This window comes from Podarcis muralis, chromosome 14, assembly GCF_964188315.1.
Source record: "Podarcis muralis chromosome 14, rPodMur119.hap1.1, whole genome shotgun sequence".
Lineage (NCBI taxonomy): Eukaryota > Metazoa > Chordata > Lepidosauria > Squamata > Lacertidae > Podarcis > Podarcis muralis.
The window spans coordinates 43,100,620-43,244,798 of NC_135668.1; the positions used below are offsets into that span (position 1 = coordinate 43,100,620).

At 44.8% G+C, this 144,179-nt stretch overlaps 1 protein-coding gene and 1 long non-coding RNA gene across 3 annotated transcripts; both read left to right on the forward strand.

Moving 5' to 3' along the window:
• Positions 1-26,942: 26,942 nt before the first annotated feature.
• LOC144325433 (uncharacterized) lies at positions 26,943-28,855 on the forward strand. Its single transcript, XR_013390586.1, has 2 exons — positions 26,943-27,081; positions 28,515-28,855. It is a non-coding gene; the product is annotated as an uncharacterized LOC144325433 (long non-coding RNA).
• Positions 28,856-33,437: 4,582 nt separating this feature from the next.
• PDGFA (platelet derived growth factor subunit A) lies at positions 33,438-96,879 on the forward strand. Of its 2 annotated transcripts, XM_077918571.1 has the most exons (7): positions 33,438-34,125; positions 36,456-36,552; positions 73,585-73,689; positions 75,187-75,374; positions 91,893-92,019; positions 94,127-94,203; positions 96,006-96,879. In XM_077918571.1, exons 1-6 carry the CDS (start codon positions 34,063-34,065, stop codon positions 94,180-94,182), a joined length of 636 nt encoding a protein of 211 aa, XP_077774697.1. In that variant the 5' UTR covers positions 33,438-34,062; the 3' UTR covers positions 94,183-94,203; positions 96,006-96,879. The 2 variants fall into 2 exon arrangements, with proteins under 2 accessions (XP_077774697.1, XP_077774698.1); XM_077918572.1 differs by lacking the exon at positions 94,127-94,203 and having other exon boundaries at positions 33,441-34,125.
• Positions 96,880-144,179: the final 47,300 nt, after the last annotated feature.

Genomic DNA, 144,179 nt, shown 5'->3' on the forward strand with positions numbered 1-144,179 from the left:
CCACAGATGGGCTTGAGAAGACAAGCTTTATTATTTGTTTTTTTAAAAAAACAACAAAACAAAACAAAACCTCTGATGTTTTCACCTGTTCGCAAGGAGCATAAGAACTGTCTGGCCAATTCGTTGAGGTGGCTGGAGTGTGTGTGGAGCAAATTGTGGCAGAATCTGGCAAGGGATGAAAGTTGGCCTGTCCAAAGAGCCATGAATATGCTCCCTTTGGTTTTGTTGCAGGGGGAGGGGAGAGGTTGGTGTGCCAAGAGGACATTCAACTGGGTTCTCTTTCTTGGTCAAGGCTCAAAGGACGGCACTGGGAGGGCGGCAGCTGTAGCTCATGGCGCTGAGCCAATGTGTTTGGCGAGAAAAAGTCAGTTTGGGAAAAGGGTGAAGGGAGAAACATTCTGCGTTATGAACTAAGCACAAGGGATGCACCTGCCGAGCCTCTAAGGTGTGAAATAACTATATATGTCATAGGTGAGGGTTCCCTTCTGAGCAACCTTTGGAGGGCCACATGCCAAGAGTGGGCGGGGACCCAAGGAAAAGTGGGTGGGGCATCAGATGTAAATTTTACCTCTGTGCTGTAGGCTAATTTCTAACCCCACACTTGCGTACCTCTCTATCCAGGCAACCAGAAGTCATGGACCTATTGCAGGGGTCAGCAAACTTTTTCAGCAGGGGGCTGGTCCACTGTCCCTCAGACCTTGTGGGAGGCCGGACTATACTTTTTTTTTGGGGGGGGGGGAATGAACGCATTCCTATGCCCCACAAATAACCCAGAGATGCATTTTAAATAAAAGGACACATTCAGAGTCTGCAGGGCAGCAGCTGAAGAAGGTGCAAAAAAGGGTTTTCTTGTGTGTGTTACTTGTGGCTGATTAGCTGCTCTCCCTGTGCAAAGGTCAGAGGGGGCAGGGCTTCTGTTGAGGTAGGTGATTAGCTGTGGGAGGAGCTTATCAGAGTCTGCAGGGCAGCAGCTGAAGAAGGTGCAAAAAAGGGTTTTCTTGTGTGTGTTACTTGTGGCTGATTAGCTGCTCTCCCTGTGCAAAGGTCAGAGGGGGCAGGGCTTCTGTTGAGGTAGGTGATTAGCTGTGGGAGGAGCTTATCAGAGTCTGCAGGGCAGCAGCTGAAGAAGGTGCAAAAAAGGGTTTTCTTGTGTGTGTTACTTGTGGCTGATTAGCTGCTCTCCCTGTGCAAAGGTCAGAGGGGGCAGGGCTTCTGTTGAGGTAGGTGATTAGCTGTGGGAGGAGCTTATCAGAGTTTGCAGGGCAGCAGCTGAAGAAGGTGCAAAAAAGGGTTTTCTTGTGTGTGTTACTTGTGGCTGATTAGCTGCTCTCCCTGTGCAAAGGTCAGAGGGGGCAGGGCTTCTGTTGAGGTAGGTGATTAGCTGTGGGAGGAGCTTATCAGAGTCTGCAGGGCAGCAGCTGAAGAAGGTGCAAAAAAGGGTTTTCTTGTGTGTGTTACTTGTGGCTGATTAGCTGCTCTCCCTGTGCAAAGGTCAGAGGGGGCAGGGCTTCTGTTGAGGTAGGTGATTAGCTGTGGGAGGAGCTTATCAGAGTCTGCAGGGCAGCAGCTGAAGAAGGTGCAAAAAAGGGTTTTCTTGTGTGTGTTACTTGTGGCTGATTAGCTGCTCTCCCTGTGCAAAGGTCAGAGGGGGCAGGGCTTCTGTTGAGGTAGGTGATTAGCTGTGGGAGGAGCTTATCAGAGTTTGCAGGGCAGCGGCGCGCGCCTAGCGGCGTGCACAGTTTGATCCATCTTTTAGATTTAGGGGAGCTAGTCTCACACGTTTGTTGGCAGAGAACTAGGGGTTTTTTGGGGGGGAGTTATTTGTCCTGTCTTCACGCTTTTTTATGATAGAGGACCGCTGTAGTCACCCCCAACGACACGTTCTCAAGATGGAGGGTGAGGGAACAGCTGCAGTCGCCTGTGATTCCTGCGCAATGTTTGCCATCTTGCCAAAGGTTGCAGGCAGCTTTACTTGCAGCAATTGCATGTTGATTGCACTCTTACAAGACAAAGTCCAGCAACTGGAGGAACGTGTAGCTACGCTCCAAAGAATTAGAGAGCTAGAGCTCTTCTTGGAAGCAACAGAGCACACCGTCTCCACCAAGGAGGAGACAGGGGACTCCCCTGAGGAGGAGGCTAGTTCACCAACACAGGAGCCAGATATATGGAGAAACGTGACTCAAAGAAGTAGGAGGCCCAGGGTTCGCTCTGATTGTTTAGAAATACACAATCGCTTTGAGGTCCTCTCCCCTAGCATGGAAGACGAAGAGCAGACCCCATTTGAGGATCTCTCCCTCATTACAGTCGATCAGGTATATGAGGACGAGCAGCAAAGTCAGTCCTCAGGGAATGTGCAGGCGACCTTGGAACGGACAGCTCACGGAAGAACCCCGACCAGACCTAAGAGGAGGCGTGTAGTGGTGATAGGGGATTCCCTACTGAGGGGAACAGAAGCAGTGATCTGTGGGCCTGACAAGATGTCTCGGGAAGTGTGCTGTCTCCCCGGGGCTAAGATCCAAGATGTAACTGAACGACTGCAAGGAATCATAAAACCCACTGACAAATACCCCTTCCTCTTGGTTCATGTGGGAACCAATGACACTGCAAGCAATAGCCTCCAGAGGATCAGAAGAGACTACGAGGCTCTGGGCAGGAAATTGAAGCAATTAAATGCACAAATTGTCATCTCATCTGTCCTCCCAGTTGAACGACGTGGCCCAGGGAGAGAGGGAAAAATAGTGGAAGTGAACAACTGGCTTCGCAAATGGTGTAAACAGGAACGGTTTGGATTCTTAGATCACGGGCTGCAGTTTCTTAAAGATGGACTTCTGGCAAGCGATGGGCTGCACCTCACAACGGTTGGGAGGAATGTTTTTGCCAAAAATCTCAGAAACCTCATCAGGAGGGCTTTAAACTGACTAATGTGGGGGAGGGAGACAGTGCTCCTGAAGGTAGGAGTCTATCAATTGATGAAGATGATCATCCAAATGTCATAGACCAAATGGAGCAAACAGCACACAGACCTAGTGGTGGGAGGAAAAAATCCTTAAATAAGAGACACGGGGGAATGATTAATGGACTTCAATGTCTGTACACTAATGCGCAAAGCATGGGAAATAAACAAGATGAGCTTGAGCTCTTGGTACAGCAAACTAAATATGACATAATAGGCATCACTGAAACCTGGTGGGATAAGTCCCACGATTGGAATGTAATAATGGAGGGATACAATCTATTTCAGAGAAACAGACCAGACAAGAAAGGAGGAGGAGTGGCATTATATGTCAGGGATGTGTATACCTGTGAAGAGATCCAAGATTTAGAACCTCAAAGCCAAAGTGAGAGCATTTGGGTCAAAATTAAGGGAGAGAAGAATAACAGAGACCTCATTGTGGGAGTTTACTATAGATCCCCAAGCCAAACGGAGGACATAGATGATGCCTTCCTGGAACAGATGGCCAAGCATGCAAAAGGAAGGGAGATAGTAGTAATGGGGGACTTCAATTACCCGGATATTTGTTGGATGTCAAACTCAGCCAAGAGCATAAGGTCAAACAGATTCCTCACTGGACTTGCAGACAACTTCATTGTCCAGAAAGTGGGAGAAGCAACAAGAGGAACAGCCATTTTAGATCTGGTCCTAACCAATGTTGATGACCTGGTTAGTGGGGTAGAAGTGGAAGGATCATTAGGCGCGAGTGATCATGCTCTTCTGAAGTTTACTATACAGCGGAAAGGAGCAGCCAAGCATACTAGGACTCAATTTCTTGACTTTAAGAAAGCCGACTTCATAAAACTTAGGGAAGTGCTGGGTGAGATCCCATGGACAGTAATACTAAAAGGAAAGGGAGTTCATGATGGCTGGGAGTTTGTTAAGAGGGAGATAGTAAAAGCACAACTTCAGGCAATACCAATGAGACGGAAACATGGAAGGTGCCTAAAGAAGCCAGGGTGGCTATCTAAAGAACTTTTAACTGAGTTAAGATTAAAAAAGGATGTGTACAAAAAATGGAAAAGGGGGGAAACCACCAAAGAGGAATTCAAACAAATAGCCAGCACGTGTAGACACAAAGTCAGAAAAGCTAAAGCACAGAATGAACTCAGGCTTGCTAGAGAGGTTAAAAGCAACAAAAAAGGCTTTTATGGGTATGTTCGTAGCAAAAGGAAGAACAAAGAAACAGTGGGGTCACTCAGAGGAGAAGATGGTGAAATGCAAACAGGGGACACAGAAAGGGCTGAACTCCTCAATGCCTTCTTTGCCTCAGTCTTTTCCGATAAAGAAAACAATGCCCGACCTGAAGAATTTGGAGCAAATGATTCAGCAGAGGAAACACAGCCCAGAATAACTAAGGAGATAGTACAAGAATACTTGGCTAGTCTAGATGTATTCAAGTCTCCGGGGCCAGATGAACTGCATCCAAGAGTATTAAAAGAACTGGCAGATGTGATCTCAGAACCACTGGCAGTCATCTTTGAGAATTCCTGGAGAACAGGCGAAGTCCCGGCAGACTGGAGGAGGGCAAATGTTGTACCTATTTTCAAAAAGGGGAAAAGAGAGGACCCAAATAATTACCGCCCAGTCAGTCTGACATCAATACCAGGGAAGATTCTGGAGCAGATCATTAAGCAAACAGTCTGTGAGCACCTAGAAAGGAATGCTGTGATCACCAATAGTCAGCATGGATTTCTGAAAAATAAGTCATGTCAGACTAACCTGATCTCGTTTTTTGACAGAATTACAAGCCTGGTAGATGAAGGGAACGCAGTGGATGTAGCCTACCTTGATTTCAGCAAGGCATTTGACAAGGTGCCCCATGATATTCTTGTAAAGAAGCTGGTAAAATGTGGACTTGACTATGCTACCACTCAGTGGATTTGTAACTGGCTGACTGACCGAACCCAAAGGGTGTTCATCAATGGTTCCTATTCATCCTGGAGAAGAGTGACTAGTGGGGTGCCACAGGGTTCTGTCTTGGGCCCGGTCTTATTCAACATCTTTATCAACGACTTGGATGATGGACTCAAGGGCATCCTGATCAAATTTGCAGATGACACCAAACTGGGAGGGGTGGCTAACACCCCAGAGGACAGGATCACACTTCAAAACGACCTTGACAGATTAGAGAACTGGGCCAAAACAAACAAGATGAATTTTAACAGGGAGAAATGTAAAGTATTGCACTTGGGCAAAAAAAATGAGAGGCACAAATACAAGATGGGTGACACCTGGCTTGAGAGCAGTACATGTGAAAAGGATCTAGGAGTCTTGGTTGACCACAAACTTGACATGAGCCAACAGTGTGACGCGGCAGCTAAAAAAGCCAATGCAATTCTGGGCTGCATCAATAGGAGTATAGCATCTAGATCAAGGGAAGTAATAGTGCCACTGTATTCTGCTCTGGTCAGACCTCACCTGGAGTACTGTGTCCAGTTCTGGGCACCACAGTTCAAGAAGGACACTGACAAACTGGAACGTGTCCAGAGGAGGGCAACCAAAATGGTCAAAGGCCTGGAAACGATGCCTTATGAGGAACGGCTAAGGGAGCTGGGCATGTTTAGCCTGGAGAAGAGGAGGTTAAGGGGTGATATGATAGCCATGTTCAAATATATAAAAGGATGTCACATAGAGGAGGGAGAAAAGTTGTTTTCTGCTGCTCCAGAGAAGCGGACACGGAGCAATGGATCCAAACTACAAGAAAGAAGATTCCACCTAAACATTAGGAAGAACTTCCTGACAGTAAGAGCTGTTCGACAGTGGAATTTGCTGCCAAGGAGTGTGGTGGAGTCTCCTTCTTTGGAGGTCTTTAAGCAGAGGCTTGACAGCCATATGTCAGGAGTGCTCTGATGGTGTTTCCTGCTTGGCAGGGGGTTGGACTCGATGGCCCTTGTGGTCTCTTCCAACTCTATGATTCTATGATTCTATGATTCTATGATACTCATGCAAAAACACGCTGATTCCTGGACTGTCCGCGGGCCGAATTTAGAACGTGATTGGGCCAGATCTGGCCCCCGGGCCTTAGTTTGCCTACCTATGACCTATAGGATGAAGAGGAGTGGTGGGGGCACCAGCTGGGGAACCCCATGGGAACCCCCAAGGGAAGAAGGCTCAGAGATGGGGCATGGTGATGGGATGACGATGAGTGGTCATAGGGAGAAGAGGGAACAGACTGGGAGGAGGAGGCGTTGGAAGCTGAGGAGGCAACAGCGTTTAGTGAGCAGGAAGAGGCTGTGGCAGAGAACAGCCCAGAATCAGAGGCTGGAGAGGAGGGAGGCCAAGAGGCAGAGCTGAAGAATCCAGGGAGTCTCCCCCTCCTGCTGTAACCAGCTCCCCTCCTTCCTGGTCTCCCAGAACATGCAGAGAAATAAAAAGAGCAGAGATTGGTGGTGTGCAGACACAGTCTACAACTGCTCGGGAAAAGCCCTGCTGAGGAGGGGACTTAGGCAGCTGTGGGAAGGTGGGGACCTTCAGACCTTGCAACTGGCTCATTGGGGCATGACCTACTGGGAAGAGTTGCTGGGATTACTGGCCTACACTGTTTTGGTTCAAAGTGTTGGTGCTGACCTTTAAAGGCCTAAACGGCCTCAGCCCAGTATATTGGAAGGGACATCTCCACCCCCATCATTCAGCCCAGACACTGAGGTCCTTCTGGTGGTTCCCTCCCTGTGAGAAGTGAAACTACAGGGAACCAGGCAGAGGGCCTTCTCAGTAGTGGCGCTCGCCCTGTGGAACACCCTCCCATCAGATGTCAAGGAAATAAGCGATCCTCTAACTTTTAGATGACATCTGAAGGCAACCCTGTTTAAGGAAGTTTTTAAAGTTTGATGTTTTATTTTGTTTTTAATCTGTTGGGAGCTGCCCAGAGTGGCTGGGGAAACCCAGCCGGATGGGTGGGGTATAAATAATAATAAAATATTTCCAGTTACAGATAGGTAGCCGTGTTGGTCTGCCATAGTCAAAACAAAAAAATTCCTAAGTTAGTTCTTGGTATGAGCTTTCGTGTGCATGCACACTTCTTCAGATACACTGAAACAGAAGTTGCCAGATCCTTCTATATCCTTCCTATATCTATCCTTCTCACTATATAGAAGGATCTGGCAACTTCTGTTTCAGTGTATCTGAAGAAGTGTGCATGCACACGAAAGCTCATACCAAGAACTAACTTAGTTGGTCTTTAAGGTGCTACTGGAAGGAATTTTTTTGTTTTTAATAAAATATTTGTATTCTTATTCTTATTATTTGTTTGCTTTGAATAAAGAGTTAACTTCACTGACATTGGTGTTTGTTATTGCTGATGCATGCTTGGCTCCTGACACAAGAGACATGACCAGAGTTCAAGGACCACGGTCCAGCCAGGCAAAACCCTCCAACCTGGTAATTCAAATATTTGTTGGAACATAAATGTCTTTGGCCACATGGCTGAAGAGGGGACCAAAGGAACATATGAGGCAGGGAGTCCCACAACCACCGAAGAACCTCTCTTGTATACCAACCAGCAGTTTCTTGATCACCCTTAGGCCACGAAGAAGAGACTCCCAGCAGATCTTCAGGTGTGGCCAGACAGGTTTGGGAGGAGGTTGTCCCTTGGTGGCCAGCTCATAGTGTGGGTGCCAAGCAGAGCCTGTGGTGTGCATGGCCCGGGGAGAATTCCAGTGTCCAGAAAGTTGGGTGGCCAGGTCAGGAGCACCCCAGACCCTGACATTTCAGGGCCCAAGTCTCAGACTTAAGGGCAGCCCCAGGTGATGTCATTGGGGTGGGCCCTGGAGACAGAGGTTAATTGGGAGAGGGGAGCAGAGGGCAGCAGACCCTGCAAAGTGTCTATGCTATAATGTACAGTTGTAGTTCAGCAATATCAAGAGGGCCAAAGGTTCTCCACCCCTTCCGGAGACAGTTCTGAGCGAGATGGGCTGTAAGGCACCTTCCTATGTTCCCATAACAATCTCATTTGGGGCTTGGTTGGGAGTTGAAGCATCGCTTGGGTGTAAAAGTGAACCCCCGTGAGTGGATAGAATACCTGAAAGAGTGCTTTCCCCATTATCACCCATCTCGGAGCCCACAATTTGCAGGTGGTGCCTTGTTGGTGGCGCTGCAATTGGGGGCCACCCAGCTCATTCTGACCCTTGACAGGGCTTTTTCAGTGGTAGCTCCCTGTTTGTGGAATGCCCTCCCTAGTGACGTGCATCTGTCTCCATCATTATTAACTCTCAGGAGGAATTTGAAAACATTCCTTTGGGCTGCGGAAGTAAGTTTATCATTGGAATTTTCTGGATCTAGTTTTAGTTGTTCTTTTGTTCCACCAGGTCAAATACACACACACACTTTCCCTTTTTGAACTCGCCCATTCACCTTGCACAGGTAAATGACGCCATGATTCAGTAAAGAGTCATTCACATCCCCTCTGCTTGCCAAACAGATTACATTTAGATTAGCCGGATAATCTGCATCGGAAACCTCTTTGGCACTTATTTCCAAATGTAAACAAACCCTGCCGCTCTTTCTCTGTATATTAATATTTGTCATAGATTATACGGAGATTAATTGAAGTTGATATCTAAACCAACGGTTTTTATCTCCAGGATTTAGGAACAGAAGGATTCCTGAAGGCATTTTATATTGCGGAAGGCATTATCCATACAAAGAACAAATTGTTCCTTAGAGCTTCAAATCCTTTGCTCACTTATCTAGGAGTAAGTCCAATTGAACTTAAATGGAAATCACATCTGAGTAGATGTATATGGGGTTACATATTAAGTGTGCAAAAAAGCTTATGGATGCCTGCACAATCCGCAAATTTACTGTTTTTTACCATATGAAAAGTTTGTTTGTTTACCTATCTATTGTTAGAAATAGTTTTAAGATTCCCTTTCAGTCTCATGATACCAGGTAGTTTACAACAAATGCAAATAAAACTCATAATGCCTAATGCAATGCAATAAAACAATCATCATCAGAACATGAATTAGAAGCAGATAAGAAATGTAAGCAGAGCAGTTCAACCAAGTTTCTAATAATCATAATATTAATTTATTATTTATACCCTTCCCATTTGTCTGGGATTCCCCAGCCACTCTGGGCAGCTCCCAACAGAATATTAGTATTATTAATAATAAAGGGATAAAACATCAAACATTAAAAACTTACCTAAACAGTTTTAAATGCCCAGCAAATAAATCTGGCATGGAAATGACTTTAAAAGCAATGTCAGTCTTACACCTGCCAGGAAGGCATTACCAAGGCAGGGAGCCACCACAAAGAAGACTCTCCTTGTTTTCTCTGTTTCTCAGACAATGAGAAACCAACATATGCTACTTCTTATCACTGCAAATGAAAAGTTCTTTATAAAAGCACTTCACAAGCTACAGTCCTGTTTGGTATGTCCCCGCCCCACCCCACCCGTGATTCCCATTTCACAGACAAGAAATAACTGAGGCTAGCCGTCAAATTGCCAGAAGCAAGACACCGATTTAAAAGCAAAAGAGCATCAGAAGATGGGTAGTTCAAAATAAGATGGCTGCCTCATACGATCAGGGACACTGCACCACAGTTGTTTACAGGCAGCCTTCTGAAACTCTTTGCCTTTAGACCTCTCAGTCCATAGGTGCCAACTCCCTTGGGTCCTGGGTGCCTGAGCACACACAAAATTCCCCATGAAGGGTCTGGGCACCCACAAATTTCGATGCCAGGGCCGCGCATGCTGCATGGCACCCACGGCCCCGGGGGCACCCACAGTTGTGGGCCCAAGTTGGCATTCCTGTCTCAGCCTCCGCTTGCTTCTGGTCTGTGAAATGGGAATGAGGGGGACAGACCTCGCAGGGTTGCAGTGAGGCCATTTGCAACTTGTCATTTCCAAAGATAAGAGGTAGCAGCAAGCATCTCTTCAAACAGTTTCCTGCTGGGATTTGTGTCCAGTCACCTATTCTTTTCAAAAGCAAAACAGGGCCTGAGCTTGGAAGACCAGCAGTGGAAGCAGCATTTCTAGCCCAGTCCTGAGTATCTTCTCCTTGGTTGACAAAAATGTTAGGTTTTCCTAATATTAATGTGGTCAATGGTGCTACTCAGAGAGGTGTGTGTGTTTGTAATCTTAGCCTGCATGGCGGCACGCCTGTGAAGTATCGACAATTCAGCACACCTGTGGTATGTTAGCAGTTTGCCTAACTAGCAGGGGGAGTTTACCTGCTGCAATGAATACAGCGATGTGATAGGATAATTGATTATTTTGAATACTGTATTTAAGTTGACCAAATGCTCTGTATCATATCTTGCTATTTTGCTCTCTTGTTTTGTACTCTCTGTTTGACTTGCTAATTGACTAGTGTAGTGTTAAAGAATTTGGTTAATGACTGGGGGAGTGTGTAGTGGTGAGAAGATATTATGGGCAAGTTTTTAAGCAAAGATATTATGGGCAAGTTTTTATTCCATCGTCCCAGTCTTGCGCAAACTTGGTTGGCAAAGAAAAGTCCAACAAAAGAGGACAGGAGCAACCTTACTTAGAGAAGCTCCACAGCAGAATGACAGGAATTTAGCCAGCGATGGTGTGAATCTCTACCATAGAAACAGGAGCTTCTACGGCTCTACCAATAGACAAGGAGTAAGATGGCCGCCACATGCAAGGCTCACTGGATGGGGAGGCAGCATTGGCAGTCCCCTCAGACATTCCCCTTGGTTAATTTGCCTTGCGCCTCATAAACTAGTCTTCTGCCCTCAGGTGTAGTGGACGATACTATCCCGTGTTCAAGTAAGATTCAACTACGAGTCTGGTTGGCTTCTGTGTGTGGAGTGGAGAGGGCGCCATCTTCTCCTTTGCCTCAGGCAGCACAACGTCTTGAGTCAGCCATGATGGGATGTACCCAAATATTCTCCTCAGTGGCAGAATCTGTAGCTTCCTTGCTTGGTTGCAGAGGGCCCCGATTGAACCAGGGTGTGAGCTGGAGGGGTACGACTCATTTGTATGTTTTATTTCCACATTATTTACATAATGTGTGTGGAAACGGTAGATGCCAGGCCATGGCTGACAGATGGATTGCATTTCTTATGGAACGCCATCTGCATCATTTCTAGGGCGGCACGAAAAGAAGCAATTGTTAGGAGGCGTTTGGGGACAATGTTGGCTAATTGATGCCTCAGCTGATACAACTCTCAAGGCTGGGCGAGGAACTAAAAGTGTGAAGAAGGGCAGAAAATGCTTATCCTTTTTATTTTGTTTATTTTATTCATTCAAAATATTTCAACACCATTTTCAATTCAGGATTTCCAGAGTCACAATGGAATGTTGCAGAACCTTTTGTGTCAAAAGCAATTCCTAGGAACTGCATTTTCCATCACCAACATCTCCACAGTTGGATGAAATGTGATTTCAGCATTGCTTTTAACCTTGCATGATCCTTTTAACCTTTACAGCCCTCAACAAGTTGCAGGACATTCTTCTGAAGCAGGGACCCCCCTGATTCAGAGCCCAAAGGCCCCCCGCTTCAGAAGTGCGCTCCTCAGTTCATGGTGTGCTGTAAAATGTGATGTGCCAGAGAGGGTGGGCCTTGCCAGCGTACCTCCATTCTCCTTTGTGTCGTCACATGAGGGAAATCAACGGCCACGTATGGCTCAATGGAGGTTTCAATCCTGTACTCACTTAACTGGGAGCAAGTCCCATCGAACACAAAGGAGTTTACTTTCGAGTAGGGTTGTGAAAGATTACACAGTAAACATGCTGTCTGTTGACTACAGAATTCAGGCAGTTGGTAATTTAACAGATAATATTAACTGGGTTATTTACAACACCCGCTCTTAATGCCTGCAGCAGGTTTTCATAGCTCAAGGGAACTATACTCTGAATACAGGCCTGCAGAAGGTTTCATAGTTCAAGGGAAGGGTGAAGTTCAGAAGCTAGGCATGCTTAAGAAACAGTGAACAGTTAATTCACTGTCCCTGAATACATCATGTTAGGCAGCGTAATGAAGGTCAACATGGATGAAACGGGGGAGATTGGAGATACTAAACCAACTAAGACGGAATTTTCCTGACAGAGGGGCAATGAAGAAGAGTTTGGATTTGATATCCCGCCTTTCACTCCCTTTAAGGAGTCTCAAAGCGGCTAACATTCTCCTTTCCCTTCCTCCCCCACAGCAAACACTCTGTGAGGTGAGTGAGACTGAGAGACTTCAGAGAAGTGTGACTGGCCCAAGGTCACCCAGCAGCTGCAGGTGGAGGAGTGGGGAAGCGAACCCGGTTCCCCAGATTACGAGACTACCGCTCTTAACCACTACACCATACTGGCTTTCAATGAGAAAAAAAATCAGCAAATAATGAAAGTGTTAAAGAAAGTTGTTCAGTGGTGGCTGGTGTGCCTCACACAGCTACAGTTCTCAGAGTGGCTTAATCACAGAATCATAGAATGTAGCATTGGAAGGGACCCAGAGGATCATCTAGTCCAACCCCTTGCAATGCAGGAATATGCAACTGTCCCATACAGGAATTGAACCCGCAACCTTGCTGTTATAATCACCATGCTTTAACTAACTGAGCTGATCACTGCCTCCTCTTTGGGAATTGTGGCTCTGTGAGGGGAACAGAGCTAAATAATCTTCAGCGCCCAGGATTCTTAGGGAGAAGACATGACTGTTTATAAAGTGGTAAGATACTGCTTTAAATGTATAGTGCAGACGGGGCTTGAGGAATGGAGGAGGAGTGATCCCCCTGGACTGTATGTAAGGAAGAAGGCAAATCAAGGTTGATGGGGCAAGCGTCCCATTTGCCCTAATGGCCCAGAATCCCCTGGTTTTGGTGTTGCTGCAACATGTCGGCACACGCTTGCTGCTACAGAGACTGCTGCTGGCTCTCCCAACAGACACCGAGTTGCTGGGATCAAACGAATACTTTTGGTATGACTTAGGCACATCGCCACGAGCCTTGTTTGATCCAAGCACTCCGTTCACGACGAGTAACAGCAACAAGTCCATTCTAGCGAAAGCTCTGGAGTTGTCAACTGCCAAGAGGACTCAGGCTACAAGGACACCTGAGAGAACATCGTCCTCTATTGCTGGTGAAGGAGCATTCCTCCATCCCACTCCAACAAGAAGGGAGGGAGGATATTTATGTATTTATTTCAAGAAATTGTACCCAGATCTTCATCCAGAAAGGCTCACAAGAGCGGCTTACTTACAGTCAATTAAAACAAGGCAGTCTCTGCCAGCAGGCTTGCCATCTTAAAAATAAAATAAAAGGAATTCCCAGCATCCTTACAGTTCCCAGGATTCCTGGGAAGGTGTGAAATGTGCTTTTAAAGGTATGATATACACTGAGCCAAATAATAATAATAATAATAATAGTAATAAAGCCATTGCCTCGTTTTTCGGGGGGTGGGCAAAGGTGGCGAAATGTGAAGGAAGCTGATAAGCAACCTTTGCAGCCATCCAGAGGCGGCCCGCCTCCAGCCGCACCATGTGTGTTGCAACCTTCCCCCAGCTGCTTGTCTTCCATCTGGCCTGTCGCAGCTGAGCAATGAGGCTCTTTCTGCTTTCCGCTGACCCAGAAGTGCCGGCAACCTTCCTCCCCATTAGGGGCAACGGGCAGACATAAAGAGATAATTGGAGGATTCAGGTTGGCTGTAAAAAGGGACTGAGGGTGATAAATCTTTAGGGCCTGTGGTGTTAAATTCCTCACGCTGTCCCTGATGACTCTTTACTGCGATCTTTTCTCTGGCAAGGCCAGGCATCCGTTGTTCAAGGCGCAAAGACTCAGAGGGAGAGAGAGAGAATTATTCATCTGTTCACCTAAGACAGGAGAGTTGGCAGCTGGGAGCCTGGAGCTGTTACCCGCTGTAGCCTCTTACCCAAACGTACCCCCTCTCTGCTTAACAACCCCGTCAGCTCAGCCAGGGTGGTGTACTGGTTAAAAAAGGTAAAGGGACCCCTGACCATTAGGTCCAGTTGTGGCCGACTCTGGGGTTGCGGCGCTCATCTCGCTTTATTGGCCGAGGGAGCCGGCGTACAGCTTCCGGGTCATGTGGCCAGCATGACTAAGCCGCTTCTGGCAAACCAGAGCAGCACACGGAAACACCGTTTACCTTCCCGCCGGAGTGGTACCTATTTATCTACTTGCACTTGACATGCTTTCAAACTGCTAGGTTGGCAGGAGCAGGGACCGAACAACGGGAGCTCACTCCGTCACGGGGATTTGAACCGCTGACCTTCTGATCGGCAAGCCCTAGGCTCTGTGGTTTAACCCACAGTGCCACCCTTGGTGTAGTGGTTAGTGTTCTGCAAATATTCAAGCAACTCCCCAGCATGCAACTTCCGGAACCCACTGCCACAAGATGGGATTTATAGTTTTAAAGAGGGGATTAGAACAAATTCATGGGGAATAGGTCTATACATACTCATCATGGTCCTTTTGCACCACACATTTAAAACCGTAACATACCACTTTAAATAGCGGCAGATTTGCCCTAAAGGATTTTGGGAACTGTAGTTTGGCAAGGGCGCTGAGAGTTGTTAGGAGACACACACCCCCTCCATTGTTCCCCTCAGAAAGCTACAATTCCCAGCGTGATTTAACAATCCATCCATCTTCCTAGGGAACATTCCCACATCAATACATTTTATTTTAAAAATGTGTGGCAGGTGACGCTTAAAAACTATAAAACAAGGTGCACAATGTTTGGGGGAGAGAAGGGAAAAGGCAGATCAGTTCTTGAAGCCCAGGTCAAAGTGGTGAGTTGTAAGGTGGCAATTCTACCCAGGGCAAGCTGGGTTGCTTTTCCCTTGCTTGAATTGTGGTGGGTTGCTCCTATTTTGGTGGGTTGGTGGATGGGTCCAGACAGAGTGTCCTTTCCCCATGCCTGCTTCTGCAATTTGCAGCTGAGTGCTCTTTCTGACACACAGGGGCGGAAGGGGGAGGAACTTCCTGAAGCTGCTCTTCTATTGGCCAATGGATGGGCCCAGGCTGGTCATAATAATAATAATAATAATAATAATAATAATAATAATAATAACAATAATAATATATTATTTATACCCCGCTCATCTGGCTGGGTTTCTCCAGCCACTTTGGGTGTCTTCCAACAGAATATGAAAATACAGTAACCTATTAAACATTAAAAGCTTCCCTAAACAGGGCTGCCTTCAGATGTCTTCTAAAAGTCTGGTAGTTGTTTTTCTCTTTGACACCTGGTGGGAGGGCGTTCCACAGGGCGGGTGCCACTACCGAGAAGGCCCTCTGCCTGGTTCCCTGTAACTTGGCTTCTCACAGCGAGGGAACGGCCAGAAGGCCCTCAGCACTGGACCTCAGTGTCCAGGCAGAATGATGGGGGTGGAGATGCTCCTTCAGGTATACTGGACCGAGGCCATTTAGGGCTTTTGCACAGGTGGCAGATTGCTGTTGAACCAACCAATAGTAAGGGAGAAAAGGAAGAGGCCAGGAGGCAGGCTGCCAGTGCTTGCTAGGAAACTTTGCACAATTGCATCAATGCAAACCTCTCTCTTGTGTAGCCAGAGAAAACGTACTGGGTGGTTACTACAGCACGAAGCTGTAGCAGCACTAGTCACTTTCTAGGCACAGTAGGTGGGACATGAAGGGGGGCGGGAGTCAGCAATTATGGCCTGTGCTGGGTGCATAGAACTGGAACAAGGATTTCCTATTGACTCCTGCAATTTTGTTTGCTCTCTTATCACGGCGTTCCTCAAATTTCTGATAGCTTGAAAGCAAGTTGAGCTAGGAGTCAGGACTCACACTCACTTTTACAATGCGTCATTCTTTTCCACGCTCTCCCAGCAGCTCCTGACAAGAGGCTGGTCTTGGAGCATCAGCAGAGAATCAACAGGCATCCTCCTCTGAGAGAGAGTCAATCTGCTATTCATCAGGAGAATGGTGAATGATCTGATACAGAGGAATTGCCTACCCCACAGCCGAGGCTGATGAGAAGGGAGGCAAAATCTAGAACAGTAGCTCATGCAGAGGGGCAACGGGTACCCTCCTCCACCATGGATGGTGTTTCTGGCTCACTGGAGCCCTTAAATGAATTTATTTCTCATGGCATAGCTTGGGATCGCCTGCTCTACCAGCTTGCTATTCCTCATAATAGATCCCTTCATGGTCTTTACTCCAACGCTGCCTGGAGCTGGCATTAAACTACTTTTTCTCCCTTCTTTCTGGCCTTTTCAATTACTTTGTGTTTGCTTGATCTGCTACCAGAATATACCCTGCGGTTCCCCTGTTTTAGCCTCTGCTAAACCCTTCAGTCCGCGTCCTCTCTGATGACAAAAAGTATGTGGAATTGGCTAAAACGGGGAAATTCCTGTTCTCACAATACTTGGAAAGAATGAAAAATCTTTTCTGCTTCTTCTCCTCCTCCTCTTTTTTCTTCAGAAAGTGAAAAGAAATAACAGAAGAGCACATCCAGTACTTTACGAATGTTTGCGGTGGCTTTGCCCAGAGGGTTCCCTAAAGGGACAGGATGAGGAATGGTCGCAGTCTCTCTTTGATCTGGCTGCGGCTTTTTGAAACATGTCCACAACCCGACCCCACGGTCCAGTGAGAGAAAACACATGCTTTGGAAGGAAAATTGAGAACCCAGTACACATCATCCATTTAAAGCGCAGTTAATTCATATGTCCCCCCCCACCCCCCAAAAAAGAATCATGGGAACTGTAGTTTGTTAAGGGTGTTGGGAATTGTAGTTCTGTGGGCGGTAAACTACAGTTGCTAGGAATCTTGCACGGAAGCCATGTGCTTAGAAATGGCTGGTTCCAGTCAAAACAGACAATACAGGGCTAGAAGTGAGTGAAAGGCAGCTTCTTCTCTTCCCAGCTGAAAGGCTGAATTATGCACAGACAAAATATTCCCCGTGGAAGCTGGCCAGGGCGGCTGCACAGCAAAGCAAATTTTCTCACCTTGGGGGTGTGCTCAACCGCAGGTCCTGCTGAACTTCCTCATCCACAGCATCAATCTGGGAAGACCACCTGCTGCTCCATGTAGACATTTTGGTCTTTCGCTGCCAAAGCAAGTGTGATGGCAGCAGGGTTTTCTCTCCATCTCTCTCTCTCTCTCTGTCATCCACAAGTGTGCACTCCAAAAAGGAACCAAAAGAGTCTGAAGCAGAGACCAGAGGAACATCCTGCGCTGCCGAATCCAGGGCGCCCCAAACGCCGGAATTTATGCCATTATAAAGTGGCCTCTTAGGGAAAGTATTACTGTATTGTATTATAGTCAATGTTATCCCTACTCAAAGTAAACATTGAAATGAATGGCCATGGGCATGTTAGGTCCAGTAATTTCAATGGGTCTACTCTGAGTATAATGGGAGTTTGTTGTTGTTTAGTTGTGTCCGACTCTTCGTGACCCCATGGACCAGAGCACGCCAGGCACTCCTGTCTTCCACTCCCGCCTGCAGTTTGGTCAAACTCATGCTGGTAGCTTCGAGAACACTGTCCAACCACCTCGTCCTCTGTCGTCCCCTTCTCCTTCTGCCCTCCATCTTTCCCAACATCAGGGTCTTTTCCAGGGAGTCTTCTCTTCTCATGAGGTGGCCAAAGTATTGGAGCCTCAGCTTCAGGATCTGTCCTTCCAGTGAGCACTCAGGGCTGATTTCCTTAAGAATGGAGAGGTTCGATCTTCTTGCAGTCCATGGGACTCTCAAGAGTCTCCTCCAGCACCACAATTCAAAAGCATCAATTCTTTGGCGATCTAACTAATGGGAGTTAGAGACAACCATAATCAATAACACTATGAACCTCACTTGGTTGAGCTTGGGCCAGTCACTGCCTCTCACAAGGTTGTTGAGAGGATAAAAAAAAAGGGGGGGAGAGAAGAACCACCTAGAGCTCCTTGGAGGAAAGTGTATATTGTTATGAGTTTATGGGTACCAGACCCCTATAATCCTTTTAAGTGTTAAAAGTTAAATAAGCCAGGCTAGCTTCCTGGGTGATGGGCCATTAAGATAACAAAGGAAAGGGGATTCTGTGCCAGATAAAAATGGGTGGGGCCCCTCTTAGATACTTGGAAGGACAAAGCCAGAGTTTGAGAGCAGGAGTTTGCTGTGATGTGACCTGGAGAAAAAACCTCCACGATGGAAAGACAGAGGAGAGAGAGAGAGAGACTGAGCGCCATGGGTGATTTATGCCTGAATCCAGGGCTATGGCTATTGGAGAAACCAGCCACTTCTGGGATGTTAATGCTGGGAGCCCCTCCACTGTAGGCTCAGGTGGTATATACAGTGGTACCTCGGTTTAAGAACAGTCTGGTTTAAGAAAGATTTGGTTTACAAACTCTGCAGAACCGGAAATAGTGTCTTGGTTTGAGAACTTTACCTTGGTCTAAGAACGGAATCCAAACGGTGGAAGGGCACCGGCGGTGGGAGGCCTCATTAGGGAAAGCGCACCTTGGTTTAAGAACGGTTTTGGTTTAAGAATGGACTTCCGGAACAGATTAAGTTCATAAACCAAGGTACCACTGTATGTGAAAATAAACCATATATCCTAAAGACACCACATTCTCCACTGTGCCTCATTCCCAAAAGGAAAATCGAACCCTAGCTGAACACCTGGAACTCCTGGAATCTTGCACCTCTCAGAGTTTAGGGGTGGCATGCAACAATATAAATGCAACAAATAAATAAGCCTATTACTGTTATTATTTTGCATTAGCATCTCAAGGTACAAAACTCTCTGCAGACCGTAATTTTGAAGTACATGTGATTTACAGCCAATTCTTTCCCCCTTTTTCTTTTGCGTTGCAAAAGAGAAAAGCATTATAAAACATGACACCACAAAGCGAAATGTTATCTGGGTGACACTTCAACAGAACTGCGTGTGCTTTGTGACTGCCGCCCCCATCCATTCTGTACCATGGAAACCCAAAATCTACACTCTGAATTAAGGTATACAAATACGAACCCTTGCCAACTTTGCATAATTTATTCTGCTAGCTACAGGGAGGGACAAGGTGCATGTAAAACCTTGCATCCTGGAAATTAGGAATTCTTTCCTGAGCATCTCTCTGGCTCCTCGGATTTCATCAGATGTTTGAGGTTCTCTCTGTAGTCATGAGGGCTAGAAACCTCCCCGCCCCCCAATACTTCTTTAAATTGAAAACTGGGATTACAAAAGCAAAGTTGGTTTTAGCTGCGTCCGCTCTTTCTTTTACATGTTATTTTAATAGAAACCACCACTTTCCCCCTGCAACTACCACCTTCTTGTTTTGTTTCCAGCAAAATTCATTAATAGATAAGCCCCTGCCAATGAACTAGTGTGGGGGAAGAATCATTGTTCCATGAGATTCCTATTATGAAAATGGTCAAGGTCTTGTTTGAAGGAGTGCCTGTTGTTGTTATTGCTATGACAACCCTAATCATAATTTTTTTGGGAGGGGGGACGGGACCATTTAACCCTGGAGAACTATTGCAGTTGGTCAGACATCTTAAACATTAATCTTTTTTTTTTTTTGCTGGCTGGGTGATGTCATCTGTTTCCTTTTGGTGGGAGAGAAAGGTGATAACTGCCCGTCTGTCTGGCAATGTTCCACCAAAGCGTTCCTCTTCCGCCAGCAAGAGTTATCGAACTTAATTGATACGGACGGCAAAACTTCATATGGGAACGGAGGAAGCAGCCTTGGTACTGGGTCAAATAAGTTATACTCAGAGTAGACCTGCTGATATCAATTGGCTGAACTTAGTCATGTTCATCAGTTTCAGTGCTCAGACTCAATGGAGCCTCTTGTTGCTCTACCTGGAGAAGCCAGCCAGGGATTGAAACTGGGACCCTCTGCACACAAACCAGATACTCTGCCACTGACCCAGGACACCCCCACCCCCACAATACCATATTTCCTAAAAAATGCTTCTCATTATGTGCCAGAGGCCAAAGCTTCAGTGCCCTGATGCTCTTCTTTGCACCTCTCTCTCTCTCCCGTAACTAGTTTAAAAGCCCATTTCCTCAATTTATGCAGGGTGCAGATTTTTGCTCTTAGGACCACAGAATTGTAGAGTTGGAAGAGACCCTGAGGATCATCTAGTCCAACCCCCTGCAATGCAGGAATGTGCAGCTGTCCCATATGGGGATCGAACCTGTGACCTTGGGGTCGTCAACGCCATGCTCTAACCAACTGAGCTAAGCTGCATTCTTATTTTATTTTTTTAGCAAGGTACAGCCCTCCCCATATGCTTTCTGCTCACTTACTACTTTTTATATTGTGATTTTATGCTCTGTGATCTACAGGTATAGGGCGGCATACAAATTTAATTAATAAAGTGATAAATAAATAAATTGATGATGATATCACAGTTTTGCCAGGTAGCTCAAGGCCAGCAGCTGTGGTATATTCAGAGGGCCACACACTGAGGCACTGACTAGCCCAGACCTTGGCCACATTCACACCATATATTTAGAATTCTACTACAGTGGTACCTCGGGTTAAGTACTTAATTCGTTCTGGAGGTCCGTTCTTAACCTGAAACTGTTCTTAACCTGAAGCACCACTTTAGCTAATGGGGCCTCCCGCTGCCACCGCGCCGCCAGAGCACAATTTCTGTTCTCATCCTGAAGCAAAGTTCTTAACCCAAGGTAATATTTCTGGGTTAGCGGAGTCTGTAACCTGAAGCGTCTGTAATCTGAAGTGTACGTAACCCAAGGTACCACTATATAGGGAAGGAATTTTTTTCCTTTAAGTTTAATGTTTTATTATGTTTTTATATATGTTGGAAGCTGCCCAGAGTGGCTGGGGCAACCCAGTAAGATGTGTGGGGGTGTAAATAATAAACTTATCGTTATGGGACGGGACGCCCCTATTTCCATCGGAGAAATGTCGGAGGGTGTGGAATGCATTGTGTGAATGCGGCCCTGCTGAGCTTCATCCCAGCTTCAGGTCGTGGCCCGGAAACTCAAGGATTTCGCTGTCAAAATTGCAAGAGGCAACAGCTCTCTGCAAGGCCTTCTCCCACCCCAAACGTAAAATGCCGCTTGGAAACACTTGGAGGCTGGCGACTTGTCCTTTTAAGACCCGAGGCTTCAGCATCCTCCTTGCTTCTTCCCCAAGACCACCCTGTAAGGCTGGATGACATCATGGGGCACTTGAAAAGACCACTTGTGTTTTGGTGGGAATTTGCAAAGTGGCCCATTAAAAGCACACTTTTTTTTTTAGAAGGGGGGAGGGAGGGAGTGCAAGGGAGAACATGTCTAAGCAGTGCAAGCTTTCAAACTGGCGAGCCCCATTTGAGAACTCCCCCACCCCCCCTTCTCCTAACATACTGGTGTAAAGCTGCTGTAGATGAAAGCTCTGGGTTGTGCATTTTACAGTCAATTGTCTCGCCCAAAGGCTAGTTATCACTCCCTGGTTGTGTTATTGCAGTTAATCCAGTTAAATGCCTTTGGGATTGTCAGACCCGCAGCTGAATTCCTTGCTCCTTCTATTAACATGCTTTGTTTAGAAAGAGAAAAGGCCTGTTGTTTAAAAAACCCACTGGGAGCTCAGCGAGACGGCGGCGTGGGTGGGGAGGGTACATAGCTGCGGTGCTTAATTTCTACAGTAAAAGAGAGGTGCCGGGGCTTATGTCCGCTTGGCCCGAGATGCTCTTTGGCCTCCCCAGGATTACCGTTCTGTATGTGTTCATGCAGTGCTTAAAGGCTTGAAGTCACTTCCACGTAGGTTAAACCACAGAGCCTAGGACTTGCCGATCAGAAGGTCGGCGGTTCGAATCCCCGCGACGGGGTGAGCTCCCGTTGCTCGGTCCCTGCTCCTGCCAACCTAGCAGTTCGAAAGCACATCAAAAGTGCAAGTAGATAAATAGGTACCCCTCCGGTGGGAAGGTAAACGGCGTTTCTGTGCGATGCTCTGGTTCGCCAGAAGCGGCTTAGTCATGCTGGCCACATGACCCGGAAGCTGTATGCTGGCTCCCTCGGCCAATAAAGCAAAATGAGTGCCGCAATCCCAGAGTCGGACACGACTGGACCTAATGGTCAGGGGTCCCTTTACCTTTATAGTACAGTGGTACCTCGGGTTACATATGCTTCAGGTTACAGATGCTTCAGGTTACAGACTCCACTAACCCAGAAATAGTATCTCAGGTTAAGAACTTCAGGATGAGAACAGAAATTGTGCGGCGGTGGCAGGAGGCCCCATTAGCTAAAGTGGTGCTTCAGGTTAAGAACAGTTTCAGGTTAAGAACGGACCTCCGGAACGAATTAAGTACGTAACCAGAGGTACCACTGCAAACTGCAGTTGGGCAGTGAGGACTGAGAAAGGAGCTTGCTAAGGACACACACTAAGTTCGGTTCTGAGGTGAGATGTACAATGTCATCCCATGCGCACTTTCCATTGAACTTAGTGGGAATTACTTCCAAATGAACATGCGTAATGCACTGTACTTTTAACCAGAGATGCTCCCAGTGCAGTTCTTTTAACCATTTTGGTGTAGCTGCTCCTTAGAAACCACCCTCCCCTCGCAAACCGGTTTTCATTAAACACTCCCCAACAAGTCTCTAGTCCTCAAGCCTGTGGAGAAACTGGCTGAAACGTGTGTGATAAATGTGGGATGTAATCCACTGGGAGCAGTCAAATACAACATTCCTTGTTTTCCTAGAGTGGACATGCAACAGGATGTTTGGTCCAGCCAATCAAACACTTCCTGTTTCCTCATTGGCTGGAGCATCCTTCCTTTTGCATGTGACTACTGTCCAGGGGACGCGGGTGGCGCTGTGGGTAAAAGCCTCAGCGCCTAGGGCTTGCCGATCGAAAGGTTGGCGGTTCGAATCCCCGCGGCGGGGTGCGCTCCTGTTGTTCGGTCCCAGCGCCTGCCAACCTAGCAGTTCGAAAGCACCCTTAAGTGCAAGTAGATAAATAGGGACTGCTTTCTAGCGGGAAGGTAAACGGCGTTTCCGTGTGCGGCTCTGGCTCGCCAGAGCAGCGATGTCACGCTGGCCACGTGACCCGGAAGTGTCTGCGGACAGCGCCGGCTCCCGGCCTATAGAGTGAGATGAGCGCACAACCCTAGAGTCTGTCAAGACTGGTCCGTACGGGCAGGGGTACCTTTACCTTTACTGTCCAGGTAACAAAAGGACAAGGCACACAGCATTCCCCACTTCTCTTTGACTTCCTCTGTTGTTGGAGCAGCTTTTAGACACTGGGATTATCTGCATATGGGATAGCTCCACATGTATATACTTTGTAACTAAGTCTGCCTTCAGGGATCCAACTGTGAACTGAATGTGAGTAAACTACTTTTATATACTTTACACAAGATTGTGGCATGTTTATTATTTTAAGAGGGATAAAAGGGAACTTACCAGGAACCTAGTAGTGAGAGTCTTACACAAGCCTGCAACCAGCTACCCACTGTGCATTTAAAAGGGGAATGTGAAACTCTGCTAAGTAAAGGAACTTGCTAGCACAAGTTAGGAAGGATATTAATAAACAATATATCCTCTCCTGCCTCCCTGAACATTCCCACAATAAATAGCAAAATCTCAGGAGATCAGGAAGGGAGTGGGAAGCAAAGAGCTGGATTATCACTGATTCAGACTTTCTTGCTGTCCATGGACTTAGCAGATGCAGCAGGAGAAAGGATGCTCAATCAAGCAAATGTATGAGACGCTGCCTGGTTTGTGTTGCATAATTGATGCTGACTGCAGAATCCAGCTTTTCTCAGCTGCTCTGCAGGGTCATGTTGTGCAGAGATCTTACCCCACCCCGACACCCGAGATTGACACATGCCAAACGTATACGTTACCGTCAAGCTATTTATATCGCCCTATGCAATCTTTGCTCTGGACCTAAAGACTTTGCCTGTGGATTCACATTTGACATTTCGTGATCTGAAATCCAGGCGAATACCACATATTGAAAAATGCACGGACTTTTGGGGAATCCAGAGGCAGGGTGGGGGATGTGTGTGTTGCCTCGATGGAAAAGCAGAGTAAAATACCAGATGACAACAGCATACCATTAAAGATCAGGGTTGCAAATCTGCACTGATTAATCTGTTAGGTCAGGCTTGTATTTTAAGGTTTTCAGTGCTGGGCTGGTTGCCATAGGAGACCAAGAATGCTATGCTGGCAACTAAGTGTAATAATAATAATAATAATAATAATAATAATAATAATAATAATAATTAATAATAATATGATGCCCAGCCACTCTGGGCGTCTTCCAGCAAAATATAAAAACACAATAAAACCTCAAACATTAAAAACTGACCTTCAAATGTCTTCTAAAAGTCAAATACTTGTTTATCTCCTTGACATCTGATGGGAGGGCGTTCCACAGGGCGGGCGCCACTACTGAGAAGGCCCTCTGCCTGGTTCCATGTAGCTTCACGTCCCGCAGTGAGGGAACCACCAGAAGGCCCTCGGAGCTGAATCTTAGTGTCCACACTGAATGATGGGGGTGGAGACACATGATGAAATGCAGGAGAAGCTTCCCATCCTTCTCACACTGTGGTGCAAAAGTGTGCAATTTATTTATTTTTTTGCCCTTTCTCCTTGCCTTGCCCTCACTCTGGACACTTTGAGTACGTGAGTAAATGTAGTAATTTCTAATGTGGCTATTGCGGTAAAATGGTTTCTCTGGTGGTGTGGGCTTTCCGATATAGTTCCTTACTGGGGGCACAAGGTACCCTCGGGACAACACTGCCCTTCATTTGTTGGAGGGCTGTGGCTGAGTGGAAGAGCAACCGCTTTGCATGCAGAAGGTCCCAGGTTTAATCCCCAGCATCTCCACACAGTGTGGGTGCTGGAGAGCCCTTTCTTAGACTGTGAGAACTACTGCCAGTCCGTTTAGCTCATGGGTAGGCAAACTAAGGCCGGGGGCCAGATCCGGCCCAATCGCCTTCTAAATCTGGCCCGTGGACGGTCTGGGAATCAGCGCGTTTTTACATGAGTAGAATGTGCCTTTTTATTTAAAATGCATCTCTGGGTTATTTGTGGGGCATAGGAATTTGTTCATTCCCCCCCCCCCCAAAAAAATAGTCCGACCCCCCACAAAATCTGAGGGACAGTGGACCTGCCCCCTGCTGAAAAAGTTTGCTGACCCCTGGTGAAGCTAGATGGACCAGTGTTTTGACTCAGGCAGGGTAAGGCAGCTTTCCGTGTCCCCCACGCAGGAGGTAATCTTCTAAGATGGTGCCTTCTGCTCCAACATGTACAGTGGTACCTCGGGTTACATACGCTTCAGGTTACAGACTCCGCTAGCCCAGAAATAGTACCTCGGGTTAAGAACTTTGCTTCAGGATGAGAACAGAAATCAGGCAGCGGGAGCGGGAGGCCCCATTAGCTAAAGTGGTGCTTCAGGTTAAGAACAGTTTCAGGTTAAGAACGGACCTCTGGAAGAAATTAAGTACTTAACCCGAGGTACCACTGTATTTGGAACATTTTTTTCTCCAAGCAGGCACCCCCTTCCAAAACACTTCATCATATATTATGCAGATTTATAGCTCAATCCTATACATGTTTAATTGGAACACAGGGCGATGCCCAAGCAACTCATTCCATCATTGCAAGGATTTCGGCTTGCGCAGTGGAACTCCCCTCTCTTCTTCCCCTGTGTGCCCCCTAAATATTTTCCCCAGCCCTCCAGAGAATAGGGGAGGGTGCAAGGTGTGTACAAGCGAGAATTCCCCCATGAAAGTGGAAATCTTTGTAGCAATGGACTATGCTAGTTGGATACCAACCCAAGACCCACTATATTCAGCAAAGAAATCATTTAGTCAGATTTAAACTGATTAAAACTCATTGGATTTTATTAATCAGCCAATTATTTTTTTTAAAAAAACCAGGTAATATAGCGTTACTAACAATAAAATACATGTACCAATTTTCTTTTTTTTTTATAATCTTTATTGGTTTTTCAGTTACATACTCCATATACACACATTGTATTGCATTTTACATTTATTCTTGTTCCTAAGAGCTGGCTTCCCTCCTTCCTTCTTCTGGCTTTTTTATATTGCATCTCAGTTTTTCGCATTGTCTCCATCCATTTTGTATGTTGTTCTTCTTCTTCCATATTTGTCCATAGAATATCTATAAACAAATAAATCCTTCTATATATACAATTATTGTTGTCTGTCTATATTCATTTACAGCTACTTTCAGTTACATTAGTCACATTATACTTTTTACTTCTCATTGTTTTTATTATCCAATAAATTTCGTTATATTTCACATTATGAGGCTTGTTTCAGTTCTGCTGGTTTCACTATTTCACCTTATCTTTCCTATGTATCACATAATTTTTTCCCATTCTTTTTGAAATGTTTCATCGCCCTGTTGTCAAATTTCCCCCATTAATTTAGCTATTTCAGCGTATTCCATTACCTTCTGTCGCCATTCTTCTACTGTTGGCAATTGCTGTTGTCTCCAAACCTGGGCTAATAATAACCTCGCCAATGTTGTTGCATATAAGAACAATTTCTGATCTGTACCAATTTTCATTTCGCAACATGATATATTTATTCATTAGTAACGCCGAAGTGTGAGTTAGCGCTTGTGCATGAGACGGAGGAATCGGAAACGTATATCTCATCCCTGGAAGGAAGCAGAGCATGGAAAGCACCTCTTGCTTCTAGAGAAAGTGAGTAAACGTTAATCTTTAACAGGGTTGCATGGAAGTCAATTGGACAGCTGCACCAGTTCGGTTGCGTAAACTCCGACTGGGTTCTTGGCTTCCAGAAGGCCAAGGAGGGGCTGAATCAATAGGAGATGGGTTTAATGTGTAACTCAAAGGCTGTGATGTTGACTTTGAACTTCTCCTGGCCCTGCCTCAAATATAGCCAGGAAGACAGAAACCCAGGCAGCTCTAGCAGCGCCAAGCAAAGTCTCCCTGTCCGCGAAACTCCACCCGACTTCCATGGTCGCAACTTAAGTCAAGAAATGTCAAACAATTTAATCACCTGACTTTATCTCAGCTGTGTAAATGTAATGCTTCTGAATCGTTTCCTTTGTTTCTAGAAGGTGCACACATGTCTTGAGGCAGGCACTAACTTGAAAGAAGCGTTTGCCCTGTGCATGAGAGGCAGGGTGGAAACTGAGGCGACCCTGGAAAAAGAGAAAACACATCACCCCCAAAAGAGAGGGCAAGAGGGCAGAGATTTGTACAAAATTTGCCAGGTGTGTATGCATAGAGTAGGGCACAGGGTAAGGGCAAACACTTCTTTTAGACCAGTGGTGTCCAAACTTTTTTCAAGGAGGGCTAGATTTGATAAAGTGAAGGGCTGTGGGGGGCTGTAGGGGCTGACCAAAGTTGTTGACTTTTTTTTTAAAGGATTGAAGCATAGCTGTCAACTTTTCCCTTTTTTAAAGTGAAATTCCCTTATTCCAAATAGGATTCCTTGCAAGAAAAGGGAAAAGTTGGCAGCTATGGATTGAAAAAGTTGTTTTTTAATTATTTTACCTCAGAGTTGTTGAGCTTGTTTTAGGGAAATAAACTGCCACAGGAGTTGGATTAAACTGACTGGCGGGCCGGATTGCATCCCCAAAAGATATTTTGGATATGCCGGTTTTCCATTCTCCCGACATTTCCTGACCTGATAATTTCTGCCTTTGAATGGGATCTTTCACACAACTTTAAGAGCTGTCATTTCCATCTGATTCTTTTTTTAAAATAAAAAAACCCCATATTTGCAATCCTGTTAACTTAGAAAATCGCAGGAATGTTGCACTGTGTTTTCATGGGAGAAATTTGGGGTGGTATCCTGGCACACAGTACTTTCCCACTGTTTAAAAAGCCACTGTTCCATAATGCAACAGGTGTTGCTGCTGCTGCTGCAGTGCAAAAGGGAATGTTTGAAATTGGGACAGAAGCGCGAGGATTATAACCAGGAAAACCAACGCAATAAACCCCAGGTCTGAATGCAGGCATAAAATGGCACTTGCTGTCTCCTGTGTGCATAAACACCTGTGTTAAAAATGCAAAGCAGGAATCTATTTTGGTGCTGAGCGGTATATAAATTATTATTATTATTATTATTATTTATTATTATTATTATTATTATTTTATATTATTATTATTATTATTATTATTATTATTATTATTATGAGAGGAGAATCATCTGCTTGCTTAATCCAAGCATTGACTGTAAACTTTCTATCCAATTACTCTGAGGAGTAATTCAATAGTAGTCATTAAGTCTCATCCATAGGATGGAAATGGCTGCTTTCTTTTGGCTTTTCACCTGTTGTTGGACTGTTTGTTGGTTGGGGACCATTTGACTGTTTTATGGAAGGGAGGTTGGACTAGATGGAGTGATCAGGAAGCTACAAGGAGAGTGAGATGGTTATAAGAGCACCACGGTGCCTGAATTCCCGATTTGCATTATTACATGTGAGGCTCTTCTTTTTAAAGATACATATTTTCATGGTGTTGTATTCTGATGTTGTATCTTCATGCATTTTTAAAATATGATTCGCTTTAGTTTTTTCCTTTATTTTATGTACATTGTTTTGAGAGGTGGATTGTTTAATTACATTACATAAAATGAGGTTTTTTTATATTATGATTGCTTTATTCATTTGTTGCATTTATATACCACTTTTTCCTCCAGGGAGGCTAGGCCAAGATGATGACTTGCTGAAGGTCACCAAGCGGGGATTTGAATCCTGGTTTTCCAAGTCCTACCTAATCTGACACTCTGGCTCTCAGCAGTAGCTGCATTTGATGTGGAATCTGTATTTTTACATCTTTTTTATTGAGATATGTAAACTGTTAGGATATTTCCGTTCCACCTTAAAAGGGAGCAGGCTTTGTGAGTCTGCGTATTTCCTGTTCACAGGATGTTTAAGTTTTCTGTTGCTTTCGTTTCTCTCTCTCAGTGCCTGAAACACTGAAGCAGGCAGTCATGTTTTTCTCTGTTCTGACTAACGCAGAATAAACTCATAAATAATGCTCTCCTGCGTGCATCTTTCGCTGTGCATTATCTGCTGATAAGAGCGTGCATAAGCTCTGGAATGTGGCAAGCTATTTCTGGAGCTCGTGTCGCTAATTGCTGATACTGCGTGTCTACGGGAGATCAATGGACGTCCGGAGGCGACGTGGAGTCATGATGGACTTTGTCTCCCTGGCAGTATCCCAACAACAGGTTATGGGCCCAGCACGCTGCCGCTGCGCCCATCGATCTCCGACGCACACACATACATATGTATGCACACACACACACACCTCCAAGTTAATAATAATAATAAATTAATTATACCCCGCCCTTCCCAGTTTAAAAACCGGGCTCAGGGCGGCTAACAGCAAATATAAAACATTGATTCGAATGCGACTTAAAAACAGCATAAAACAGCATAAAATACACTATAAAATGCAGCATCAATATCAATAAAATTCAAAAATTCAGAGGTCATGGGGGGGGAGGGTTTCTTCATAGAAGAGGAAAGGGGAAAAAGGAATAGAGGATCAGGCTAGTTCAGATTGAAGGCCAGGCGGAATAGCTCTCTTACAGGCCCCACAGAAGGAGATCAATAGATACAACTAAGCCAAGTCTATGCATGGCTTGACCCATACTTTTCTCCCCCATTTATTAACTGATATTTTATTGGGGGGGGGGGAATCAAATATAAAGCAGTAAAGTGACACAAAAGTAAGGAAAAGGGGGAAAGGACAAAACACAGAACTGTGTAAAGCCGGGGAGGGGGGAAGGAAACATTATATGAATATATACAAAAAATTCCCTAACCCATACATTCTTTTGTAAATTTGATATCATTATCCTAATACTAATAGGAATATTAATAGTCTACTACGTTTTGTATAAAGTCGTTCCCAATTTTTCGTATTTATCCGAGCAGAGTCTACGTTTGTAAGCAGTCCGCTCGCAGGTTGCAAGTGTTATCGTATTATCAAAACAATGGGCTTGGCCCATACTTTGCCACTGGGGAGCAGGACAGAACAGGCCTTAACCCCAAACCGTGTCCTTAATACCAAGAAGGGTTTATAAAAAAGTGGTTATGTACACAACCATACAATTAAAGCACCCACTCCCAGTAACTTGAGAACTGTAGTTTATCCCTCACAGCGCCAAAGTTCCCAGCACCCTTTGCAAACTACAGTTCCCGGGATTCTGACAACGGGGTGGGAAGAATGAGCTTTCAACGGATGGGGTGTACATTGCAACCAGGGCAATTCTGTGAATCAGATGACTTTTTGGTCCCTGAGGCAAAAACTCCAGCTGCCAGCCCAAGGGGGAGAGCCGCCATCTTTTTTTTTTTTTTTAATAATATTTATTAGGGTTTAACAAATACAGAAAAAAGAAAAACAAACAATAAAAGGTTACAGAACTTCAAAAGTAGATAAAAAAAAGAAAAAATACAGTAAAAAACAACAGCCACAATACATCAAAACACCAAGAAAGAAAAAACAAAAACATTTAAAAAGCAAAAACATTTAAAAAAGAAAAAAAGGAAAAAAACACCACACCAATATTTTCATGTCCTTATCTTTCATTTGCTTATTTCCTTGACTTCCTCACACCTCCCTTTTTGTATTCTAGTTCAATTAGTTGTTTCAGCAAGTCCTTTCCCTCTTTCTCAAATTTAGTTCCATAATTTATCTTAACGCAATTTAGCCTTGCATTTTACACCTTTACCCATAATCAATCCATTCCTACTTAATTCTTAATAACATTTCTACTAGAGCCATATAACTTCTTTCCAGCATCCTTCTAACATTCATTAATTTTACAATATTTCTGTAAATATACTTTAATTTTTTTCCAAGAGCCGCCATCTTTTCCTTCCCCTCAGGCAGCAAAATGGGCCCAAAGGGAGCCATTTGTAAGACTGTCAGTGAAACAAGAGGAGCTATCCACACTTCCTGGATTTCGCTAAGAAGACAGGATTGTTTCTGTAATAATAATAATAATAATTTATTATTTGTACCCCGCCCATCTGGCTGGGTTTCCCCAGCCACTCTGGGCGGCTTCCATAGAAACCAAAGATACAGTAAAATATCACAGATTAAAAACTTCCCTGAACAGGGCTGCCTTAAGATGTCTTCTGAATGTCAGAGTTATTTATCGCTTTGACATTTGATGGGAGGGCGTTCCACAGGGCGGGTGCCACTACCGAGAAGGCCCTCTGCCTGGTTCCCTGTAGCTTTGCTTCTCGCAATGAGGGAACCGCCAGAAGGCCCTCGGCGCTGGACCTCAGCGTCCGGGCAGAACGATGGGGGTGGGGGTGGAGACGCTCCTTCAGGTATACTGGGCCAAGGCCATTTAGGGCTTTAAAGGTCAACACCAGCACTTTGATTTGTGCTCGGAAACGTACTGGGAGCCAATGTAGGTCTTTCAAGACAGGTGTTATGTGGTCTCGGCGGCCACCCCCAGTCACCACTCTAGCTGCTGCATTCTGGATTAGTTGTAGTTTCCGAGTCACCTTCAAAGGTAGCCCCACGTAGAGCGCATTGCAGTAGTCCAAGCAGGAAATAACTAGAGCATGCACCACTCTGGCGAGACAGTCCGCGGGCAGGTAGGGTCTCAGCCTGCGTACCAGGTGGAGTTGGTAGACAGCTGCCCTGGATACAGAACTGACCTGCGCCTCCATGGACAGCTGTGAGTCCACTTGTAGGTCACTTCGAGTTGTAGTCCAGCAACACCTGGACGGCACCAAGCTGGCGAACGCTGCAGGTAAGCAAAACATGCCACCCCATCTGAGGCATAGCTGGATAGCTCTGTTGGTAAAGCATGAGACTCTTAATCTCAGGGTCGTGGGTTCGAGCTGCATGTCGGGCAAAAGATCCCTGCATTGCAGGGGGGGTTGGGCTGGATGACCCTCAGGGTACCTTTATACAGTTCTCTGATTCTTAGCTAGGCCTGGGGACACCAGGGCTCAAATCCTCACCCAAGCTCGCTGGGTGAACTTGGGCCAGTCGCAGACTCTCAGCCCGACCTACCTCACAGGGTTGTTGTGAGGATAAAAACAGAGTGGGGGGGGGCATGTTTGCCACATTGAGCGCCTTGGGAGAAAGGCAGACTATGAATGTGTCATAATAATGATAAAGATGCAAACTTCTGACTTGGTGAGACCAACGTGGAAATAGGATCTTTAAAGGCTGAACTCCTCCTCTCTGTTTATCTGGCAGTAAGTCCCATTGAGCTCAGTGGGATAGACACCTGTAAGGTCTGTGCTGTTTTGCAGTCAAAGACTAAAATGAGGAGAGCAACCCTTTCCTCTCCTTTGCAGCTAAAAGCAATTCAAGCACGTTTGAGCACATAATTATATGTAATGTAAGTGTGTGTGTATGTATATATGTGTATCTGTATCTCTGTATCTATTTCTATGCATTTCTATGCATGCTCCCAATATAATCCTCGCCCCTGAACCCGGCTGCTGGGAGGGAGAGGGCGTGCTTTTGCTTAATCATGGCGATTCCCTTTCGCCTTATAAATAAAGTACAAGGTGGATTCCTTAAGGTTACAACGGGGGATCTGCGCAGAAGCCTCGTCGGCTGTTGATCCCTCCTTCCCCCTCTCTCCTTCCCTCCCTCCTCCCTCCCCAGTGCCGCAGAGAAACCCGGGGCGAGGTGACAAGGCGGCGCTGGAGGCGGCGGCGGCAAGGAGGCGAAAAAGGGACCCCCCCCCCCCCAGACCATTGATATAAAGCAATGCCGGAGAGTTGCGGGGCGCTTGCCAGAAGATCGCCCTCTTCCCGCCCAGCCCCCGGGCTCCGATCTCCTATCCCTTTGCTCCTTCCACCTCCGCCTCTTTTATTTTTATATATATTTGGGGGTGGGGGGCGCGAGGTGGCGCGGACGCCGGTGCGGCGTGGTGCAGCTCGGCGCTGGCAGTGCGGTACGCCGGGCGCCCTAGACTCTCCCCCTCGCGGCTCGGAAGCGGCAGACCTACACGAGTCTAGGGCCGCCTGCCGGGAGCCGACCACGGTGTAGGGCGGAGGGTTGGGGGGGGGGGGGAGGAGGAGCTGGTGCCTGGGAGGGGACCCCGCACCGCGCCGCCTGGGGAACATTTTGGAGACTCCAAAAAGGGACGCCGGAGTCCGTGCGCCCTCATGTCTCCCTCCGCCTGATCAACCTTGCTGGATTTTTTTGCATTTTAAATTAAAAACCACAGTGACTTTTTTTGTTGTTGCAAATAATCCGTGCCCAAAGTGGCTCCGTTTCCTCTAGCAAATCTTCCGGTCCTTTTAATATTTTGGTCTTTCCCCCCCTCCTCTCCCCCCGAAAAAGCAAACGAGCAAGAAGATTCCTGTTTCCCTCGCGGAAGAAGGGTGCACACTTGCAGAAAGGACGTTGATCCTTTATTATTTCTTTCCCCCCACCCCTCCTCCCGCTCCAACAGAAGTACAGTAGTATATACATGCGAATCTAATATTATCAAAGGGGCGTGGATGCGCCTTGCAGAGAAGGGTGCCTTTGCAAAAGATCAGCTAGCGATCTTTCCCCTCTCTCCTTTTCCCATCTCGCTGCGGGGTGGGTGGGTATTTAGAAAGCAGGTTGGGGTGAGCGGTGGGGGGGGGGGTGGAGAGAGAGGAAGAGCGATTGAGAAGGAGGGACTGGTAACTCTCCGCATGTCTGGAAGGGGGCGAGCTGTCTCCAGACACAGGTGATGGGCGTTTCGGCGGCCTGCTAGGGTTTCACTTCGCTGCGATCTAAGCAAATATGCAGAAGTACCGGCTGGTTTAGTCCTGCGAAAGCCAAGGGAGGCAACGCGCAGGAGAAGCGAGCGAGCCAGAGGAGCGAGAGAGATCAGCTGCAAAGCCCCCTTTTCCCCCACCACCACCCGCGTTTTTTTATTTTTTATCTTTTGGAGAGCGAAGCGGGGTGGGGTGGTGGTGGGGAAACCAAGAACCGCCACCCCCTTGTAAGCCTCTTCTTCCTTCTACCCGAGGAGAGAAACCCCGCGCGCAAAAGGAGACCCCGATCGATCCTCTGTGAAATCAATAAATCCAAAGAGAGCCGCCCCCCCCATCCTCCCCGCCGCCACCCCGGATCAGCGCCCAAGCCGGAGAGAACTCCACACCGGTGTGGCGATCCCTCTGAGGGATGGTTGTTATTTTCCCAGCCCAGGGAGGCGGGCTGGTGCTCCTCCTTCGCAGCCCCGTTGAATTGTATTCCTGGCTACAGTGCATGAGACCGCGATGAGGACCTGGGCAGGATTTTGGCTCATAGGCTTGTGCTACCTGGCCCTCGTGCTGGCGGAGGTAGGTGCTTCGCCGTTGGAAATCGGGGGTTTGGAGGTGGGGCGGGGGGAGAGATCCGGGCGGCGGCGGCAGTAGCAGGCTCAACATCCCTGTCTTTATTCTATTTTTCTTACGCCTGAACTATTTCTGTAGTTTTGCATGACAAGTGTAATTCTTCCTTCTTCCCCTTTGCTTCTTAATGTTTTGGATGAGAGAGGCTGATCTCTCCAAACCGCCCCCCCCCCCAGCCCAAGTCGGAAGACCTACTATGTTTGCAATACCATGGATGGCTTTAGCTTCGCCCTGGATGAAGGAGGGAGGGGAAAAGGAGAGAGAGAGAGAGAGAGAGAGAGACTCGCTTCTAAAATCTTGCAAAAGATCAAGTAGTGAGGTAGTGGTGGTGGAGAGCCGCTTGTCACGTTAAGATGCATGGCTGCGATCCGAATTAAGATCGTGCAGCACGCTGGTTTCCCCGGGGCTGGCATGGAGGCGAGGGGTTGCACTGCTTGCTGTGTGTGCCCTTACACGCGTGTAAAACGTGAGAGCGTTCGAACGCGCGTTGCAAGTCCCCTGGAACGGTTTGCAAACGGCGCCCTGGGTCGGCACGAGTGCCGCCTGGCGAGCGGGGTGGGGAGGCGAGTTGGGAAGAGGGATTTTAATAGCGCGGTTTCCTGTTAATGAGAAGCTAGCATGAATCTGCTAAAATAGAATAATAATGAAGCAATTAGGCTAGTGGGTTTCTAATTGATGTAGTAGAGCCTTGCTTTGGCATTCCAGAGGGAGCGGCGCGTTACCTCCATCCACCTTAGGAATTCACTTTATAAGGTCAGAAGAGATAAAATCATAGCGTGTTTACTTGGAAGCGTATCCCACTGAGTTCAGTGGGTCCACCTGCCCTGACCATAGATGCACTGTTTAGGATTCCGGCTTTATTTGGGGGGAAAGGACGAGTTCCCTTTAAGCCTGCTGATTGCTCTTTATGGGCATATTTTGGATTTTCACGGGCATAGTTTTGGATTTGATAAAATCTCTCCCTCTCCTTCTCTTCCAATTTTGAGGAGTATTACAGGTGGCCATTTCTGGGGGAAAGAGATGTGGGAATTAAATGACTTATAAGGAAGGACATCTCTTTTAAAAGCTACACTGGATTGACCTTGCTTGTAAACACTGTGATGTGTAAAATTATAGCTCCCAAAGCAGCTTTTTTGCAGTCTTCCGACGTGGGAAACCTGTAGGATTGTATTAGTTCTGGATCTATAATCTCCCCCTCCCTCTGTCTCTCTCTGTCTCCCCCTTCCTTCGCATTCCCAACCAGACAGGTTTTTTTTTTTTAAGTGAGGGGGAGTTAAGTACTAAGTTGACACCAATGCCAACCTAAAACTTTATTACTGTGCTAACTTTCCTGCTGCTGAAAAGAAATGCATGGATAAATATCTCTTACGCTGCAAACCAAATGTGTGTAATTAAGAAAGAGAGGCAATTTTCAAGTACATACGTAGGAGGAGGAAAGTCCTTCCTGGTCTGATCCAATGCATGTTTGCAAAGCCCTGTCTGAGTTCAAGAGGACTTACTCCCCAGGGAGAGCTCATAGGATTGCCTTCTTGGAAAGGCTCCCAGGAGTTGGCTGGGTTACTGAGCTGTGCTGCCTTTAAACTTGATCTATCTCATGCCGTGGGGTTTTTTTTAACGATGGTGCCCAGGGACACCCTTCTCCCCGCCCCAGCAGCCCAATCCTAAACAGGGTTACTCAGGAATCAGTTCTGTTCATTTTGCACGGGACTTACTCCCAAGTAAGTGTGCGTGAAATGGCAGCTGAGCAGCCTGTACCTGTATACGGTTACTAATTCCTGCAGAATTCAATAGGATTTACTTCCAATGAAGTGTGCTTGGGATGTGAGTCAAAAACCAACCAACCAGTGTTCCCCCCCCTTTTTTTTTTTGCCTTTCAAACTTGCTGGACTTCCTCTGAAATCAAGGAAGCGAAATTCCCTGGGTGAGAAACACAGTCTTTCTGACCCCCTCCTCACAATCAGGTGTGGCCCCAAACAGTTTCCAACCTCCTGGCGAACGCAGGCAAAATGTAGGCACCTGCCAGATAGCAACAGAGTTTCATGGCAAGGATTTGTGTTGCTTGGTGCAATGCTGGATGCGGCTTCAAAATGATGACGATGATGATGATTTAAATTGCCCTTTAGCAGTTGGAGGAGGGGGGGAAGTAGATTAGAGAGCAGACGAAGAGGCTTCCGTGGCCACAAGATGCAACCCTACAGGCTGTACTCAGAAAGTGTTTTTGGAGTGAGAGAAGAGAGAGCGATCAGCCTGTGTCTGTCTGTCTGTTTTATTTTTTTAAGGAAGCTGAGATCCCTCAAGAGGTGATTGAAAGGCTGGCTCACAGCGAGATCCACAGCATCCGTGACCTGCAGCGCCTCCTGGAGATTGACTCCGTAGGTAAATTATTTCCATGCTTTTCCCCCTTACTTTCTGCTTTTTTGAGACGATAAACGAATTGCCAGTTAAATCCATGTCATCTTACGAAACGGTCAAAGAGAAAAAGAGAGAGATACTGCTTTGGGGAGTGATGCGTTTTCCTTAAAAACCTCTGTGGGGAGTCACCGGCGGCTCTGCACATGGGACCGATGCTTTCCAAATGTCTTCTGTCCACTCTTAAATTCGCTCCTGCTTTGGGCAGGCAGATGGAACCCAAAGGTCAGCTTTCAGGGACGCAGGCTGAGTCAGGCATTTTTCCCAAGCCGCGGGAACATTTCGGCCTCAGGACAGAGAGTCACTGCTTCCAGCCCGGCCCAGCGTTGTATTTTGAGTTCTTGCACGTCTGTGTGTATAAGGGATGCATCTTAAAAAACATGGCAACCTTGCTGGATTGAAGGAAGGAGTGGTCTGGCTTGGTTTATTGTCTTTCCTGGGTGCTTCTACAAGCAGGGTTTGAAGCAATCGCCTTCCCCAGAAGGTTGCTCCCCAGGCAACCTGAATTCTTCAGTACAGAGCCTTTGGAGCTTGGCCCCTCTGTTTTGCCATCATGGCTAGCAGCGCTTGCGTGTCTGACCAGATCAGTTGTGCTCATGCTTTTGAATTGTTGGTTGTGTGGCTGTGATTGTGTTTGACATCCAGTGACGGAACTCACATGTGCAGTAATCTTAGTTTGTGTTGTGCGGGGTTTTGTTTTGTTTTGTTTTGTTAATATTCCATTTTTGCAGCAGGGAACTAAGGATGACAGCTAAGGCCTAACTAAGTTGGACTTTGAACTCACAGGGTTGCACCCAATGTTTGTCCCACTCAGAGTAGACCGGTTAAAATCAACACAGTTCTCGTTGGCCCACTGATTTCAGTGGTGCAACTCAGAGTAGGACTTAGTTGGATGCAAGCATTCTGCCCATTTATAAAATCAAAATGTTCCCCTACATTTGATTGGACAGATTTAGTGTTGGATCACCCATGCTTTTACCGTCACGTGATTTTCCTCCATTCAGCTGGCAATCCCTTCCTGGGAGTAAGCCCCATTGTACTTGGGGAGGCTTACCTGTGAGTAGGCATGCTGGAGATTACCTGAGGGCTGCTGGCTTAATGTGTGAAGTTCCACCCAAAAGTATTATGTTTGGATTGAGTCAATACGGAAATTCTGTCTGCAGTGTTAGCTGATGTTGCAGTCATCAAGTGATGAATGTGTCTGGGTGAACCATGGAATTTCAGGTGCCACAGGCAAACTTCGATAGGGGATCCTGTGCACGTGGTGGCTCTTTCCTAATATAAAAATGGGATATTTATTTGTGTGTAGAGTTCCTAACTGGCCTTCTCTTGTAAGATATTATACTTGTGTGTCAGAACTCTACGCTTTGCATGCTCAGCAATGCAGCTTCAATATAGCCTCATAATTTAAACCTCCCCACAACCCAGCAGTGTTGTAGGTGGCTGTGACTTTTATATGCTCAGGATAATTTCTCCAGCCAGGAAGGACTCCCATCACATTGCCTCTAATTCATGCCACTGTGTTGTTATCTTCAAGATCTATTGCCTTGGATTCATTTGTGAAAAAATATTCCAAGTCGTGTTTATGAATGAAGTCATGTCTCTACAAGATGGTGGTGGCTGCTTTCTTCTTCTTCTCCAGTGAAAGGAAAAATAAACTCCTTCCTTTTGACTTTAAACAGAAAGCCTGCTCCATTGAGCTTCCAAACAATCAGCATTCACATTTTTTATTTTTTATTAAATAGCCCAAGGTTATTTTCTGCATCATTAGATCTACAAATGCTTCGAAGGGCAAACGTGCAATTTGCTAATATTTCTGTACTGCAACAGACCCATCCTGCTATTAAATCTGATCTCTCACAGTTGTCATTGTTGAGTCCAAGCAGATTTCACGATTATGTACTATGCCGGGAGTGATTGCTTTGTTTATTTTGCAAAAAAATATGAAAGGGGAGGGGAAAAAACGCATATTTATTTATTTATTCTTTTAAAGGCAAGGGAAGTCTCTACCAATCTTGTATCCTGAGTCAGGAATCTGGCATGTCGCTGCTTGTGTTGTTAATAGTGGAGCTGCTCCATTTAAACAAAGACTGCATAGTTGCTACGCTTTTTTTTCTTCCAAAAAAATAAAATTGCAGGGGCCATTTGAAAGTTGCTCCTGAGTTACTTCACAGATACATTCCTCCCCCCCCCCCTCAGGAGGAGCGCTCTAATTTCAGTGGGCCTACTCTAGGGGACATAGCATCAAGTTTGTATCCAAAAGGCACGATCCACTGGGAACAGTTTTCCTTGGCAAGTCCTACTTCCATAGAGCTGCAGAAGTTGCAACCAAAATGACCATGTCTTTCTCTGCAAGGGCAGTTGAGGGCATTTGGGGGATTGGGGCAGGAGGAAGACCACTAACAGCGCAGTCCTGTTGCAATATCTGCTCTGAGGTCAGCCCTGCTGGGTTCAATGGGAGTTGGTCCCAGGTAAGTGTGAAGCCCAGCGAAGAGTATGATAGAGCAGGAGTGGCCCACCTGTGGCCCTCAGGATGTTGTTGGATTGCAGCGCTCGTCAGCCAAAGTCAGCATGGCTAATTGTCAAGGATGATGGGAGATGTAGTCCTGGCAACATAAAGGCGACTTCCTTCCTTGCTGTGTAACACCTGCTCCATTCCGGTTGTGAAATGCAAAACTTAATGAATCTGATTGTTAGAAAGTTTGGGTAAAACAAAGCAAGCCTTCACCCAACATCTAATGAATTTATTGAAACCACCGTCTTCAGGTCTTTAACAGGAGATCAGGCAATTTTTTGGGGAAAGAGGTCTGTGACTGGCCGCTAGCCATGATAACTGCATAGCAGATGTAGGGAACTTTGGGGTCTCTCGATGTTTCTGAAGTACAATTCCCATCAACCTTGGCAAGCGTGGTTGTTGGCCGAGGATGATGGGAGTTGTAGTTCCACGCCACTTGGAAGGGCTAAAAGTCCCCCAGACCTGCTATATATAGGGTTGTATTCCAGTGTTAGTCATACTCAAGAGTAGACCCATTGAAATGAATGGGCCCAAGCAAGTTAAGGTCATCAATTTTAATGGGTCTGCTTGGAGCATGATTAACGTTGAATCTAATCCAAGGAAGGCTAATAGCTACATAGAACCTCCATGTTCAAGGGCAGTATACCACCGGGAGGTGAGAGATGGGCAACAGTCTTCATTGCCTTCATAGCCTCCTCTGGATTGCCTAGACTTGTCTGGTTAGGAAGCAGGATTAGGTGGGCCTTTAGAATCCTATGTCAAGACCCTCAGAGATCTGTCTAGCCCACCAGCTTGCTTCTTAGAATTGTCATAAGAATTTAAGAATGCAAGAAGAGTCTTGCTGGCTCAGTCCAGAGGTCATCTTGTCCAGTGATCCTGTTCTTAAAGTGACCAGTCAGATGCTGATGGGCAGTCTACAAGCAAGGCATGAACACTGTTCCCACTCAGGTTCCTGATGATTCTATGGTTTTGAGAATATTCTACCCAGTAGTGAAGGTAGTGCAATCTGCTTTTAATACCAGGAGCTGAGACCCGGAGCAGGTGAAGCTGCCGCTAAGCTAATATGGCAAAATTCCCTCCCCACCTCACCAGTTAGGATTAAGGAGCAGGTGTAACATAGTGGCTGAAGGAACTAAGCCGAGAGCATCTCTGCTTTAACACTACAGTGTTATGCATGGGTAGGCAAACTAAGGCCCAGGGGCCGGATCCAGCCCAATGCCTTCTAAATTCAGCCTGCGGACAGTCTGGGAATCAGTGTGTTTTTACATGAGTAGAATGTGTGCTTTTATTTAAAATGCATCTCTGGGTTATTTGTGGAGCATAGGAATTCTTTCAAAAATAATTCAAGATATAGTCCGGTCCCCCAGAAGGTGTGATGGACAGTGGACCGGCCCCCGGCTGAAAAAGCTTGCTGGCCCCTGGTGTTATGGATGTTCACATGGAAGTAAGTTTCATAATGGAAAGTGCCCTTAGATTGCACATCTCACCTTGCCCTTGAACTCACTGAGTGCCCTTAGCAGGGTCTCCTCAAGTGCATAAGAAGAACCCAGCTGGAACAGGACCAAAGGGCCGTTCAGTCCAGTACCCAGTTCTCCCAGCGATCAGTCAGAGGCATGTGGGAAGCCCAAAAGCAGGACATGAGCACAATGTCCTTGCCCTTTCCTGCTCATGTTCCCCAGCATCCGATATTAGGGACTTACTGTCCCTGATACTGAAGGTATTGTCTGAAGGAACATGAAGCCACCACCTTGCTGAAGCTAAGCAGGTCTGGGTCTGGTCAGTGTCTGGATGGGTGACCGCCTAGGAACTACATGTATGCTGCTTTGGGTTCCTTGTATGTAAGATGTAAGAACAAAATACTGAGCCTCTTGGGCTTGTTGATAAGAAGGTCAGCAGTTCGAATCCCCGCAATGGGGTGAGCTCCCATTGCTCCGTCCCAACTCCTGCCAACCTAGAAGTTCGAAAGCACACCAGTGCGAGTAGATAAATAGGTACAGCTCTGGAGGGAAGGTGTTTCCGTGCGCTCTGATTTCTGTCACAGTGTTCCATTGCACCAGAAGTGGTTTAGTCATGCTGGCCACATGACCCGGAAAGCTGTCTGTGGACAAACGCCGGTTCCCTCTGCCTGAAAGCGCCGCAACCCTGTTGTCACCTTTGACTGGACTTCACCGTCCAGGGGTCCTTTAACTTTTACCTTTGTGGTTAGAGGCCAGGCTTCAAATCTCCACTCAGTCATGAGGCAAACTGTGATCTCCACTCGCTTCATGCATATTTTTACCTGCCCCCATCATGTCCCCAATAGCTCCGTTGGTTAGAGCATGGTGCTGATAAGACCAAGGTTGCAGGTTCAAGACAGCTGCATGTTCCTGCATTTCAGGGGGTTGGACTTGATGACCCTCAGGGTCCCTTCCAGCTCTGTGATTCCATGATTCTCTGTCCTCTCCTATTTGCCTCTTTTATTTTGTTGTTAACCAAGAAGCCCCAAATGTTGCAAACTTTCCTCATGGGGGGCTGGCCTCAGCCGCTTGACCGCTGCGTCTGACAAAATATTTTCGGAAGTCTACAAGCAGGGTGTGAAGGTAACAGCCCCCAACTTTTGCATGCATAAGAACATAAAGAGAACTTGCTGGATCCGTCCAGTGACCCATCGAGTCCAGCATCCTGTTCTCACAGTGGCGGAAAACCCACAAGCAGATCCTGAGGACAAGAGCAGTCTCCCTCCTGTAGTTTTCAGCAACGGCATTTGGGAGCATTGCCACCTGCAGCTGGAAGCAGAACATAGCCTTTGTGACTAGTAGACATTGATATTCTTCTTCATGAATTTGCCCAATCCTGTTTTAAGCCATCCAAGTTGGTGGCCATCACTGTTTCCCATGGTAGCAAGTTCCATAGTTAACCTTGCTCTGTGTGAAGGAAGTACAGTGGTACCTTGGGTTACAGACGCTTCAGGTTACAGACTCCGCTAACCCAGAAATAGTACCTCAGGTTAAGAACTTTGCTTCAGGATGAGAACAGAAATCGTGTGGCTGCAGTGGGAGGCCCCATTAGCTAAAGTGGTACCTCAGGTTAAGAACAGTTTCAGGTTAAGAACGGACCTCCGGAACGAATTAAGTTCTTAACCCAAGGTACCACTGTATTTTCTTTTACCTGTTTCCATGCGTACTCAAGTCGAGTCGTTCACGTCTTTGTTGAGCCTTCCTGATCTGACAGGGCTGTGATATCATCATGCTTGTGGGCCTCAGCCTGACAGTGCTATCCTGTGGCACCATCCTACTGTCAGGATTGGTAGGAATTGGCGCTGAAAATATTGTGTGGGCTGCTTTGAAGGAATTCTTGTGTAGGTTCCGCATGTTTATGGAAGGCATAAGGCATTCCTTGGACTGGGATGGTATTTTGGAACAAAGGATGCTTTGCAACCGGACAGCTTTGATTCATAATTTGTGAGAAGCCAGGAGTATTTTATTGTGCAGCTGTAGATCAGCACAAGAAGGCCCCGGTGTCGTCTTGAGTTGCCAAGATCTGTTGTGACATTTCTGTAGTTTTTGCTTGCCATCTGAGGAGCAAGCTCAGAAGCTTGGGAATGTCCAGGGAGTTTAGGTTTTTTACATCTCCCTTTTAAAACTGCATATCACAAATTATCCACGCAGACTCAAGTGTGTGTACAATTTTTAAAAAAATTAAAAAAAACCCCACCTAAACGGCAAAGAACCTAGTCTGTCAATTAGGTTGTGTTCTGTTGGGTTTGGGCTTCTGAACCTAGTGGTAGTCTCAGATTCTATAGACCTTGATGTGCCAGCCAGGTTGGGATGAATGCCCATCCCCACCACAAATTTCTTCATTAAATTTCCAGCACGACTAGACTCTTGTCAACTGAATGGTCCCTTTCATTTATTTGAGGTTCCCATGCGAGTAAACACTGGTTTCTTAAGGAAGGATTTAATATTGTGTTTTAATTGTTGTTACCTGCCCCTGGGACCATTGCATGAAGGATGGGTAATAAATGGTGGTGGTGGTGGTCCTGAATGGGATAATTGTGCCCCTGGAAGACCAGGTGCGCAGCCTGGGAGTCATTTTGGACTCACAGCTGTCCAAAATGCAGGTCAATTCTGTGTCCAGGGCAGCTGTCTACCAGCTCCACCTGGTACGCAGGCTGAGACCCTACCTGCCGCAGACTGTCTCGTCAGAGTGGTGCATGCTCTGGTTATCTCCCGCTTGGACTACTGCAATGTGCTCTACATAGGGCTACCTTTGAAGGTGACCTGGATACTGCAACTAATCCAGAATGCGACAGCTAGATTGGTGACTGGGAGTGGCTGCCGAGACCACATAACACCGGTCCTGAAAGACCTACATTGGTTCCCAGTACGTTTCCAAACACAATTCAAAGTGTTAGTGCTGACCTTTAAAGCCCTAAACAGCCTCGGCCCAGTATAGCCAAAGGAGCGTTTCCACCCTCATTGTTCAGCCCAGACACCGAGGTCCGGCGCTGAGGGCCTTCTGGCGGTTCCCTCACTGCGAGAAGTGAAGCTACAGGGAGCCAGGCAGAGGGCCTTCTTGGTAGTGGTGCCCACCCTGTGGAACACCCTCCCATCAGATGTCAAGGAAATAAACAACTATCTGACTTTTAGAAGACATCTGAAGGCAGCCCTGTACAGGGAAGTTTTTAATGTTGGGAGCCACCCAGAGTGGGCGGGGTATAAATAAAATATTATTATTATTATTATTATTATTATTATTATTATTATTATTATTGATTTGTTGGTGCCCTCTCTTTCCGTGACTGTCCCAAGGAGTCTCCTTTTCTTCAAAGTGTCTTGCTTTATGGAATTCAGGAAGGAGAATTGTGATTAAAAACAGCCCCTTTCTCTTTTGCGTGTTGTTGGGTGAAAGAGTTTTCTTTTGCTTTGCAACAGATTCTGATGCTGCATTTTAGAGGATGAACGGCTGATAATGCCTTCTCATAAAATTAGAAACCACACCCCCATATCATCTGCCATCATGTTAAGAATAATCAGCATTCAGCAACACAGCGCTTTAATCAATCTTTCTGACTTTTTTTTTTATTGCAAAAAGGCCAGATTGTTCTTTTACGGTCTGGTCTTGTAAAACAATGGAAACTCTCGTTGGAGTTTTAACAGGAAGATTTGGGTTTTGGGCAGACCCGGGTGGTGAGTTAGCTACTGTCTGATCCAGCAGAGCATTGTGTGGGTAGTGTTCTGTTTGCTTAGAATGATTATTGTATACCATTTTTTCAGGGTTCTATTCCTCACTGTAGCTTCTGGTTGACCACTGTGTGAAACATGATGCTGGATTTCCTGGGCATTTAGTCTGATTCAGCAGAGCTTTTTTTCTTACCATCTGAAATCCCATCATGTCTAGGGAATTAAGAGTTCAAATTCAACAAGTGTTCCTCCCAACTTACGAGCACGTCGCTGCCTAGTGCTGGATTGCTCTTCACCACCTCCTTTCTGTGACATCAGAGCAGCTCAGCCAATGGCAGCTGCCCAGGCTCACTGTGACATAAGAGCTGATTAGCCAATCACATCATCAAGAGAGGCAGGGCGATAAGAGAACTAAGAGGTCAAGGAGGAGTTTGGCAGAGTGAAGAGGTGAGAAGTGGAGGTGCGGAGGGGGCAGCTGGAGAAAGTAAATATATCTCTTTACAGTAAGCTGTCTCAATATGGTGACTGCAACCTGGGCATTCATAATAGCAATGGACAGAGGAAGAGAAGGGAAGAGGCAAGAAAGCTGCGTAGAAAGTAGCATTACAGAATCACTGCTTGATGAGTTATAGCTTTCCAGAGTGCTGATTGATAAGAACAACTTGTTGCACAGGATTCTTCCGCATTTCAGGAGCGGGCAGACTCTTCAGCTCTGATGGCCACTATGAATCCTTGCCAACTCTCATTACTCATTCAAACTGTACTGCCTTTTGTGTGTGACCATTGCAAGGCTACATACAGAAATTACAGCTTCCTTGCAGGATAGCAAGTAGAATCAAATAAGTAGCAAGAAATTAATGTAATGGCTCTACCAGTGTGGTGTAGTGGTTAAGGGCGATGGACTCGTAATCTGGTGAACCAGGTTCGATTCCCCGCTCCTCCACATGCAGCTGCTGGGTGACCTTGGGCTAGTCACACTTCTCTGAAGTCTCTCAGCCTCACTCACCTCACAGAGTGTTTGTTTTGGGGGAGGAAGGGAAAGGAGATTGTTAGCTGCCTTGAGACTCCTTAGGGTAGTGATAAAGCAGGATATCAAATCCAACCTCTTCTTGTACACATCTGGGACTCTTGTTGCCAGACAGCAACCAGTGGACCTACTTCATTGATCAATGTGGTGCACAAAGTGATGGACAGATTATGGACATGTTTACGTCCATTGTGTGGGCCAATTCTTCAAAGAAATCATTGAGAATGACTTCCAAAGAAGAATATGAAAATGCCATGAATTGGACTGTCTTTCTTGCCACCTCCTTGTTTTTCACTAGCTCCTTTTGCATTTCCTGCATTGCAGAGAGTTGGACTAGATGGCTTGTCAGGGTCCCTTCCCTCAGATATTTCTCTGTTGTCACCTGAGGGGATATTTGCAAGATAAAGGCAGAGCTATTGCACAGCAAATGTTCCAAGGGTACTTGCAGGCATGTGTGGTGGTGCTGTATGGTCTACTTTTCATGTAGGCTGTTAGTAACAAACACACCTCTCGTCCACCAAAACGAAGATCGCATGCTGTTACTATGACCTCTTTTAATCTTCAAAAACAGTGTGCCTACTGTTCAGAATATAGCAGACAGTATTCCCAAGCTCCCCTCAGCCGGGCACAATCCTGATCTGACCCTGAAGCTACAGCAGCACCCTCCCCTTCGGTAGAGCAGTTGCTGCTGTTTCTGCTAACGTTGTTTATTTATTTAAATAAAAGAAAGGGAAGAAAAAAGATTCTTCAAGGTGACTTATGGAGGCAGTCCAGAATTCCATCCTCCTGGCTGTTTGCCGCCACCAGAGATGTAAAAACACAATTAATCGGTTTGCTTGGCATTCTCAGTGGTTCACTATTTTCTGGAAAAAGAAGCAGTTGTTTAAAAATAATGACAACTTGATTGTGCTCCAGTGGTGGAGGCTTAACCCTCTCCATCGAAAACAGAAACCCAACAATATTGGCTGCTTTCCTAGGGGTCACTCTGTACATGGCTTGTGGAAATAAAAATTTTTGGGTTTTTGGAAATAAAGTTTGCAATTCTACTTTGGAACCTGGCTTTCTTGAACCCCAGTTGCATGATTATTGCTCTCACAAGAGATTTTCATGTGCAGCATGTGTGTGCATGTTGATAGAGGGAGCCCCCCCCCCCCGAGAAGTTTGAAACTTTTTCTGTTCTGCCCTCTGACTTGAGCTTGTTCATTCTTCATTGCCATTCTTGGGCATCTTGCTCACCCACAAAAATCAAAGAGTGTGCCTAATATTTTGGAAATCTAATCCACTGCAATCCTTTGCTGATTTAAACCTGAGTAGAGGGGTAGTAGAGCAGGTAATTCCTCAAAGAGGTAATGCGTAAGAATGGTTGATAGCATCTTCTCATGAGCCACCTGGAAACTGTCAGTTTTTAGAGCAAACCTCTGTATTTTTACTCCCTGCCTCCAGGCATAGTCAGGAATGCTTACATTCTATCATGGTATTCTTTCTGGTTAAGTCATTGACTGAATATCACTAGATAGATGCAGCGTACTTTTGCTATTGTGATATTATTATTATTAGATTATAGATTCAATGTAATGGATCACTGAGTTAGGGTCGAGTTGGGTGCATTTCTTTAAAAATCTACAATGCCAACTCAGAGTGACGTTCGGATAAAACAGACTGCTCTTACCCAAGGCTTTGTTGAGGGTATTTGTGGGAAATCCACTGGGCTCTGTTTGGCTGAATTCTTTGAAGGCAAAAGTCAAGAATTTCATAACATGAGCATGGCATCAAAGGACCCTCGAGGCTTTGTTTTTGCACACAAGCCCTTCACCTTGCAAGCCTTCCAATTGTTTGTTTTGTGTAGGTACAGCAGCTATTGTCTCTTGTCTGCTGAATTTCTGCCTAAATAATGAAGCTTCCTTGGCAGCTGGGTTGCTTCCAGATGTTAGCAGTATCCCTTAGCAGCGGTTCTCAACCTGTGGGTCCCCAGATGTTGTTGGACTACAACTCCCATCATCCCTGAGCTCTGGCCTTGCTAGCTAGGGATGATGGGAGTTGTAGTCCAACAACATCTGGGGACCCACAGGTTGAGAAAGGCTGCCTTACAGTATTGCTGTTTGGCTTCAAGCAGCAATGCAACTGTTTGCAGAGCTCTGGAATCCAAATGACACTGTATGAGAGCCCCCTTTTCCCAGGCACAATTTTCTTTTTTTGGACTGAGGTTCCTATTATGAACCATGCTCAGCTTCAAGGGGGATTCTGGTATCTGTGAATATTCGTTCAGTCCAAAGCAAGCAGTGATATGTCTGCGTAATGGATTTATTAATGGGATACACGGCCTGCATTCGTCCCATATCTTTAAAACATCATGATGCTGCTTTAAATACACATGACATGGCTTCCCCCAAAGGATTCTGGGAGCTGTAGTTTGTTAAGTGTTAAGTTTGTTAGGAGACCCCCCGATTCCACAGAACTACAATTCCCAGAGTTCCTGTGAAGAGGGATTGTTTGGAAACTGTAGTTTGGGCAGGGAATAGGTGTCTGCTAACAACCCTCAGCTCCCTAAAACAACAGCATGCATTTGTTGACCAAGAAAATGATGAGGGACTGAACTATTTGGATTGTTTCTGACCATTGGCCTTTGTGTTTGGGGCTATGCCCACTGCCCCTGTTGTATGCCTAGAGGCCTAGTTATAAAGGCTAGGCCTAAATACAGGCCTCAAGTATTGTTATTACTCTTAGTAATAAATTTATTGCCTGCCTTTCACCAGCAGGTCCCGGGGTGGTTTACAACAGTTTAAAGTCCAGTACAGTGGTACCTCAGGTTAAGTACTTAATTCGTTCCTGAGGTCCGTTCTTAACCTGAAACTGTTCTTAACCTGAGATACCACTTTAGCTAATGGGGCCTCCTGCTGCTGCCGCACAATTTATGTTCTCATCCTGAGGCAAAGTTCTTAACCCGAGGTAATATTTCTGGGTTAGCAGAGTCTGTAACCTGAAGCGTATGTAACCCGAGGTACCACTGTATTCAAAAAGTTAAAACAGATTACGGGCACAGGAATAGGCTGGGTTCTCAAAACACACATGTCATATGTCAAAGAACCAGGATAAAGAGGTGTGTTTACAGTATTCGCCAAAATTTGTATGGTGAAGATGCCAGATGCAGAATCAAGAGAATTAGGTGCATGTGAGGTGCCCAGATCAAGGCTGTGGGTATCATATCACTTGGCAATATTTTGCCACATGTTAAGACTCTAGCTGCCTGGCAAGGCCCACCACTAATGCCTGCCGTACAGCTCCTCCTAAACTTTTTTTTTTAATCAATGACAGGAGACTAGGTCTAGCTGCCATTATAATTCCCCACAGCAGCACTTCATTATTGCATCTTCCTAATGGGGGTTTCTCTGAACCACTTTTGTATCTGAGGAGTGAAGATACAGTTTCGTTGCCCATGAAAATATACACACTCGTGACATATCGAGTGTAAACGTTTATTTAGTGTCTGTTTTGAACGCTGCACTTAAAACGTTTTTTGGATTAGTCATCAGCCTTCGCGGAAGTGGATGACCTGGTTAGCTTTGGAGAATATGAAGGAGCTGTCTTGTAGTGAGATGTAGGAATCTGGGGTATATCGAAAGCCGTTGATCTGCCCAGCTCAGTAAAATTGGCAGTAGCATACCCTCCAACATTTCTCCAATGAAAATAGGGATGGCCTATTCAATAATAATAATAACAACAACAATAATAATAATACCCCACCCATCTGGCTTGATTGCCCAAGTCACTCTGAGCAATTTCATAATAAATCATTAATTTTTTAAAAAACTACTTTAGATGTCTTCTAAAGGTTGTATAGTTACTTATCTCCTTGGCTCAGGGGTCGCACAAGCTTGCCAGGATTTTGGGCAGCTGCCTTTCCCAGCCCTACCTAGAGATGCTGGGGCTCAAGCCTGAGATTTTCCACCCTCTCTTGCCCTCCCTGAGCCAAACCATTGGTCTGTGTGTTCCAATACAGTTCACTCTGAAGCTGCAAAAGTGCAAGATGATGCGTTTGACTTCTTCTGTAAAAAAAAAAAAAAAAAAATGCAGGCAGAGATTTCCCCCCTTAGCTTTCCTATTCAGGAGGTTATAATACAAAACTCACTGAATAGAATCTGTCCTTGCAGCTGCTAGTGAAAGATTTTGGGGATCAATGGAAGAATAACCTGTTCTGCAGTTGCTCCCCGTTTGTGCTACTGTGGTTTAGCTGTGTTGTGTCTGGACCTGGCAGATGGTGAAAGCCATAAGTGGGGGAACTGTGGCCCTCCATAGATTATGCTCTCAAACTCCTATTAGCCCTAGCTAGCAAGGCCAGCAGTCAAGGGCGATGGGAATTGTAGTCCGACAGTGTTTGTAGAGCCACAGGTTCCCCATCCTTGCATTAGTTAGATGGCTGCTGTCCTCCTTGCTGTCTGGCCACCCTAGAGAGAGAAGGAGAAGGTTGGTACAAAACAACGAGCTCTGTTTTTCCTGTTTGGAGTTAACAGTGGGTCTTTTGTCTGCCTTTTGTGGCCCTTAGCCCTGTGCATTGTCATAATTCGAATGCCTCTTGTTGACTTGTCATACAGCCAGTCTGTCTCATTTTCCTGTGTCAAATTGCCGCAGAGAGAAATAGAGAGGTAATGATGGCGCACTTCGCAAATTGACCTGTTTATTCAACGGGAGGCCTGCTCCCTGGGCCCTTTCCATTAGACTGAGGAGCAATTTCTCATTGGCACTGTATCCGAGAAAGCCTCTTCATCTATTTATGTATTAGCGAGTCAATGACATGATGGAGGAGCAACAAAAACAACAACAAGCCCAGCCTGGCAGAAGAAGAAAGCAAAACGAAAAACAAATTTAGCTACATTAATGGACAAAGTAGGACAAATTGCTTGAGATGTGAGATCTTTCATAACAAAAATGTCAGTAAAGCAAAGCCTAAGAGATGAAAAAGAAAACTTGTTTTGTTAGCTAGCTGCTGGGGAAAATCCATTAAAAAAAGAAAAGAAAGGCAATTGATTATTTATATATTATATCTGAGAGCCACCTCGTAAAATAAATTCTCTAGGCGTTTTACAATATATATATTGTAAAACAATATATATATATAGTGTGTGTGTGTGTGTGTGTATATATATGTGTGTGTGTGTGTATATATATATATATATTTTGTGTGTGTGTGTGTGTGTGTGTGTGTGTGTATATACACACACACACACACACACACACACACATATATATATACCGGTATATATATATAGTATAAAACCACATTATAATGAAGCCACAATAAGATTAACAGGCTACCAACATAAAACTCCAAATACAAAACCTTCACATTGAAAATATTATTTGCAGCCCAGAACTAAAACAGTCATAAAATACAAGCTTTAAAACCACAGTAACTTAAAACCAGATCTTAAAAGGCCATGGAGAACTTAAAAGTCTCAACCTGGTGCCCAAATGGCAGCAGTTTGGGTACCAGGCGGGCTTCTCTAAGAAAAGCATCCCATAGCCAGGGGGTCCCACTTCTCTGCTTCCTCCCAAGATGTTCCAAGAGGTCCACTGTAGGAAGATTCTGGCACAGCATTGTCTACACTGACTTGGCAGCAGCTCTCCTATATGTGTTCTACTCTCAAGTAAGTTCAATAGGATTTACCTCCCTGATAAGTGTGTTTAGTATTGCAGCTGTTAAAAAATGGTTGATTTACTTTAGAAAAAATAGTAAAGAAAGGAAAGTCACGTGCTTCATCAGGTAGCAGCAGATTAGAAAAGACTCATAATTTTTAAAAATGCAAATATTTATTAAAAAGTGACAGATAGGAAGCATCATATTGGAAGATGCATTTACTTTTAAGACAGAATTTCTCCTTTAAGGCGTTTGCTACTCATCTGCAGAGGGCTAGCCTTCAAGTACATTCTGAGGCACTGCACATTTAAGTGAAATTGTGTATATTGGGAACACCATTGAAAAAAGCCTTCAAACACCTCAATAACTCCCTCAAAACTTCCTCGCTCAAACTCCAACTCTCTACAAGTCTCAAAGGTTGGTGCAAGGGCTCCTGGGATTGCACTTGCAAAGGCTCATGAAATTGCTGGATGCTGTTTCTGTGCCATTTTTGCCGTTTTCAAGTTCTTTTAGGGCTGTTCTTGCCCCTTCTCATGCCACTTCTGGGTTTGCGGCGACATGTCCGTGCGCAGTTGCACATGCCCAGAATATGTGTAAATGAGGAGTTGCCTGTATTTGATACACGCTTCTAAGAACCTGAATTCCCACTTACAAGAATTTGAAGTATTTCTCTCATCCTAAACCCAGTTCCTACTATATTAACATTCCCTGCTTGGAATCGCCCACCCTGCCCCTTTCAGAGCTTTGATAAGAACAGTGTATGCATGGGCAATTTGTTGGTTGTTTGGGTGCAATGATGCGGCAATGACTTTGCTTAGATGCTTCAAGGGGTATCCTGCATCAGAAAGGAATGCTGTGTGAGTAACAGAAAAAAATGGGTTCAGAAGCTGACATGACTCTACTGGAGGCAGGGATCTGAAGTTATGAGGACTGTGAGCCTGAATCCTCCCCACAAGTCTGACCTGTGGGGTGGGGGAAGGTATATGTATCTGAGAGAGATTTTGTTTTAAAGCGGGAATGAAGAGGTTCAGCAGCCCAGCAAATAGGTTGACACGTCACTAATCCACAAACATGTTTATTTAATGCAGGTGGAGATTCAAGTGATCATAGGAACATAGGAAGTTGCTTTATAATGATACAGACCCTTGGTCCTTCTAGCTCTCAGCCAGTGTTCAAAACTCCCATTTCATTAGAGCAAGCAGTTTCTGAGCTCTGGGCACAATACTGCACTGAAGATTTCAGATTAAAACTGTAGAGTGGAAGGAAGGAGGACCTTTTTTCCAGCTACTCTTTGAAGACTGGAGATGAGACCCTCTTCAGAATATTGGGGGCAGGGGAAGGACTAGAGTAGACCTTGTGAAAAACGAACATAATATTTAATCTGCAGTTCGTTCATTTTCAGCTTTGTATTGTTGTTGTTAAAAAAAAGCACGCCTAGACATTCCGTTGTTGCGCCCGTAACCTAGGTTTAAGGTGCCGTTTAGCTCCTAGCTTTCATATCTCAGTTTCTAACATTGCTCTCAGCATTATCTTGATGGGCAGTGGCTCTCCAGGAATTTAGGCAGGTCTCTCGGTCATACCTAGAGGAGCCTGGGAATGAATGCAGGCCTTCTGGGTACAAGATACGCTACCCTTCTCCAAATGTAGGGAACACTTATACCTCACATTAAAGATTTCTTGTCCTGGGAAAGTTAGTGCATATGGGGAAGAAAGGCAGTAGCCTTGACTTCTCCCTGCTTTGTTGCCAGCTTCCTATGTGTGGTTTTTTTCAAGTTTGTGTGGGGTGGTGGTGGTGGTGGTAATATGGTTTCCCCCCTTCTGAAGTGTCACAGCAATCCCAGAAAGGAGGAAGCAGACCATGATGTTTTGAAAGGGAGGAAGAAAGATATACAGTGGTACTTTGGTTCTCAAACGCCTTGGTACTCAAACAACTTGGAACCCAAACACTGCAAACCCGGTAGTAAGTGTTCCAGTTCGCGAACTTTTTTTGGAAGCCAAACGTGCTCCGTTTTGAGTGTTACGCTTCTGATTTCAGTGCCACACTTCCGATTTGAGTGTTACGCTGAGATCTGTTTTTGCTATTTTGCTTTTTTTGTTTTTGTGACTCTGGAACCCAATTCAGCTACTGATTGGTTGATTGCTTTCATTTTATGGATCAATGGTAAAATTCATGTTTGCTTGCTGTTTTAGGGGTTGTTTTTAAAAGTCCGGAACAACCATTTTGCATTACTCTCTATGGGAAAGTGCGCCTTGGTTTTGGAACGCTTTGGTTTTGGAACAGACTTCCGGAACGGATTAAGTTTGAGAACCAAGGTGCCACTGTACTTGCTCAGATCCCCCTGTGACAACGGAGATGGGGTGGAGAACCTCTGACCCAGGGGACAAATGTGCCACTCCCAAGTCTTTCTATCTGGGACTCTCACTAAGCCATCCACCCTCAATGGCCTTGCTCCAGGGTCACCCCTGGTGGTGGTTGTTTTGCTTTTCCCTGACTGCAGTGATAGAATTGTAGAGTTGGGAATGACCCCGAGGATCATTTCATCCAAACCCCTGCAATGCAGGAATGTGCAACTGTCCCATGCAAGTATCGAACCTGCAGCCTTGGCATTACCAGCACTGCATTCTAACCGAGTTATCCAATTTTTGCATGGCTGGAATGTTACCTACTATAAAGCAACACAAAAAAACAAGGGTTTTGTCACCCACCATCTTGGATTTTGATGAAACTTTGTGTACACCCTTCCCTTATGCTTGAAATAATAATAATAATAATAATAATAATAATAATAATAATAATAATAATAATAATAATAAATTTATTTATAACCTGCCCATCTGGCTGGGCCTCCCCAGCCACTCTTGGCAGCTTCCAAAAAAAAAAAAAATTAAAATACTGTAATACATACAGTATTCTTTCAGTATTTCAGTAAAATACTGAAAGAAACCCCCTTAATTTTCCCCCCTCTACCTCAAACAGTTTTAATTTTATAGCATTTCAAAGTTTCGTGAACTCTGCGTCTCTGTCCCTCTTGAGATCCTCGGCCTTTTATTATTATTTATTTATTATTTTATTTATTATTATTTATTTATTTATTATTAAATACATTTTATTCCCCCCCCCCCCATAACCAGTGATCAGATCTCTTTGAAATTTTACACAGAGCTCAATAACATGATGAGGATTTCAGGGGGGAAACACACCAGCACTCAAAAAAATGAAAAACTTACAGGTGATACTGAGGCTGTGATAAGAGGCTGGGTCAGTTTTGCCTCTTGTGTGTTTGCTCCCCTTGAGGCAGTTGCTAGTCGCCCCAGGGCATCATATGTTGAGGAGGCTAGTTGGTTGTCCAGAGACCACATTCGACTGGTGCCATGTTTAGAAGCCATGTCTGTGTGCTGAGGACTGACAAAAGTCAGCACTTTTTCAATTGCGCCTGAATTAAGTTGTGGAAACGGCTTGCAAGGGATGGAATGATGGCGTTAAAAAGGGATTATTCGGCTTTTTAATTCATGGAGGATGTTCATGGATCGGTCTGTCAAGGGTTGTTAATCATGACATTTGAATGGAACTTCCCATACAGAGGCAGCATCTTTCAGTTCCAGGTGCTGGGCATAAACAGCAGAGGTGCCGTATTTTTGTGAGTGTCTGGGGACAATTGGGCAGCTGCTTTGGAGTCTAGAATGCAGGTGGGAATGAACCCTTGTCTGATTTAGCAAGGCAGTTCTTACGTTCTTAATACTAGGGATCGTGACCTGTGTTTAGATGTAACAGTAAGCCGTGGTTCAAGCAGGTAAACAAACTACAGTGGTACCTCGGGTTAAGTACTTAATTCGTTCCAGAGGTACGTTCTTAACCTGAAGCTGTTCTTAATCTGAAAACCACTTTAGATAATGGGGCTTCCTGCTGCCGCTGCGCCGCCGGAGCCTGATTTCTGTTCTCATCCTGAAGCAAAGTTCTTAACCTGAAGCACTATTTCTGGGTTAGCGGAGTCTGTAACCTGAAGCGTATGTAACCCTGAGGTACCACTGTAGTTCAATGTGTCATCCAAACGGGAATGACATGAGATTGATAGTTTGTTCCCCTGACATGCCAGGATTGCTACCCAGACTTAAATTAAGATTTGTTACTGGAGTTTGGATTCTGGATTTGGATGCCATGCTTAGTGATGTGAAGGCCTAGGAAAAAAACTCCACCCCACCTCACTTCAATTTTTCTTGGGTTTTTTCCCCTATGAGGGAATGACTGTCAAACCACTCTGGGAATTGTAGCTCTGAGAGGGTCTCTTAACAACTCTCAGCACCCTTGACAAACCACAGTTGCCAGGATTCCTTGGGCGAAGCCTTGGCTGTTGAAAGTTGCATGATACTGCTTTAAATGTGTGGTGCTGATGGGGCCAGAGTTTAACTCTTAAAAGCTCATCTTGTCAACCTTCTGACGGTGTAGGAAATCCTGTACTATAGCATCCTGGAGAGGTAGCAACTCAGCCTTAGGTTAAATCCTCTTAATGTGGGAGATTCCACCAGCTTCCAGCGTAGTCTTTCCTACTGTTGAACAGCTGTTGCTGTTGAGAAGGTCTTCCTAATATTAGATCAAAGTCCTCCCTATTGTAGTTTGAACTCATTTGTTTGGGTCCCACAGAAAGCAAATCTGCTGAATCTGTGAGAGCCCTTCAAATGCCATATTTGTTTGAACTGTAAAAGGGCAAAAATGAAAATCTTTTAGTGTTTATTCCGGAATGTAAAGTTGGTTGCAAACTGGGTGGCACAACACAGCTCTCATGTTTGCAGACCTGACTCCGGAACAGTTATTCATGATTTTATGGTTGTAATCTCAGGAGCACAGTATAAACCTTTATTGATTTTAGCCAGGCTCACTCCAGGCTTCAGCTGCTGAAAGGAATAAAACGACTGTCAAAGGCGCTTGCTGCCTGCATCCATGCGTTTCTGCTCATATAGATGACACCTCTGTTTTCATTTTTCTTACGAACAGCATCAACAAAAGATCGAGAGCATATTGGAGTTTCGGTGGAATTTCATTTGCTACGGCAAAGTTGGAGACACCCTGGTCTACTGCCGAGTCAAATGTTTCTTTTATCAAAGCGGCAGTAGTTGGGATCTTTCTCTAGTGCAATGGGCAGGTGTCTCTGTGACCCCCCCCCCCCGGTGTTGTACTTCATTAACTGCAGCCAACATGGCCGGTGGTCAGGGTGATGATGGGAGTTGTTGTGCAACAACATCTGCAGGGCATAGCTTCTTGCTGTGGAGTAGCAACAGTGCCTTGCCCATGGGCTTAATTGGAGGCATCTGACTGGCCATTGTGGGGGAACAGGATGCTGAACTAGGTGGACCTCTGGTCTTCGGTATTAAGTCTGCGATGGCCCATTTTGTTCATGTCATCAGTTGATGTTGGAGTGATAAAGTACTATATACACTTCTTAGAGTATAAGCCCATTGAAGACAGTGTGACTTACATTGGAGTAACCCAAATTCTGTGGTCTAAACCACTGAGCCTCTTGGGCTTGCCGATCAGAAGGTCGGCAGTTCGAATCCCCACGAATGTGTGAGCTCCTGTTGCTCTGTCCCAGCTCCTGCCGACCTAGCAGTTCAAAAGCATGCCAGTGCAAGTAGATAAATAGGTACTACTGCGGTGGAAAGGTAAACAGTGTTTCCATGCGCTCTTGTTTTCGTTACGGTGTTCCATTGCGCCAGAAGCGGTTTAGTCCTGCTGGCCGCATGACCCGGAAAGCTGTCTGTGGACAAACGCCAGCTCCCTCAGCCTGAAAGCCAGATGAGCGCCACAACCCTATAGACGCCTTTGACTGGACTTAACCGTCCAGGGGTCCTTTACCTTTTACCTTTATTACACCACAAGTCTATGTTAATATCTCCCGAGTGTTATCTTAAAGAGTACACCCATTGACATAAATGGGACTTTAAGTAAGACCAGATTTGAATCCAATTCTGCCCCGTTCTTTGTTTACTATCCAACCTGAATAAGAGTTTCCCCTCACTCCAAAAACCTTAATTCAGATGTTCAAAAACTGCAAATAAGAAATAAAGCAAAATACAGATAACAAATAAAGCAGGTTTTAGCAGTGGTACCTTCCTATTTTAGATACGTACATCATGGTTTTTAACCCAGCAAAGTCTTGTCATAATGAACTGTGGGTTGATGGTGCTGCTGTTTATTAGCATAAGATGTAAAGCAAAACCAATCTAGTCCAAAGCCTCCATCTCATAAAATATCTGGGCGATGTACCACAATATGTATGCATTTAAACATAAAGCACCATTACAAACAGCACAAGATCGTCATTAAGATTGCTGGCTAGTTAGCAAAAATGTTCTTCGAAGGGATTCTTGGAAAGTGAGGGTGCCTGCTGCATCTCTGCAGGAAAAGCATTTGACACCATGGAGTTAGTGACGCTAGATGCCTGACTTCCGGTGGAGGTTGGCTGGACCTCTTGTATCATGGGGGACAACTAGTAGGACTCAATCTGCAAAATCTTGGGGATTGAGCTAGGATTTTAGGATTGGGATATTGTATGTAGGAAACATTTAGAACCTATGGATGATACACATTTTGACCTTTATTTGTTCCAGTTTAAAATACGGAGGTTGTTAAAATACAATGAGATTCAAGAATCAGGTTGTTCATGTGGGGTTTTTGTTTTTTTTTAACAGATTGTTTTAAAGTTTATTTTTAAAACCCTAAGTAAGAAAGGTTCATCTGCTGAGCTAGGATCTTATGTGAGAAAAATCAATGCATCTTTCTTTGGAGAATGATTGAGTATGCTGAGGCAAAGAAAGTAGCCACAAGTCCGGAGGAGAGAAAAAACCCCATGTTGCAGTGGATCATTAAAGGCTATTTAAGATCAAAACCACTTTCTAGTCCCATTTACTTCAAAGGAGACTCCAGAACTGTAATTTAAAAACCACTGGGCTAGATTCCCAACTGAACATTAGTCGCTGGATCAGGCCCAAAGGTCCATCTTGCTCTGAGTTCTGGGGTTTGGGGAGAAAGTAAGAGTGAAGGCCAAGTGAGGATTTCATCATATATTACTTTTGAAACTCAAAAATTTAATTCTGCATATGAAACACATGCAGATGATATGATTAACAGTGTGTGGATAACTATTAATTAGGGCTGTGAGCGTTAATCACTAGACAAGTTCATGGACGCTCTAGTTAGTTAACTGATAGGACCCAACTGTAATTGGTGGGGCTGAAGATAAGGGCATTTGATTCTTTTTGAGGCTGGCTTGATAGGGATTGTAAGCTCATTGGGGCAGCGCCTGGGTTTTTGGTTTTGTTTTGGCTGTTCTTCTCCATTGTGCCATGCCTATTGAAGTTACTATGTAGTAATACCACAGCTGGAATACTGCGTCCTGTTCTGGGCACCACAATTTAAGAAGGAGATTGGCAAGCAGGAACGTGTGCAGAAGAGGGTGACCAAGATGATCAAGAGTCTGGAAACCAAACGGTTGAGGGAATTGGGGATGTTTAGCCTGAAGAAGAGAGGATGGAGAGGATATGAGATAGCTATCTTCAAATATCTCAAGGGCTGTCACATGGAAGAGGGAACAAGCTTGTTTTCACCTGCTCTAGAGAATAGGACCTGAACCAATGGATTCAAGTTAAAAGACAGGAGATTGTGGCTAAACATCAGGAAGAACTTTCTCCCAGTAAGAGCTGATTGACCGTGGAACGGTCTCCCTCAGAAGGTGGTAGACTCTCCTTCTTTGGAGGTTTTTAAAGCAGAGGTTGGATGAACATCTGTCATGTACAATCTAGTTGAGATTCTTGCATTGCATGGAGTTGGACTAGATGATCTACAATTTTATGATTCTGTGAAATGTTAAAAATGACCCTCTGAGGTGTTTATTATTAAGCTGTATGTTTAAGTCATGTTTCCTTTAGCCTCTCAAAAAAGGCAATTATTTATGTTGACTTAGTTTAAAACCAGTAACCCTTTTTATAAATCTAACTGTTGTTTTAAGTTGCTCCTGTAAGATGTTGTAACTTCAAATCCACATGGTGCTAGCTTTTGAAGTGTTTTAACTTTTATTGTTTTGATATTGCTTGCAACCACCACCACCAATTCAAAGGGGTTTTTTTGCTCCTCTCCTGGTCAAGTACACAGCAAACCACAGGTATGATGGCACATATTTTTCCCCCTTCCATCTTTCAATGGACTACGTTGGAGTCCAGTTGAGAGTCCAGCTCCCTCAGCCCCAGTTAGCAATGATAAGAGATGCTGTCCAAAAGATCTGCATTTTTTTAAATATAAAAAAATGTGTTCATCAAGTTTTGTACAGTCTAAATCTTACAATAACAACAAAACAAACACAGGTCTCTTGCTACAGAAATGAGGAAAAGAAAGAAAGATGGCATCACATTAGTTTATCGAATTGCTCCAGAAATCTACCTGTATGGCTACAGGTGAGGAATTTATAAATGTGAGAAATGGAGACCATGGTAAACACATCAGGTTTATGGGAGCTACATGAGGTCAGTGCTACCACGCTGCTTTTTTTTTTTTAATGTTTAAATGCAGATGAGCAGTCAACTAAAAAGCAAACATTCAATTAGGTAAAGTCTTAAAATAATAAGACTTTGCTCAGAAAAGGCGTATAAGTCATGGCTTACTGAGGACTTGGAGGGGCAGTTAATTTTGCCTGCATGTTGACAGCAGAACCACAACTTGTTTTGAAACGAGAACGACAACACAATGATGCATTCCACCCCAGGAGAGTCACGTGGTTCGTTTTAAAGGGACTGCAGGCACCTGGCTTGCTTCTATTCATCTTACTGTACACCTGAGGCATGAAATGATTTCATGACCGCAGGCTCTGGTTGGGTGTGATTCCTCGAGAAAGTAAAAGGAAAGGGGTTGGTTTGTTTACCGAGCTGTTGGGTGTGAGCTCTGCTGTTAACATAAGTCAGACGCCAAACAGGGCATGACCTAATACAAAGGCCTTGTGAAATCTGCATGCGGATGGGTTAAAAGTGAGAAGGGCTGGAGGTGCAAAGTTTTAGGACAGCGAAAAGGCGCAGAAACAGGGAGATCATTACATGCTCTCTTAACCAGCAGAGTGTAATTGATTTTGTTTTCCTTTTTTTCTCTTCATTTTCTTGATGGCCACCCACTTGGCAATTTTTAATGCATGTTACCCATTCTCCTTTAATCTGTTTGCAGAAGCTCTGAAAGAAAAATAGGCCGTGGGAATGTAGTGTAGCTGCAGCCAATTCTCCTATCTGTTCATCACGAATAAAAATTAGGCAAGCAAATGTCCATCCACCTACTCAGAGGGGCAGGACAAGAAGACGTGGGTTTTTGTCTACCGGGAGATGGATGGAGGCTAAACACTGGAAGGAACTTGGTGGTTGTAAGAGCAGTTCAACAATGAAAGATGCTGCATTAGGAGGTGTGGTGTAAGTCTTACCCCTCTTTTAAAAGAGCTGCATTGGTTGTTCCAGGTCCATTTCAAGGCCCAGTTCAAGATGCTCACATTAGTGTTTAAAGCCCCAAGTGACCTAGGCCCCAGATATTGGAAACAACACCTCCTTCCCTACAGGCCCTCTTGGGTGTTAAGATCAGCAGGGGGGACTCTTGGTATTTCCACTGCCCTCAGAAATTTGTGTGTTGGCGGCCCAGAAGAGGCCATTCTCTGGCATCCTCTCAGTTATGAAATTCCCTCAGTACAGAGGTGGGTCTGGCACCTTCAAAGTACAGTTTTCGGCGAATGCTGTTTATCTTGGCCTCTGATAACTGAATTGTATATTTTTAGGACCCACCCTACTTTTCTGACCTGTTCCTTTTAATCTGTTTTCAGTGCTGAGTTTTACATTGTTCTTACCTGGCCTGGGGCCTGAGGGTGGGCAATAGATTGAATGACTAATAACGGTAATACCCCTTGGGCATCAATGTTGCCCTGCTTAAACTGAAACCTGAACTTCAAATGTCATGAAATGAGGTGGTAGAATCCTGAGGTATTCAAACTGAATACATTTTAAAAAAAATACTACTTCACATTACAGTGGTACCTCAGGTTAAGTACTTAATTTGTTCTGGAGGTCCGTTCTTAACCTGAATCTGTTTTTAACCTGAAGCACCACTTTAGCTAATGAGGCCTCCTGCTGCCACTGTGCCGCCGGAGCCCGATTTCTGTTCATATCCTGAAGCAAAGTTCTTAACCTGAAGCACTATTTCTGGGTTAGCAGAGTCTGTAACCTGAAGCGTATGTAATCCAAGATACCACTGTATACAAAAAACAAAACCACCCTTCAAGAAGCCAGCTAGGGAGAGATTTTCAATTTTAGTCTCAAATATTAACTGGTGTTCCAAATAATATGATTATTAGCACATTCTGCTACCTGGTTCCCATCAAATTCTGCTGCACATAGAGATCCAGCTTGAACATAATACCCTAGAGCATTTTGCATGCTGGCCTACAGCTGTGGTTCGCAGGCAAAGATCAGTAGTCATGGGTCTTTCAGGGAAGCTTATCTCCCCTGTTGAGTCAGAGGTCATAGCTCTGTGGTAGATAAACTGTTTTTCATTCCATAAATCTCAATCCCCAGCTTCTCCAAACTGGGGAAAACCTGCTGGCTGAAATTTTGGAGAGCTCCTGCCTGTTAGTGTAGAGTAGACAGTAGTGAGATGGGCCTAAGGGTCTTACTTGGTGTAAGGCACTGTCCTAGCCTATATGTGTTACTAAAGGTAAAGGTAAAGGGACCCCGATACAGTAGGGACGCGGGTGGCGCTGTGGGTTAAAGCCTCAACGCCTAGGACTTGCCGACCGAAAGGTCGGCGGTTCGAATCCCCGCGGCGGGGTGCGCTCCCGTCGTTCGGTCCCAGTGCCTGCCAACCTAGCAGTTCGAAAGCACCCTCGGGTGCAAGTAGATAAATAGGGACCGCTTACTGGCGGGAAGGTAAACGGCGTTTCCGTGTGCTGCGCTGGCTCGCCAGATGCAGCTTTGTCACGCTGGCCACGTGACCCGGAAGTGTCTTCGGACAGCGCTGGCCCCCGGCCTCTTGAGTGAAATGGGCGAACAACCCTAGAGTCTGTCAAGACTGGCCCGTACGGGCAGGGGTACCTTTACCTTTTACCATTAGGTCCAGTCGTGGCCGACTCTGGGGTTCCGGCCACTCATCTCGCTTTACTGGCCGAGGGAGCCGGCGTACAGCTTCTGGGTCATGTGGCCAGCATGACTAAGCCGCTTCTGGCGAACCAGAGCAGCGCACGGAAACGCTATTTACCTTCCCGCCGGAGCGGTACCTATTTATCTACTTGCACTTTGACGTGCTTTCAAACTGCTAGGTTGGCAGGAGCAGGAACCGAGCAGCGGGAGCTCACCCCGTCGCGGGGATTCGAACCGCCGACCTTCTGATTGGCAAGTCCTAGGCTCTGTGGTTTAACCCACAGCGCTACCCGCATCCCTTATATGTGTTACTAACCGGTGGATTTATATTTCAGAAGTGGGGGGTCTGCCCCCTTTATCTGCATTAGTCCCAGCAGTCCTGGGACAGGCTTAGGTGCAGTCTGAAACCTGCTTTGTTGTTGTTGTTTAGTTGTGTCCGACTCTTCGTGACCCCATGGACCAGAGCACGCCAGGCACTCCTGTCTTCCACTGCCTCCCGCAGTTTGGTCAGACTCATATTTGTAGCTTCGAGAACACTGTCCAACCATCTTGTCCTCTGTTGTCCCTTTCTCCTTGTGCCCTCAATCTTTCCCAACATCAGAGTCTTTTCCAGGGAGTCTTCTCTTCTCATGAGGTGGCCGAAGTATTGGAGGCTCAGCTTCAGGATCTGTCCTTCCAGTGAGCACTCAGGGTTGATTTCCTTAAGAATGGATACGTTTGATCTTCTTGCAGTCCATGGGACTCTCAAGAGTCTCCTCCGAAACCTGCTTAGCAGCACCTAATAAAAAGAAATCTCTCTCCCCACCCTGTTCCCATCTTAATGTAAGACTGTGACTCTGTGGCTGCAGCACCCAGACTGTCTTTTCCTCCCCTTCCGTTCAGCTTTGTTCAACATCCGGCCTGATGAAGAGTTCTGGAGAAATTTCAAGCCCGCTACCTGTTGTGGCATTTGGGTTGCTCCTAAAAGGTGTTGGCTGCCCATAGATTTTTGGGTGCCCCTCCACACACGTGGCCCCGCCCCATCCTTGACCCAGCATGGCTTCTTTTGTCTTTTTTCTCAAGTTATTGTGTCTCTTTTCGTAGTCTTGTAGAGCTGGAAGGGACCCTTTTAATATTGCTTTTCATGCAGAAAACTCCCAATTCTGCTATCTCCAGATGGGGAAAAGTTCAGGTACCTGGTTTGGGGAAAGACCATGGAGAACTGCTGTCAGCCAGAGAATAAACTAAACCTAAACCGACTGTATCAGGAAGCAATTCTGCCTTCTGCAATTCTACTTACATGCAAGTAATTTGTTGAGAGTTGGCGGGGTATAGCGGTTAGCTTGTTAGATTAGGACCTGGGAGACTAGGGCTCAAGTCCTCACTGAGTGACCTTGGGCCCGGTCACTGCCTCTCAGCCTAACCTACCTCACAGGGTTGTTGTTGAGATTAAATTAGGAGGGAGGGAAAACGATGCATGCCACGTTGAGTTCCTTGGAGAAAAAGGTGGGGGAATGAATGAACAGAAAGATAATAAGAACAGGCCTCCTGGATCAGACCAACGGCCCCATCTAGTCTTAGCATCCTGTTCTCACAGTCACCTTAGGCAACTGCCTTACTCTGAGTCACAACACTGGTCCATCTTTCTCAGTATCGAATATACTGGCTGGCAGAGGCTCTTAAGACCATTAGCAGATCCCACAGGATCAGGTCAATGTTTTTTTGTTTGAATGCTGGTTTTAATGTCCGTCTGTGTTTATTTGTTTAAAATAATGGCAGGCTGCATTGAGGTGCCATGGCAAAAAAAAAAAAAAAAAGCAACCATATAAGTAAATTATGCAGCTAGTAGCTTCAGGGGTTGAGCAGGGATTTGAACACAAGCTTATTCCAGCCCTAATCTTTCTCAATTGTTCAATAGTCCATCCAGATTCACACCCTTTGATCCTTTTAAATTATGCTTCAGTGCAACTGTGCTTTAATCCATACTATTTTTAGCTGCATTTTAATGATTTTCAGAAGGCTTTTTTTGCTGTTGATGCTGTTTTATGTGGATATTTGTATCAGCCTTATTTGTATTGCATTATTCTGTTTCATAATAGATTGCTCTTCCTTTTTTTTTTTCTTTTTTTTTGGTGAACTGCCCAGAGGATACGTGTGGTTAATGGCCAGCGTATAAAATGACAATAGTAATTTTTTTGTTCTCTCCATTGGCTCCTGCTTCACTTCTCAATATTTTTTTATATTTTTTTTGCTGCATCATGCATGCTTTTTATTCCGGCTGCTTTATTGCTCCAGATATAAATGATCCCGTTATCATGTTATAAACGTATCACAAGATGAGTCAGCCTTCCACCCACTTGAGGGTGATCAGGTGTTGAAAGTGTTCAACATGATGAATCAGCTCCCCAAAATCACAAGATACGTTTGAGAAATCGCAAGGGTTTGGTTTCCCCCACAAGATACATACATTCAGGCTTCTTGTTAGCTTCTCATTTTGCTTATAAACTGCTACCAAGTTGTCTCAACTTTCCCTATGAAACTTCTGTGCATCAAGATAATCAGATTTGAGCCCACAGCCAGTCTCAGCCGGTTGCATTCCCTGAGCATCGTCATGTTGAAATTCCCCATTTTGCTGCAAATGGCATTTTTGCAAACCACAACATTGATAATAAGAGCTCTTAATGCGCTGGCATCTCGCTAATTTCACTCCCATCTCTTTCCCCGCATTTTAGCTTTCGGTTGCCTGGCCAGTCTCTTCAACTGCTTCATTGTCTTCCGATAAGCAAAATGCCAAGTTTTCTATCTTTGCTTTTTCTCATGGCCCTTGAACCATGTGGTTGGATTATTTAAGGAACAGGACATGTCTGGATGCAGTCCCAGAGTCTGCAGTTGTTTCAGATGCCACTCTGAAAGGTTAAGGCTCTCTGTAAAAGATTGGTTCTGCAACAGAGAGGCTGAAAAGGAAAAGCCAACGAGTTGCTTCTTGTTCTCAAATTATTTGAGGGTTTTTTATATTAAAAAAGTCAGAAGAGTTTATAGTTTGTAGAGGCAGCATTGTTACTGCGCAGAGGGGGAACTGCAATCATCAAATTTATGCTAGGTGCTGTGCAATGATAATTAAACATCACAAGGCACTGCCCTCCAGGCTTTCATTCTGAAAATCTGCCAGAATTAAAGTGCACCTTCTTATATATTTCTCACATTTATATCCTATTTTTTCTTCTTCCAAGGATCTGAAGGCCATGTAAATAGTTCTTCATCCTCCCAAGAATTCTCTGAGGTGGATTAGGCTGAGAGATCATAGTGGGACCATGGTACTCCAATGAGCTTTATGAGGATTTGAAACTGGGTCTCACCTGTTCATGTTGTAACTATTACTGTATACTATACTGGCTTTCTAGTGTGTGCCCACCTCCTGTTCGACAACTGAGGTCCTGTCTTCTCCACTCCACCCCCGATCGTACGCAATTTTGCCCCTCCCCCCCGAAAAAGTGCTTTTCAGGGCTGTGATCTTGCACAGTACCCCAAAATGCATATTTTTTTTGCGCTGTGTGTGAAAAAGTACTTGTGGGGGGAACTGCAGTGCGAGATCACAGCAACCAAAATGGCCTCTGTACTCTTCTGATAAAAAAATGGGAAGATGGAGCCCTGGATTTTGGCTTCAGGGTGTTCGAGGGCATAGGATGCTTGCGTAAATAGGAGTTTTTTTCAGCAGCTGGTGGAATGCCAACGCTGATGGAGATGCTGTTGTTTCAGCAGAGAGGGCATTACACAACACTGGGGCCACTGGTGAGAAAGCCCTGCTTCTGTGTTAACTACAAGCAGATAATAATAAGGCTGTGGCAAAATCACCTGGGTTGCATTAGCCAGTCATATTGCCCTTAGCAGGCAGTGTAGAGCAGGAGTAGGCAACCTAAGGCCCGGGGGCCAGATGCGGCCCAATCCGGCCCGCGGATGGTCTAGGAATCAGTGTGTTTCTACATGAGTAGAATGTGTGGTTTTATTTAAAATGAATCTCTGGGTTATTTGTGGGGCATAGGAATTTGTGCATATTCCCCCCCCCCCCCAATATAGTCTGGCCCACCACATGGTCTAAGGGACGGTGGACTGGCCCACGGCTGGAAAAGGTTGCTGACCCCTGGAGTAGAGGAAGACTGTTTTTCAGGTACCCTAATCCAGGCTTTGTATGCAAGTAGCAGAATCTTAAAACTGGGATTGATGGCTAAGAGGCAGCCATCAATTTGATTCCAAATTGATTGCAAATATCCTCTTCTGTGCTCAACTGAATTGTGCTAAAAGTATCTGCTGTCCTCCAGTCCTTCATTATATTCTTCTGAGCCTAGAAGGCTTAACAATTTGCTCAACATTGGAGGCTGAAATGTGGAACAACCTGGATGGTTCTACAGAACCATTTTTATTAAGCACAGCCTTTTTATTAAGACCAGCATTGCAGTATCAAACACTGAGGCATGCCTGGATTTCAGTTCAGTGATATGGACCAGTGGAAAGATGCATGGCTACTGAGAATTTTTGAGCTGGGTTCGATAAGCTTTGGTTGGGATCCAAATTGCCCTCTATGATTGCTGAATATACTTCTCTGCATCTTGGAACTAATGAACACCACTCCTGAGGGTGGTAGGGCAAATGTGGGTGCGATCTCATTCATGGGAGTGGAGAAAGTCATCATCTTGTGAGGATCAAATATATAGCCCACTTTCAAGGCTATATTGCAAGGAAACACAGCAGTGGATTTTGGTGATTGTGTTTCATGCACCATAAAAATTACTGAAATGTTGTTAACACAAGGCAACTATTTCCCACACACACAAGGTGTGTGTCTTTAGGTTTCAAACCTCAGAGCCCATTTAATTCATAGAATCATAGAATTCATAGAGTTGGAAGAGACCACAAGGGCCATCGAGTCCAACCCCCTGCCAAGCAGGAAACACCATCAGAGCACTCCTGACATATGGTTGTCAAGCCTCTGCTTAAAGACCTCCAAAGAAGGAGACTCCACCACACTCCTTGGCAGCAAATTCCACTGTCGAACAGCTCTTACTGTCAGGAAGTTCTTCCTAATGTTTAGGTGGAATCTTCTTTCTTGTAGTTTGGATCCATTGCTCCGTGTCCGCTTCTCTGGAGCAGCAGAAAACAACCTTTCTCCCTCCTCTATGTGACATCCTTTTATATATTTGAACATGGCTATCATATCACCCCTTAACCTCCTCTTCTCCAGGCTAAACATGCCCAGCTCCCTTAGCCGTTCCTCATAAGGCATCGTTTCCAGGCCTTTGACCATTTTGGTTGCCCTCCTCTGGACACGTTCCAGTTTGTCAGTGTCCTTCTTGAACTGTGGTGCCCAGAACTGGACACAGTACTCCAGGTGAGGTCTGACCAGAGCAGAATACAGTGGCACTATTACTTCCCTTGATCTAGATGCTATACTCCTATTGATGCAGCCCAGAATTGCATTGGCTTTTTTAGCTGCCGCGTCACACTGTTGTATATAAAAAATCCTGGATGTGTAGAGAGAGTGAGTTGGCCACAAATACTGAAGCTCATGAGATAAGAAGGGCGGCCCCACTCATTTCTAAAAGGGTGTTGCTGCCTCTGAAATCTGCCTCAAGTGACCCCGGATGTGTGTTGATAAGAGTTTGTTTGTTCAACACTCTCCTTGATAGCTGTACATTGGAAATGCACACTTCCGCACTGCTATTAACTGTTTGTTTTGGAGAGGGCCCATAACTCAAAAGGTAGAACACATGCTGTGCATGTAGAAGGTCCATAGTTTAATCCCCAACTCCTCCAGTTAAAAAAAAAAAATCTCATTGGCTGGAAAAGCAGGAACTTTCAAATGCATACACACCATATCCTTAACAAACTACATTGCCCAGAATTCTTAGCGGGTGTGTGTGTGTGTGTGTGTGTGTGTGTGTGTGTGTGTGTTTTAAAGGTATAGTGTCCCATCTTCATATATTTATGCACTTCCTCAGTTCCAGGAGTAGCATTGTGGGGTTAAGTTGTCTTTCGGATGAGAGGAAACCCTCAGGACTTAAAAGCGGCCTTGGGGACAGATGTAGGGCAGATGAAAGGAAGCATTTCTTTGCGGAACACATAGCTAAACTATGGAATTTGCTCCCACTGGTCACTACCTTGCATGACTTTAAAAGTGGGTAAGTCATGAAAGCACGCCAGTGAAAGTAGATAAATAGGTACCTCTGCAGCAGGAAGTTAAACAGCGTTTCCTTGCGCTCTGGTTTCCATCATGGTGCCCTGTTGTGCCAGAAGCAGTTTAGTCCTGCTGGCCACATTACCCGGAAAGCTGTCTGTGGACAAATGCCAGCTCCCTTGGCCTGAAAGCAAGATGAGCGCCGCAACCCCATAGTCGCCTTTGACTGGACTTAACTTTCCGGGGGTCCTTTACCTTTTTTACCTTTACCAATGGCCATTAGTCATTATGGTTACTAAACACGATGGCTTGTGTATTATTTCCCCAGGGTACCAGTCGCTGGGGGCAACAGTAGGAGAGTGCTGCTGCAGTCATGTTCTGCTTCACGGGCTTCTCACGGGCATCTGGTTAGCCTCTGTGAGAACAGAATGTCAGGCCAGATGTAGCTGAGCCTTCCCTATAAGAAAGACAGTCTTATCCATCTAATCTACATTAAAGAGACAAGAAAAAAGATTCACACTCTTGTGTTTAAAGCAGTATTTCTGACTTGCCCTTCCAAAAGGAAGACCAGAGTGTTTTGTGCCGCTCACAGAACAATAAAAAATAGGAATCTCATGTAAAACAGCGTAACATGCTGTAATTGTGCCACTAAGTTCCATAAAACCCAGCTTTTATGGAGAGTTGTATGCAAATACCTGTCTAAACAAGTACATTTGCAGGCTGGCATCTCTTGGGAGGGATTGCCACGAACACCCTGTTCTTCTGTGAAGTTTACCTTATGCTGCTGATGGAAGCAGGAACAAGGCCGAATCCGTAGGCTTTCATGGGCTCTGTGTGCTTTCATATGGAAGTTGGCATTTCCTACATTATGGACAGGTTGCATAAGAGCCTTGCAAATAAGCCTGCAAAAGTTAGTTGCCCATAGAAATGTTTACTAGCCAGCCTGCCTTAGCATATCTGTGGAACATCAGTGACCTAGTAGTCCAAAACATTTCCTTCATAGGTTTTTAAGCAGAGGTTGAATGGTCATCTGTTACTTTAGCTGATGCTTTATCTGAGATTCCTGAATTGCAGGGCATTGGTTGTTGCCTTAAACCTAAATTTATTTTGACATAAATAAATGGGGTATCCTCAGGAGTGTAAAGTATTCTGATCAGTTGACTGGTGTCAATGATCATGAGTGTGCATATGGGTGGGAGAGTAAATTGTGCAGGCAAAAGGCCATATAATAACAGCCAAGCTTTGTCACACATTCCTGTTCAGAGGGCCTTTTCGGTAGTGGCGCCCGCCCTGTAGAATGCCCTCCCATCAGATGTCAAGGAAATAAACAACTATCTGACTTTTAGAAGACATCTGAAGGCAACCCTGTTTAGGGAAGTTTTTAAAATTTGATGTTTGACAGTGTTTTTAATATCCTGTTGGGAGCCGCCCAGAGTGGCTGGGGAATCCCAGCCAGATGGGTGGGGTTTAAGTAATAAATTATTCTTATTCTTATTTGTATGATTGTGACTGTGTGGAGAGGGAGAAGAAGTTGTGCTTCCTGGCCTCACCTTCTTTGTCCGCATATTCGGGGAAGTGTCTATATAAATTAGACCCTGTTGCATGTTCATAGGCTCACTCCATGATTTTCTCTTTTTTCCCCGGGGGTGGGGTGGCGGCTGTGAGAGCACATGAGAGCACTGTCAGAGCCAGAAGGTTTAGATGCACCCTATCCACTATGCAGTTGCACAGAGGTGCATAGAATATCCCCAAACAGCTACAATCTCATATCCCGCCCCCAACCTCCATGCAAAAACATGGGCAGGGGATAGAATGTCCTCTCTGTTGTGTATTTCTCTGTGATGACATCTTTTAATGGGGTGGAGGGGTCAGGGTTACCGGACAACAGCTGCAGGGTGAAAAAGAAAGTCTTTGGGCCTTTTAAATAATGAGATATGTCAGAATGCTGTGGATAGCAGGAGAGGATATATTGATGAAATATTATCCTTCCTCACTCACGCTAGTGAGTTTGTAGCAGAGTACATTCCCCTGTATATTGCAGGAAGCTAGTTGGTAGATTCATTTGAATCTCTCGAGTTAATGCATCCAGTCTAGATTGGATTTGCTCCTGGTCAATTCTCCTTAAATTCCCTCTTAAAAAAGAATAAAGACATAACAATCTTCTCTTAAAAGTAATGAGAAGTTTACTTACATTCAGTTCACAGTAGGTTCCCTGAAGGCAAGCTTTAGCTTGTAGCTACAGAAGAAAGTGTGGGTTAATCCACGTGGGGATTGAGCCCTTGTGCTGCTGCCTGAGAGCCAGCAGACAGCAAAAGTATCAGGAGAGGAAGATGGCTGTGTGACCAGCCCTTTTATGGGTCTCACAGGGTCACACTTATCTGCCTGGTCACACCGGGGGGGGGGGGGGGACCAGACCAGTGTCACAAGAAGTCCACCTGGCTGGAGCAACATCTCCCTGTGTGTCCACTTTTTGACTGCTTTCTGTGATGTTGCATCCCACAAGATAAAGGAAAATGTTTAGAGCAGGGGTCGGCAAATTGCGGTCTGTGAGCTGGGTACGGCCTGAGGGGGTCCTTAAACCGGCCCTTGGCGCCCGCTTGGTCAGTCCCCGCATGGAGCTAAACCAGTTCAGCGCACTGGTTTAGCTCTGCGCAGGGACTGACTTCTGGAATGCAGCCACAGCTTCCTATTGGCTGCAGGAAGCTCCTGCAGCCAATAGGAAGCTGCAGACACTGCCTTCTCCCCCGCCATGTCTCCAAAAGCCAGCGGGGGGAAATCGACGGGCGTGTGCATGCTCACGTGCGCAGGCGATCCAGCCTGCTGGCGGAAAAGTTTGCCGACCCCTGGTTTAGAGCATCTTCTTTACAATTAGCCATTAGGAAGAAGCAAACGTACTCTCACCTTCCAGTGCTTTGTCCCATGAGTGCAAAGCCGCTGGGGTAATTGACAACAAGAACAACAAGAACAACAACAAGTTTTTATTTATACCCCGCCCTTCCTGGTTCAAAAACCGGGCTCAGGGCGGCTAACAACAAATTTAAAACACTTTAAAACAATTATAAAAGCAGCATAAAATACAGTATAAAAACATGTATAACAATAAAATTTAAAATTCAAAAATCAATTAGATAATCTCCAGGGCTAGCTGGCTGAATTGGTCCTAATTGGACCAGCAAGGAGGCCAGGGGAGACTTAGCTGTGGGGTTTCAGAGCGGGTGATCTTCATAAAAGGGGAGGGGGAAGGGAAGAGAACGGAAATAAAAGATCAGGCTGAATTCAAATGAAAGGCCAGGCGGAATAGCTCTGTCTTACAGGCCCGACAGAAGGAGGTTAAATTCTGAAGGGCCCTAGTCTCATGGGACAAGGAAAGCAAAGGAGTGGTGCTCTGCTACGGTGAGCCAGTGCGTAGGTTCCTGGAGAGCACTTAGCAAATGCTTTGCTGCTCACTGGTCTGCTAGGACTAAGGTTTGGCATTGCATGCTGTAGGAATCCAGGCTCGTGGTTTAGGTCTCTCCAGACTAACCGCAAGCTGAAAAACAGGAAATAGATAGGCACGGCAGCAAAGAAGACCTGGGGAGGATCAAAGCAGCTGCAAGCACATTTCTGGGAGCTGGCGCATTTGTGCCAAGCCAAGGCTTGTCTTAGTGTGACATATGGCCCAGGCCTTTTCTTCCGTTGCTTAGTGGAATGCTCGCCCCAGGGAGGCCTGCCTGGTGCCTTCCTTATAAACCTTTAGATGGCAGGTGAAAAGGTTCCTCTTCAACCAGGCCTTGGGCTGATTAATATCCTATTTTATTCAAAATGTGGTTGTGAGAAGGAGGGTTATTGTTTTGTTTTTATTCTGCATTTTGTGTTTTTATATTGTATTTTTATGCCGTGTACCTCCCTGAGATCTGTGGGTGAAGGATGGTATGCAAATTTAATAAATGATAGTAAAAATTATTATTATTAATAATAAGTGCTTCTTTCCAGTGTAGCACCGTTTCAGTGGTAGCATCCCAGCTAGCCGGTTAAGATATGACTGTTTCAGAGGGTACTTGAGCCCGCACAAAATTGCTTGCCCTGTGGTCTTGTTTATGTTTTCATGCTGTCATTTTTGACTTTTATGTTTTGATTTTTATTGTTTTTAATGAAACTTGGCATACTACAGGTGAGTATGAATCCTTCTCGTAGCAAAACAGATACAGTGCCCAATATCCAACCATTCTAGAAAGAAAAAAAAGATGATTCTGTTTGGAGCTTGAGAGTTTATTCATTATGGAAATAATCTCTGGCCTCCAGGCCTGAATTGCATCCTGAAGTTTTGTGGTTAGAGCAGTTAATTTATTTTGCTTCCCTTAGTTTGGAATTTGACTCCCAAGTACTTTGCAAATAATCTGTTTCTTGCCTGTAGACATAAAATAGGTTTCCTGATATTTCTTGGAAAGGTATGTGTTCGTAGATTTTCACGGGTACAGGAATGCAGGTTTTGGTGTCCTCGGGTGTCTTCCCGTGTAGAAGTTGGGGTGTCTAGGCGACGTTTCGACGAGGTCTCACTCGTCATCTTCAGGCTGGTGCTTTCGGCTTCTTGTTACTGGAACAGAGCGTATATATATACGTATATATATACGTATATATATACGTATATATATACGTATATATATACGTATATATATACGTATATATATACGTAATTAAGTTTATTTCTGCTAAGCCACTTCCCGAATGGTAGAGCTGGAAGGGAGAGGTATAAATGATGTATATAAAACAAACAATTTCAAGGATGATTTCCTAGGAAAGTGGTTCTTGTTTCCGGCATAGAATGACTCTTTTAAAGTGGATGTGTGTAAGAGACTTAAGGTAAGGTAAAGGTAAAGGTACCCCTGCCCGTACGGGCCAGTCTTGACAGACTCTAGGGTTGTGCGCTCATCTCACTCTATAGGCCGGGAGCCAGCGCTGTCCGCAGACACTTCTGGGTCACGTGGCCAGCGTGACAAGCTGCATCTGGCGAGCCAGTGCAGCACACGGAACGCCGTTTACCTTCCCGCTAGTAAGCGGTCCCTATTTATCTACTTGCACCCGAAGGTGCTTTCGAACTGCTGGGTTGGCAGGCGCTGGGACCGAGCAACGGGAGCGCACCCTGCTGCGGGGATTCGAACCGCTGACCTTTCGATCGGCAAGTCCTAGGCGCTGAGGCTTTAACCCACAGCGCCACCCGCGTCCCAATGTAAGAGACTTAATGAAGGCTTAATCTAATGTTGGTTAATGTGTTGCTCCTTTGTAATTGGAAATATATATATTCAAATGAAGTAGGTTCTTTTAAATAAAAAATAATAATAACCAAATAAATAATAACAAACAGGGCTGACTATTTTGTTGTCTCATTTTTAGGATATGATGATCCGTCAGAGACAAACTTGATACCGCATAGCATTCACTCTGTCAAACACGGGCAAGAAAATCGTCCCAGACCTATTCGCAGGAAAAGAAGTGTTGGTAAGGAATGGGAAAACCAAACCTATATTTAAAAATTTTTAAAAAAAAAATACCACGAGGCTGGGATGGAAGGACTGGTCCTGAAAAATGAGTCTTTTTTTTAAGGGCAGAAAGAAAAATGACCTTATAAACCAGGCATAGGCAAACTCGGCCCTCCAGGTGCTTTGAGACTACAATTCCCATCATCCCTGGCCACTGGTCCTATTAGCTAGGGATGGTGGGAGTTGTAGTCCCAAAACATCTGGAGGGCCAAGTTTGCCTATGCCTGTTATAAACCCAAGGAGGACACGCCCCCATACACTTTATTATTATTATTTTCTGCTCTTTTGCACAAGCCAGTCAACTTCTAGTGGGGTAGCTCATCCAGAAAATTATTTCTTTTGCTGCAGGATGCTCATGTGGAAATGTGAATTTGGAAATGCAGTGCAGTGTCTGTTCCTTTCACTCGTTTTCAGATGAGGCGCCGGCCACAGACTGGTGCAACCCTGAGATCACGTTGGGAAGAGTTAATTAAATAATGGAAAGCCTAAGGTCTAAGCTAATGCCCAACGCAGCCTTCAACTTAACAAAATGTATCATACACAGCCTTTAACTTAACAAAATGTATCATACAAACTGCGGAGCTGGGAGGAAGTCGCTGCAATTTATTTTAAAATATTACATCAATCTTCACCCTAATAAACAGTGCTCTTAATAGGAATGTTCTGGCAGAAGCAAGGGTGTTGGAATTAAATGGGTACTAATTGACCTTAAACAGCGGTGTTTTATGAACGTGCATTGTTACAACCTGCTTGCTCTGCCAGATCAAATATAATATCTGAACTATCAGAACAGAAGGCTGCTTTTAAAACAGAGCAGAATTGCTATCGTCTGGAGCCTGTTTTGCTATCAGGTAGACCTAGATTGCTACCAGGGACTGCCCACTGAAAGCTGCACTGCTTTTGCTCTTTATTTTTGCATTTATTGTTCCTGAGTCATTGTGGACTGTGTGCTGCTTGCTTATTTATTTGAAATACCCCCCCCCCTTTAAGCCAAAACGCAGAGCTTCATCACAGCTAGGCTGTGTGTTATTTCAGGTGTGATCAGAAGGCACAAATACGGTGACAATCATTTATATCTCACACGCCTATGGCCGTAATAAAATTTTATGTTATGTTATGTTATATCTCACACAGGACAGGAAGAATAGACTCCCCTACAGTCCCATGGTGGACTTTGGAGAGATCTCCTTGGTTAGAGGATATTCTTGCATGCTATCTGTACAGTGTGCCAATATATCCTTTCGTTCATGATGTCCTGAATGCCCTTATAGGTGAAGAATGCAAGGACATCCCAATATGCTTGCAACGGTTCTTGTTTATTATATACTGCAAGAGCAGGGAGAGGGGTTCCCCCTAGCATTGCCACACGCAGACCGGGGGTCCGGCACACAGCTGGCAGGCTTCTTTCAAAGCAAAGGCGGTCGCTTATCTGGGTACACCATTTCCCCCTCTGCAGAGGAAGCCATTCCTGCCGTCTGCAAAACGCGAACCGTTATATACGAGATACCTCGGAGTCAGATCGACCCGACGTCTGCTAACTTTCTGATATGGCCGCCGTGCGTGGAGGTGAAGCGTTGCACGGGCTGTTGCAACACCAGCAGTGTGAAATGCCAGCCGTCACGGATACACCACAGAAACGTCAAGGTGAGGAGAAATGGAACTCAGGTGCAGCGGTGCGGGTGGGTGGGTGTTTTGAGGGAAGAGGGGGTTCAGCATTTTGTTCGGATCCTGTCGTTTTCATTTTCTCGCCTTGGCAGCCAAGGGAGGTTATTCGGTTGTTTCTGTTTTGATTTTGGTTATGTATTCTGTGTTTTTGTATTGTGATTTTATCCCGTGAACCTGCCCGCCCCCCCAAGACCTGCCTGTATAGGGCGGTATACAAATCGAATAATATTTTTTAAAAATCATCATCATCCGTCAGTGTGAATTCTTGTTGGTTCTCACTTGGTTACAGCTTTGCTCAGCCTTTCTCAACCTGGGTACAGTCGTACCTTGGTTCTTGAACGTAATCTGTTCCGGAGGTCCGTTCAACTTCCAAAAACGTTGGAAAACCAAGGCATGGCTTCCAATTGGCTGCAGGTGCTTCCTGCACTCAATTGGAAGCTGTGGAAACCGCGTTGGACGTTCGGCTTCCAAAAAACATTCGCAAACTGAAACACTTGTGGTGTTTGGGAGCCAAGACGTTTGAGTACCAAGACGTTCGAGAACCAAGGTGTGACACTACTTGCAGCTGATTTCTGACTGCAAGTCTCATCACCCTTCGTTGGTATGGCCAGTAGTGGTACTAAATGACTGGATGACACCTAAATTGGGGAAAGCTTCCTTTTAGTTAAACTTTATTTTTCTTCCTGGAAGTGCAGTGCAAGCAGTGCTGATGGTAAACACTTTAAAGAATAGCTAAGTGAATTAGCTGTTGTGGTGATAAATGAGGGCTCTTGCACACTTCCACTAGATATTTGCTCCGATTCAGTGTTAAAAGAGTGGGATTTCCAGGGTAAAGTGGTGGAGCAAATGGAAAACCACTTAGAAACATGCCTGGAAAGTACGGAACGAGCAGAAAACCACTCAAACCCATGCTTCCTAGGTGGGGGACAAACAAAGTGTGGACGAGCTCTGAGTGTAGTGACTTTCGGTGTGCAATGCTTTAGTTTCTCCCCCATTATAAGGAAGAGCAAACTGTCCCATTTAGCTGTTTACAAACCTATGATGCTGCTTTATGCTGAGGGCTCATCCACACTTGAGTTGGGATAGCTCAGTCAGTAGAGCATCAGAATCTTAATCTGGATGGCCCTTGTGGTCCCTTCCAACAATTCTGTGGTTCGGTTTGTCCTGCCATTTCCCCCCAGGAAAATACACTGCTTACCGCTGAATCGGAGCAAACATCAATTGGTTTTTCTGTCTGATGGACATTGGTTCCAATTCAGTGGCCAACAGCGGGTTTTCCTAAAGAAAGCAGTGGAGTGGGAGAAACAAAAAAACCTTTCGGACCCAGTTTTCTACACACAGGACAGCTGTCAGTGTAAACAAGCCCTTGGTCATCAGGCCATTTGTCTTTCTGGCTTAGTGGTTCTCCAGGTTTTCAGGCAAGGCTCTCCCAGCTCTTCCTGAAGACATTTTGCATTCAAACTTTGTGTTCTACCCGAAGTTACTACCTTTTAGAGAAACCCTGAAAATTAAAACATCCATGCTCACACTGGGAGTGTGGCCTGGAACACACTAAACAATCCTTCGCCTTTTTGCAAGGAAGTATGTAAAGAATGAAGTGGCACAGATTAGGGGTGGTGTTTTGTTTAAAAAATAAAATAATTTTTTCTTTTGTTTTATCCCCCTCTGGGGTCAGTTATGACCCCAAATGTGTAGGAATGCTAAATAGAATTATCAAGCAAACAGGCCTGATTATGCCTTTCCCACAAACTCCCACAGCCTTGTTCTTGATTTTAAATGATAAAATGACTCAGGGGACATTTTGAATGTAAAAATCCTTGTACAGTCATGTTTCCTTAATTAAATATTATGTAGGCTAAATTGGGCTTTTATTTGTGGAAATACAGTGCTTTTGATCTGCTGGTGGGAGGGAAATGTGTTTCATATATTCTCATCTCCTGGGATTTGAGATTCCTTATGGCTTGATTCCACATTTACTCATTAGGCGAAATCCATTTTTTCTGCTTGCCACAATCTATCAAACAGACATTTTGGAAAAGGAGTGGTATTTGTTTGTTAGGTTGGGCTTGGTCCCCCTGTTAACTCTATGCTGGTTCAAATTAGCACCCATTTGCCAATGTATCTGCGACACACACACACACACACACACACACACACACACATCCCTTCCAACTTCACAATTCTATGATTCCATGAAAAGTAAAACACATAAACAACAAATTCAGGAGACTCCTTCCAAGACCTGGGCAAATAAAAAAAAGCTATGAAAAGAAAGTATTCATTCAAATATATTTTGAATACCGGTGTTTTGTATGAAAGAGAATATGAAGAGGTTTGTATCAACTTTATTAATTTAATCTGCACATTTTAAGTATCAGCACATGTATAGTTAGTGCACCTCATTGGGTCAGCAACAAGGCTAGGGTCTTTGGGTTTATGAAGGAGGAAAACTGGTCATTGATGGGAGCTAGTATGTATATGTTTTGTGCAGACGTATAGCTGAAGAAGTGAATAATGCGAAATAGATAAATACCGGTAATCTGTATTATATATCAGAGAAGCAAATTTTGTACAGTAGTAAGTTCCTGTGAAAGAGCTTTATCAGTGGGGAAGGAAGTTTTTTAACACGGAAAGCTCCTGTAAAAGTATCAAGATAAAATTTTGTTGGAGCAAATGTTATTGTAGTAATTGATAAGATATTGCCTGCCTGGGTTGTTTGTCTTTTTTTGCTGTGCAAATAGGTAGGCTTTTCAGCTGGCACCGATAACTCCTTTATTTAAAATTGGTGCCAAGATTTCAATATGATAGAATGCACCTCCGCACAATGATGTTCCCTGTACATAGAAAGCCATTATGTCAGGAAGGAGACCAGCTTGCTGTGCTTTCTCATTAGAAGTGTGGACTGCCTTATATGGAGTCACATTACTGGTCCATCTACAGGAGCATCTAAACCTCTGGCCAGCAGCAGCAGCAGCTGTCCATGGTCCTGGGCACCTGCTCCCCGAGATCATTTTTTTTAGCTGGAGACATCTGTAATTGAACTTCCCTGGTTAATAGCTCATAAAATATAGCTATCTCACCTGCCCACACATACTTGGGTTTCCTTTCCTAATAGCCTGGAGATTGCTTTCATCTGATTACTTTCTTTTATCTTCTGCTTGCTTTATTACATTTGTATAAGTTCTTTGGGCAATTTCCATTAAAAGAAACCCCCACCCAAATACAATTTGTGATAAAAACACCAAAACAAAGCAAATCAATCTATTAAAACCATAACATTCAAATGAATATGTATTTTAATTAATTGATTGTGATTATATGTAAACTGTGTTACTTTTACTGTTGTTAGCCGCTCTGAGCCCGGCTTCGGCTGGGGAGGGCGGGATATAAAGAAAACATTATTATAATTAAAATTCCAGATGAAGCAAGCAATCAGTTAAACATTAAAAAGTAACAATCCAAATTTGTTGTTGTTCATTCGTCATATAAATACTTCAGTGGTCCTCTTAATAACCCTGTCCTAAATCTTCATTTCACTCTGAAAGTCTAAGGTGAAAAGATATGTATTTACTCGCCTTTGCTGAAGAGGCCATATGCATCTCCTACAGGACAAAATTCCATAGGCTAGGGTGGGGGGTGGGGTTGTACTCAGGAGACCCTATCCTGTCCTGTCCTATAACTTGTGTTGATAAGCAGCATTGGCAGTTAAATAAGTGGAAGAACCTATAGAAGGGCTTCTGGAGAAGATTCAAAATACCTGGGCAGGTGTGTCTGGGAGAAAGCAACGCTACTTTGCAACTAAGGTAGCACAGCACCACATCGATCCAAATGCATCTTCCAGCTCAGCAATTCTGCGATTCTCTCTTGCCCACTTGTGTTAAACTTAAATTGAAAACAAACCACTTTGGGAAAGGGCGCAGTGCAGTGTTGATATTCAGATGTTGTTGCCGCACGCAACCTTCATCAGGCTTCCCGGAACCAATTCTATTTTCAAGTGAGTCCTTAAATACATATATATAGCTCCACAATACGCTTGGCAAACATTAATTTTAAAAGCAAAGGAGGATCGGAGACAAATCTAATTAACCTGCAACCTCAAGAACAAACACAGCTGTTTAGCAAACATGAGCTGCCTGCTGCTGCAGTATTTATGGTGGATGGAGATTGCGTTGCTCCTTTTGATGCGGAGAGATGATTGGGGTCCTCAAAGGTAACTCTGGACTGCAGATAAGCCTGTAAGTGGTTTTGACTTGCCAGAGTTGACTGGTTAGCTCTGAGCATCATTTAACTTGGGCCTCCTTGAGGCATTTGGGGGCAGTTGCTCGGGGTGGGGGAGGCCGGAGGTTCTTGCTGAAGTTGCAGTGTGCCATGGAAATGTTTAGAGCAGGGGGCGCCAGCTAGGAGTCAGCGGGTGCCATGATGCTTGGGAAAGTTTCTTTCTTTTCTTAAAAAGTAAGTCTCTAGCTGTCCTAGAAAGAAGGTTATGGGGTGAATTGTGCCGGGGCCTTCAAAGCAATTTCTGTGAAAGGAGAGTGTATCGCAGCCACCTTGTATATTTTTCCAGGTACTGAGGAATGCTCCCTGTTGCTATTAGACAGCATCCATCTCTCTCTCTCTCTCTCTCTCTCTCTGTGTGTGTGTGTGTGTGTGGGTGTGTGTGTGTGTGTGGGTGGGTGTGTAAGCTAAACAAGCTGTGGCTTAGGGCCCCACTCTCTTGGGGGCTGCAAAAACATTTAAAGAAAAAAAACTGGATGTACATTTCCAAAATATAAGCTAAAACCTACATACAGCAACAGTATTTTGTGTTGTGTTGGCTCCTATAATGTAATTAGATCCATAAATTACCACATAGCATATATTCAACACAAAAAACAGTGACAATTTGTTGTTGACAAAGGACAGCTGGACATATAAAGGGCCCCATTACCTTCAGTAGCTTAGGGCCTCATCAAACCTAAATCCGGCCCTGGTGTGTGTGTGTGTGTGTGTGTGTGTGTGTGTGTGTGTGTGTGTGTAGTCAATAAAGTGTGGTCTCCACGATCAGGACCAGCAGGGCAAAGCTCACTTCCCATGGTAAGGTTTTTGTTCTGCCACACCCATCAATTATTTTGCAGCTAATTTTTGACTGGCACCCGCAGCACGCTCTCAAAAATTGAAATGTGCCCATTGGGCCAAAAAGGTTGGTGACCCCTGGGCTTGAGAACGGAAACGCAGGCATTTAGAACCAGATCACTTGAGTGCTATAGCCAAGAATTTCCTGGGTCCTGGGAAATCATGTGGTTCTGGGAAGCAATAGCAGCTTTGCTTTAGTCATAGGTGAGCATTTGTTACCTGACGCATGGGTCAGCATTAATACACAACTTGCTCTGGCTCATGATGACAGAGCATGAATTTCCCCAACAGTAGAAAAAGGGAAACACGCAAAAAGCTGGTCCTAAAAGGTCTACATTGGCTCTTTGTATGTTTCCGAGCACAATTCAAAGTGCTGGTGCTGTCCTTTAAAACCCTAAATGGCTTCAGCCCTTTGTACCTGAAGGAGTGTCTGGAACCCACATCGTTCAGTCCGGACACTGATGTCCAGCTCTGGAAACACACCTTGGAAAAACCCTTTCAAAAACCATCAGCACTTACTAGACTTCCTCCAAACTCCAAGCCTCCACAGACCTCAAAGGTTGGTGCAAAGGCTCGTGGGATTGCAATGGAAAAGGCTCATGGGATTGCTTGAAGCTGTTTTCACACTGTTTGAGGGCCACTTTGGGGTTTGATTTATTTTGTGGCAGTGCGCATGTGCGTGGTCGCCCATGACTCGAACACACCGCACGGGGAGTTGCCTGTAAAATCTTTTAAAGCCCCCTTTTGTTTGTGCAGTTCTTTGGATTTGAATCATCGCTGCTCTTGAGAAACTGGATAATTCTTATCTGCTGGTGTTAGCCGCTTAGATTAACAAGTGACATCACGTTGTGACCCGTGCCCACTGTTTTTTAAACGTTGTGCTCCAGAGGTCTTGAGAAAATCCTCCCCCTTCAAAACGTTAATTAAAAACGAGGAGTCACTTTGGAGCAGTGTGTTCTTTGTAGAGGAGGGCTGCCTGACCCCCACCACACCACACCAGTAGTCTCCAAACAAGAAAATCCATATTTATTTCCTCCTGTGTCAGATGTACTCTCTTTCTCTCTTTGATATAATTAATTGTTTCTCAAGCTCTTGGGAATTCCCATGTTGCGGAGATGAATGGCTTGAGTGTATCATAATCCAGAAGATCCTCTTTGGGGGTCACACGGAAGGTGGCGAGGGCCGGAGGATGGGATCTGTTTTGCTTATTCCCAGAACGGAGTTGAGAGGCTCCCTTGTTCTGCTTCCATGATGTCAAGCTTATGTAAAAGGCCCCCTTTTGGGGTTGACACTGAAAAAGACCTCCATTTCTCACCCGTGCTTTATTGACAAGATGGTGAGATCATCGCGCCTTCCCTAATAAGCCCCCTCTGACTGCAAGTTTATCCAGTTAGTGGAGAGGTCACTGTGTAGGATGCAAGGACAGCAGAGGCCAAGAGACTGACGAGAGCATCGGGAAGTCAAATGCACTGCCTGTCTTGAGCCAGGGACATGGTGCCATGGTGCCAGCCTCTCCTCCCTAGGCTGGTTGCTGGAGAATGCTGCCAAATGAGCAGGATCAACTGCCCTAGAAAGCTGGATTGTATTGCTCCAGTATCATAATATTCATCTCAGATGGTACATGCATGGTGAATGGGCCAGGTCATGCAGCTGGAACTAGTGGAGGGGGAAGAATAGTCCTTTGCATTCCTTATTTAATGCCCCATTTGTGAATGCTTTAAAATTATTATTATTATTATTATTATTATTATTATTATTATTGCTGTCATGGTGGCTCCATGTTGATGTCACGCCGTTCCGCTGGTGGTGATGTTCTGATTGGCCTTTTCTGTGTAGCAGTCAAAATCGCAGCTGTCCATTCCATACCTTGCTCTGTTCCAGTCCTTTCCCAATGTTAGCATCCAACAAAATTATTTTTTTAAGAGCAACTGTACCCTGCTTTTCACAAGACACCCACTGCCTACAGGCTTACAGTCTTCAGAAGAAGAAAAAGGAAAGCATGGCACGCAAGGGAAGAGGGACAGGGAGGGAAGAGGAAGATGAAAACCAAGCTCAGGCGCTGCTTTCTAAACAGTTGCTTCTATAAAGACCAGCTGGCACACATTCAGGGGCAGATGGGGCCTGATGGAGCTGGGCTCCCAGCAAAGCTGGTAAAATGAGCCCTGCTTCCTGTCTCTCCCACTGAGGCAGTCTGATGCTCTCACAGCAAAGCCGATAGAGTGAGTGGTAATAATTAGACATTTCTTTTTTAATCAACTGTTCTTAAGGTTCATCACACCACATCAGGAGGCGCAATTAGCTTTAGCCAAATAGTATCTTGATTTCCTGGTTCCTTATATAGTCTGCCTGGTTGACGGCCTGTTCTGGAATGTTACCTTTTCTGGAGTATTAATCTGGTTTCATGCCGTTGCATTTTTTAAAAAGAAATATTTTAAAGGATTTTAGCCTAATCCTAAAAAGTCAGTCATGTTGATTCCCAACTTGACTTCCCATATTTCAGAATAATTCCAATGTCATGGAATTCTACTCAACATTGATCCAGAGGAGAACTCCAGTGTATAGTTATCAGAATAAAAACTTAAACACGTTGCAGGATTCCCCCAAAATGGACCAGAGGCAATTGTGTTTCATCCAGCAGAGCCTTACTGCTACTGAAGGCAAATGGTCACAAATCCCATACAGTCAGGATTGGCACTGCCCATAAGAAATCCAGTTGCAGCAGACTTAACTTAAACTTACAATAAGTAAGTTTGAGCATGTCTCTGAACAAAAAAAGAGATTTGGTTACACACCAGCAACATTCAGTTTGCTTCCTGGACTTCTGCCACACCAAAGAATTGCCAAATTGAAACATCTAAATCATGTACTATCAATCTGCACCTTTACTCACACCTTCCAGCAATCTTCCCCTTCCCTCCCGTATTCGTACGGAGTCCAGTAGCCTTTAAATGTTAACTTCTACTGAATTAAGTGCATGGTGTAGCCGTTGCTGTGCCTTGTGTGAAGTGCAGTAGTATTGAACCCATCTTGGCATTAGGCTGCTGGTGACTAAACAAATGAATGCCTTCCATTTACCAAATTGCCCTTTTGTAATTTGATCTCCACATATCTTCTCTGTCCACCCGGACAGCCTTTCTCCCTTGTCATGTCGTTAAGAAGATGCTGTCTTCTGTTCGGCGTTTCCAGTAGGATGGATGAATGTTGTAAATCCACTTTGCCTTCCAAAAAGCCCCATCCATTAATTCCTTTCCCCCTGAAGCATAATCCAGCTATCGCTTCTTGAGCCACTTTGTGCAAACATTCTTGGTCTCTCAGCTGTCACTTTTCTGTCCTGCTGGCTTTTGTGTTGTCTATTTAAACCCCAACAGAATGCCAGACCTGTATCCCAGCGCTCTAGCCTGACCCTTGCGGCCCTTTGGGGATATGGACCACTTCCATCGGCCGTCATTCCATCGCACTGTTGCTAATCCACTTGAGAGCTGTGGCAAATAAATGTCCTTTGAGAAACGTGACTCCCGTTCCAAAAGGCATTCCATCATGTGGGAGCTCTTAATTTTTTTCTTTTTTCTTTTTAATGACTAGTGAAAAGTTTATGCAGAAAGTTCTCCCCGCAATTAATTTTTACATTATTAAACAAGATCTGCCAATATATAACATGGATTCTTTTTGACGGATTTGAAATATTTTTTAAAAATCTATCTAGAGATAAAGAGAAAAGTTTTTGTGCAGAAAATAATAATAGGGGATCAGCAGCATTTGAAATTTGCCAGGTGCATTTTGAACCTGGCTATTAGTTGCGGGTGGTGCTGTGGGTTAAACCACAGAGCCTAGGGCTTGCTGATCAGAAGGTTGGCGGTTTGAATCCCCACAATGGGGTGAGCTCCTGTTGCTCAGTCCCTGCTACTGCCAACCTAGCAGTTCGAAAGCACGTCAAAGTGCAAGTAGATAAATAGGTACCACTCCGGCGGGAAGGTAAACGGCGTTTCCATGCGCTGCTCTGGTTCGCCAGAAGTGGCTTAGTCATGCTGGCCACATGACCTGGAAGCTGTACGCCGGCTCCCTCAGCCAGTAAAGCGAAATGAGCGCCGCAACCCCAGAGGTGGTCACGACTGGACCTAATGGTCAGGGGTCCCTTTACCTTTTATTGGTCGCTTGTGACCAAAGGAATATGCCCAGGTGCCAGGATGGCGTCTGATGTCTCCACCATCTGGAGGTGTGTGCCTGGGGATCCGTGGATCTTGACTGTTTTTATGCATTAGCAACGAACCCTGTAGAAATGTATCCATGATTTTTTTTTTTATCTTCGCAACCAGAACAAATTTCAGCAACCAAAAAGTCATATTGAAAAACACAACTTTCAAGCTGCTTGGGCCCCAAATGGCTACTGGGTGTTTTGTTTTGGCGACTGTAACACCAGTTGAAGGAGCCATTTGGCCACCTAGCTTATATATCTGACTTATATATACTTATATATACACCTACATATCACCTCATAAACATCTCAGCAAACCCAGTTTTGGATTTCCTACAAATCAGCACACTCTCCAGACCTTATTTAGCCAAGCCCAATGCTACAAACAGCACACAGAGAAATCAATGAGGCTGGTTTGATGGGCAATGCAAGGATGCAGAGAGAGATCTGCTAAGGGCTATTAGAATCGATCGGGGAAAACCTTCTGAAATCAACAAGGAAAACATGGGAAGGAGCAGAGCAGCAAACAAGAAAATTCTTGAGAACAAAAAGGCAAGCTTTGTGAGAAGCCAATGGCAAGAACTAGGGTTAGCAGTGGCCGAGCAAAGAGAGGACAAGTTTTGGCTTTTGGTGTCTTGGAGCATGAAAGAATCAAGATCAACACTAGATGCCACCATATTGGCACAATGTTGGGTGGTTTACTATGCTGATTTTTTTGGAGGACAGGGCAATCATTCGATGCCGAGGTGACCATCAATCAGCCACCTTAAGTGGAATACCTGAAAGCCGAGCATGTCTGTGTAGCTCAGTGTCAGAGTATTTGCTTTGCATGCAGAAGTTCCCCGGGTTCAACCCCTGTCATCTCCAGGTGGGGTGGGAGAGATACTGTGCATGAAATCCTGGAAAGCTGCTGCCAGCCAGTGTAGACAGTACTGAACTAGGTGGAACAATGGACCGACTGCATGTAAGACGGCTGTGTTCCTGTGCCCCTTGTTCGTTTGCTTTTAAAATAATTTTTATTAAAGGTTTTCTTAGTTTACAAAAGCACATGCATTGTCTCTTTTTTCAGGTTGTGTTTTCTACAGATCAGTTACATTTGTTGTGAGACATTACTTGGGTCAAACATGTATAGAGTTGACTGTACCTGCTAATTGACTCAGTACTATCATTACAGAATCCCCAAACACTTAGTTATCATACGTGTATAGTATGCTTAGCTTGAGGAGTATGTGTGCTCTTGGTTTATAGTTTATCTGCACTGGGGGGGAAAATTTTTTTGATTACAGTTTATTTCTGACACATGTAATTTTCCCCATTGCTGATTCATTCCAATGTCTGAAATAAGTGCAGCCAATATGAAAGTTGTTCCATTATTGCTGGCGTTCTTTTCTGTATCTTTGATTACAAAGGTCTTAATCTGTGTTTTGTTGTTGTGAATGCGACCGGCTTAGTCATCCTTTGATGCCGGGTGACTCAGATTTGCCATACGTTTTCCTTCAAACTTCGCACTTGGTTAGAATTTAGACCATGCCAGAGGAGGCTCGGAGCGTATTGCTTCAACCCATGGGTGACCTTTCGAGCAAAGCATTCTTACGAGTCGTAGCCTGCTGTAAATCTATCTTGGTGGAAAACTGTCAGCCTTGGAAAATGTTGCAAATGCGAACGTTTCAGACATGACGTCTGTGGACAAAAAAACGGTGGCCAGTGCTAACCCTAGAAAGATCTTCACCTCCCAAAGCATCTGCGATAACTTCTAATTATTTATCTGTGATAAATTGTGTCATCTCAATGTATACAAGTTGTACAAGTGACAATAAAGTATTTCAACTTGCTTGAACCTCTAAGAAATAAATTTAGGGAGCTTTCCCCCCTGTCCTTCAGATGCCTTGACATGGTAACTCTTACGTACTAATGGAAAAAAAATATTTTGGGTACTGTGAATTAATTCCATAGAGATTTTGGATTAGTGGAAATATCATGCTTTGGTACAGGAAGTAGAAGGGCTCAGCAGGGCTCATGCCTTGCATGTAGAACAGGGATATGGGATTTATGGCTTTCCAGATGCTGTTGGGCTTCAACACCAATTAGACTCAGCCACCATTACCAATAGTTGGAGAGCACCAAATGATTTCTGGTAGCCAGGCTGGAAAAGACTTCACCTGAGATCTTGGACATCTGGTGCGAGGCAATGCAGACAATACCGAGGGGTGGTGGCTAGATGGAAAACTGGGCTATAGGAAGCTGGACTCATCATGTGCTCTCAAAGCAATAATGCAATGTGCTTCTCAACTCGAATGAATAGCATGTTCTAGCTGTTGAGCATGTGAGCAGCTGTATACTTCGTCAGACCCTGCTCCCCTGGGTGCTCTGACAACTCTCTTCTTACAGGACAGTCCTGTTTTTTGTTCCTTGGAAGAGTTTTTTGCCGTGTCAGTGCAAAAAATATAAACAGAAAATCTAGAATAAGCAGGACATAAATCACTTCCACAACCTGCTTATTTACCTGTTGTTCACTTTAAAATATGGAACAAATGAACTTCAAAAAACTGCTGATTGTAAGGTTGCACAGTCAATCCATGTTACCGAAGTCTCTTGACAGCCAAAGGACTAGATTTGGGTTGACATTGTCCTCAGTCCCCTCAGTCCCTGGGGCAAAATGAGAGTGCCTGAAAGACCTACGAATTGTCTTGTGACTTTGTCTGATTGCAAATCTTGATGGCTACGATGGATGGCAGCGTGCCTCTGAGTAGCAGTCTCTGGGGAACAACAACAGAGGAGTCCTGCCCTTGGGCTTCCCAGAGGTATCTGATTATCCACTGTGGGAAACAGGATGTTGGACTAGCTAAACCTTTGGTCTGATCTAGCAGGACTCTTGTTCTTATTTTTAGTGCCTTGTAGTCCACAGATGCCAGGAATTAGCTTGATAGGCTCATAACTCACCCTGGGACTTTGTTGTCTTCCATTCTCCACATACACCCCTTCTCCAAGTTCAGTTGGAAATGCACTTCCTGGATATGCCAGATTGGTTGATCTGTGAGTCTTGTCTTTTGGGTAGGAGGTTTGGGCGAGATGGCCTTTAAGATCCTTCCAGCTCTTGTGGGGAAGCCCTGTTAACATGAAGGGCTGTATTTTGCTGGTTTCTCTTCGCCCCACTTCTTTGGGTGCTGCTGGATACTCTGAGGCCACAGTGAGGCTTTGCAGGCAAAAGCAATGCCTCTCTGTGCCATTGGCTTGCCTGCTCTGATGTCACAGCAAGCCTAGGATTAGATAGTTCAGTGCTGGTGCCAGTGTGGTGTAGTGGTTAAGAGCAGTTGACTTGTAATCTGGTGGACCGGGTTTGCGTCCTCCACATGCAGCTGCTGGGTGACCTTGGGCTAGTCACACTTCTCTGAAGTCTCTCAGCCCCACTCACTTCACAGAGTGTTTGTTGTGGGGGAGGAAGGGAAAGGAGAATGTTAGCTGCTTTGAGACTCCTTCGGGTAGTGATAAAGCGGGATATCAAATCCAAACTATTCTTCTTCTGCTGCTGCTAAGTGGAGAGAATTTGAATCCAGAGGCGTAGAGGCAACATTTTTTAAATTAACCCCCTCTCTGCCAGTTATCAGAGGGTGGCAGGACTACAAGGAGACACACACTCGCCTCTGCCATCAGCCAGGGTGCCAAGACTGCACCCCAGAGCAAAATATCATGGGAAAGGGGAGACCAACTTGGCCATGAAGGAGCAGCTGTGCTAATGTTGGCTCTCCTCTCCCCCTACCCTCATTCCTTTTCCATTGCCTCTGTTTAGTGATCCTGTGGGCTGTCTTGTCTTTTAATACCACAGTGCTTAAAAAATAAAAATTAACCAGGTGCTTTATCAGTGTTCAATATTAATAGTTGTGGTAGTAGCTGCAGTCGATGATGACAATGTAATAATAATAGCTGCCCGAGACAGAGATCTTTCAAACCCGAAACAGGGGTTTGGGAGACTTTTGTTGACGTTTTGCTGCTTTGTAATACGGGCTGGCAGAAATGATCAAAGGGGGTTTGCATACCGGCAGGGCTTTTGTTGGCAAAGGAAGAGGAACAAGCCAGAGGGGAAGGGCTCCCGAGCTCTCATAGCTAGAGGAGGAGTCCCTGCCTGCGTGAGAGCAATAGACTCCGGCTTCCCTCCTGCCAAGGGAGTAGGTGAAATTCTTCTCGAAAAGAAAGGCAGCATCTTTCATCAGCCGGAAGTTATCCAAGATAGTTGGACAGGCATTTATAATATGAGTGGCTCCTGGCCAAATACTACTCAGACCTGGGTTCCCAGCATAGCATGACTTCCCTTGTGGGCTTGCTTGTTTTAAAATGTCCTGCTTTTGCATCTGGGGTATTTTGGCAGGCGTGCCTGTTTGAATGTGTATTATACTTTTTTTTTGGAAACAAACGAAGAAGGCACCACCGGTCCTTATAACGGAAGGTCCCGAAATGTAGACTCGCTTGAAACTTGGTAGATGGGAAGCTAACAATATTTTATTCTTACCTCTTGGAAAGACAGCAGAAATGTAAACCACTGAGGCCCAGAGAATAAGACCTTTAGCAATTCTTTCTTTCTTTTTACCTTAAGCAATAAAATAGGAATGTAAATACCGTTGGGTGTTTACGATCTGATTACTGTGAATGAGACTATTGCCATGGTTTCATCTGAACCGTTCAATGCTCTGAGACCCTTCAGGATGAAAGATGGTCTAAACATGCAAAATAAATCAATGAATGAATAAACTAAAGTGACTCTGGATTGGAGTCTGGGATGTTGGGGAAGGAAACACCCTCTCCTTAAATATTATTCAATATTTGTGGATGTTTCCTAACTGCGGAGCCATCTTGAGGCCTTTTGCTGCCTGAGAGAAAGGCCCCATCTGCACTATGCATTTAAAGCACTGTGGTACCACTCTAAAGAGCAATAGCTTCCCCAAAGAATCCTGGGAAATGGAGTTTGTTAAGGATGCTGAGAGTTGCTAGGATACCCCTATTCCCCTCAAAAAATTCAGAGCTGTGTAACAATCAACTCCTCTTCCCATGGAATTCTGGGAACTGTACCTCTGTGAGGGAAACAGGGGGTCTCCTAGCAACTCTCAGCACCCTTAACGAACTCCATTTCCCAAGATTCTTCGTGGGAAGCCATGTCTGCTAAAAGTGGTATCATAGTGTTTTGATAATGTAGATGGGGCCAGAGATGGGCACCCCCAATTCCATGTACAGTGGTACCTTGGTTCTCAAACGTAATCCGTTCCAGAAGTCCGTTCCAAAACCAAGGCGCACTTTCCCATAGAAAGTAATGCAAAATGGATTGATCTGGTGCAGACTTTTAAAAACAAACCCTAAAACAGCAATTTAACATGAATTTTACTACCTAACGAGACTATTGATCCATAAAATGAAAGCAATAAACAATGTACTGCAGTCACACAATCATTCAATCAATCAGTAGCTGAACTGAGTTCCACACAGTCACAAAAACAAAAAGAGTCGCAAAAACATAAACACAAAATAAATAGCAAAAACAGACCTCAGCATAACACTCAAAACGGAAGTGTGGCACTCAAATCAGAAGCGTAACACTCAAAACGGAGCACGTCCGGCTTCCGAAAAGGGTTCGCAAACCAGAACACTTACTTCTGGGTTTGCAGTGTTTGGGTTCCAATTTGTTTGAGTACCAAGGTGCTGGAGAACCAAGGTATCACTGTACAGAAGTTAACTGGCCTGGAAGTCAAACCTTACTTTATGCCTGCCTACAGGGCAGGAGCCTCCACTGTACCTGAGGACACTAAACTAGGGCACGGGGTGCAAGATAGGTCCCACATGGCACAAAATGCAGCATCACAACCCATCACCTCTCTTTGCTGCCCCAAACGCTGTAGCCACCACCACCCCCATCTTCCTGATGATGATGCTAGGTCTGTTTGAATGGACAGTTCACCTGTAGGAATGGCACAGGCAAACAGATTTGGATTTGAGGAACAGCAGCTTTTAGGAGACAAAAGTCAGAAGGTTTCCAACTGGAGTTGCTGGCGAGAGATGCCCAGTAACCTCTTGGGGCCCTTATGCTCCTTGCAGTAGGAAAGTCTGTCTGTCTGTCTGTACTCATGCTTGGCGTGTATATATTTATAAAGAAAGCAGCTATTACAAAGACCCCATAAGCTTTTGACCCCTTTTCAAAGGAAGCGAAACCCATTCGGCAGCACTACACCTCGAACTTCTCACCGCTTGGAAGTAACAATGCTTTTCTGCTGCAGAACGGGATGCACAAAAACACCCACAAGCCTCAGTCCAGCTGCGTACACACCCTGTCAGAAAAATTGGCCGCAGTGCCAATTTGGCAGGGAGAGCCGAGTGACGATGAGGCCCAAATCCGGTTCCTGAACAGCTCCCCTGTACCGTTGCCAATTTTATTTATTAAATTTACATCCGGCCTGCCTTCTATAATTTGAGCCCAAGGCAGTATTTGTAGGGTTCCCAGGTGGTCGCTTTAGCAGGCAACGACAGCATCCGGATTTCCTTCGCTTCAGGAAGGTTGCTGAGCCATGTGCCTTGAAGCCAGGTGTGGGCAGATGTCAGACTTGCAAGATCTTCATGGGTTTGCGCTAGAACACCCAAGGCTCACCAGCAGGAGCCAGCGGCAAAACAGTGGTTCAAGGAGCCAGACCCAACATGCTGGCTTATGGGGCAGAGCCAGTTGCATCTCCCAACCCTGGGTGTCAGGCACAGAACTTGCTTGCCTGTGCAAACCTACATCTGAGATGCTGCAGAACAGAGATTCTAACAGCCCGATATTTTTCTTGATGTGTGTGTGGAGAAGTCTTTTCATTGCCGATAATTGTTTAAAAATTAGCAGCCAGAAATCCTTACTGGTCTTCTACAAACCCTCTAGCTAACCAGTATACCCTGATTCACATTTGGCTTGTCTCTGCTTTTTAAAACCATACCCTGGAAGCTCTGCAATAGCTCTCAACTTGAGCAGAGGAGTCACTGCTGGTGAAGTTTGTGCTGTTCCTCATCCAGCTAAAAGGATGCCTATCTAGGACACTTGCTTCTGTGTGTGTGTGTGCATGCAAATGACCTCCTCTCCTAGCAGGATTGGGATGGTCTTGCGTAACTGGACACCTGAAACTTTGTTCTTTGCTGACCTAATGCATTAACAAGCCTTTAACGCCCGTATGTTTCTAATGCAGGTGGCAAAAGTGGAATATGTTAGAAAAAAGCCAAAATTAAAAGAAGTCCTGGTGAAGCTAGAAGAGCATATGGAATGCACCTGTACGTCGTCAAATTCTAATTCAGATTTTCGAGAAGAAGAAACAGGTATGTTGACATTTGGGTGGGGATGGGCTTTAATTTAAGCTGGAACGTCTGGGTACAATGTGGCTGTTGAAGTTCTCTGGGGAGCGGGGAGGGGTCTCAGGCACTTAAAACCAGAAGAGGAGAACAGGTGGTGGTCAGAAGTTCCAACCACAGCATTTGGAACTGTGCTTTACTCGTTTACTTAAATATTCTTATATCACTCCTTTCTGATAAAACGTTCAAGGCGGCTTGCAGCGCAGTATTGGAAAACAATACAATAAAACACAAATTCGGCGATGAAAAGCAGCAATAGGTGGCAGATTGTGGGTTGTGGCCAATTAAATCTTACTTAGAGTAGACCCACTGAAATCAATGGATTTAAATTTATCTTGATTGGCTGCTCTGTGTGTGTTACTTAGCTGGCTACAACGCCGTAACTTAAAACTGAGGATTCATATGCTAGGAGAGCTAAAATTATCATCTGGGCAGACCAAATGCCTAAGCTCTTCGTAAAGTGACGAAAGGCCTTCAGAGAGGGAGTGTGGCGAGTCTCCTTAGTTAACTTTGAAGTCCTCCCCTTCCTCTAGGCAACTCAGCCAGGTGTAGTGGCCAGGAATCCATGCTGGCTTTATATCAGGAGGTGCAGTCACTCAGATTTGCATTGTTTATAGCTAATGGCCACTACAATATAATTCACAAAACACCCGGAGGAAGGTAACACACAAATGTTCAGAAATGTGGGTTTTTGGGTTTTTTGTTTTTTTTACCTTGTCAAGTTCCTCTTATCAATTAAACAAATTAAAAATTCTCTTGGCAGCCAGTGCTGTTTCAGATCAAAAGGGCAATCTGTAGATTTCTCACTGCCAGCACATGCAAAGCTACCCTATTACAGGTAACAAACTTCTTGACATTGGCCAACGGCCATCTAATTTTTAAATAGCTCCCTTGTAGAATTTTTAATATATATTTTTTAAGGGAAGGGATCAATCACTAGGTGAGTTGTATAAAGGGCAAAACAGAGTACTGTCGTACCTTGGAAGTCGAACACCTTGAAAGACAAACGTTTTGGCTACCGAACACCACAAACCTGGAAGTGGTTGTTCCGGTTTGTGAAAATTCTTTGGAACCCGAACATCCAACAGGGCTTCCGATTGGCTGCAGGAGCTTCCTGCAGCCAATCGGAAGCCACACCTTGGTTTCCGAATGTTTTGGAAGTCGAACGGACTTCCAGAACGGAGTCCGTTCGACTTCTGAGGTATGACTGTATAGCATAAGCAGAGGTGAAAGGGCAACAGGCAGATTACGAAAGAAATCTCTAAAAATCAAGCACTGTTTTAGATTTGGCTCACACTTGTTGCTGTTGTTTTGCTGGCAAATTTGAGTAATGGTAAGGATTAATGGGAAAGGGCCATTTGTTCAGCCATGGAGTCTTTTCATTCCATTCCCGGCATCTCCAGGCAGTTTTGAGAATCGCCCCCTGCCAGATAACATGAAGAGCATCTACCTGTCAATGTAGACAACTATTGAACTAAACAGACCCAGTGGCCTGATTCATACAATTTAAGACAGCTCCCATCGTTCCTTTGGCTGCTCAGTTATCTTTCTGAACACACTTAGAGAGGAGGAAGTGGGGCTGTGGTACTTGCCCTACTCTCAGGTGCAATATATGCATAGAGCTTGAAAGAAACCCTACCCCAAGATACCCAGTTGCGGTCACAGAGCCTGTACCCCAGGGTTAACCAATGTTGTGTCCAGTTACGGTGCCTTCTCCCCCAACCAGACATGCTGGCTGGGATTGATGGAGTTGGGAGTGTACAGGTTCGTACATAAATGGTATGGGGGCAAGAGATACGAGTGGTCTTGATCCCACTCTTCTTTTTACATCAGTTTCATGTGATATCTGAATGGTCCTGTCCCAAATGCTATGCATTTTCTGCACCCGGCAGGTAATACCTTGGAGAGGTAAAACTAAACACCTTAACCAGGTGGAACAAATTACTGTTCTTTTATTTTTTTTTTGGAGAAGGAATAATGGAAACAATTGAATTTTTTTAAAATCAATAAATGCATTTCCTTTGGGTGTTTGCTTCTTCTTCTTTTTACGCCATCCCTGCCCTTGTGTCAACAGGAAGGCCTGGGGGGAAAGGTAAAAAACGGAAAAGAAAAAAGTTAAAACCCTCATAAAAAATTACTGCCGCTGACCAGGTAGGACCTGTCTGCTGAAACTACCCTTAATACCACAAGCAACTGAAAATATAATCAGCTATTCTCACTCTCCCACCTAATCACTGTTCAAAAATCTTTACACGTGGAGCAGCCAAGAAATCAGAAATGATTGGCTCAGATAATTCTTTTCACGAGTTTCTTTCCCCTTGACAGCTATGCTTGTTGCTGCAAGCACCTCACATCCTTTCTTTCCTTTCCATACTTTAATTTTGGAGGGATTAATATTAAACGCTTGCAATCTGCAGCTCCCTGCTATTTTTGAATTGCCGTTGATTTCCAAGGGTGGTTCAGGTGTTCTGTGATAATACTGAAATGCTATTGAACAAGGATCCTTATTTGCTTGATATTTGTTGCATTTATATAACACCCTTCTCTCCAAGGAGCTCGAGGGGGTGGGGACACAGTTCTCCCTCTCCTCACTTAAACCCCACAACAACCCTGTGAGGTAGGTTAGGCTGAGAGGCAACGAATGGCCCAAGGTCACCCTTCGTGGCCAAGAGGGGATTTGAACCCTGGTCTCCCAGGTTTAAGTCTGGCACTCTAATCACTACACCACACTGGCCCTCAAAGATTCTGGCCCTCAAACACACACCATCAATAAAATACGGCCTGCCACTTCTATTCCTATTTCCAACAGGCTTGCACCAGATTTGAACGTGGCCCTAGTCTTCAGGGATATATTAGGAACCGAGGGTGTAGAGTTTTGCTGTAAGAAGATCTACATCACCAGGCATGCCCCATACAAGAAATCTCCCTTAGCGTAGTCGAGATGAAGGCAAAAGTTCCTGGGTGTTGCACTGAAAAAGCTGAATTATTTAACGCACTGAGCAAATGATATGTGTAAAGGAAATGAATGTATTCTATGTCAACTGGATAGTCTTTATGAACTACTGGGGGGGGGGGGATTGCTAAGGATAGTACTCTGGTCTGCTGCAAGTCCTGTCTTTCAGGGGAGCCCAGAACTTGTGGGAACTGTATTATATAAGCAAAGGTTTGGGCAGGTTAAATCTAAGCATGCAACACAGTCAAAAGAGAACAACAGCGAGTAGTTTCTTGGCTGGATTTAGGAACCCTGCACATTTTGTGTTTTTATCCTGTATTTTTATGTTGTGAATAGCCCTGAGATCCTCGGATGAAGGGCAGTATATAAACTTGATGATGATGATGATGATGATGATGATGATCATCATCATCATCATCATCATCCAGAAGGGGCATGGGCACCACTTTTCTGTGACTGCTGGACAGCTCAGTTGGTTAGAGTGTGGTGCTGATAGTGTCAAGGTTACGGGACTCTGTGATTCTACATAAATATGATTCATCTCATGGCACTGCCAAGATGTTGAAAGGTTCAGCTCCATTTCTGATGGAGCCAATCCCATGGGTCCTTCCCATATCCATTCAGGGAATGGAGTGTGGAAAACTCCTGTGGTGCTAGCGTTTTAATGCCTAATTTTTTTTTAAAGCAAGGGTGGTAAGCTGCCTCCTCCTTCCCCTTGCTCCCCCCATTTTGCCTCCATCTCGCACCATCCCTGACCTTTGGCCATTCTGGCTTGCGATTGGAGGCTGACCATCTCCGTAAGGCCGCAAGTTAGCAACCCCTGAATTAAAGTGTGAGAAAGCCACTCCCAATACCCCTGTTATGTCATATTAAGGGCACGTAAGTAACTTTTTAGTCAGGAATGAGGAGGGGGTCCCCCCCCCAAATGATCTTAAGAAGGAAGTTCAATCTTCTAACCGTACAATTGCCTTGTGCTCCCCATCCCTTTTCTCTTTTGCAGATGTAAGGTGAAAATAAGCTAGAAAACATTTCTCTCTGGGACATGGATGTACATTGTTTGTTACATTCCTGAACCTACTGTGTATGGTGCTTTAATGACTGTATACTTCATTCATTCTCCTACGTTGGGGGGGAAATTGTCTTAAAGAAAGAGAGAGAAAGAGAGAGAGAGACTTCACAAGAAGAAAGAGACAATGTACATTTGTTTAATACGACATCAAAGCAAGTATTGTAGCACTCTATGAAACAATACGAAGTTTCCCTGTCCAAAACAACAACAACAACCCAAGAAGACAACTCAAGAAAAACAAAATGGCATTGGTAGAGGAATACCAAAAGTACCCTGGCAACACAACAAAAGACAATGCTAAATTAAGTGAAGAACAGATTTCCTCTGAGAAGAGCAGTCAATGGTGCTTTCTTTTCTGTTTGTTTCTGTCAAGAAATGTGCCTGCATTCTTGATGAAGATGGATGGACACTGATGGAGTTTAGGCACACATACAAAAAAGAAAAAGAAAAAAAAAGAGCAGGAATGTATCAAATGCCACAGCAGACACTTAATAGAAGCAGTGTGATTTTGCTTGACGGTATTTTAACGTCTATACAAAAAAAAAAATCCTTCTGGGGCGCCTTAAGTGGATGTTTTGGTTTATTTTGTTTTTTTGTTTTTTACACCATAAAGTTATTATTAAGCTTTCTTTTTACTCTTTGCCTAGCTTTTTATTATCCTTTTTGGACTACATTTACCAATAACCCATATAGAAGACTGCTGTAGCCATGGCGAAACGGGACACACAGACAAGTATGGAATTTCTCCTAGTGGGATGCAAACTAATGAGATGTATTAAAATAAAAATGGTATACCTATGCATAATTTTCTAAATGTTTCTTGGTTTATGTCCCGTTTCCCCTCTCCTCCCCGCCCCCAACCTCCTCCAGTCCTGCACACGTTATTTAAAGCAGTGGCTTTTCAGAAATGTTGCCAGGATTTGTTTGCTTTTTGTCGGCAAAAAGGATTGTAATGATGGAAGGTTTGGTGCTCCTGATCTTCCTCTGCCATGTACAGCCACAGAGCAGAGATCAGGTGGAGGTGGGGTGGATTCTTGGATTCATTTTCATTAACATGAGGCAATAGCAAGGCCCAGTAGTATTGGCCCTTGTGTGTGTCAAAGGACGTCCAAGAATATACAGTCATACCTTGGGTTACAGACGCTTCGGGTTACGCGATTTCAGGTTGCGCACAGCGCCCAACCCGGAAGTACCAGAACGGGTTACTTCCGGGTTTTGGCGCGTGCGCAGAAGACCAAATCGCAACCCACACGTGCGCAGATGCGGTGCTGCGGGTTGCGGACGTGCTTCCCGCACGGATCACGTTTGCAACCCGAGCGTCCACTGTACCCAGAATCCTCAGCAACATGCAAGAATTTTGTGGCTGATGCCCAGAGTTCTCTCAACAAGAGAGGTCAACAGACCTTCCTGAGGGGAAGAAGTTTGAAAGTCACTGTTTTGTTTTTTAGAGACAAAAAAACCCAGCGCCACAACTCCCTGATGTGCATAAGCAACCTCTGGCTATATGCGAGCAGTTTGTGTGTGTGTGTGTGTGTGTGTGTGTGTGTGTTTGGGGTGGGGGGAAGACACCAGTTGCTGATCAGTGATGTTGTAGCAATTGCCATGCCTCTCCGTAGACAAATCCCTTTTACTATTTCACATGTTTAATCTATGTGAGATGTACAAACTCTTCTTGTTATCCGTATTGTATGATGTCACTGTGGCACGGGGGTGACCCTGCCGAAAAGCCTAAATTTCTTTATTTTTGGTATTAAAAAAAAGTTATGCTTTAAGTGTATTCAACAAAATAAGTGGTTTATTTTGTAAAGGTGAAGTTTGTATTTTTTTAAATCTAAAATTAATGGTTTTATATACCCGAGGAAGCCTGCTATGTTTTCTTGAAGAAGGAAAAAAGAGCACAGGGTCGGGGGTCAGGAAATGCATATTATGGGTGTGTTTTTCTAGCTTCCATTAATAGTCCATATAATTTTAAATACTATTTTCATTGTAGCAGGGTAAATGAAAAGACTTAGGCCTCGCCCCTTGCAGCATCCATCCTCATCCTGGGATATCCTCTGAACCTTGTGGGACTTCAACTCCCATCAGCCACAGCCAGCATGGCCAATAGTCAGGGATGATGGGAGTTGTAGTCCAACAGCATCTGGAGGGCACCAGACTCTGGGTGGTGGTGCTGTCCTGTAAGCTCAAAGGACAACATTTTATGTTCCAACCTTCTCTAAATAATTCCATAGGCACAGTGCAATTCCTGAGGGCGCTTCAAGCTTGTAAAATCTAATTTATCTCCCCGCTCTGGACCCCAAAGTCCACCAAGTGAAAAACTGTGTTTTAGAAGAGTGAGCATACACTTACAATCAAGGCGTGGTTAAGTGTACACCCAGGATTTTGCTTTTGGTACCAGATCTGAGCTTTTAGTCTAATAGTACGAAAATCAATTCCTGGTCTCCCCTTGCTCCCCCATGAGTTTTCTTCTTTCCATCATCCTGCTTCTGGGAAAAACGACAACAACTCAGGGTCAGAAATCTTCTACAAATCCCCCAGAGATCCACCGGTAATTTGATCTACTCTCTACCCACCCTTGCCGTAGGACATAGGCAGTAACTGCTGCCATTCTATGGCTTATGCCCATGTACTCAATGCACAGAGTTCCTTCCCGCCTTTGATGGGAACAGGATTGGCCCATGTCTAGGTACTTCCAGAACTGGACGACCTTCAATGTTGCCTCAGACCACCTGATTTGACCCTTTGAGAATATAGGACTATGCAAGCTGTTTTATGGTAGCCCAGTTGGCCAACTTGCCTTACTAAGTTCCCTTTCATGCCTTAGCTTACGGTACGGCACCTTCTCTTCCCCAGGCCATTCAAGTGTTTGTTGTCAGGTCAGAACTAAGTGCTGCTTATACTGACTCGGTGAGGACCCAGAGGTCCCTTTCACACATTATGAATTTATATCAAAGGAGTAATCCTACACACTGGTCCTCACCTTGTCTTCCTGGGCTGTGAACCATCAGTTTGGATCGGACTGTTGGCTATGGAAGAGTAAACAGCTCAATGTCCACGTAGATCATTCTTTCCAAGCACTGGTCATGGGGACCCTCGATACATAAGGGGCTCCTGGTTATGGATTTGGGCACTGTGAGGTGTGTCAGAATTTAATCTGAAAGCACATTGTATTCATATTTCCCCTGTTATGTTTCCAGGCAACTAGGGTTTCATGCACATTCAACCCAAAATGCAAATTGTGAACCAGGATTACCCAAACCCTACATCAGGACAGACCACATTCTGAAATGGGAATAAAACCTCCTTGCTTCTTGTAGAAAACATATTCTTGTTTGACATCATTTTTAGTCTGTTCCTGCTGAATGTGGAGGAACAGCATTTGCTATGCCAAGCACCTAGAGCTATACCTTGAATACGAGAAGCCCTTGCTTAACTTGTCCGTTTTACTGGTTGTCTCCCTTCCTGTAAGAATTGCAAACTTGCTCCGAAGAAGAAGAATTGAGGTTTTTTTTCATTTTGGCAGCATGTGTGCCAAGACTCCAAGTTCTGTAGCTTCACACTTGCAGAATACTCATAGCCTTACGTAGGAGCACTTGGGAGTACATAAATTGTGGCAAGTGGACTACATAAATTGAAGATGTGGTAAGTGGTCCACAATGAATCTGGATAACAAGGAGCCTGGGAGAAGTACAGTTCTCCCCGAAATAATTATTTCCCTCCTGCCTGCGCCCCACTTTGTTTTTTGTTATACCGATCGTGTAAAATAAAACTGGAATTATTTACAAAACAAGTTTCCAAAGAAATAGCCTTTTCCTCACATCTCATAGGTATGGACCACAAGGTACGACGAAGATAATGTTACTGTCTTTAATCTGTGCATTCAAATGTGGATGTGCTTTTGTGTGTGCAGTGTTGACTAATCTGTCTCATTTTCAGAAGTAAAAACTACATCTAAGAAAAGGGAAAGGAAGGACTTTTCTCATTGATGTCAATAAGGGTGATTTACTCTTGATTTCATTGTATCCAGAATCTGCTTACGGTTCCTGCTTATGCTTTCCGGCACTTATTTGTTTTTCCTCCTTTTGCTCCATCCCTCTTGTGCAACTTGACCTAAGCCAAAGCATTTGAATGAAAAAAATGGGAGAGGTATTCCTGGCTTTGGGGTGTTCAGACTTTAAAGCCACAGTCCTGTTGGCCGAAAAGCATCTACCCCAGAGGTGTGGATAGGAAGAATTGTACTTTAAAGTGTCTGTACTTGTCTGCCACTGAGTGTAACAGTCTCACAGTGTTATGCACATGAATGTATGTGTCTACTGAAAAAAGAAATATATAAAGTGTAATTTATATATTTATGTCTGAGTGGGATGTGGCAGTAATGTTGCTTCAATCTTGATTCCCTTCACCCCTCCCATCTAAAAAAGAAAATACAGTGGTACCTCGGTTTTCAAACATCTCGGAAGTCAAACGTTTTCGAACGCCGAAAACCCAGAAGTCAATGCTTCTGTTTTTGAACGCGCCTCAGAAGTCAAACAGCTTCCACTGAGTGTTTCTCCATTAAATATGCAGGCCACCCTTTGCGCTTCTTGGTTTTAAAATGTTTCAGAAGTCAAACAGTCTTCCGGAACGGATTACATTTGAAAACTGAGGTGCCACTATATTTTAATAGATTTCATATACTGGTGACAATTGTAGATTTCACTGGTTTGGAAAGATCCCGTTGCCGCTTGTGGACTTGCAGATTTCTGAGATTGTCCATGATTCTGTTGCATTATGTGGGTGGGATAGAAACCGAATCAGAAAGGAAGACACCTTCCTTTTAACCAGGCAGAATGAATAATGCTGGTGTTTGTCAGCACTGTTGATCACTAGGAAAACCAGTGTTAACTGGACCAACCCACACACCTTGATTTGGGGGAGATAAACTGTGTGGTAACAGTACTCAACAGCAGATAGCAGAAGCATCTGGAATTCCTGTCGGAGTTCGGTAGGATATATTCCAGTGGAAGAAGTTCCCAAAATGTGCCCCTAGCCACTGAGAGCTGTGGATGCTAGCGGATTTGCAGCACAATCCCATACATGTCTACTCAAAAGTAAATCCCATTGAGTTCAGTAGGACTTACCCCCAGGAAAGTGGATGTAGGACTGCAGCCTTATGCAGAAGGAGATCCCCCTTCCTTCCAAGCACACACACGCAAGTGGAGACATGCATTTTATCAGCACTAGTCCAAATTTTTTGCCTTCAAAGGATGGGAAATTGAAGACTGGGTGAAGAGCTTTTCAGTAATTATGCGTCTGAGACTTGCAGCCTGAAGGCAATTTCAGTACCACCATATCTTAAAGAGAAGCCTAAAGGCCTCTGGAGCGCTTGGAAGTCCACAGCTAAGCTTCCAGCAGGTTCCTTTCAAGTCAATCGCTGGTTTGCCGATAAGCAAAGCAACTGTCTCGAACCAGAAATATTGCAGGCTGGTCATCCATGGAGCTTACTCAAACCATCGCTGTGTGGCGGCCCCTAATGTGGCCCCTTGACATTGAGGGCAATTGTTGTGCCTGGGCAACATCCCAGAATGGCATAATTTGTCCTTTTGAGGCCACCATCCAAAGAAAAGGAGAAGTTGAAGCCTTCTGGCATTGCTGTCTAGTTGCATACTATGGCTTGTATACAGAGTTGCATTAAATCTGTTGTTCTGTTAGCACAAGGGCGAACCCTTGCAAAACAGCTTTCCTTCCCCTCTGCGTGTCCCCTAAATCTGTTCTTGGGGTCCCCACAACCCTCCAGAGCTGATTGGAGGAGGCTGGAGGGGGAGAAGAAGTTCTGTTGCACAAGCATAGTTCCTTATGCTAATAGAACAAGGGTGTTGTTAAAGCTTTTAAATAGGAAGGAAGCGTGGCTGTGGAAGGATAGGAAAATGGGACAGTTAATAAGTACCGGTCCTACCCATGCAATAGAATGAGGTGTTTCAAGCATCTTCTTCCCAGTGTTCAGGTAGGGCTGAGGTTGCTCATGGATCCAAAACCACACCACCAGCACAAGAGCTGGGATTCCTGCCTGCTTTTGTAGGGAGTTGGACTAGATGACATGGGATCCTTTCCAAGTCTGCGATTCTGTGAAGAGAGTGGGTGTTACGTCTGCTTGGAGGAACTCTGAGGTCTGTAGAAGTAGGGAAATGATCTTTTGGGGGAGGAAAACCCCCCAAATGCAGCCCAGTGAAGCTAGAGCATCATCAGTGGCTGCCGAATGCTGGCTGATAGGTGCTGGAGAAAGAGAAATGGCAGTGACTGGAAGGGGAGGAATGGAATGGAGTAAGCTGGGGGAGGGCGTGGCTGGTGGATTGGAGCACTGCAGAGGAGCACTCCACCGTGTAGCATTTGGGGTTGTATCCAAATGCTACTCCAACTCCGAGTATACTCATCGGAATTAGTGGATGTGACTTCCTTAGGTCTATTCATTCCAATGAGTCTACTCTGAACAGCACTTAATTGGATGCAACCCTTCGATGCAGGTCCCTCTTGTGTTTTCTGTTTCTGGCTCATCCATATTATATGCAAGTTGGTCTTTGATATAAAACATTTCCTGTGTTGCGAGTTTAGGAGTTTGCAGACGATATTCTGAAGGTGGACTCTGTATACTAGGGAATGAAAGGGTGGTAGTCAACCGAGTTTCCCTCCCAGCAGACCTACTGAAATTAGTGGACCTATCTTAGCTGTGTGCCTTAATTTCAGAGGGTCTGCTCGTAAGTAAACTTATTTGAATAGCACCCTAAACTGGTGTGGGGAACCTTTGGCTCAGTCCAGATGTTGCTGAACTACAATTCCCATCAGCCCCAGAAAGCATGGCCAAAGGCCAGGGAGCTGTAATTCAGCAATATGCAGGGGGTTATAGAATTGTGGCGCTGTGGGTTAAACCACAGAGCCTAGGACTTGCCGATCAGAAGGTCGGCGGTTTGAATCCTTGCGACAGGGTGAGCTCCCGTTGCTCGGCCCCTGCTCCTGCCAACCTAGCAATTCCAAAGCACGTCAAAGTGCAAGTAGATAAATAGGTACTGCTCTGGTGGGAAGGTAAACGGCGTTTCCATGCGCTGCTCTGGTTCGCCAGAAGCGGCTTAGTCATGCTGGCCACATGACCTGGAAGCTGTACGCTGGCTCCCTCAGCCAATAAAGCGAGATGAGCGCCGCAACCCCAGAGTCAGCCACGACTGGACCTAATGGTCAGGGGTCCCTTTACCTTTATAGAATTGTAGCATTGGAAGGGACCCTGAGGTTCATCTAGTCCAACCCTCTGCAATGCAGGAATCTCAACACCTGACCCAAAGGGTCTACTATTCCTACTCTATTTGTATTTTCAGAGTTTGTAGAATGGATAGCGCCACTTTAAACGAAGGCTGCTCCCCAGCAAAGCTTGCAACCGTCTGAGCTGGACCCTTCCTCCCCGTGTTGCTCATTTTCTATGACTGGAGGTTTTGTTTGTGTTTTAGATATTTGGGACCATTCAGCAGCAGCAGCCCCCGCTGTAGTTTGAAGTGACCCAGTCCGTTCTGTCGCGACATCCCACACCCTGTGCGGAGCCAACCAAAGTCCAGGGGCTTGGGGGGGTGCATTAATGGTTGTATTCCAGAGTGCCTTATATTGGAAGGAAACTTAGCAACAGCTGTGGTTTCTAACCCTGCAGCACCAGCTGGAAAAAGCACAACTTTGATGCGCCTCTTAAAAAGCTGTGAAACCCTTTGGGCCCCTCTGTGAAGAGAGGCTGGCTTGGAGATGGGGACTGCTCAGATTTGGAGGCAGAATGTCAGCGAATCCCAGCTATTTGGGGGAAGTCAACATAGAAGGGATATTGCCTTCATGCCTCAAACTTGCGAGCTTCCTGGAGGCAACTGGTTGGGCCATTGCAGGGCAAAGCATGCTAGACTTCATCTCTTCCTCCTCCCCTGATCCTGCAAGCTTTCCTCTTTTCCTCTGATTCTGCAAATCACCTGCCACAGATTATTATTATTCTATTTATGAATCACTTCCTGTAGGGCTTCTGGAAGTGATGTATTTACAGCGGTACCTTGGTTCTCAAACTTAATCCATTCTGGAAGTCGGTTCCAAAACCAAGGTGCGCTTTCCCATAGAAAGTAATGCAAAATGGTTTGATCCGTTCCACACTTTAAGAAACAACCCCTAAAACAGCAATTTAGCATGAATTTTACTATCTAACGAGACCATTGATCCATAAAATGAAAGTAATAAACAATGTACTGCAGTCACACAATCAATCAGTAGCTGAACTGGGTTCCACACAGTCACAAAAACAAAACAAAAAGAGCTGCAAAAACAAAAACGCAAAATAAATAGCAAAAACAGACAGACCTCAGCGAAACACTCAAATTGGTAGTGTGGCACTCAAAATGGAAGCGTAACACTCAAAACGGAGCATGTTCAGCTTCTGAAAAAAGTTCACAAACCGGAACACTTCTGGGTTTGCAGTGTTTGGGTTCCAAGTTGTTTGAGTTCCAAGGTGTTTGAGAACCAAGGTACCACTGTGTTGGATTTATTAGTTGCCCCCCTCCCTTTTACCAAATGTATCTCAAATAGACTTACAGAGCAGTACAAAATTTAAAACCAGTTTAAAGCTAAAAGAGAAAAGTAACCCCTCCATACCTATGAAAGGCAGGTCTAACGCATCCCTCTTCTGCAAAGAGGCCACAAATATTGAAACACTCCAAAACCTGTTAAAAAGAAACATTTTTGCCTGGTGCCTAAGTGTAGAAATATGTGCAATGGACTTAGCAGATATAAAAACAGGTATCTTAACAGATATTAAAAACAATTTTACAAGAACATGCATAAAACCAGCACATATCCACCACGGAAACCAACTGGTATCTCAACATTCCTACTTTCATCCCGGTGGTCTTGATGAAAATCCAGAGTTTGGCCCATTTCTCATAACAAATAAATAGCACCGGGGAAGAAACAAGTCTGTTATGCTATCATCAGATAGTCATTTCCTGCACATCAAAATATCCAGTCTCCCGTGACTCCCATGGCAGTGGAGTATGCAAAGGCAGCACCGATTCAGCAGATTCAGACTCGCGCTTCTCATGGGAATTGCCAGCAATTCATTAGAGACAGTATTGAACACACACACAGAGAGACACACACACACACACCCTGAGCAATTCTTCATTGCCTCCTGTCAACTTCATGCTTGAGAAACGGAACGCAAAGAAAGGGGTGATATTTGGATTGGCAAGAAATGAATCTTTGCATGTTTCATCCAAGCGGGTGTCCCTTGCAAAGAGCCCGTCACTGGGCGCATTATGCCAACCTTCCTCAAACTGATGCATACCTTGGTCTTTTGAACTATAACTCCCATGAGCCCCAGTCAGCGTAGCCACAAGGAGCAGTGTGACATAGTGGTACAGTGGTACCTCTGGTTACGTACTTAATTCGTTCCAGAGGTCCGTTCTTAACCGGAAACTGTTCTTAACCTGAAGCACCACTTTAGCTAATGGGGCCTCCTGCTGCTGCCACACTGCCTGAGCACGATTTCTGTTCTCATCCTGAAACAAAGTTCTTAACCAGAGGTACTATTTCTGGGTTAGCGGAGTCTGTAACCTGAAACACCTGTAACCTGAAGCGTATGTAACCCGAGGTACCACTGTACTATGAATCTTATCTACATAACTGTTTTGATTCTTTGCATTGTAGGGAGATGTGATGTATTGACATCCACTGTTTATTATGTTCCGTGTTGTCAATCCATCATGGGCCCAATTAAGACATATGAAGCAGCAATGTCAAATTATACATAATACAATCCCAGCAATAAACCACTGAACGCCTCTAAAACAGAGTCTCATAGGCCTCAGTCACAACACACATTGAAAACTATGATACCACTGTATATAGACTGCCTTCTCTTTGAAGGTGTTGTCTGTTAGAAGGGATGTAAAGACATAAGAAAAAGCCTGCTGGATCAGGCCCATGGCCCATCTTGTGCAGCATCCTGTTCTCAAAGTGACCACCCAGATGATTGTGCAACACCCTCCCCCAGAGAATTCTGGGAGCTGTAGTTAAGGGCACTGAGAAGTTGTTAGGAGACCCCCATTCCCTTCCCAGAGCTACAGTTTTCAGAATTTCCCTTGAAGAGAAATTGATGGTTGAACAATTCTGTAGTTTGTAGGTCTGTGAGGGGATTAAGGGGGTCTCCTAACAACTCTCTTCTCACAACTAATTTAATTATTTTTTATATTCCAAAGCTGACCTGATCTGTACCATTGGAAGTCAGTGTGAGAAACGGCTTAAAAAACAACAACTTGGCTTTTTTTAATGTAGTGAAGGAATGGGGAACCTGTGGCTCTCTGGACATTTGCTGAACTGCATCTCCCATTGGCCATGCTGACCAGGGCTGATGGAGTTCAACAACATCTGGAAAACTCCAGGTTGACTACCCCAGATGTGGAGAACATTGTTCAGGTCCCTGCTTTCCCATGTAGTCTACTTGCTGGCCTTGAGCCATTTATTATCATTCTCCCTAACCAGCCTCACAGGGTTGTTGTGAGAAGAAAATGGGATATCCCCCTATATATACCTCCCTATTCTTTTTACAGGAAGGATAGAACGCAAATATCACATTTCTTTAGGAATGCAGTCTGCACCATAAAACCCTCAAGCCTTTAATTCTTTTTCGGCATCTGCTTAAAAACAATCCCCTCTTTTTATTATTGTGATATTATTAGTGCTATAAAAATAGATTTATTTCCTGGACCCGTTCAAACAGCAATGTGTAATTCTTCCAGAAAGACAGCTTCCCACAAAGGCTTTCTTGAAGCTGAATTGCCCTGGTAAATATAATGGCATGAGACCAACATGGAGAGGGAAATTGTGGCTTTTTTACTCAACAAATTAAACAAAGCATGAAAAGCTCATCTACTTTGGGTCAGGACGTATTTTGCTTTGTAAAATATGTTGAGTATTTCTTATCAGACGTTTGTCCCAATTAGCGAGTAGAATAACTCGTGAAAATGGGTTTGTTTTGCTTCCAAGGGCGGAATGAATATAAATACATTCCGCGTATCCCGTGTGAAATAAGAATTTATTTCCACAGAGACAGGCCCAGCCTGTGGAGCTCAAGTTACAGGGCTCCCTGTTACGTCCCCTCAATATTCAGGCTGGCCAGCTGAATTCTCCTTCACAGCCCCAATCATCCACTGAGAAGCTACAGATTCATGCACAACCTCCCACATTTCACAGATGAAAGCAGGAATGTGCTTTTAAAACTCACAATTCCCACACCAAGGATCACTCCCCAGGATCTACGTTGCCTGTTATATGGTGCATTGATCTGCCCTCTCCTCTGTGGATTTAAAAGCCAACTTAACAGGGACACGGGTGGCGCTGTGGGTTAAACCACAGAGCCAAGGACTTGCTGATCAGAAGGTCGGCGGTTCGAATCCCTGCGACGGGGTGAGCTCCCGTTGCTCGGTCCCTGCTCCTGCCAACCTAGCAGTTTGAAAGCACGTCAAAGTGCAAGTAGATAAATAGGTACCACTCCGGCGGGAAGGTAAAAGGCATTTCCATGCACTGCTCTGGTTCGCCAGAAGCAGCTTAGCCACATGACCTGGAAGCTGTACGCCGGCACCCTCGGCCAATAAAGCGAGATGAGTGCTGCAACCCCAGAGTCGGCCACGACTGGACCTAATGGTCAGGGGTCCCTTTACCTTTACTAATTTGATTAATGATAATGTTTGGAAAAACAACAACTGTGTAACTGTGCTGCAGTCTGCTGTCAACAGAACAAAATATGCACTGCCTTGCATGCAGAAGGGTCAGGTTCAGTCCCAGGAATCTCCCGGGACGGCTGGGAGACCTTCCCTGTCCGAGACCCTGGAGAGCCAAACGGTGTAGATTAATGGTGGACCAACTGAACCAGTATAAGGCAGCTTCCAGTGTCCCTCCGTTTGCTGCCTTCAGTGGCGTGGTGCCTTGGCACCCGTGTGGAACTGGCACCCACAGGAGGCCGCGATTTCCACCAACCTATATGGCTTTAAAGGGACGTGGGTGGCGCTGTGGGTTAAACCACAGAGCCTAGGACTTGCCGATCAGAAGGTCGGCGGTTCGAATCCCCGCGACGGGGTGAGCTCCCGTTGCTCGGTCCCAGCTCCTGCCAACCTAGCAGTTCAAAAGCACAAAGTGCAAGTAGATAAATAGGTACCGCTCCGGCGGGAAGGTAAACGCCGTTTCCGTGCGCTGCTCTGGTTCGCCAGAAGCGGCTTAGTCATGCTGGCCACATGACCCGGAAGCTGTACGCCGGCTCCCTCGGCCAATAAAGCGAGTTGAGCGCCGCAACCCCAGAGTCGGCCACGACTGGACCTAATGGTCAGGGGTCCCTTTACCTTTACTATGTGGCTTTAAAGGATGATGGGACAAATTCATGGAGGAGAGGGTTGTTGATGGCTGCTGGCCATGATGTCTCTGTTCTGCTTCAAAGTTGGAGGCAGCCGTGCTTCTGAAAACCAGTTGCTTGGAATGAAAAAAAAGGAGAGGAGAGGTCTCTTACTCTCTGGTCCTGCTTGTGGGTTTCCCACAGACACCTGGTTGGCCATTGTGAGGACAGGATGATGGGCTTGATGGGCCATTGGCCTGATCCAACAGGCCCTTCTCATGTCCTCTGTTTGAAGGAGTCCTCTGTCCAAAGGGCTGTCAACCCATGTACTGTTTAAAGATAAAGAAGCCTCAGGAGAGAGAGCAGGCACCTTGAAGTTGTCCACCAGCCATTAGAAGAAGAAGAAGAGTTTGGATTTGATATCCCGCCTTTCACTCCCTTTTTAAGGAGTCTCAAAGCGGCTAACATTCTCCTTTCCCTTCCTCCCCCACAACAAACACTCTGTGAGGTGAGTGAGGCTGAGAGACTTCAGAGAAGTGTGACTAGCCCAAGGTCACCCAGCAGCTGCATGTGGAGGAGCAGGAAGCGAACCCGGTTCCCCAGATTACGAGTCTACTGCTCTTAACCACTACACCACACTGGCTCTCTGTGGGACGAGGACACTAGAGTGATGAGGGCACACAGCACAGCAGGTCACCCTACTATGGTGAGATGCATCTCTACTGAAATTACCTTAATTCTTTCTAAATTTGCACAGGTGATTTTTCTGTCCTCTTTTTGGCAATGGGTAAGGATGTGGGAAGAGTTCTGATTCAGTTCACATTTAAGGCTAAAACTATCAAACGCACACTTTCAAAAACAATATGAAAACCAAAACATCGTCACCCTTTGAAATCTGCATTTACTTCACATTTGGCAGTTCCCCAGCCCAGGTTTGCCTAAATGCAAATATCAGAAGAAATTGTGCATAAAAATGAATATATTGGCGAAAATAATATAAAAGGGTATGACTTTACGAGAAGTTGCTTGTGTATGTTAGCCAAAACTGCACATAAATGTGTTTATTAGAAGAAATTCAAACTAAAATGCTGAATTTTTATAATGGATTTGTTTTATTTTTAAATCACAAGTTGGTGCAGAAATGTGGAGAATTTAAGTTTGGAACATTGAGAAACTGAGAGTTGCAAAATTGACAGATCCGTCCATCACTACTGGTGAGGAAGAGGCTACCCTATAGAGGCTGCCCCTTTCTCCCTGATACTGGAAATCCTATTCACATCCCTTCACAATGTACCCTGCCATTTTGCTTCTGAGATTCAGGTAATTTGACCCCACCTCCTGAATCTGAAGGACTAGAAATTTGCCTAGAAACGAACGCAGGCTTTTGTACTAAGCCGCTGAATTTTGTGCCCAGTACCAATTGAAGGGATGCAGGTGGCGCTGTAGTCTAAACCACTGAGCCTCTTGGGCTTGCTGATCAGAAGGTCATCGGTTCGAATCCCCGCAACGGGGTGAGCTCCCATTGCTCAGTCCCTGCTCCTGCCAACCTAGCAGTTCGAAAGCACGTTAAAGTGCAAGTAGATAAATAGTGTTTCCGTGCACTTCTCTGGTTCGCCAGAAGCGGCTTAGTCATGCTGGCCACATGACCCGGAAGCTGTATGCTGGCTCCCTCGGCCAGTAAAGCAAGATGAATGCCGCAACCTCAGAGTCGTCCCTGACTGGACTTAATGGTCAGGGGTCCCTTTACCTTTACCAATTGAATATCCATGCAGCTCACAACTCAGATGGATGTATAGCTGTCTAAAAGGCAGATGGTTTCAAGCAGCAGTTTAAGGGAAGTTTGTTCAGATCCTGGCCAGTTGCCTTCAGCTGGGCTCATTAACACCAGCCACCTGCGAGTGGTTTCTCTGTGTGACATTGGCTCCCCTGAAGTATCAGCAGATGTTAATGAGGTAGCAAGGAGCTCACCTGCAGCTCAGAAAGCTTCGCCTTGTGCACCTTTCATGTGCAAAGAGGCATGCCTTTTGAGCAATGCTAGTTAACCACCATCGCCAGGCTAAAAAACCAAGCAAACCAGAAAACTCACAAGAGTGCAATAGATATAGGACATAATATAGATTTGAACCTCTGGGAAAAACTCTAGAAGAGTGATTTGAAGTTCACAGCATGCTATTCTTTGAAGGAGAACTACCTGAAAATTATTTGTAGATGGTATTTAACTCTGAGTAGACTTGCTAAAATATATAAGTCTGAATCAGATATGTGTTGGAGATGTAAAGAGGTTGATGGTACATTTTATCATATGTGGTGGACTTGTAAAAGGGTAAAAGAGTATTGGGATGTGATATATAATGAATTGGGGGGGAAATGTTTAAAAGTCATTTCCAAAAAACCAGAGTCCTTTTTGTTGGGGATAATTCAGAGGGAAATTCTCAGGTGTCAAAAAAGGCTATTTATGTATGCTACTACCACAGCCCATGTATTGTCAGCCCAAAAATGGAAAACGAGTGAGGAATGGCAACTGATGGAATACACACAGCTTGCAGACTTATAGAATAAGAGAACAAGAAGAATGCACATTTAAAGAAGACTGGAAAATGTTTACTGAATATATCAGTGAAAATTGTGTAAGTTTGAAAAACACTGGTAGCATTAAGATAAATTCAATAGTATTTTTCTGTCTATAAGACGCCCCCTTGTATAAGACACACCCTATTTTTGGGAACTCTGATTTAATAAAATCGGGGAGATGGCCCAGAGCTTTTTTTGGGGGGAGGCTGCGAAAAATCACTCAACCACCTCCAAAATAATTATGGGAACTGTAGCTTGTTAAGGGTGCTCAGAGTCCTCTGAAAGCCCTTACTGCCTTCGCAGAGCTACTGTTCTCAGAGTTCCCTGTGAAGAGGGATTGATTGTTAAACCACTCTGAAAATTGTAGCTAATGTATACATTTTGGTAGACACAGCGGAGAGGGAGAACCACATTGCAAAATTCGTAAAAGTGCAAACTTCAAAGGCCGACTGTGTTTTTTCGGCTCTCGTATTGGAAAGTGAGAATTTGAAATATTTGGCTTCAGATAGGAACTGAATTGAATTTCTCTGCCTTCCCTAAACACAGGGCAACTGTGGCCAATTGGGGTAGCACAAGGGAAGCACAGAGGTGGGGAAGACATAGCTCCTTGCCAGTATTGTTGGACTCAGGCTACATAGTCACTGGCCAGGGATAATGTGATGGCCTGGGAATCCGATTCAGAGAGTGAACTGGAGGAATCCCAGCCTGCACAGGAGTCCCCACCTCCAGGGCCGGCTGAACTGGGGCAGGGCCTTGATTCTGAGGAGCCTGCACCTGTGCCGGATCCCCAGGAGCAGGCACCAGGTGAATCCATTCTGGCTCCAGAGGTGGTTGAGGACTCAGTGCCTACAGGTGAGTCTCCCCCTGGGCCCAGTAACCCTTCAGCCTCTCCTCAACTGCAGAGGCTTAGGGCAGAGAGGCTAAGGGAACTGGTTTCTCCCAGGAGGAGTGCTCGCCTTAAGGCCAGGAGAGGCGGGGCTCCTGGGGGCCGAGACCGCCCCTGGCCTCAGAGAAGATAAAGGCCAGTCAGCCCGGTCCCAGGTTGCGGGAGCAACATCGTTGTTGAGTACCTGTTCCTGTCCGGACCTAGACCTGACCCTTCAATGTTCCTGTCCCCGCCCGGCTTCCTGCTTTGGACCTCGCCCCGCTCCTTGTGAACTGTTTCCAGGCTAGTGACCCAGGACCGGACTTTGACTACGCCAACAGTAACCTTCCCCCCGGGACCAGCACAGATAATGGGAGTTATAGTCCAACAATATCGGGGAAGCCGGAGAAATCCACCAGGGCTTGTCAGATGCATCAGTCTACTAATTAGTTACACATTACTTCCTACTTCTTCCAGTGTAGGAAAAGAATAGTGTGTGAATCCCTCAGAGGATTGCAATGATCATCGTCTTCTTGTACAGCAAAAAATCTGAAGGTCCCAGAGAGGGAGAGGCATGCTGTAACTTGTTGCTGTGTCACCGCCGCTGCAATCACCATCTGCTTTCAGGGCTACAACGTGAAGACTACCCACTTGGTGTAATTTCATATCTCATAGAAGCATTTTACACTTGTGAACTTTTCCTGACCTTTGCCTAATAACTTGGGGGGGGGGATACCTCTGATTCCTGTTTCCTCCAGTATTTGTTTGCCTTTCATGGAACGATCTATTTAAATGTGCCGTTAAGCATTTGCTGGTGCTACGGGCAAAATTCACAGGGTCATAGCAGACACTTGCAAACTTTGCAAGGTGGAGCTCGCTTAATTGAGCAGCAGCATTGCACTGTATTGGCATCACCAGTGAGCTCGTATCTTGGTTTTTATGACGTGTTAAAGGGACCCTGGGGGACGCGGGTGGCGCTGTGGTCTAAAACACTGAGTCTCTTGGGCTTGCCGATCAGAAGGTTGGCGGTTCGAATCCCCATGACGGGGTGAGCTCCCGTTGCTCGGTCCCAGCTCCTGCCAACCTAGCAGTTCAAAAGCACACCAGAGCAAGTAGATAAATAGGTACCGCTCCGGTGGGAAGGTAAACGACGTTTCCGTGCGTTGCTCTGGTTTCGCCAGAAGCGGCTTAGTTATGACACAGAAAAACTCTACGGACAAATGCCAGCTCCCTCGGCCAGTAAAGCGAGATGAGCGCCACAACCCCAGAGTCGTTCACGGCTGGACTTAACTGTCAGGGGTCCTTTTCCTTTACCTTAAAGGATCCTGAGATGCTAACTAATCCAGAGCCATTTCCACTTTACCCCAGGATTCTTTGTAGTATGCTTTAAATATAAGGTGTATACTTTGTGATAATGTTGTTGTTTAGTCATTTAGTCGTGTCCGACTCTTCGTGACCCCATGGGCCAGAGCACACCAGGCACTCCAGCCTTCCACTGCCTCCCGCAGTTTGGTCAAACTCATGTTGGTCGCTTCAAGAACACTGTCCAACCATCTCGTCCTCTGTCGTCCCCTTCTCCTTGTGCCCTCTATCTTTCTCAACATCAGGGTCTTTTCCAGGGAGTCTTCTCTTCTCATGAGGTGGACAAAGTATTGGAGTCTCAGCTTCAGGATCTGTCCTTCCAGTGACAGAATACAATCCCTTAAATCAGCCTTTCTCAACCTGTGGGTCCCCAGATGTTGCTGAACTACAACTCCCATCACCCCTAGCTAGCAAGGCCAGAGCTCAGTGATGATGGGAGTTGTAGTCCAACAACATGTGGGGTCCCACAGGTTGAGAACTGCTGCCTTAGATGATGTGGGTGGGGGAGGGGAGGGACCAAGAATTGTGGAACTGATGTGACATTAGCGGAGCAAGGAGGGATCGCTGGGTTGCCCCTTCCACCGAGAAGAGCATTTCCAATTTGCAAGCTGTCAGGCTTCTCTCTGCCCTCGTTACTCATGTCTTTATTTGTCCACATGACAAATGAGAAACTCTCCTCAAGCTGATTGCCAAAACTCCCTTGTGGAAAACAGAGAGAAACGGCTGAGTGAATTGGCCGCCTGAGACCTTTGACAGCCACAGACAGAATGGCCTTTTCATCCTTTCCTCAAATTAATAGTTTTGGGATTATAGCACACTTAAAGCACATTCACAGCTTATTCCACCCCCCCCTCAGAGAATTCTGGGCATTGTAGTTTGTTAAGAGTTGTTGGGGCCTTAAGGGTAAACTACAGGGTCAATATTCTTTGAGGGAAAGAATGTGCGTTGAAGGTGTTTTGTGAAAGGGGTTGTGTTCACCCTTACTTCAGGCAACAATTGTATTTCATTTCTTCCCCACCCCATTCTGAATAGATAAGTAAATTGTAGTTTCTACACACATTCACACGCCTTTCTCTAGCCTTCATCCAGGCAAGCAAGATGCATTATCAGAGTTCAAGGACATATTCCAGCTAGGCAAAAAACATTCTGGAGAAGTGTGACTTGGGGAGAAGCTATGTGACTGGATAGATAAGTAAACAAATAAATACCATTAGGCAAAGAGAGGCAGCTGCCACAGGAACATCCCCCCCCCCCCAGATTTTATGAATGGACAGCAAATGATTTGCTCTTTCTTCCTATATACATAAAAATGTAAGGCTGTCATCTTGCAGTTCCCACAACCACCTATAGGTGGCCACACCAACTCCAGCATAACGAGAGACTGGCAGGCAAGTGAGCAAGCTAAAGCTCCCAGTTTCAATCTCCAGCATCCCTGGGTAGGACCAGGAATGTTCCTTGCCTGAAATCCTAGACAGCAGCTGCCAATCAGTGCAGACAACACTGAGCCAGAGGAATCAAAGGTCTGACTTAGTCTAAGGCAGGTTCCTGTTTTCCAAAGCTAGCCTATGGCACGGAATCCAGCACTTATGAAAACTGAGTTAATTTACTCCAAGTTATTCTTCTGTGACAGTTTTTCTTTTGTCTAATGTGACTTGCCAAATTATTGTTGTGCTTGCTGCCAATAAAAGAAATTATATTCTTTTGCGCACAGAGACAACATGAAAGCAAATGGGGAGGAGGAAATCCCCATAAAGGCCTGTTTTATCAGAACATGCAGCTGTCTGCTCTTTATGTAATCAGAATTTCATGCCTTTGGTGTTGACTATGTTCCATTAGTATGCTATGGTTTTGTCTCTGGAAACAAAACAAAAAATCACTTGGGAAATAAAAGTGTGCATTGCCTCCTTTTCCCCTCAGCCACCATTCTGAATGCACACAGAAGCCAGAGGTCTCAACAAAAGAGCCAAATGATTTGCTATATCGGACCTCCGTGTTCGGAGCAGCCCAGAGTAATCTTTTATTTCTGTAAAAGCAGCTTTGGACAGTCCCGATTGGGGCAGATCTGGGCCAGAGTATAGGTAAGGGACCCCTGGATGGTTTAGTCCAGTCAAAGGCAACTAAGGGGTTGCGGCGGTCATCTCGCTTTCAGGCCAAGGGAGCCAGTGTTTGTCCACAGACAGCTTCTGGTGCAAAGGGACACCATGACGGAAGCCAGAGCACACGGAAACACAATTTACCTTCCTGCCATAGTGGTACCTATTTATCTACTTGCACTGGTGTGCTTTTGAACTGCTAGTTTGGCAGGAGCTGGTACAGAGCAATGGGAGCTCACCCCGTCATGGGGATTCGAATTGCTGGCCTTCTGATCGGCAAGCCCAAGGGGCTCAGTGGTTTAGACCACAGCGCCACCCGTGCCACCCAAAGTATGGGGGCAGGTGGAATGGAGTTTTGTTCACCTTGCACCACCACCCAATCCAAATCACACAGTAGAATGACAATTAATTTGTTTGTTTATTAATGACATTTATATACCACCCTTTTTGCAAAATGACTTCAAGCTGGTGTGCGTGGTTCACCTCCTTATTTTATCTTCCCAACAACCCTGTGAGGTAGATTCAGCTGAGATACATTGACTGGCTCAAGGTCACCAAGTAAGCTTTGTGACTGTGTGGGGATTCGAACCCCAGTCTCCCAGGTCATAGTCCAGCACTTTGACCCTTATACCACATGGGTGTCATAAACTGGTAGGATGACAGGGAGTAAGGAGAGGATCCTGGTGAGGGGTGTGGCTGGGACTGGGACACACCGAGGCAAGCAGGGGATGGGGAAGGAAATACAGATGTGGTGGTGGTGGTGGTGAATTCAATTCAGTTTGCATTTAAAGGTGAACCTACCCAGTTCTCACTTTCTTAAACAATGCATGAACCAAAACACAGCTATCCTTTAAAATTCACAATCATTTGAATTTTGCAATGCCGTTCTCCAGCCAAGTAACATGTACGACGAGGTAAAGTGTGCATAAGAATGCATATATTGGTGAAAATAGCCTACCAAAATGCATTATATGAGGGGAAATTGCTTTGCACAATGTTTAGGCAAAATTGCATGCCGAAATATGCATGTTAGGGTAAATTCACACTAAAATGTTGGGGAAATGAAAAAGTGAAAGAAATAAAAACTGACAGTTTCACCCATCTGTAGCAGTGACAGGAACTCACCCTTCTGCAATTGTTTTGCTCTTGTTTTGATTTTTCAAAAAGTTTAATAAAGTGGTTGTTGTTTTTTTGAAAAAAAGAAATTATTATGGAATCTATCTCTAAGTGTTTTAAGATGGGAAACCTTAGAATCAAATGTTAAGACATAAATCAATTCTAGTGTATACATGATTTCTCCTACTTGCTGACCAGGAAGAACTGCATAGCACACATCAGTTATAACCAAACCACTGGGGCATAATTTTTAGTCTTTTCCCTTGTCATTGCATACATTTTGGTACAGGCTCTGTCCTGTCAAGTTTGGAATCTATTATTAGGTTTAGGATGGCATCCAAAATTATTTCACCAACGTGAAAGTCTTCCAAAAACCATTACCGTCTTTTCTACAAATGGCAATAGATCTACATGTGGACAAAATGTATTTCCCAACACAATTACTTTCTCTCCAACCACCCCTTTTAGAAATGTCTGTTTCCATCGGGGTCTTTCTTAACCTCTTTCTCCACAGATTTCAAACCATTTCTTATCCACACCACAACTCCATGTGCTTTGGAAGTCCCAAAGGCAGTGTAACATTTCATGGGCATGTTGTCACCAGAGAGCAGATCTAGCTGTCATGGCTCCATATCCCCCCCTATTATAAAAGGTCTGGTTAAACGAAAATATATTCAACTGAAGCCAGAATGACACAAGATTCAGCACTTGGTGAGTCTCCCAAAGGAGAACATTCCACAAATGAGGCACCAGTGAAAAATCTGTCTTCACAGTCACCAGTCATTCAACCCAATCTATATCTTTTTGGACCACAACTCCCATCAGTCCCAGTCAGGAACATAGGAAACTGCCATGTATCAAGTCAGACCATTGGGGTCTATCTTTTCTTCTTCTTCTTCTTCTTCTTCTTCTTCTTCTTCTTCTTCTTCTTCTTCTTCTTCTTCTTCTTCTTATCACTCGTAGCCAAGTAAGATTGTCTTCCATAAACACAGTTTTAACAATGAGTCCGTAAGTGGCTGTGGAGGCCAGTTCTGGATCCACACGTCCTTTCACAGTGGAGACATTGGTTTCTGGGCAGGAGTTGATCACAGTGATGATTTGCTAAGTGTGCCTTCCTCTTAGCACGTTTCTCCCTTTTGTCCTGAGTTCGAGCGTCTTCAAAGCCCATGACACCTTTGGTAAAGGCTGTTCTCCAATTGGAGCGCTCGCAGGCCAGTGTTTGCCAATTGCCAGTGTTTATACTACATTTTTTAAATTTTGCCTTGAGACAGTCTTTGAACCTCTTTTGTTGACCACCAGCATTACGCTTTCCATTTTTAAGTTCGGAATAGAGTAGTTGCTTTGGAAGACGATAATCAGGCATCCGCACAACAGGACCAGTCCAACTGACTCGGTATTGTCTACACTGACTGGCAGCAGCTCTGGAGGGTTTTGGACTGTGGATATTCTTAGCCCTATCTGGAGATGCTGGGGATTTAACCTGGGATCTTCAGCATGCAAAGCAAATACTCCCATGGCCTTTCCTAGAACTTGGCTGGCTGATGGAACACACCAGGCTGGGGAGAACTGGTCTAGTCTCAGAGGGTGAGGGGTCAGGACAAGGACCTCAAAGGACACACTTAACATTTGGGCAAGTTCAAGTGAGAATCGACTGTTCTGTGAGTGTGTGATACTGGTAGACATATCTTTACTAGTGGATTGATAGGAACTGCAATTAGCATGGTGGGGGAAGAGAGAGCTAATAGCGTGCTTTAAACACATCTCATTATCTTTATTATATCCTTTTATGGCAAAAATGTTTATGGATGGATGGAAAAATCAAACAGTTTGCTGCCAATTGGCAGAACTCCTAGGAATCGAGCTGGAGAAACTTAGTCCATATTCTTCTTGATCACAGTCAGCAGTAATAATTTAAGCAGCTCATTTTAAGAAGCTTTCAGCTTTTCTTCTTCTCAGTACTAGGGCTGATATGAACCATCTTGCAAGATTGGTGGACATTCTCAAGGTATTGATTGATTATTAAATTTCTATACTGCTTAATATATTAAAAATGTATCTAAGCAGTGTACAAAAAACTGAAGCAACAACAGACAACTTAAACAAAATATTACAAAAGTACAGTTACATATAAAAATGTTACCTGGATACAAAGTTACTAAAACCAATTTGTTTTCCTTCTCTGTATAATAATTTTTATTAATTTTTTCAAACATTTTCACAATAATCTTCCTATCAAATAGTTACATTGTTTCATAAATTGACCTCCCACTTCTGCAGGGTTTTCTACTGCATTATATCTTTATCTATTACAAAAAGTTTCTCAATTATTCAATTTGTTTTCCTTCTGACACATCCTCCCTCTCAGTCTCTAGGTTCTCACCCAGAGTTCAAACAAATTCCCTCCCCCCCCTGGTTTTTTGGGAAGGTAAATTTAAACATTTCCCCCCACCTCATTATGAATCATTTCACAATATTCTTTCACCTTTCTACATGTCCAGGCTTCAAACGAATTCTCAGCTCACCTACAAATATCTCACAATGAGAAGCGTTCCTGAAGACAGTGGACATCACTCTAGTCTCTCACTCTAGTCTTGCTTTTTATGGGCAGGCGCAAGGTGAATGGTACTTCCTCAGGTAAAGGTAAAGGTACCCCTGACATTTAAGTCCAGTTGTGAACAACTCGGGGGTTGTGGCGCTCATTTCGCTTTACAGGCTGAGGGAGCTGGTGTTTGTCTGCAGACAGCTTCCGGGTCATGTGGCCAGCATGACTAAGCCGCTTCTGGCAAACCAGAGCAGCACACGGAAACACCGTTTACCTTCCTGCCGGAGCGGTACCTATTTATCTACTTGCACTTTGACGTGCTTTCGAACTGCTAGGTGGGCAGGAGCAGGGACCGAGCAACGGGAGCTCACCCCGTCGTGGGGATTCGAACCGCCGACCTTCTGATCGGCAAGTCCTAGGCTCTGTGGTTTAACCCACAGCGCCACCCGAGTCCCCACTGCCTCAGGTAGCCCACAGCAATGTCTCATTCAGGTATACTTTCCAGGCCCAGTTCCAGGGGCAGCATGTTTGTTGAGTTTCCTGGAGGGTCCAGAGGATGGGGAAAGGGCTCCCCTCCTCTCATAGCTATTTGTTCCTCCTCCGTCCTCTCCTCCTCCTCCTCCTCCAGCTGCTCCTCAAGCTGAAGAAAACTGGGCAGTTCTTAGGAGGTCAATAATCAGGATTCTCAGTTTGCTCAGTAATGTTTTTTAAATGTTTTGAAGGGCAAAAGCAGTTCTGCTGCAAACCAACGTTCTATTATTGTAATCCATGAAATGTTTTTAATCTTTCATGTTTGCTCGCTGTCGGGGGGAGAAAGAACTATGAGCTAAGCAAAGATTGCTTTCACAAAGCTGCCACCTCATCTTGTCAGAATAATGAACTCATCTCCAGACTTTTTTTTCTTTTTAATGCAAAAAAGCTTCCCTTTCAAGTAGCAAACGATATTAATTGCTTCATTTGAGTGAAAGGGATTCATTTACATGATTGTCAAACAAACATGAATCTTATGGCAGCAGAGTTGGCAGGAGAGGATGTTGAAGCAGAGAACAGATATTAATACATACAAGGAGAGCATTTCAAATGCACCATGACAGGAAACACTTGGTGCTGGATAACTGTAGCATAGGTATAATAGTCTGCAAAGGGGGGGGGGCAATACAGTGCCTTCGTGCTTTGAGAAATTAATCCATAATTTTTATCTTGGGATAGCCCACCTTTTTCTGTGAGAGGGGGGGAAGCCGGAAGTGGGTGTGGCAATTTGATGTCATAGGTCATGTGATATCAAAGGGTGGGAAATAAGCCAGTGATTGGTGAGGCCAGAGCCAAAAGAATTTCCTCCTTCTCCCCCTCTTCTCTCTCACACCCTCCTTCCCTTTTTACCTGAAGGAGGACAGACAAGTCCCTTTTATCAAAGGTCCAAACTGATCAAAGGTCCAAACTGGCTCCAGTCCCCTGTGTGAATAAGTGACAAGCAAAGCTGTCAGTTTCAGGTTTTTCTCACTTTCTCATTTATGCAGTCGAAAGGTCAGTTCTTTACACTTTGACATCAGTTTCCCATTTTTTTTTACTTAAATAAAAGTCCTCTTAAAACTTTATCAGCATTCCAGCACAAACAATTTTACATACAGTTCCTCCTAATATACACATATACTTGACTTCTGATCTGCTTCTCATCCCGATTCAAAGTGCTGGATATGAAAACCCTAAAAGGCTTAGGAACGTAAGAATGTAAGAGAATCCTGCTGGATCTGGCCAATGGTCAGCAGTCTGTTCTCACAGTGGCCAACCAGATCTCTATGGGATGCCCACATGCAGGACCCACTCCTATAGTTTCCTTCAAGTGGGTTTCAGAAGCACAATGCCTCTGACTACCATGTAGCTAGAAGCCATTAGCAGCTTTCTTTATGGGCTGATGGGAGTTGGAGTCCAGCAATATCCAGAGGCCACAGATTCCCCACTCCCCAGAACAGAGGAACTTCTGAATACAAAGCATGCACTCTACCAATTGTTGTTGTTGTTTAGTCGTTCAGTCGTGTCCGACTCTTTGTGACCCCACGCCAGGCACTCCTGTCTTCCAATGCCTCCCGCAGTTTGGTCAAACTCATGCTGGTAGCTTTGAGAACACTGTCCAACCATCTCGTCCTCTGTCGTCCCCTTCTCCTTGTGCCCTCCATCTTTCCCAACATCAGGGTCTTTTCCAGGGAGTCTTCTCTTCTCATGAGATGGCCAAAATACTGGAGCCTCAGCTTCAGGATCTGTCCTTCCAGTGAGCACTCAGGGCTGATTTCCCAATAGCACTCTTTGCAGCAAGTGGTATTCGGTAGCATATTGCCTTTGGCAGTGGAGAGAGACCACAGTCATTCATGTTAGCAGCCACTGATTGTCCATGAATTTGCCTAGTCCTCTTTTAAAGCCATCCAGGTTGGCAGCCATTTCTTCCCAGATGATCCTGCCCAGACAAAGTTGAAGGACCACCCCTTCCCAGATGAACCAGCTTCACCATACCCTGCCACCATGCCCTGCCACTGTTGGGTGATCATTGAGCCAAAATACAGGACAGGGCCTTATGTGTGGCTGCACCCAGGTTTGGGATCTCAGTCTTGAAAGAGGACCACCTTGCTACTTCACTGATGGCTTCTTGCAGCTCTGTCAAGGTCTTCCTCTTGATCTGTGGAATAGTTGGCTCTTTCCCTCTTATTATTTTACATGCTCTGCTTTTCTACACCCCCCCAAAAGAAATGCTTTTAAATTGATTTTAAACCATTATTCGTAATTGCTATCATGCCATTATAGTATTAGCACTGCTTTGGGGGTCACCTACGTCAGGAAACTTTAGTAGAAATGCCTCCCATTTAAAAAATGCAAACATAAATCAATGCAGTGTCTCCTCTGTTCACAGTGATGCTGTCTTCTCTCTCTGCCTCTTTCGTATTGGTCAGCTTTGGTAAAGGCAGAGGAGTCTTCACCTAAATGTAAGATGCCTTACGGTTCCTTAGCAACAGGCTAAAATCCTTGCATAGGTTGTTTAAACCCACAGAGGTCTGTTTGCCCTTCCAAGCGCCAAATCACAGCAATTCCTTCTTCTCAATAGTTGCACAAAACCCCTTTCCCCCTTCCCTTCCCTTTCTCCCTCCTCTCATGCACGAGGGTGCTTTTGTAAACACATCTGAGCATCTGATTCATTTCTCATTCACGGCTTCTCAAATGGCATCTCGTAGGCACACACACCTTTCTCGTGAATGAGAATCGAAAACCCTGCTCTGGAGAACTTTGACCTGCTGCAATGACAGACCAGGAGTGAGAAGCTTCCTAATGTTCACGGTCCATTTATAGCACCAGCTAGAGAAGGTCTGAAGGGGAGCAGAATCGGGGTGATGTGAGATTCCCGTCTGTCAGGGCAGTTGCTTCAGCATCCGACCAGCTAATGGGTTGCAGGAGAGGCAGCTTCCTAAACAACATTTGTTTGGTATTGATTGGGATGATTTATATACTAAGTATTTTTGGCAACGGGCTGTAAGCTTGTGGCTTCCCTTGTCCATCTCCGCCTAACTCTGCCACTGGCCCAGGAAGGAAGTCAGGAAATGTCCCACAACATCTATCATTTTGGTTAGGATAACCTTTGAAGCTTTGTTTTTCCATCCTTTCGGGCACAATCAAGGCACCGAGGTGATGGCACCAACTGACCCAACCACACTTCAGCACTATAAACTGTCTTTACATGCTCTCTGTTCAAAAACATTGCAGAGACTTTACTCTGGTGCATTTAAATATTATCCCATGAGCAGTTCTGGACGAGAGGTTTCAAAAAATCCTCCACATTCAACAGAAATGCCCATGTGAATCTGGAAAGGTAAAATTGATAACTTGTGTTCTTTTGTATTGCTCTTTTTATTGTGAAATATAGAAGTTCCCAAGATGATTAGGTGCATTTTATAACTTTTTACTCCTTTCAGATCAGAAAACACCCATATCTTCCAAGGAAGCAAAATACCGGGCAGCTGCATGTAAAATTAGAATCATAGAATCATGTAGAGGACCACGAGGGTCAATTCTCCACAGTCTAATTTTAGTAAAGCTATCATTTTGTTTTTTGTGCCTGGCGTTATACGGTACAATACAGTTATTTGCAGTTTTTACTGGTATGGTTCTCTCTTTTGATCTATTGTGTATTATTTTATGTATTTGTACAAAGTTTCTTTGAACTACTGATCGCTAAAGAGATTGATATAGTTAAAGCCGTATAGTTAAAGCCATGGTTTTCCCAGTAGTGATGTATGGAAGTGAGAGCTGGACCATAAAGAAGGCTGATCGCCGAAGAATTGATGCTTTTGAATTATGGTGCTGGAGAAGACTCTTGAGAGTCCCATGGACTGCAAGAAGATCAAACCTCTCTATTCTTAAGGAAATCAGCCCTGAGTGCTCACTGGAAGGACAGATCGCGAAGCTGAGGCTCCAGTACTTTGGCCACCTCATGAGAAGAGAAGACTCCCTGGAGAAGACACTGATGCTGGGAAAGATGGAGGGCACAAGGAGAAGGGGGCGACAGAGGACGAGATGGTTGGATAGTGTTTTCGAGGTTACCAGCATGAGTTTGACCAAACTGCAGGAGGCAGTGGAGGACAGAGGTGCCTGGCGTGCTCTGGTCCATGGGGTCACGAAGAGTCGGACACGACTAAACGACTAAACAACAACAACAACAACAAAGAGATTGATTGATTGACACCAACTGACACTCCAGACAGCAAAGTGGGAAACATGAATGTACCTGCCCTTACCTCAAAAGCCGACAGGCACTGAAAGTGCGTCAGGGATGCTAAAGTCCAAACCAGCGACTAGTGCCAGTTCCAGGTCTGAGAGGTTGTCTGGGCAAATTGTGCTGGCCTCCTTCATTTTCATGAAGACCTTTTAAAAAAAAAAAAAAAAAAGCTGATTGGAAATGTGGAGCACTGAATTCAAGATTGGAATAATCAGAAACTGAGAGAAACTGAAATCGACAGATTTGCGACAGGGCATCATTTCTTGTAAACCATCTCATTGTTGCTAGGAGGAAATACTTTCTAAAAATGTGTTCACATTTTTTTAAAAAGAGGGTTTTTTTGCTCTGCACCCAGCCCCAATGCTCCCATTATTTCCAGTGGACCTTGATGATAACTTATAAAAACACACACACAAACACACATTGGGTTTATCTTTCAGCATATCCTGGCTGTTCCAAGATTTCCATGTATCATACCCACATCCTGCTGCCAGCACCGAATCTCTCTCCTTGTTTACTCTTCATTCCCAATGATCCTGCAATACTATTTTTTTAAAAGTTATACCAGCACAATCATCATTCCCATGGCAACATGTTTTGAAGCCTGCAGATTGGGGATTGCAGTTCCCCAAACAAAAGGGAGCATAGACAGCAACGTGGAGCATTTGCCGTTCATTAGCTGTGTTTATTTATTTGCTTATCGGCGAGCAGCAAATCTGAAATGAAAGGAAGATAGATCAGCCCAGAGAAATCATGTGCTCGTGATGGTAGAACCGAGGCAATTAAAACACACAAGCACAACTTGACCGAGCATGCCGGTGGTTCTAAAAATACGAGTGGTTAAATAAGTCCGCCCGATGCGGTGGAAAGATGTGCTCATTTCATGGTGCTCCCAACGCCACTTCACAAAATTGCTTTTTTTGCTGTGCACTTAATTAGCAGCAAAGCAGGCAACTTCGATGGAGTAGAATATTGTTTATCAAAACCATTCTGTGCACCTTTGCAGTAGGAAGGAGACTGAGATCTATGGATAGATCTTTGAGTGACCTGAAGTTGCTCAGGAAAGATTTCTGATTTGCAATAGTTTAAGAAGACCAGCGAGAACAATCCCCCCTCCCCAATGGAAGGGGTGGTGGTGTTTACTAGGAGTTTTGTATGTGCTTACGTTTGTGTTGTGGAAAGACTGTGAGCTCCAATCAGTTCTGGTGCTCAGAACAAATTCCTAGACGCTTTAATCTTACATGTGTATCTTTTGCCCCAGGCTATGGTCATTGGATCTTAAGGCTGTGTTAAAATCATTGGAGGTCTCCAAGCTTGAGACCCCTGCTTTATAGCACTAGATTGGAAATCACTTTGCTATTGGTTCAATCAAATGTATTGGTATAACTCTTGAAGTTCCACAACCATGTGGGTTGGAGAGATGGATGGGTGTGTGTGTGTGTGTGTGTGTGTGTGTGTCTGTGTGTGTTAGACATGTATTTTTCTGTGTATAAGACGCCCCCATGTATGACCCCTATTCTTTTTTAACCCAAAATTAAGAGAGGGGAGAGCGCCCTGAGTTGCTGAGCATTTTTTTTGTGGAGGTTGCCCTTGACCAAGATCTGGGATTTCTTTGGGGGGAAGTAACATCATTTAAATGTACAGTGGTACCTCTGGTTACAAACGCTTCGGGTTACAAACTCCAGTAACCCGGAAGTAGCTGCTCCTGGTTGCGAACTTTGCCCCAGGATGCAAACGGAAATTGCACGCCGCAGGAGGCCCCATTAGCAAAAGCGTGCCTCAGGATAAGAATGGTTTCAGCTTAAGAACGGACCTCCGGAACACATCAAGTTCGTAACCAGGGGTACCACTGCATGGGGTGTACACAGCTCAAGCTACAGACTGAGGCCAGAGTTCAATTCTTCCGAATCGATTGGTCCTTGCAGATGAAGAGGTGTGCTTGGATTTGTCCCAATGCCACGAGACAGCCAAAACAAAACAATCCAAATCTCCAGACCCAAACTAAAAATAAAATAAAGTAATGGTTACCATGGTGAAATTGTAGACTTCTCAGGCTGCCAAGGCAAACAGTGTGTATCCCAACATGGCAAAGGTTATGTTCATGGAAAAACGGAGACATCCCTGAGGACTAGCTGGCAACATACTTTATTTATTACTGTTGTTTGAAGGGAGCTTGGAGGGGCAGGGAAGGCCCATGAATTTCTCAGTTTGATTTGAATCAGATATAGAAGTTTTGCAAGTTATCTCAGGGCCTTCTGAACGTGGAACTACGTCAATATGCCTATTGCACTAACAGTGTATGCCGTTTTATGAAAAGATCCCATCATCTCAGAGATGGATCAACGGATGGCAAGGTTCTCTGTGTGAGTAGAAATGTGCGAGGAACTCAGCCTTTGCTGAGTCCTGCATGAAACGATGATTTAACTGTCCTTCAGCTCTTAGGTCCCAACAATTTAAATTAAACCTTAAAATTGATTTAAAGTAAATCACCTTCAGAAGAACCAGGTGGGTCCAAAAATATTAAAGTTGTAAAAAAAAATGTCAAAAGCCAGAGTAACGAGCTACATCTTCACCATATGACAGAAACACCATAATTAACGTGTCAGATCAGGGGTATAGTGTGTGTGTGGGGGGGCAGGGGGCTGTGTCCCCAGGCGCAAAATGGGGGGGGGGCATGAACCAGGTGCTCCCTGCAGAGATCCTTGTGCCTTGTTTGGCACTGGCAGTGAGGGTTGGGTGAGTGTGTGTGTGTGTGTGGGGGGGGGAGAGCTCCCTCTGCGCCTGCCAAGCAGCGGCGAGGGCAGGGAAAGTGCAGAGGGTGCCCTTTACCTTTTGCACTCCCCCAGCCCTTTCCCCCAATGGGCAGGCACTTGCACCAGAAGGATGCGGGGTGTGGAGGGCGAAAGGCAAAGATAAAGCATGAGTCAAGAGAGGGAGATGGCTGCATGACTGGCCCGTTTTGTGGGGTCTGCAAGGGCCACGCCAGCCTACCTGGTCACATGCAAAAGAAGGATGCTCCAGACCAGGTGTAACAGGAAGTTCAGCTGGCTGGACCAACATCCCCCTGCATGTCCACTCTAGGCAAACAGGAAATGTTGTATTTGACTGCTTATGTTATTATCCCACATTATTCCCCCATATGTCACCTTGGCTAATTTCTCACCAAAAATGAAAATAAAAGTGCCTGCACATTTTACCTTACTTCTCAGGTTTTACAAATGCTGGAAATGTGCTTAAACCAAAAGCAAGCTGGAAATCTGAGGGTATGCTTAATTTGGGAGTGGAGGAGCCCCTGTCCCCTTGCCCCCCGGATTCCCATGTGTTGGGTTCCACTATTTCAGATCTAGCAGGACTGTTTACCCAAACATCCATTGGGGGACCCATTGCCCCCCATCCATTTGTATGATGCTGCTATTATGACCCAACATAGATCAGATCATGAACCAGTTGTGTTCCCACCCACCAGTTAAAAGGCCATGCCCTAGCCTGTTTTGAAGAGGTCCAGTGAATTTGATGTGTACTGGGTCAGTGGTGATGCTATGTTCCCTTTCCAGTCTGTTAATCCAGCTGGAAATATGCGATATATATATATATATAGAGAGAGAGAGAGAGAGAGAGCGAGAGCGCAACGCACTGACACCAAAAATGCCTCCATGAGTTATTCTTGGGTTGAAAAATAATCACTGGGCTCTCACCTTAAGACACAGCTGCGGTGGGGAAAGGAAAACAGGATGCAGGAATCGTAATGCCAAGAGGAACTGAGTGTAAATCAGGAATGACAAGGATGTTGCCATATATTGCAGTGCCCAGGGCTCACTTTGGGACTGAGCAGACTCTGCACCTTGGCTTCACAGCCCTTCCAATAAAAGCTGTTTGGTGTCTGTGTGTGTGTGTGTGGGGGGGCATATTCTGACTCATTCCCCATTTAAAAGTGAACCTCCAGAATCCACCTTTTCCAAGACAATGCATGAACCAAAACACAGCTATCATTCAAAACCATCAATTCTCTGAACTTTGCAGTACAATTCCCCAGTAAGGTAAAGGTAAAGGTACCCCTGCTCATACGGGCCAGTCTTGCCAGACTCTAGGGTTGTGCGCTCATCTCACTCTATAGGCCGGGAGCCAGCGCTGTCCGCAGACACTTCCGGGTCACGTGGCCAGCGTGACAAAGCTGCATCTGGCGAGCCAGCGCAGCACACGGAATGCCGTTTACCTTCCTGCTTGTAAGCGGTCCCTATTTATCTACTTGCACTTAAGGGTGCTTTCGAACTGCTAGGTTGCCAGGCGCTGGGACCGAACGACGGGAGCGCACCCCGCCGCGGGGATTCGAACCGCCGACCATGCGATCGGCAAGTCCTAGGCACTGAGGTTTTACCCACAGCACCACCCGCGTCCCCCAATTCTCCAGTACAAAAATGTATATATTGGGGGTAGTGCCCATAAAAGGGCAAACATTGTTGAAAATAACGTACAGAAATGCGTTGTTTTCAGGGGAACTGCTTTCCCAGCTCTGTTGAGAGATGTCAGGGACTGAACCTGCACTCTTCTGTGTGCAAAGCTACAGCTGGCACCCAGGTGGTTGGTTGCTGGTATAAACATCTCAGAGTTTCCTACTTACTGGGATAATGAGTTCAAAGCACTCTGGACTCTCAAAACAAGCTATATATCAATTAGGGTTGATGGGAGTCAACTACATCTGGAGGGCAATCCTTGTGGCCAGATGTGGTCAAACTCCAACTCCCATCATGCCTGATCATTGCCTATGGGAGTTGGGGCTGGTGGGAATTGGGAGCCCGAGAACATCTGGAAGCCCAAAACACCTTGAATTGTGCAGGGAAGGTAACAGACAATGGGTGCAACTTAACACAGCATAGATGTAGTTCCACCTTGCCCTTTCTGACAATGAAAAATCTAGGCTGAGTAGAAACTCTACGGAGAATACATTTCCCTCGCCCTACAGAGCTATTTTCTCATGAAGCAGAAAGTCGCTGACATTTGGAAAGGGTAACTGGGCAGCGGTTTCTGGAACCTTCTGAGACCATGCCCTCAAAGTCGGCTTCGATAAATCTCTTGCTATTAAAGAAAAGGTCACTGGTTTCTATTCAAGTAAATATGATGAGGGGTTTTTTAAAAAATATAAAATATAAACCCCACGAGATTCCCTCACCCCCTGAAAATAAAGTTTGTTTCCGAAACTGATTTCACAAAAAGACTGTAATAAACAGGAGCAGGGGGACCCCTCAGGTCCAGCACTAGCAGATAGCTGAATTATTTTAAGCTCCTTTGAAACTGATGGTGGGGACTCTGAAAACTCATTAAAAAACCCCTTTTCCAAATTCAGCGTAGGCAGGAAACCCTGGTTGGCATTTGGAACAAAAGACGATAAGAAGCTGCCTTATACTGAATGAGACCATTCATTTCGTTCAGCAGTGTCTACTCTGACTGCTAGTGGCTCTCCAGGATTTTGGACTGGGACTTTGTGGATGCAAAACAGATGTTCTACTGTTGAGCTATTGTCCTTCCATCAGAGCAGATGTGTTGCTAAAGCATGTTTGAGAGTCCCCTCCTGATTTGCAAACCATGGTTTACAGGGAGCCAGTATTACGTCCATATGGAACCAAGAACCCTTTGCAAAACATGTCCCTTCTAGGCTCTCTTACGAGAAAAGAAGAAAGCATAAAATTCGAAAAGCATGCAAATAAATCATATTCCCTGCCTATCTATATAGCCTATGATTTGTACTTTTAAAGTATTCAGAGCCTTGACCACAAACATTTTAATTACCACGGAGATGGCAATTCACCACGTGATGGGACTAAAGCGACTGCTGTTTGAAGATTTCCATGTCATTCGTGATACTTCGGTTGAACTGCAAACATTCCAGCCTCCCCTCCAAAACCCAAAAAAGTGTGATATAAATAACTCCCCATTTTCTAACGTTTTGCCATATAAGGAATCGGGAGAATTGGAAAAAGCTCAGTTTGCCTCCGGAGTTCAAATTAGATGAGCACCGAGCTTCATTCTACCCATTGATAAAATATTCTCGGTACAATGGCATCTGCAGCCAAAGGTTTCAAGTGCAATTTCCCCTTGAGGGCAAATGTATCCGTGGACTGGAAGACTGGTGCTGTATGTGAATTATAATGGGCATCTACAGAACAGCAACAGCAGTATGCTAGCAAGGTGGAAAGCGGAGGAATAAATGTAAACCCATGCAAACAGCTACAAACTGGGAAACTTCACTGTTGGCAACAGACACAAGTCCCTTGGGAACTCGCATGTCTCCAAGCACACCAGTCTTGAAGGAAGAGAGGGTATTGCAAATGAGTATACCTGTCTCACCTTTAAAACCTGGCGGGTGTGGTTGTGACTAGCCATTGTGACATCTTGGAAGCTGCTAATAATAATAATAAATAAATAAATAAATAAATAAATAAATAAATAAATAAATAATTTATTATTTATACCCCGCTCATCTGGCTGGGCTTCCCCAGCCATTCTGGGCCGCTTAAAAATAATAATAATATTAAAACACTGCAATATATCAAACATTAAAAGCTTCCCTAAACAGGGCTGCCTTCAAATGTGTTCTAAAAGTCTGGTAGTTGTTCTCTTTGACATCTGGTGGGAGGGCATTCCACAGGGCAGGCGCCACTACCGAGAAGGCCCTCTGCCTGGTTCCCTGTAACTTGGCTTCTCGCCGTGAGGGAACCGCCAGAAGGCCCTCGGTGCTGGACCTCAGTGTCTGGGTAGAACGATGGGGGTGGAGACGCTCCTTCAGATATACTGGACAGATATACTTTTGGCCTGTCTCAGGCCCCTGACGTCATTCTTGAACTCTACAGTTATGCCTTATTAATCCATGTGTGTAGTCAGACCTAGATACAGCTTACTTACACACAGGCTCCGTGGAAGCGTTGGGATGGGAGCCAGGACGGTTTTGTCCTCCTCCCTGTTCAGTTCTACAAAGGACTCTGTTAGCTCAGTTGGTTAATAATAATGATAAATTTTTATTTATACCCCGCCCTTCCCAGTTCAGAAAACTGGGCTCAGGGCGGCTAACAACAAATTTAAAACACTTAATTGATGCAACAAAAAACAGCATAAAATACAGTATGAAACGTGAATAACAATAAATTCAGAATTCAAATATCAATTTAGGGGGGAAATCCATCCAATAAACATTAGATGATCACCAGGGCTAGCTGGCTAAATTAGTCCTATTTGGGCAAGCAAGGAGGCCAGGGGAGAATTAGCTGTGGGATCTCAGAGCGGGTAATCTTCATAAAAAGGGGAAGGGGAGGGAAGGAAGGAAGGGGAATAAAAGATCAGGCTAAGTTCAAATTGAAAGCCAGGTGGAATAGCTCTGTCTTACAGGCCCTGCGGAAGTTAAATCCTGCAGGGCCCTGGTCTCATGGGACAGAGCAGTCCACCAGGTCGGAGCCATCACTGAGAAGGCCCTGGCTCTGGTGGAGGATAATCTGACTTCCTTAGGGCCCGGGACCTCAAAAGTATGATTATTTATGGACCTTAGAGCATGGTGTTGATAGCATCAAGGTCATGGGTTTGATCCCCACATGAACCACCTGCATATTCCTGCATGGCAGGGGGTTGGACTAGATGGCCCTCAATGTCCCTTCCAACTCTACAATTTTATGATTTTAAGGCAACACTTAGAGGAGGAAGCTGGCAGGCAGTGGCATCCCTTGGACTGGTTGGAAGGAGGAAGGCAGGCAGGTGGAGGCTGGTGTAGGACAGACAGGCTGTGGTTGGCTGGGCAGTGCTCCCCTCCCTTTCTCCTCCCTGGCTCCACTCTTTCTAATGGACCATCATTACAGGAGTCCTATCTGAGACCACTTCCATATGCAAGCGGAAATATACACTGGAGCTACTACAGAGCAGAGATTCTGACAAACTAGGACGGCTGCTCCTGCTAAACAATTGGGAGTCAGAGGAGGTCCTTGTTGATCTACTGCAAACTGTATGACCTGCCAGTAGATCCCGATCTCCCGCTTGCCCAACTCTATTGTACGGATATTGTTTATTCCCCAGCTCATTTTAGCTTCTGATTTAAATAATAATAATTCCCAGGCCAAATCTGAATGTGGAGTCTTTTAGGAAGTGTTATGCAACCGCTCCCATTTGCCAAATGAGCAGAGTCACCTGGCACTGGAGCCAAAGGCACCATTTATTTCCAAATCTGACTTGCCTTCTGGAGGCCTGTGTAATTTACTCAGCATCCTGCATTCAAAACTCTGGTTTAAACACAATGAGCCAAGGTGTGTGTATGTGTGTGTGTGTGTTTGTGTGTGGGAAATCTGACCAAGACTCACTGGCCTTTAAAGCTCTCACTATTGTTCTCCTGTGTGTTTTCCTTTTCTGCCAAAGATGGTAAACGTAGCTCCTGAGCTGCACTTTTGAGTTTCGTGTTTTCAAATGCTTGGTAACCTTTATTCCTTAAATTTGTATCCCACTCTTCCTCCCCGCCCCCCCCCCCGCCCCCCCGGAGCGCAGGGTGACAAACAGCAAACTATTAAAACAGTGCAATTTAAAATCATTGAAAAATACATTTAAAAACATTTTTTTAAACTGTCTAAAAATATTTTTGGAACATCTAAAAACAGTTAAAAGAAACCACACATCCCCACAGGTGTCCATTTCATGGTTGCCATGGGCAGTATCTTTCAAGCATTAAATGCCTGAATAAACAGGAAATTATTATTAATTTCTTTGAAAGTCGCTAATGAGGGAGGCAGGTGAAAAGATGGGAAACAGCATTTTAATGGTTTTTTTTCTGAACGTGCACATTTTTTTATGCAATTTCCCCCAGTACACACATTTTTGCAAAGCAAATACCCCAAAGACAATGCATCTATGTATTTTATTTTCACTAATATGTTTCACTAATGTGTTTTCATACACATTGCTTAGATGAAGAACTTCACTGCAAAATCCAGAAAAGTAAGGATTTGAATGGATGGCTCTGCTCTGCCCTGCCTGCCATTTAGATAGATTTGCCCTTAAATGGGAACAGAATAAAATGCCTCCTCCATTCCTAGTCACTACTGGGTGATATGTAGGGATTGTAAGCAACATTTTAGTGCAAATTCCTTCTAATATACACATTTTAAATGTTATTTTGCTTAATATGGAGATTTTTTGCAAGGAAGTGCTCTGTAATGTAATGCATCGTTCTGCATTATTTTCAGTAATATATGCATGCATTCCCCCTAATACTTACATTTTTGTATACATTACTGAGCTGGAGAACTGCATTGTAACATTTGTAGAAATATGATTTTGAAATATTGTTTTAAGGAAAAAATAGGTATGAAAAGGAGAACTCCCTGGATGCCAAGATCTAGGCTGCGACAAGTGGTCTTTGGTGAGAAAACCCCAGCAGAGATCTAAAATCACAAAACATGTAACAAAGTATAGAAACATAGGCTATTAGACCTTTAAAATATGCCCTTCAGAGTTCCCAAACCCTCCTCTTCCCCCAGCATAGGAAAATACCACACATTTGGTAAGTTTAAAATTGGTTTACTTACACACCCTTCAAAGGTCAGCTTCATGTGCTCTTCCATACATCAGTCAGAAAAGTTTCACAGGCAGTAAAACTTGGCTTCATTGCAAAGTGGTGGAAGCTCCTAAATTATTGGTACTGTATAGGAACTCAAGAGTGGCTTGTGAGGGCCACATGGCTAAGCTGGACCAACTAGCTTAGTTTCTTCACACACTGAGTTTCTCAGGTAGACTGGCGTGGAGGACAAAGTCTTGATTACTTAGTTCCTCCCAAGGTGAGCTAAGCCTGGCTGGACAGCTTACTCTATGGTCTTAACCCCTTCATGCATTAATTAGACTTTAGCATGTTGGCTATACGAAGCTGGTTACCCCACACAAAGCAGGGTTGCATTTCAGTTCTTGTACTGTTTCAGATGGTGCAAATTAGGAAGACTCGTGTTAAAACCTGAACTGAATCAAATTTCTCCCCCATCCATAGCTGGATATATAATGCAGTGGAAAATGCCTATAAGAAGGAACACATCTTAGTGGTCTGAAAAAAAAAGACAGCTGTTCCATGAACTTTTTCAGTGGCCCGAAGAATTAAAGGACTTAAGTTTTTAAATGACACTATCACCATTTTTACTTCATTGTTAGATCCAAGCCTTTAACTTCCCTGGCAGAAGGGGCTGTTGCCAGGCACTTGTGAAAAGAAGGCTGGAGAAATTTGCAGGCTGCAGAAATACGTACGCTGCTGAAGAACCAGAGTCCCTTGACAATTCAAGTTGCTGGTAATCTTAAAATCAGTGGGCAGAACTTAATGACAGAGGACGCTGCTTTAATCTAGCTGCTCTGGACAGGTAAGTTTCATTCAGGGCCAAGAAATGGGTGTGTTCGATCAAAGCAACACGTGCTAATTACCACACACAGATGCTGAGCTACTATATAGTGGAAAATGTGGCAGACCAATTAGCTATAATATTGACAGCTAATTAGCCTGTCAAGAAGCGCAGGTAGGTAGTATCGCAATCTAGGAAGCTGTAAGACATGGGTAGGCAAACTAAGGCCTGGGGGGGGCGTATCCAGCCCAATCGCCTTCTCAATCCAGCCCGCGGACGGTCCGGGAATCAGCGTGTTTTTACATTAGTAGATTGTGTCCTTTTATTTAAAATGCATCTCTGGGTTATTTGTGGGGCATAGGAATTCATTCACCCCGCCCCAAAATATAGTCTGGCCCCCCACAAGGTCTGAGGGACAGTGGACTGGCCCCCTGCTGAAAAAGTTTGCTGACCCCCGCTGTAAGACATTTTGTTTTTACATTGCGATTTTTGGTAGCTACCTTGTGTTGGATGAGATCATTGGTGCAACTAGTTCATCCACATGAGGGGCAGCAGCGCTTCAGGATTTCAGACGAGGGTCCCTCTCAGCTAAACCTGGACATGCCAGGGCTTGAACCTGAGGACCTTCTACATGTAAAACATGCCTGAACTTAACCACTGAAGTTGCATCTCGCTCTCTTAGCTGCTATGCTACAACAGCTCTCATATGTTCCATGGAGCCTGCAGGGATTACGGCCTTTAATGGCATTCAAGATGAGGGTTCATTCTTCCCGTAAACACAAGAAATGCTGTTCTGAGCCACATGGCAAGATCTTTACCTTCTCTGATGCTTGGCTATGGAGCCATGGAAACCCCACTAATTTCACGGCCTTTTCTATGGCTATTGATACCAACCAAATGCTTAACGAATCACTCCACACTTTCTACAGCTGCTGTGTGCCTGGCCTCCCTCCACCTCAGTTGAGAAACAATGAAACCTGATTTTTCTTAAGTTGCTGCTGTTGTGTAATTGATGGAATCCTGTGGAGTGTGCAAGAAGACGGATTTGGTCTATTTGAAAACCAAGATCGTAGAATTTTATGATTGGGATAGACCAGCAACAGGCAAACTCGGCCCTCCAGATGTTTTGGGACTACAACTCCCATCATCCCTAGCTAACAGGACCAGTGTTCAGGGATGATGGGAGTTGTAGTCCCAAAACATCTGGAAGGCTGAGTTTGCCTATGCCTAGAATAGACCTTCATGGGTTACCTAGTCCACATCTACTGAAATTCAAGATTCACAGGTAAAGAATCCCTGACAGATAGCCATTGAAACTCCATTAAAAAACCTCCAGTAAAGGAGAGTCTAGCACCTTCTGAGGGACTCCATCCTTCTGTCAAACAGCTCTTACCATCAGAAAGATCTTCCTAATCGTTATTCAGAATCTCATTTCTTGTAATTTGAACCTGTTGGTATGGATTCTACCCTCTGGAGCAGCAGAAAACAGGCTTGCTCCATTTTCCATGCAACAGCCCTTCAGATATTTGAAGATGGCTATCGTATCACCACTCAAGTCTTCTCTTCTCCAAGCTAAATATACCCAGCTCCCTTAACTGCCCCTCATCAGGCTTGGTTTCCAGACCTTTGGTTGCCCTCCTCTGCACACGTTCCAACTTGACAATATCCTTTTAAAACAATGATGACATTAAGTGTGGAACTAACTGCTTTGGAACATGGTGGACTCGTTGGCATGACCCTGGAGTTGAATTCTTTATCTTCAGGTGGTGAGGGTGAGGACTCTGAAGTAGAAGGGGGAGGGCATGCGCTCTGAGATATACCTGTGAGACCTGTGCCAAACCCACCTGAGGATGTTGGCACATTCCCAGAATGCACTGGGCACTAGAATCAAGATGGAAGACCAAGATGTGACTTTGGTGGGATGACACCCATTTGGGGGGCATCAGTTCAGCCACCATTGAGATACCATAGCCAAACTCCGGTTGAGGTTTGGACACCAGGTACCATTTTGAATCAAGATGGTGGTTCAAAACATGACATTGGTGTGAACGCCCAATTTTTAGCATGACAAACCCAAACTCACAAATCTCACTTGTTGGCATCTGTCTCTCTTAAGAGGCTCCTCTGGGCGTGAAGTTAAACTACTGTGTTAGTAGCACCAGAGTCACCTCCCTGGGATGTGGGCTTGAGCAGTGTGTATGAAGGTCCTGGGCTGCCCAGAAAACAAGACCCACCTCTTGGCTTCGCTGATGTGGTCCAAAGGAAAGCAGAGCAATATGTTTGGCACCAGCTTGGCTGCAAAAGTTGCTGGAAGGAGCCGTATAAGGTGCCATCCAACCGTCTTAGGGACAACACTCTGGATTTGTCTGGGGGTTACTCCTTAGCCTTTTCCAGCAGAGGTTTAGGATCAGAATTTTCCCTCTCCTAGATGGGCTACCTTCCCAGGTGGATGAGCCATATCTGCCCTTTCGCAGTAAAGGTAAAGGGACCCCTGACCATTAGGTTCAGTCGTGGCCGACTCTGGGGTTGCGGCACTCATCTTGCTCTATAGGCTGAGGGAACCAGCGTTCATTCACAGACAGCTTCCGGGTCATGTGACCAGCATGACTAAGCCGCGTCTGGCGAACCAGAGCAGCGCACGGAAATGCCGTTTACCTTCCTGCAGGAGTGGTACCTATTTATCTACTTGCACTTTGATGTGCTTTCGGACTGCTAGGTGGGCAGGAGCAGGGACCGAGCAACGGGAGCTCACCCCGTCGTGGGGATTCGAACCACTGAACTTTTGGTCAGCAAGTCCTAGGCTCTGTGGTTTAACCCACAGCGCCACCCGCGTCCCTCTCCCTTACAACAGGTACCCCTTTAAATACAGGCACATTATGGCTCTTATTATTACTTTGTGCCCCCTCGGCTGGGTGCTCTGTGCGGGGGGAATCACAATATCCATTTAAAAATGACAATATTTTAGGGTTTCTAAAAGATACCCAGGCAGAGCTGGGCACTCCCCACTTGTCCAGCTTGTTCTTACTGGAGCAACATCCCAGGAACCAGTCCCACCTGGCCTTTGAGCCTCACCTTTCTGTACCATTGAGCAAAACATTTATCTTTGTTAGAGGTGTATCAGCGGAAGCTGGATGGCCACTTATCAAGGAAGTTGTAGCAGAGGAATTTCTGCATTAGCAGGGGGTAGGATCTGATGATCCCTGAAGTCCTTTTCCAGCCCTGTAATTATAATATTCTAATCAGGGGCACCTTCCCCCCCCCCCCTCAGCCAAAAGGTTTTTAATTTTAATCTAACTATTAACTAACCATGGTTGCAGCTCTGTGCTCACATACCTGGGAGCAAGTCCAATTGAACACAGCAAGACTCATTTCCGAATAAATATGCATCGGCTAGCACTTTAAAGCCTGCAGCCCTGGTAAATAATATTCATGGGAGAATTTCACACACACACACCCTTCTGCTATCTTAACCACAGCAGGTGCCAGCTAGTTTTTGATGTTCTTTCCCCCACTTTCCTTGAGCACAAAAATAAGATGTCCATTGCCATTAAATTGCTACCTGCAGATATAATATTTACCGCAGTGGAAAATGAGGTACAGATGTGATCCATTTTCATACTATTAAATTTTATCACACATCTCTCACGGCTCAGCAACCTAGATGACTTCTAATACATTTCGAAAAAGGTAGCTTGAACAATTCATCTCCCATTTGCTCGGTTTCTTCGGGATGTGGGGTAAATCGAGATGGCTTTGTGGAAATTATCTCCTATAGGCAAGAAAGACCAGTTCTGGGGAAAGCTATTAAATGAAATATCAGTGTTGGAGATGGCTGAATTTATTCTCCCCACTCTTTTCATAACAGCACATCTTCTTCCGTCTAAGAATCCATTCCAGCATGTTTGAAACATTTGCCAATTATAGAATAGTTAAATCCACCTGATTGACTTTCCTGCCATAGCGTTTAACTTTTGGAGACGGTGAAAAGGGAGGCTTAGCTCTTGTGCATATTAGACCCCATTCTCTTGGGCTTGAGAGCAACCCTTGATAGCTCAGTTGGTAGAGCATGAAACTCTTAATCTCAGGGTCCAGTTGGGCAAAAGTTTCCTGCATTGCAGGGGGTTGGGTTAGATGACCCCTGTGGTCCCTTCCAACTCTATGAAGAAACCATCAGTTACTCATAAAGTAAGTGTGCTTTGCAAACAGAAGGTCCCAGGTTCAATCCCAGGTAGGACTGGAGGAGAACCTTGTCTGAAATCCTGGAGAGCCTCTGCCAGTCATTGTAGATAATTCTGAGCTAGATGGTGCAATGGTATCAGTGAGTATAAGGAACTCCCTGTGTTCTTCAGATAGGTGGATCACCATAGGTCCCAGAGTAACTTTATTGGCCTCCTGGTATGGGGCTGAGCTTGATATAGAACCAACAAGCTAGGCTCAGCAGGAGCCATAATGGCTCAGTGATTAGAGTAAAAAGGTCTCAGGTTCAATCCCTGATACCGCCAGTTAAAACAATAAAGTTTAATAATAATAATAATAATAATAATAATAATAATAATAATAATACTTTTTTTTTTTTACAAACTTTATTACAAACATACAAACTTACACATACAATGAAGAGAAAAAAAAATTATATACTAATAAAATCAGACACATACAACTAGAAGAAAGAAAAATAAAGACAAGACAAAGAAAAAGAAGAACCAATCACACCCTTACACACATTTGACTTCCAATAACCTCAGCTTTGGGTTAAATATTTTACATATACCATCTGCAGTTATTTTCATTTATCTCTCCACGTCGTAGGAGTTAAACATCGTCTACTGTTAAATTGTTAATTCCCAAGTTAGTCTCAAGGTAACATAAGAATTTGGACCAGTCCTCTATCTTTTTAATGGGGTTGTCCCGCCTAATATATTGTGTAAGTCTTGCCAATTCCAAATATTGGTACAATTTCACCTGCCACTCTCTCATTGTTGGTATTTCGGGGGATTTCCATTTCTTTGCTATTAAAATCCTTGCAGCAGTGGTAGCATACTGGAAGAAAGTCTGATCCGTCTTTTTTATTTCCTCCCCAATCATCCCTAAGAGGAAAGCTTCGGGTTTCCTGGGTAGATTATACTTCAAGATTTTCTTTAACTCCTCGTGTATTTGTCCCCAGAAACCTTTCACCCCCTCACAGGTCCACCAAATATGGATAAAGGTCCCCACCTTATCTTTGCACCTCCAGCAGGTGGTATCTGCTGTTCTATACATTCTCCCCAATCTGGCCGGGGTCAGATACCAACGATACATCATCTTGTATAAATTCTCCCTTAAGTCAGCGCACGCAGTAAATCTCATGCCTTTCTTCCACAAAATTTGCCATTTCTCATACCCTATCTCGTATCCTAGGTCTTTGTTCCATTTGGTCATCACCCCTTTGATCAACTCTTCCTTATTTTCGCTTTCCAGCAGTTGCCTATACATTTTAGACAGTAGTTTGTTGTTGCTCTCAATAATCTCTACTTGGAATCTAGATTTGTTTTCTCCCATACCTATTCTCTTATGTTCCCTCCATAGTGCATTAATTTGGTGTTGGTGAAACCAATCCTTAATTTTCTCTTTCAGTTCATCCTGCTGTCTTAATTTCCACCCTTCTTCTGATTTGATTAGGAGGTCCTCATACGTCCACCTTCTACCTGTCATATTTAATTTCTTTATTTTAATAATATCCACAGGTGAAAGCCACCAAGGGGTACTTTGTTCAATCACATTTTTCTTCCTGTTCCACACTTCTAAAAGTGACCCTCTGACTATATGATTATGAAAACCTCTATGGACTTTATCTTTCTCCTGCCAGAGGTAAGCATGCCACCCAAATCTTAAGTCAAATCCTTCTAGATCTAGTAAATCAGTGTCTTTCAGGGTGGCCCATTCTTTAATCCAGAGTAGACATGCCGCCTCATAGTAAAGCCTTAAATTTGGTACACCAAAGCCCCCTCTGTCCCTGGGGTCCGTCAAATATTTAAGTTTCACCCTAGGTTTCTTTTCCTGCCAAATATATTTGGTCAAGGTCCTTTGCCAGTTTTTAAAGCAGGCGGTACCTTTTATAACTGGTAAGTTCTGGAACAAAAATAACAATCTCGGGAGGATACACATCTTAATCGATGCCATCCTCCCGGTCCAAGATAAATTCAGTCTACGCCAGGTGTCCATGTCTTTCTTAATTTCTTTCCACAATTTATTATAATTATCCTCTACTAAATTAATATTCTTTGGAGATAACCAAATTCCCAAATACTTCACTTTATTTACTACTTTAATGTCCACCTGTTGTTCCAACTGTGACCTCTCCTGTACTGTCAAGTTCTTTATTAATATTTTAGTTTTCCCCCTATTTAACTTAAATCCAGAAAATTTGCCGAACTCTTCCAAAAGTTCTACCGCTCTGCTAGTGCTTTCGATTGGGTTCTCTAAAAAAAGGACCAAGTCATCAGCGTAGGCCTTTAGTTTGTATTCTTTCTCTCCGATTCTTAATCCCCTAATATTTGGGGTCGCTCTTATTTTATTTGCGGCTGTTTCTAGCACCAAAATGAACAGTAAAGGTGACAGAGGGCAACCCTGCCTTGTCCCTTTCATAATTGGGAAATATTTAGTCAAGTTGTTATTAATAATCAGCCTAGCCTGCTGCTCTGTGTATATCGCCCTGATGGCCTTCAAGTAGGGGCCCCCTATTCCCACCTTGTCAAGTTTTTGTAGCAGAAATTCCCAGGAAACACGGTCGAAAGCTTTTTCTGCATCAATGAAAATAAGGGCCGCTGGCACGTCTGGTCTTGCCTCCAAGTACTCTATAATATCTAATACATGCCGGACGTTATCCCTCAATTGCCTACCTGGGAGAAATCCCACTTGATCTCTATGTATATATCTATTTAATAATTTTTTGAGTCTGCTTGCCATGATGTCTGCAAAAACCTTATAGTCACAATTTAAAAGTGAGATTGGCCTATAGTTTTTTAAATCCGTCTTTTCATTTTCGGTCTTAGGTATTAACGTGATATACGCCTCCTTCCAGGAACTAGGTATCCTCCCCTCTTGGAGCGTGTTATTAATTACCTCCGTTAATACCGGCGCTAGCAGATCTACCAATTTTTTATAATATTTTGCAGGCAGACCGTCCGGACCGGGGGACTTCCCATTCTTCATCTTATTAATAGCGTCCCTGACCTCTTTTACAGACACCACTTTGTTTAATTGTGTACAATCTTCTTCTGTAAAATATTTTCTTTCTTCCTCATCCAGGTATTTCTCTATTTCTGCACTGCTCTCTTCTCCTTTTTCATACAGCTTTTCAAAAAAAGTAACAAACCTGCTTTCAATTTCACCTGGATCTTCTATCACCCTCTCATCTACAATAAGTTTATTGATCGCATTTTGTTTCTTTCTTTTCCTAAGCTGCCATGCAAGTAGCTTCCCCATTTTATTAGCCGACTCGAAGTATTTCTGTCTTGTGAATTTAATTTTCTGTTCTACTTCTTGATTCAAAATAGCTGAGTATTGGGATTGCAACACCCTCACCGCTTGGTTAATCGTTTCATCTGTCGGATTTAGTACCAGTTTCCTTTCAAGGTCTCTCAGTTGGGCCAGAATACCTTCCTTCTTTTTCTCCCTTAACTTCTTTCTATAGCTATTTTGTTGTATCAAAAAGCCCCTTAAGACTGCCTTACCGGCATCCCATACCAACTCTGTTGGGGTATCTCTATTCAAATTTATCGCCAGGTACTCTCTCAAAGTTTTTTTGGCCATATCCAGCACTTCCTCATTCTCAAATAGATATTCATTCATCCTCCACCTGAGTTGCCCTTTCAATTCATTTTTAATTTCCAAAGTCAAGGGGCAATGATCTGACAGGGTCCTGGGTAGTATCTCACATCTCTTAACTCTCCATACCATAGCCCTGGTCACCCATATCTGGTCGATCCTGCCCCAGCTTTGGTGAGGCTCTGAGTAATGAGTAAACTGTTTGGTAGTGGGATTTCGGTATCTCCAAATATCAATTAAATCTAAATTTTCCACTAACTCATTAAAGGCATTAGGGAGCTTCCCCCTGTTTACGTTCTTCTGGTTCTCACTTCTATCCAGACTTGGTGTTGGTACCCCGTTCCAGTCTCCCAATAAAATTAACTTATATGGTTCCAATTCCATCAGCAGGCTTTCAAGTTTTTCAAAGAACTCTGTTCTATTTGAGTTCGGTGCGTATACCGACACTACGTTGATTCTTTCCCCTCGAAAATTTAATTGAATACCTAATATTCTACCTTCCTCATCCTTACAGATTTGTATTGGTTCCCACCTTTCTTTGGCGTATATTACCACTCCTCTTTTTTTGTTTGCATCCGAATTTACAAATTCTACTCCCAGCTTTTTATTCACCAATATATGTCTATGTCTCTTTGCAATATGAGTTTCCTGAAAACAGATTACATCATATTTCTTATTTCTCAAAGCTTTTTGAATTTTATTCCTTTTAACTTTCTCATTCAACCCGTTCACGTTCCATGATAAAAGTTTTAGGGTGTCCAGTATTATCCTAGTTCTCCGACTACTCTACCTCTGACCAGAACTCGGATTAAAAAATAGCGCCTTTGTTTCCTGGGAGCCCCTCCTCTTCGGCCGCCCCTTCTCCCACTGCGGCTTCCTCATCTTCGTCTCCTGAATTTAACCCCCTCTCTCCTTGATCTTTCGCGCTCCCCTCCCCCTCATCTTCCCTTTCTCGACCATTCCCTTTCGTCTCTTCCCTGTCTCGCAGTCTATACTCTGTCCTTCCCAGCTCTCTTTCATATCTCCTCAGAAACTTCTCTGTTTCCTGTATGTCCGTGAGTTTGAATTTCTTATCTTTGTAAAAGAAGGTAATCCCCTCGGGGAATTCCCACCTAAATTGTATTCCGTTTCTCCTTAAAGCCGCAACCACTTGCTTGTATCCCTCTCTTTTTCGTAATAATCTAATTGGAATCTCTTTGTAAATAATGATGGGCCTGCCTTCAATTCTAAGTTTGTTACGATAGCTCGTCCTTAGAATTAGATTTCTCATTTCTAGGGAGTTGAATATCACGAGACAGTCTCCCAAAAATTTATTGGGTTTGAGGTGTTGTGGTCTAGACATTCTAAATGCATTGTCTATTGTTAGTGCAATCTCTTCTTCTTCCAGACCCAGCCATTTAGCGAGCTCCTTAATCATTTTCTTTCTAACATCCTCATTTCTTTCTTCTGCCACACCTCTAAATTTTAAATGGAGCTGCTTTTGTCGCATGTCGGCCATGGCGAGGTTATCCCAGATCCTGTCCTGTGCTTTGTTTAACTCACCCAACTCTTCCCTCATCCTCCCTGTTTCTTTTTTCTGTTCCCTCATTTCTTTCTGTAGTTTCTTATTAGACTCCTCAATTATCTTAGATTTTACTGACAATTCTTGAATTTTGGATGAGAGCTCTCCTACTGCCTCTTCTATTTTTTTATCGATCAAGTCTTGCATGTCTCCTAGCTTATTTTCTATATATGTTTCATTTTGTTTAAATTCTTCCTTTATTTTAATCCATAAGCTATCTAGATCTTTGATCTCCTCTTGACGTGATGTCTTTCTTTCCCCCGGGGTCCCGCCCACTCTCTTTGCGTCCTTCCCCTCCTTCCCCATCATTACTTGTGACGCACTCCCCTTATTCACCGTTAATTTCTTCTTGTAGTCCTTTTTGTCCTATATTCCTGACCTTTCCCTCCTTTCCTCTCAACGAGCGCCTACCGGGGTAGTGTATATTATAACTGATCTAGCTAACTCTGATATCCATACAAACACATATAAACCCCAAGAGAGCAGCAGTCCCACAATATACTCTTTAAAAAACAAAAAAACACAAAAACCCTGGGGGTGGTCTTAATCCAAAAGCAACAATTAGTCCGCTCCGGGCGAAGGGAGGGTGGAGGAAGGGGAGGGATAGAAGGTGGAAGGTGAAAGAGGGGTGGTGTGGTTACTAGAAACGTAGTTGTCCTGTACAGCTTCTCATCCTATACATTCAAATTCAGTCTTAATTAGTCCTAATTGGTTTACTCC

Excerpts from the sequence above, each read along its gene's own strand:
- PDGFA (XM_077918571.1), top strand. The coding sequence starts at position 34,063 with ATGAGGACCTGGGCAGGATTTTGGCTCATAGGCTTGTGCTACCTGGCC. Across the intron at positions 36,553-73,584 it reads CCTGGAGATTGACTCCGTAG|GATATGATGATCCGTCAGAG; the intron begins GTAAATTATTTC and ends TCTCATTTTTAG. Across the intron at positions 92,020-94,126 it reads TTTTCGAGAAGAAGAAACAG|GAAGGCCTGGGGGGAAAGGT; the intron begins GTATGTTGACAT and ends TTGTGTCAACAG.